Here is a 116,681-nt window from a genome sequence, read left to right on the forward strand (position 1 = left end):
TTAAACCTAGCAGTCCAGATTCAGACAATCTTTAGCCACTGAAGGCAGACATTCATAGAATATGACAACCAGGCCTGAGGACCATGGTGTGTACACCTGCTTCATCTTGTGAATGAGTATCTGGTTTAACATAGATCTTACTGTACTTAGGTTTCTCAATAGCAATGGAGAATATTCCCCAAGGCTTTTTAGGAGCTCCTGGTTTATTCCCTACTAAATGTATCTGTCAGCACAGGACTGTCAGAATGCTACAGTATGTGGAGCTGTTGCCTGACATCATTGATTGACCCTACACAAGGACGTACGTCTTACTGTTGACCCTGGTGTTTCCTGTGAGAACCCTATGGGACTTTCACACATCCAGATAGAATGCTCGGAATCTAGGTGTCATTTCCTTTCAACTAAACATCTTGGCTGTCCGTTCTCTCCTTGCTGGAGACCCGAGAGCCTGCATAACTATCCACATCTGGTTTGCAGCTGAGGAAAAAGAAATATTTTAAGAAGCATTATGAACAGAAATAAGTGTTATGAAAGCTTTAGGAGTTCTTTGACTTTACAGTAATAGGTTTGCTTCTTCCTGTAACAGCTGAGTAACTTTTAGCTTAAAGGATTTGTTTCTGTGGAGAATGCTGAACATGAACAATATCAAAATTCATCCTTTAATGCCTTTGATTTTGACAGGTCATTTTGTACACTGTAGGCTTTTTATGTCTTCCAGCTATAAGAGGTGCAGACTACCCTATAATGTTCTTGTATTGCAAAGTTGAGGAAAAGAAAGGAAAAGAAATCAAAGTTTGAGGAAAAGAAATCAAATTGTGGACTTAAAATGGTGATTTGGTCAATTAAATAGCTTGGAGAGCATTTGAAATGAAAATAGCCACACCTTGCAGCACTCGATGAGTGCAACCAGCCTAATTAATAATTAACATTGTAATATAGATGTTCAATTAGTAAGGTTAGTGTTGGTTCAAAAGGCTTGTCCTGAAGAACCACTCAAGGTCAAGAATATGATAACTGTGCAGTATGTGCTTCCAGTGAACAAAATCGGCTAAATGTGGACTATGTGTCTATCCAGGCACTTCTTTATTCAATATTTGCTTGGATTAAAGAGCTCTGCACAACTCATGTAGGAAATACCAGAAAGCAGTGCAGTGTTTTCCACTTAAATCCAAATTACATCCTTGATTAATCATGAATAGTTTTTTTTTTCTGAGCTGATGATAATGATTTGAATCTGGCAAGGCACTGTTTGCATTAAAAATGTGGGTTTGTAACACGATGTGGTGGTGAATCAATCTTTTTCGACTAATCTCATTCTGAAATATATAGAAGAGGTGTCAACGAGCTGCCTGTAGTTCCCAGCGAGGTGAGAGACGTCTATTAAAAAATCTTGTTCAATAAGTGCTCGCAAACAAGGATTGTAAAGAGTCAAACAACCTTTCTTCTACTTAAATTATTTCAATAACTATGGAGTAAATGTATAATACGATTTTGCCATTCTTAGTTATAACACATTACATTATTTATTCATTAAAGATTCTCACATACACTTTCCAACTCCACATGCTGCTTATTGCCGTAAATATTATATAGAATAACTGACAGGCATTTTAAACATGAGTATTTAAGTAGGTCTTTATGCCCTAATAAAATATGGATAGGATACGATAATACCTTATTTCACTTCTCAGAAATTTGTCTTGCATCAGAGCACATATGTTTTACACACAGAGAAACCTTCGAAACATACAGTAGTCAGTGCAAATAAACATTACAAATAGATATAAAGTTACATAATACACCAACTCATTCGTAATCATTTTACACCACTCCTACAAGAATCCACATACAGCATCACCAGAACCCTGTATATTTACTCCCCCTAGAATTACCCTAAATCCATATGATTGCACATTACCCTTTCATTTTTGTACATAATCCTCTGATTGCACCTGCCCATAAACCATTACTCCTTTGCTGTGAATTAATTAATTGATTCACTCATTTGATTAAGAATGGGATAAATTAGTTCCTCATTTTGTTTGAAGGGCATCATTCCACATCTTTTTCAAGTCCTGCATCACAGTCAGCTCCTGTTGTATCTGTGGTATGTTTGTAGTATGTATTTTTTTTAACCTTGTCAATTTCCAGTAACCGCTTTATACTGTACAGTGTTATATTAGACTGTGAAGTTTGGACATGGGCGGAGAAGAACTTCACAAAGCCACAGAGCAGAATTCACCATGCAGTTAGGGTTCGAGTCCTCCCAGTTTCCTGCTGCCTTTGACTGGAACTACTGCTTTTCAAAAGAGGTATTGAGCCAATCGGTGTTTTTACTGGGTGAATTGTGTCCAGAAACACACTGTTGTGCAAAAATATTGAACATTTTGCATTGTTCTTTCCATTCACTCACTTTCTTTCCTTCTGTTATAACAGTTCTTGGTATTCTCAATTCCATGGTGGTCTTCTCAGGTTGTTAGCTAGGTTGATTTAAACTAGCAGGTAATCCTGCTAAGACTTTATTTTGGAGCATGGAAAGTAGCCTATGGAGAATCAAATTGTTTATGACAAGGAACATCTGGAATAAGTCAAATAGATCGGTTTGGTTTAACGGATAGATCAGCTATTCCAAAATTTCATTTTGGCTGCTCATGTGCAGTTTATATTGAATTATTGTGATTGTGCTTTCGACAAAGCTGAGCAATGTGAAATTAAGATGGCTGAATAACAACCTCGCACAGCTCTTTCCTCTACACTAAGATGTATTAACAAATTCAAAGTCTTGTGTGACTTGTTGACCTGTTTTCATTTTCTACTTCAACATGATAACACAATGTACTGTGTACATTAATGTACATCGACTAAATGCATTTTAGAGCCGCTTGAGCTACCCGCTTATCTGCTTTTAAATGGAAATCAGAAACGTTTTGCAGTCTTCTGGATGGTTTAACAAGTAAGGGCACCTATTTGGTGTGCAATTAGCCCTATAGAGTGAGACGCATCACCTGACCAACTGACACAAGCATTGGGTTGACCCCCGGTCAGATAGTTTCCTCAGCTGTCTGTTTAACATTAACCCACGTGATCTACGGGATACCTGTGATTTTACAACCTTGTCAGTGAGAGATGTATTGCTCTTCCCATTTATGTGGGCACTGAGACTCCAGGTGTAAAAAAGTCTGGACAGCACTGTCAGTGTGTATTTCAGAAGTCATGCACAGTTCTTGTACTTAATCACCATGATATATAGATTGTAGCAGTAAAAAATCTTCAAAGAGAAAGGTGATGGGAAGGGAGGGTGATAGATACTGATATTAAAGAAAAGCTGTTTTGGAGTGGCAAATCAAAACCACTTTTTATTTTGTAGAACATTCCCATGTTTGCCTTTCCATTTTCTGAATTCCATTTTAAAGTTTTGGGGGGGACAAACTGACACTCACAAATCCCTGTTTAAAAGCTTATATGGCACAGGTCAAGTCTGAATAACAATCAAAAAGAATTGAATAAAGAAAAATGTTTTTGTTGGTGCCACCTCAAGTACTTAAACAAGAGATGATCGTTCTCCGACGATGACGGTTGTCCATGGTGTCCGACGATGATGGTTGACGGTACTTCGTGCAGCCCATCTGTTTGGAAGGTGAGGTGCGTGAAGAAACCTGTGCAGGAGAGCTTTTTAAAGTGGGGAAAGCCGTTGCACTGGGGCAGCCCCACTCTCTCAACCTCAGAAGCCTGGGTTCACCGTACGAGTAGTCATCACGACTGGAGACTTCCTTGGTTGCAGTGGATGGCCTTTCTGTGCCTTGTCATGCCTTTCGCTTTTCACAGAGCGTTGCAACAGTCCCATCACTATACGGGGGCGTTAGGACCCACACAGACCGCAGGGTGAGCGCCCCCTGCTGACCCTACTGACACCTCTCCCAGCAGCAGCCTTAGTTTTTCCCCAGGAGGTCTCCCATCCAGGTACTGACCAGGCTCACACCTGCTGAGCTGCAGTGGGGCTGCCAGTTGTAAGCTGCAAAAACAAGTGATCACATGCAATTAAACCCACTCTACTTCTGCCTTCTACAAAAGGTGTGCCAATGAGGAGTACTGTATTAATGCCCTTTGGGGGGGAAAAAAACTTTTATTTTAAGGTATTCCAGGTTTTAATTTTCTATAAATCTTTTCTAGCTGGAGCCAGTTCTAGAATGATGAGATCCTCAGATTCAGTAATGAAGGGAAAATGTCATTCTATTGTTTCTTGAAAGATTCAGGGGAATCTCCTCCAGCCTAACTGGGCAGCATACAAAGGTACTCTGACATTTGTAGTGGCCAAATGCACTATTTATAAACTTTTCTTAACAAGAAAAACAGTTCTGGCGAATTTATTGTGAGTTAGATACACTGGTATTTTCAAAGATTTTCCTGGAGCAAAATTTGTAATTATTTTCATTTCATTCGAATGTTGACAACAAACCATTTCCTTATGTGTTTGTTTGCAGTGAAATATTGTTCCATCATACACTGTGATTTTTGAGACAAAGTACAGATGTCACAGAAAACAGATGTCTACCATGTGCCTATTACGAAGGTCATAGTGCTTCCAGTAAATGATGTGAAAGCACATGTTACCTGTTACCTGAATTAAAGCGAGCTTCTTTATGGGGGATTTCTGAAAGTTGGAACTTTCTTCCTCAGTCAATGTATTTCCAGGCTATTTCAATCTTATCACGTATGTAAAAGCAAAATAGAAGTCTTTTGGAGAGTATTAACTATTATTCTCTTGCTCTCCTTTTACTAATAACTTAGAAAAGAAAGACAACTTGCTAGTGAGCTTTGATAGCAACAGAATAGAATTAGAAATGGTAAAAAAATACATTTATTTACAATATTGAGTCAATGGACAAATAAGCGAATTACTGTTGTGCTCGTGTAGAAAAGCTCAAGTACTTTGGCACAGACTGGAAAATTCCTGTTTTCTGTCCCGCTGTGCGTGTGGCTGTTAAGTCGAAAAATGAGGCATAACTGAAACAACAAGGTGCTTCATAGGTTTTTCTTTCTCATTCCTGTGAATCACAGGTCTGCTGGCCTCAAAGACAGTCTCACACTCACTGAAATCAAAGATTTTAACAGAGTTCAGAAATTGGCATTGGTCGTGAACAGGATTTGGCTAACCCCCATTAATAAACTCATTGATGTTTCACTTACTGGAACAATGAGTCAAACAGGAAATATTTTTAAACTGTCAAGTGATCCATTTACAAACTCTCCAGTATGTTAATATGGGACTGTAAATTTGCTATGTATTTAATGGAGGGCAGAGTCAAGTTATAACTAATTAATCATTGTTTTATAATAACTGTTTGCCAATATATACTAGTTTGCTATTAATTTCACCTAACATCATAATTTGTCTGTACTTCAATCTCAGGCATGAAAGTAGGTTTGTCTCCTTACTGCCTGAACAATATAAGCTGATAACTCACAGTGAAAAGGCTTCTACAGTTCACTCATTGTGAAAAGGTCTCTACAGCTGGGCTAAATGTTATACATCCACTGTCCTTTATTAGTGCTTCTTCAACTTCTGCACCTGCTGTTGATGTTACCAGATTGCTTCTGGTGTGATCAGTTGTCTATAACATTGAATATAATATTGTAAATCTATAATTTACTATAAAGAATATTGTAACGCAACGGGGGCTCAGGCGGGCGCCCTTGCCGCATTAGGTCGGCCCCCCACTGTCGGGGGCTCGAACCCGGGACTCCCGCGTCACTCTGCAGGGACCCAGCCCGGTGAGCTAAAGAGAGATCTCTTTACAGCCCAGTAGCTGTAGTCCTGCTATCACAGGGAAGGGCGGTGACGTCACCTGCTCTGGTAAGCTGGCTCTTACACAGTACCTGTCGGCCGTAAGCGTTACAATATAAAATGCAGAATTTCTCTGTCCGATCTGTGGTGAAGTGGGGTTGTCACATCAGTGAGCACTTTTTACTGTGTAGTGTTTTCAGATTCTTTGGGAAGAAGTGTGTCTTACAAATACAGTTAATTACTTGTTACGATGTAGTAATGGGGGAGGAAAACTAGGGTACCATAGGGTCTATAGGATATACTGTATCTTTATTAATGGTTGGCCAACACTGAGACTGCTGGGTGTACCCCATTATGAGCCATCTGCATGCCTGATGTTCAACATCTGCTTCCTATATTCCTATAAATAATCTGAATGTCTAATAAAAAGGACAGCATAAGTATACAAAAATTGTAATCATTTACTTAAAACAGAAAACAGGGTAATGGCAACACAGCTTGTGATTTAATTTGCTTTAGGGAGGGAAGAAGTACTCCTCCCATGTTTTGGAAAAGCTAGTCCCACACCTCTCGGAACGCACAATGGCTCTTTTTCCAAGGACCCTCGTTACAAACGATCATTACAAAACCGCTCGACATTCGGCTGCCAGCCCTGGCTGCCTGAGTGGCTTGGCTGCGCGTTGGAAAGGAATGCGCGAGGCGAGATGAGAAGCTCGTGGAGGGTGAGCCAGGCTGTGGCCGGGCAGGTTGGGGGAATGTGGGTTTCGCTGGGGTCAACTGCGGCCAGGAGCAGGAATTCCAGGGCTGCAGCACAACAAGTCAGAAATACTCAGGAGCTTCCATAACAAGAAACATCAGAAAAGCACTTCTGAAGGTGTACAAAGAGGTTCCCGTCTTTTGGAAAAGACGTTAAACCGAGGTCCTGACTCTCAGTGGTCATTAAAGATCCCCGGGCATTTCTTGATAAGAGTAGGGAGTTATCCTGGAGTCCGGGCCAAATTTCCCCCCTCGGCCTTTACCGTGGCCTCCAATGTATGATTGGCTTGCACTTGCCCTGCGATGGACTGGCGTCCTATCCAGGGTGTACCCTGCCTTGCGCTCGTTGCTTGCCAGGTAGGCTCCGGCTTCCAGCGACACCATATGGTATAAAGCGGTTTGGCAAATGACATGACAAAGTGGTTCCAGTGTGTCTGGCGTTAATCTTCCAAACTCTTTTTGTCAAGGACCAATTTACATTACGGGGTGTGCTATGCAAGGCAGGCAGTAACTCAGTGTGGGCATAAAATAAGTGGCTGCAACCTATTAGATGCAAGTCATGAACTGCCACTGAACCTACCGAACAGCCTTGGCTGGCATAGTGTTTCCTGTTTACCATGCTCTTCTGACTAGGGTGCCAACACTCACTGGATTTATACCAGAAGGATTATGCACTAGGCTTAAAATCCCAAATCAAATCAAAATGCACAATTTTCATTCAAAAAGCTATTTACATTATACACCATTCCTAAAAATTGACCAACGGGTCCATGTAAGCTTTATCAGAGCTGATTGATCCATTATTGCAGCCATTCTGGTCACTGCTTGGCAGTGTTCATTTTGCATTCTTCTAGATCTAGAGGGAGAACAATCCTATTGTCTGGCAACCTCCTTGGACAGTGTCTAATGACCACTACTGATTCCTGGACCAATGATTTGAGAACCATTGTTGTGTAAGTGTATAGAGAACAAAAGAGAGATTGTCACTCGATGCTCCTTCAGAAAGTTCAGAAAAGGGATAATTCCTCCAGGTAGAATTTGAGGCATAAAATTCAATTAGTGGCTTCAGCCCACACTGCCTCACCAGGAGGATGCTTCAGAGGCCTGTGTCATGCAGTTTTGCTTTCCTGCTCACATTAATCTCCCTTAAGTATTAGGCAGCCATAGATCACAGTTTAATAAGCCTGGCGATTAATAAAACAAAAGAACAAAACACAACATCAAAACCCCAGTGGATGAAAAACCTAGCATTACATGAGAGACAAGTCATAAAATCTGGGACAAGATTCTTTGGAGAGAATCCCATTCATGTGGTTCATATTCGAAACATAATCCCAGTTGAATTCTATTCTGTTTCTTTGTTGCATCGAGTTCTGGGTTTTGCCAGATAGCCTGGTGATGTGCTGCGTATTTTGTCTTTCAGAGCCCCGATTAGCACTGGGATCTTGTGTCTCCATACAGTACATTCCTTCTGGGGCAGGTCTGTTCAGCCTACACCCCAAAACTAGGAAACCTGGTCCAGGCTAGAAAACCTGGGCTGTCTTACAATCCTCCGTCTTAGTACAGTAAGTGTTAAAATTTGGATCTCTTGCTCGGCTCCGGCTGGAATCTTTGTTGAGACTTATCAGTCAATGAAGCAGAAATATCCATCTTCTAACGGCTTTGCTCAATTCATGTCATGGGGAAGCTGGATCCTATCCCAGCAAGCATGTAGCAGAAATATGCTTAGCAAAAATTATTTTAGGCACTAAAGACAATATGACCACTCATGAGAAAGGAATGCATAAATCTTTATAAAACTGATAACAGATATTGCTTGATTGATGAAGATGGCTGCTGCTTCTGACTGCACATGTTTCTCACAGATTTTATAACCTGTTTGATCATAGCAGAAGGAACTGTGGACTTTCTCAAGGCACTGCATTGCAACTGCAGTTCTGAGTATTATTGCTTTTTGCAGATTCTGGCAGAATGGCATACTGTGATGGAAATCATTGTATTCAGATAAGTAAATACATTAAATAATAAAGCCATTACTTTGGTAATGAGTCAAGTCATTCAGAGAGTAACTAAAACCTATATGTACAGTTCATGTTTTGTACCAAAAGTAAAATGGTTTGATGTCAAATCTACTTCATTCCAGACAAGGTGAGGTGAGACCAAAGTACTGTAGGTAACTGTAAAACACTGTGCAGCAAATACACTATACTATCTTAAGTGTCAGACTGACTGCTCTCTCATCATAGCTCCATTGTGAGTGCATGAAGAAAAGAAAAAAACACTGTAAATTGTGCATTTCTTGAAAATGTTTTCATTTAAAAAATGCTATTTAAACCACACTATATCACTTCCCTTTTAAAAATATTTTAGGTTGAGACTTAAATACTTGTTCGTGAGGAAGTGTCTAACATGTTCTACTGTCACAGGTGCTTCAATTCCTGTCTATCATGTACTGCTTTTATTCAAAATGTGTTGCATTTAAAACACACGGCAAATGTGCTGTGTATAAGTGAGAATGGAGTCAGGTTTACCACATATTGTCATTGCAATCCAATAACCTTACTTTTCATCTTGAATCTTATTCACATACAAATATTTCAGCAATGACCATTTGCAACCACCATCTTTAATCTTAATTCAATTGCAAAACTCTATATTCTCCAAACCTTTTGTGGTTAACTAGCAAGATCTCAGATTAAAGGAATAACAGCAAAGCTGGCAAGATGGAACTTTCAAAATATATTCGGATACTCTCCACTATTGCCATGCTGGCTAACCACATGGATTCCACCTGTCATAAGTAAAACCATAGGCATTTCCTCCCGAGTCTAGTGCTATTTTTAAAACCTCACCTTTTTGTGTGTGCTTTTACGAATGAAGATAAAAGAACTGGAGAAACATTTCAGGGAATTTTCCCCATGAAATGCCATCTCCCAGACTACCAGAGCTCATTCCTATTCAGTTATGACTCCCGCTCAGATTGAATGCTGTGTTCTTCATTAATCAGTGCCTTGCTAACCTAAAGATTGTCAGCTGTCCCTGAGAGAGGCTGAATTCTGCATAACAGGATTCTGCCTTAATCCATCAGGGACCTGACAAATACAGGAGACATTGTTTCTGCTTTAGAGAGACTGGAAAATTCTCTCAGAGCGAACGGCTTCCTGTTTCACTTTTAGGTTTACATATCTCAAGTCTTTATATGTTAGTGTTAATCAGAAGGTCAGTGGAATAGACCTAGAAGAGGGTAGTAAAGTGAAATATATTAAATGACATAAGCGCCAAATGGCTTTGGACAACATTCTTTGCATATCATGTACATGATCAAGCCTCCTAATATAATAATTTTTTTTTAAAAAGCAAAATGTACACCAAGATATTTGGCTAATCGTATTTTTCTGTAACAAATTCAAAATGTTACGTGGTCAAGCATGAGACACATAAAACAGCAATGAATTTCCTGCTTAGCACTCAGAAACTGAAATTGTCTTGCAGACAGACCGAAATGCAGTCCAATTTCATCACCTCAAGAGAGGCAAGAAAGCGAGACTAATGCTTGTCCAAATATGGCCATTGTCCACATAAACATCATTCACCTGACGGCCAATTGTTATATAAATGATGAAAGGGTAAAATTATTTTAATAACTTGGTTTTAAGAGCCGTGTATTGTATTAACTTACAATACCTCCTCATCACTTTATAGAGTGTACTGCATGAAATCAATTGACAGAAGTTATGCCTTAGTTATATTTATTTCTTCTGTGAAAAGGTGAAAAATACGTGTGTGAGGCATACACTTTTAATGTGAGTGAGGTATTGTTTCTGACTGCAAGGCGTCTTCAAGTGAAAAATGTTTATGTTGAGGTGCCTTTTTCCTGGAATTGGACTGACTCAAGTCTGCAGAGTTTCGACGTACTACCGCACCTGCTGGACAGCCCTGTGAACAAAAAGTCTTTTGATCTAGGAACGGGAAGGGTTTGGGTTTTATTTGGCCAAGAATGATCGAAGAGTTTTTATTTTTTTTGATGGCAAGTGAAGGCCAGTACTGAGAAGCTGAGGAGTCTGAGGAGCTCCACCAAAACTCTCACAGTGAAGAAGATTCAAAATGTCACCACCTTGTTCAGTTTGCAGCAACATTGAGACAAGCTCTTTACTCGAGTTGACAGATTCCTGTTTCTTATTGTGTTCTAGACATTTGTCTACGATATAAAAAGGTTTTTGTTGTTTATCTTTACACAGTAGTGACTTTGCCATTGGAGTGAGTTTTTTTCTTGCGGTTGCCAAGTGACACTGTACATCTGCCGTTTTTGAACATTTCATTCTTGACACACAGATTCTTGCTCTTGCTGGCGATCACTCTTGTTTTGTTTTTACTCAGAAAGCGTTTCTCTGAATTACCAAGGAGCTCCTATCAAAGACATGACAGGAAGGTCAGAGGCACCCAAGTGTGTGTTGCCTTCATTGCAAAATTTACAGCAACCAAAGCCAATCTAGTCCTGAAAAAAGTTGTAATGCTGTGTGACATGGTCTCTCTGATATTGTGTGAAATGATTATTGTGATGTATGATATAGTCACTGAGATGTTCTGCTCTATGTTTGCTAAGGATCTCCGCCTGTGGCTGGAAGGTTGCCGGTTCGTATCCCGCGGCTGGCAGAGGAATCCTACTCAGTTGGGCCCCTGAGTAAGGCCCTTAACCCCAACTGCTCCAGGGGTGCTGTATATATGGCTGACCCTGTGCTCTAACCTCAAGCTTCTCTCTCCCTGTTTGTGTGTCTCATGGAGAGCAAGTTGGGGTATGCGAAAAGACAAATTCCTAATACAAACAAGTTGTATGTGGCCAATAAAGTGATCTGATCGTATGATCACTGTGATGCTGTGCGCTATGGTCTCTTCAGTGCTCTGTGATATTGTCCTGTAATGCTGTGTGGTACGATCACTGTAATTTCTTTTTTTTTATTTAAGTGAGGTGTATATTTTCTATTTTTCTAGTGCTGTAGCTATAATTGTAGCAGTGACCACAGTGATGGCAGTAATGTACTAGCTGTGCTAGTACTGCCAGTTCTGTGTGAGAAAAAAGCAGAAATGAAGTTGAGTGCCCCTGACAGTGTTTGTTTGAGCTTTGCTGCCTCTGAAATGAAGGACTTTCACAGGATTCGCTGCTGTTTGTGGGATGGAAGACTGATGGGGTCATTTACCTGATGATTATCAAAAAGAAACATGCAATTTTACCGTTCTTTGGTTTGGACACTGTGTGTGTTTTTGTGAATGCATCTCTGCATGAGAAACACAAATACTGTAGCTTTCCTTGGCCTGGCGTTATCTGCAAGTCCCCAGTGTAGCTTGTATCTTCTTTGAGGTCCTCCTGAACCACTCCTGTCAATTATCTCATCCATGTGGCCTTGATTAGCCCTAGCTGCCTGTTCATGCTCTTATCTGCAGTTCTTGACCTTGGTCATATCTGAAGACTTTCTGAAGAATGTTTGCTTCCTATGAGAATTGGAAGGAACCTGCACAGCTGTGTTGTAGAAGAGACCAAACAAACCACAAGTCCTTGGGTCATATCAGGTCTCTCTTGCTTGCTGGTGTGGTCTGACAGAGCTGCTGCCTACAGATATGCTGCGGTAGGAGAGTAAAAGAAAAGTTAATGTACAAGACAGTGAGGCAGACAGACCACAGTGCTATCCTATAGTAATTTTACAGTATACACCTCAAGAAGCAAGTAAAGGTTAATTCCACACTGATGTGTAGACAGAAAAAGCATTTTTTGAATGATGAGCCTTCTTCAGGTGTGAGGGAGACGGAAAAGACATTTTTTCTTCAAGGCCAAATAGTTGTTTTTCTCTTTTTTTCTACTTTTCAGCAAGCAATCAACTGCATCCATTTGCATCCATTTGTTGCTTTGCAGCTCACACTGATACAGCTTCCTAATTAAAAACTTTTATATAGCTATTCTTATAATAGTTATAATTAAAAGTATAACTAACTAGCATTTCATATAACTAAAGATGCAACAGGTCAAAAAGGAAGCCAGCTAGTTTTCCTTACTTCATTTTTGTGAGGCAGAAATACTAACCACTGCACCATAATGCTCCACATATGTAATCCATTGATTATTATTAGTAGTTTAGTAAAAGCTGGGAATGGGCTGCAACACCAAGAATTATGATTTCTGGTGTTTTCCATGACAAGTATAGACATATTACTGCCAAAAGGCATAGGTAATCCCTCCAGCCCTCATACCTCATAAGTTCAACAGCGTTTGTGGGTCCATAATAAACAGGCATTCTTTTTAATGCATCTATGTACTTATGTCAGTGAACTGTGCATGTACGTTTAGATGTACTGTAGATAAACAGAGTGATCTTGCAGAGTAGATTCAAGCATATTTTTGTGCAACAGTTCTGTTGTGATTCTATGATACAAATGAAGTACTGCGTAGTTTTAAAGGCTGGGGGAGGGGGGTGGGGGGGGGGTTCTCTGGCTCACAGTGAGTGGAAATGGGCAGCAGGAATGTGGAATTAGAAACATTTCTGATCCTTGTCCAGTGCCTGTTTGCACTGCAGTCAGTCAGTGTGACATCAGAACTTGGACTTTATAAATGTCAGAATGAGCTCGCCCAGGCAGTCTGCAAACACCACAGCCACCACAGTACAGCTCCTGAGGATCAACTCGCCTCAAAGAACAGATCTCTTCAAAACACCATGTTTGTGTGGCTTCTGTTCCTTCATGTGGTGACACAGGTGAGAGGGACTTGATTAATGCTTATGAGGTGTTAGCCTCTTGTAAAAGAAAAACTCGAGTTTGTTCAGATCTATTTTGAATTCCACTGGAGGTGCAGTCCTGTATATGCATGATAAATTAATGCTGGTATTTCTGTTATTTACTCTTGTGCATTAACAGTTTTCAGCACCAATATATATGTATACTGATCTATTGTATCACTACGCACTGAGCCAGGAGAGTGAGTGCTGAACAGTACGTGCTGTCGGAAAAAGAAAAGGTTTCCAAGTTCTGAAACCTGGAGCTGTTCCTTTTTATAAAACATGAAAAGTCCATTTATGATCTTTCAGTTGTTGCAAAAGTAAGTTTCCTTGTTGCAGCAGAAGCAGCATTTGTCATGCACCTCCTTATCTCTGAAAACAGTTTCCTGTGTTGGCACACCTGAGGTGCAGCTCTGTTTATTTTTAACTTTAACCGGGTGAGGAAGGTCAGACTTCAGACGTGCCCCTGCACTCACACGTTAGTTATGACAGCCAAGAAATTCAGGACATCTTTAGTCTGTGCAGAAGAAAAAAGTTCTAAAGACAGTGAAGGTCTGGGAAAATATAAGTTATTGCTGATGTTTTATATAATTGCAGTTTGTGTGCAGTGATGCATATGCACAGAGCTTAATTGTTGATCACTTTCTTGCAAATTCAATTAACGTCACCAACTTGTTTTTTTCACAACAGGCTGAAAATCCCAAACAGAACCTGAACAAACGTGTGCTGACTGCACGGAAATGAATGAAAAAATGTGTTAATTGCCAAACGCTTGCCTCAAAAGCTGCTACACCACAGATTCAGGAATAAAGCACTTATAAGCAGACAACTAATATTAGTAATATTGGCCAGCTCTCAGTAGAGCCACTAGTTTTCTTTCTAAATGGAGTACATCTCAAAGAAACATAAATTAAAGAAACTGTTACATAATTCCTGCTAAATACTGGCTGCGATGCTTGTTGACTTCTTAATAATAAGTGAGGTGTTAATCTGAAAGTTTTGAAAGTGCTCTCAAACACATACTGTACAGCTGCCAATAAAGATGGCACAAACTATTTCAAATAGCCAATATTTACTTTGTGTTAGTAGCATGCTGAGTTAAAAGAGAGGACGATAAAAAAAAAATCTGCTTGTGCCTTCTGTGGAATACAATAATAAAATCTCGAAGTGTAAAAGCAATCGTGGTTCTGTTTTTGGCAGGTCTGCTGCCAGCTCTGTGGCAGGCCGTGCTACTGCCCCAGAAGAGCTCCCCGATGCCCAGCGGGTGTTTCTGTAGTCCTGGATGGGTGCCAGTGCTGCCAGGTGTGTGCCAGGCAGGAGGGCGAGACCTGCAATGAGAGATTCAGCTGTGACCGCGCGCGCGGGCTCCACTGTGACTTCAGCGCCAGCTACCCGGGGGGTCCTGGAGTGTGTGTCAGTGAGTATGCCTTCAGACGAGCTGCCGACACACACTGAGCGCCGTCTCCTGGGGTTGCATGCAGCAGATAAAACAGTGGCTCTGCGGTTAAGGATTTGCGCCCGGGACTGGAAGGTTACTGGTTCAGATCCCGTGGCCGGCAGAGGAATTCTACTCCGTTGGGCTCCTGAGCAAAGCCCTTAACCCCAACAGCTCCAGGAGCACCATATAAATGGCTGACCCTGCGCTCTGACCCCAAGCTTCTCTCCCTGTCTGTGCGTCTCGTGCAGAGCAAGCTGGGGTATGCGCAAAGATGAATTCCTAATACAAGAAATTGTATATGGCCAATAAAGTGATCTTAATGTTATCATTTCCACAAGCACAAACAGTATTACAGAAAACCACATGTAAGCATACCTTGTGAAAACAGGACAGTGGCTTAAGCATTGGCCAAAGGATGTACAGTAGATGTTGATTTGAAGTCTTTACCATGTAGGGGATCTTTCTTTATGAAGTTCGAGTAGGGAGCTGCGTAAGCATGCATAGGCTGCAAAGGAACAGGTAAAGGTTTATTCCATGCTGATAGTAGCTAATGTTTCTGCATTTGCTAATGACTGTAATGGTGCTATACTGCACCATAAATGAGCAGGACTGTTAGTTTTTGTCTACACCATGTATTGGCTAATGACTTGAAGCATGTTATTTGAATAATTCACCAGGAATGTTATTGTTTTCATACTTAAGCACTAACCCATGTTTTGTTAAAACATTTTGGGTGTTTGAGGGAACATATTTGAGTTCTGGAACCAGATGAAGATGATAAAATGGGATGTCATGGGAGGTTTCACCTTACGAGTAGTTGCAGAGGAATGAATTATGCTTGTATAGTGAGGGATGGAGGCTTGCATCCTTGCGATGTGGATGCCGAATCGGAGGCTGCCCTCACGCTGCTGTGTGCCTCCACAGGTGAGGAGGAGCTGGGCTGTGAGCTGGACGGGGTGACCTACAAGGAGGGCCAGGTGTTCCAGCCCTCCTGCGCCATGCAGTGCCGCTGTGCGGGTGGGGGGGTCACCTGCGTGCCTCTCTGCAGCGAGGACGTGAGGCTGCCCAGCCCGGATTGCCCCAACCCCCAGCAGCTGCAACTCCAGGGCAAGTGCTGCAAGGACTGGGTGTGTGAGAATACGGCCAACAGCGTTCTTCAAGACGCCTTGGCAGGTAAGGGCTGTGATGGTCTGATGGGGGCCATGTGACCCACATCACCTTGACTGGAGGGTCAATGAATCGGCCTCTTGAAGAGGCCCCTGAGGTCAGCTCCATCACTGGCCGAGCAAAATGCCCCAGACACCCATGTGTCTCTGTAGAACTGTCTCTTGTTTTCATTCCTCTCCCACTTCTTCCTTGCCTTTATTAGACCTTGAGGATCACATTCATAAGTTACTCAAGAGTTACACACCATTGTTTCAGGACACATTTTGACTTCCAAGTGTGATCATTGGGGTGCAAGATAAGAACGCTACAGTGATGTCAACCAGGGATTTTTAAGGGTGCGTTTGCCCCCTCCTTGTTGGTGGTGTGACTGAGTTGTGGAGATGGGACAATTTGACACTGGGGTCCATTCACACACTGTGCTCTTAAAAGGTAAGTAGACAACTCCTGGACACTTGTACCGAAACAAATCCACTCTTCTGCTCTAAAATGGTGGTTTAATTATTTCATCTTGCACTGGGGGGGAAACACTACCTTCTAGAACACTCAACAAGAAGAAAATATTGAATGTTTTTATGTGTTTGAGCTTTTCTGGAAAAACACTGAACTTGTAGCGTCAGACGTCTGAGGCCTTTGTTTCTCTGTGAACCAGGTAGTTTAGTTACATTTTCACTCTTCTCGAACCAAGCTGACTCTGCTGACTGAGAGTATGGAGATCCTTATCGGTGGTTGTGAAGCTCTAGCTTGTTATTACATGACTGACGTTGAGTCTGCAAGCCCAAGCCTGGCGCGAATGTTTTGAGGCAAATTGTCAAGTCACGTTGACACCACCTGTCTCGCTTTCATTTTTGTTCCACTCAAAATCCTACAATGTCTACTTTGTGGTTAGGCTGCTGACCCTTCAGTTATCATATTCTTTTACTTCCAATGGGGGATTCTTTTGCCATACTGTAGCAAAATAAAACCCAGACAGACAGGACAGGAATAGAAACGTGTTTTTCCTTCCACGATTCACGGAAAAGACCAGGTTGGTAGGGCTCGGTGATTTCATAAAACAACACAATCTGTTAAATATAAATAACTCCAATAGGAGGTTAACAAAACAATGAAACAGTCTGGAAAAAATCTAGGATTTCAACAAATGCCACAAAGTCAAAACAGGAGAAGAACAGCTTGTGCTAAATGTTCTTTTGCTGCAGTGGAGCTCGAGACGTGTTATACTGTATTGGATATGCAATGCTGCTCTGGAAAGGAGATATTTAGATTATTGTACATTATTAACAATCTGAGGTAGCCATTTCTGTAGTTATCCAGTGGGACGCCTATCAGTTCAAAGCCCTCTGCAATGGTTTCTTTTAATTATTTGGTTCTAATACAGAATATAAATTGGATACAAGTTATCTGATTACAAATCATGGAACAGTGTGGCTGTTGACTTGAATCTGAGAGCCACATAAAGAGACGTGTTGCTGAAAATCTGTCTTGGACGTATTTTGTGATCCTATTGTGTTGGGGAGTGATAGAGACGCAGAAGATGTTTAGCTACATGTATTCAAGTGCCTCAAGAACTTTGCAGAATCATATGTTGCTTTGGCACCTGTTTGTTTTTGAATCTTTTGAATCTGTGTTTCAGCAGATGAAGTGGAATTGCAAAAATGAATGATGCCTACTTTTTGACAAGCCATCCACTCCATTTTGATGAGCTGTTTGCCAACAATTTCGATCATAATTTACCTATTAGGTCTGCAGATCTTGTGTACATAATCTCTGGCAGAACAATATTAGATTTTTTGCTTACCTTTTCAAAACCCATACTGTCTGTGTGGTGTTTTCCATTCCCTTTTCCCATGAAATGGTATTATTGTTGGAATTTGGAGGAAAGGTGGGGTTTTCCTATGAATAGCAAGTGGCTAATGTTTCCACCCTCCCCCACCCCCACAAACCATGTGCTGAGTTGTGCTTGGAATTTGGTGTACCTCATTTTTCAGTTCGGGATGTACAGTACAGCGGGAAAATCTCTTGGGCGTTCTTCCTTATTACGAATCCTGTCTGAACAACTGCTCAGTCTGTAGTGGGAAATGATATGAACATGTATATTGTTAAGAAACTATTGTGGAGGGAATGGATTTTCTTATCACGCGTATTAAGAAACTGTGCCACCATTGTTGGGGCTTTTGTTGAGTTTGAGAAACGGGGGCTGGAGGATGTATTTCATGAAATTATGTCTCGTCAACTTGTCTGGCTGGATTAGGGTATCTCGCAGTGAGTAAGTAATAGTGCTAATCTTAAATTCAAGGGATAACAAGCACCTTTCATTGACTCCTGGGCCAAAAAGCCTACTATACTGTAGGTAACTACTGTGTAGTCTGTAAGATGTGACCAAGGAGGACACAAGTGGAAACTATATGGTAGTGCATTAAAACCCAAGAATAAGATTCACCTTTTTGCGCACATCTGGAACAAGCTCCCCAGTCATGTTGTTGAAGCCATTGCATTGTCTTTTTCAAGGAATCCTTTAAATCAATGAAGACTGGAGTCTTTCATCAATTAGCAACAAACGACAAACTGATCTTTCTTATGGAAATCTATTCAATCCTTTCTTCTGGATTCTGGGTAGCAGTAATAATAATAGCTTACACTTACTGTATATAGTGCTGTTCTGGAACTCCACTCAAAGTTCTTTACAGGTAATGGGGACTCCCCTCCACCACCACCAATGTGCAGCATCCACCTGGTGATGATGTGACGGCAGCCATACTGCGCCAGAACGCTCACCACACACCAGCTCTCACTGAGGAGGAGAACAGAGTGATGAAGCCAATTCATAGAGGGGGATTATTAGGAGATCATGAATGATAAAGGTCAGAGACAAGTTAGGTCAGGACACCAGGGTAACACCCCTACTCTTTTTGAGAAACGTCCTGGGTTTTTTAATGACCACAGAGTCAGGACTTATCTTATCTGAAGGACTGCGCCTTTTTACAGTGTAGTATCTCCCTCACTATACTGGGGCATTAGGACCCATGCAAACTGCAGGGTGAGCGCCCGCTACTGACCCTTCTAATGCTTCTTCCAGCAGCAACCTTAGCTTTCCCAGGAGGTCTCACGTCCAGGTACTGACCAGGATCACACCTGCTGAGCTTCAGTGGGTTGCCATTTGCGAGTTGCAGGGTGATATAGCTGCTGGCATAAAGTTTAATTGGCTTCTGGGAAACTTTGCCCTGGTGTGCGAGTGTGCCCGGCAATAGAATAGTGTGTGCCTGTTGTTTGCTGGGATAGGTCTAGTTCCCCCACAATTCTGAACTGAAAAAAGTAGCTGGAAAATGGATGGATGGGTTGATCCCACTAAAGGAACCTCGCATGTGAAAGCAGACACTAGCCCTTTTGGCGGCCTCTAGTGGCAGGTCTGCTGCTATTGCTGTCCGTCTACCACCCTGATAGACTGTATTTACTGTATCAGTATGCGCATACCTGTACAGTATGAGGAATCATCACTACAACTGTCAAGTTTTTTAAAATCCCTTTGAACAGTTAAGGTTATGCAAATGAACATTTGCATTTAAAGTGTTGGGGTATGAAGTTTGCATCAGAGAAAGTGTTAACGCCAGTTATGCAAATACATTTGTACGTTTTTAATATTTTACTTTTTTTTAAGAAAAAGAGATTCATTCAAATAGGTTTATTCCATGCTGAAAAGAGAAGAAAGAAAACGCAACGAGACAGTGGAGGCTTATTATTTATTTGTTCCTTTGCAGCCTACGCATGCTGACGCAGCTACCCACCTGAACTACTTTATTTCAGAGATGTGATTTCAGGGCCAACACTTTCAGCGCCGTCCCAGAGTTTGAGAAGGCGGAGATTGGTTACGTTGGTCTCTGACACTTTAAAAACTGAAATTTCAGCTCACAGACCCGAGGTGTCCAACCGGCTGGACCCTCACAGCCAGACCCCGAACTCCGGCTCTAACTGCATCGAGCAGAGCACCGAGTGGAGCGCCTGTTCACAGACCTGCGGCATGGGAACCTCCACCCGCGTCACCAACAAGAACCGCGCCTGCCGCCTGGAGACGCAGACGCGGCTCTGCATGGTGCGGCCCTGCCAGAGCCTGTCCCGATTGGCCCCCACGGTGAGTGAGGCAGGTGTGAACGTCTGTCAACCTTCTGCTCTGCCGCAGTGTCATAATTCATCGTGCACGTGAGGAGTTAACGTAAGGATGTTCCCTTACAGAATTTGAAAGAGTAAAGGAGGCCAGATCTATTGCCGACTTCAAATTAGAATGCCTTTTGAGTAAAATAGGTAACAGTAGTAGAGCAGCCTATAACATTGAAGAAGTACTTTTTAGTAAACAATGGCGCCATCTGGTGTTCAGGCATGGCATGTGCTGGGGCTGTAAGTATTTTATTTTTCCTGGAGAACTTAGTACATGTGTTTTTCTTTGAAACAGATAAGGCTCCTAAAGCTCCATTTCAGGTTTTCTCCACTTCAGTTTGTTACACAATCCCACTTCAAATTCTGGTGTCTCCCTTTTTAAAATTGAGACATTATCATATAGCCAGCAGCTGCAGCTCAGGAGGTGTGAGTCTGGCCAGTTCCATCATTCTGTGGTCTGTGTGAGTCTTAATGCGGGGGCTCTATACTGCAAACAAAGCACTGTCCTTCATGTCAGACATAAGACCGAGCTCCTGACTGTCCATGGTCATTAAATATCTCAGGGCGTTTCTCAAAAAGAGTAGGGTTGTTACTCCAGTGTCCTGGCTAGTTTTCCCCCTGGCCTTTACCAGTCATGGCCTCCTATCTATTAACTGGCTTCATTACTGTTTTCTCCTCCCCACTTATGTGTGGTGAGCGTTCTTGTGCACTATGGCTGCGTACTGGCGTCAGTTTTCAGAAGACTCCATACAGGAGTCAAATGGAAGTTTCCATTACACTGTTACAGTATCAGATTGCCTTATAAGAAGAAGTGGATGAGGATTAAATCAGTGAATGCCTGTTTGAGGTGAAGGGTGTTAGTATTGATTCCTGTTAGTGTATTTGATCAATACCAGTATCCATTTTGACCAAGAATTTGATCCAGAGGGCTAAAAATCCAGGCCTTGAAGCAGCAAATCAAGGTGGTATTAAGGAGATCTCATGGCACTGTTAATACGAACATGAGTAAATGTAAACTCTTGGCTTAGGCAAGGTGGGTGCAGAATGGCTGCCACTCACCACCCAGGGGGGTGAAGGAAAACGGTGTGTCACAGAGAACTGACTGTTCCAGGACAGTGCCTGGAGATGGTGGCAGTCAGGAGGGGTTTTACCACAGTGTCCTGGCCAGTCTCCAGGCCTCTCGTTCTTGACCTGTCTAAATTATAATAATAAACTATTTTATATAGCGCCTTTAGAGGTGGCTTCTCAAAGTGCTTTACAGGATGACAACAACAATAAATAAAAAAGAATACACAAGATAAAACACAATTACAATATATAGAGGAGGCCGTGGATGATGGTACTAAGAAAAGCAGAGGGGTGAAGGATGGAACCAGTTCAGTAAAGGTTTTTCTGAAGAAGAGGGTTTTGAGTCTGGATTTGAAGGAGTTTACAGAAGGTGACTCTCTGATATCCTTGGGGAAAAAGTTCCAGAGCTTGGGGGCATAACAGGAGAAGGCCCTGTCACCCATACAATGTAGATGGGCTTGGGGGACAGTAAGGAGAGCAGAGTTAGAAGAGCGAATGTTGCGAGGTGGGGAGTAGGGCGATAATAGTTCAGACAGGTACTGAGGTGCCAAGCCATGCCCAGCCTTATATGTGAGCATGAGGATTTTAAAGTCTTCATGAAATTTGACCGGAAGCAAGTGCGAGGACTCCAGGATAGGAGTAATGTGAACACTTGCACTAGGCCTGGTCGGGATTCTGGCTGCTGGGTTTTGGACATACTGTAGTTTGTTCAAAGTAGATTTAGATACAATAGCAAGCAAGTCACAGTAGTCAATTCGCAGGAACACAAATGTGTTGTCTAAACCGCGTGCTGGTTCAAAGGTGCACAATACTTTTTTTTTCATTTTTGGAATAAAATATGTAAGTATTTTTAAGGCCTTTAAATACTATGCCTTATGAAATTGGACAAATCAGTGGACAGTTCACCACAGTTCTTTTCTTTAAGTAAGTGAATGAGACTACGACAAGGTGTCTTAATGCAGTCACTGACGTGCAGTGTTAATATTGTTTTTTTAACATACTGGGCTGGAGAAAGCTGCTACTGTCCTCTGCCAAAACAAGCAGCTATCCCCTGAAGTAAACAAATGACTACAGTTTATTCAAATCCCAGAACTAGATAAATACATTTAAAATACCTTGCAAAGCAATGGGCCTGCCTGCTTGACAAACATCTGATAGGCAAAATTCTACCATCTTTGTTAAAATATGGTAAAGAGTATTTTAAATGGTTTGCAAAAGAAAGCTGTCAAAGACTCTAATGAAATTGAATTCTTAGGTCAGACGTCTGTCATCAGAATGAATTTTAATGCGCTTTTGTAGTTTTACAGTGGTCAGGGGGTTCAGAACCATCCAAAGACGGCTCCGATGCCATGAGTTAGTTGTGTTATGAAGTCACTAGTACACAAGAGATCTCTACAAACTGCAAGGACCAATTGACTTTAATTTCCACAATTCATAATGATTTTAAGCCACACAAAAATCTTCACAATGTTGTTTGTAAGATATCCACGTCTACTGTATCTCAATAGAGTTAGTCTCGGAGATTAATCATGGATTGGGCTGGGACTTGGCAAACAAACTCATTGCAAATCCACACAGGAGGAGGGAACATCCAGATGACATGGGTGATGCGAAGCACTGTATTAATGCAAAACATTATTATGATGATGTTTAGCTTCAAGATGCTATGTACAAATAGCATCTGGGCTTCTGTGCCTTTGTAAAGACAATGAACAGAGGCAATAAAGCCAGCAAATATTGTCTTTATTGGAAAAATGTGAAATTTCCCTCAAGGAACGTTATGCTCAGTCTTTACACCATTCAATATTTGCATGTTTTGTCACCCTAGAAGTGACAAAACATAAATTATAGTTTTAAGAAGGTCATAGAAGAGCAACATGAGTGATTCATGACCTCAGGGAATTGTCATAAATACAGAGGCTAAAGAAACAAAACCTCTAAATGCAGGGTGGGTAGTTGATAGTGTCACCCTAGGGGACTTTTTAGGGAAATTCAGCAGCAAGCCAAAAACCATGGCATCACAACTGGAAAGTAAAAGCTCGATTCATCTAGATCAGAGCATGCTGTTGGAGTCCAAGCTCGGAACGTCAAGAAAATGTAATGAAACGTGTAAACCAGATGTCCACCTCTTCTCAGTATTTGTTCCAGAGCACATATTCTTAATGACTGGGTTGTGATCACTAGAGGCCGCTGATGTGCTAGTGAAGGGGTTTGTTTTCCGGCAGGTTACGCCCTGGTGCAGGTCAGTGTGTTTACGAACGTCAAAAAGTGCACAAGGACATCATTTGGCAGCTCATTTGAGAGCTCAGGGAGGAGAGTTTATATTGGGGTCAGCCAGTGATCCTGTTTATTGACAATTGTTTGGAAAAATACATTTTTGGCTACAGGAGCAAGCTAAACTCACACAAAGGGGGTAACTGTCTCTCATTGGAAGTGTTGGAGGGGGCGGTGCAGAGGGAAGAGAAGATGGGGTTGTGTCAGGAGGTACTAAAAGCCTTTTGTATATTTTTGTTTGTGATGCTTTTGTACCACTATAAACTCAAGGTTCATAGGCTCAAAACATAGAAAAGTAGGAGAACATGCTCTGTGCAGAGACTTGTAATTTGATACTGTAACTGCTCTGTCTGTAGTGAGCCTTAACTCATTAGAAGGTATTAAATTCACCACTCCCAAAATTAGTGCAATACCTCCATATCTACGGTAGAACTCTTTTGATTCAGCCAAACAACTGCAAACTGGTGTTTGTGTCTACTCTTTTTTGTGCCTGGTGTAGTGCTCCATAAAAGCCCTTTGTTACACATCACTTGGAACTGATAGTGCTTTAATATAGAATGAATCTGCGCAAGATATACGCAAGCAAATAGATTAGTGGTGTGCATCCTCAAGGAATTAGGAATTAACAAGGAAATTCGTATTTATAAGTCTCTTTAATTGATTGAAATATGTATAATGTATTAATCTCTTTTGAAAACATTTCTATCATTAGTAAAATGCGTAGTTTGTTCTGCTTTTTTAATCCTTTGGGGTTTCTAGGGCTGAATGTGGTACACTTTAAATATACATACAGAAAGCAGAACACATGTTTTTTTTTATCTGCATGTTTCTACTGTATTAGTAGTTTCCACTTTCTAACAAGCTGAAGCCGATTTTTATGTGTTGCAGGGAGCCAGGCGATGTGAGCCAAGTCAGAAGGTTCTGCTGCCTCTGCTATTTGAATACCAGGGCTGCTATAGCACACAGGCCTTTCTCCCAAGATTCTGTGGCCTCTGCTCTGACTCCAGGTGCTGCACCCCCTACCAGACCAGCACTGTGAACGTGGATTTCCGCTGTCCACAGGGGAGGCTGGTTCGACACCCCATGATGGTCATTGATTCCTGTGCCTGTCATCATAGCTGTCCTCTCACTCACAGGCTCCAGTACAGAGGATAGACACTGTGCTGTCTGCTCCTCCAAGACACCCAGTACAGAGCATAGGCACTGTGCTGTCTGTTCTCCCAGACCCCAGTACAGCGCATAGACACTGTGCTGTCTGCTCTCCCAGACCCCAGTACAGCGCATAGACACTGTGCTGTCTGCTCCTCCCAGACCCCAGTACAGCGCATAGACACTGTGCACTGTGCTGTCTGCTCCTCCCAGACCCCAGTACAGCGCATAGACACTGTGCTGTCTGCTCCTCCCAGACCCCAGTACAGAGCATAGACACTGTGTACTGTGCTGTATGCTCCTCCCAGACCCCAGTACAGAGCATAGACACTGTGTACTGTGCTGTATGCTCCTCCCAGACCCCAGTACAGCGCATAGACACTGTGCTGTCTGCTCTCCCAGACCCCAGTACAGCGCATAGACACTGTGCTGTCTGCTCTTCCCAGACCCCAGTACAGAGGATAGACAATGAGCTGTCTGCTCTCACAGGACAGAGGACAAACAGTGAGCACATTCTCACTCATAGACCCCAGACAACAGGAAACATCACTCACTGTCACAAGACAAATGCTGTGTTTTAGCAAGCTCTGCACCAGGAGCATCAATAAACTGCTCTGGTTTTATTTGAATGTAAACTAACATCCAGTAAATTAGTTTTCATCGTCCAGTACAAGCAGCTCAGAAACAAATAACTGAAAAAAACGTCCTGCATATTTTACTTATTTCAACCTAGTATTAAAATCTCAGCAAGTTTCTAACTGCCTCAAGAAAAATCTAGTTCTCTGTATTCAAGATTTGCTCTTGCTACAAGCATGAATGTTTTTTAACTAACAGATTTAGAGAGTGGCATAAAACATGTTGTTAAAAATGTTTTGATGTGTAAATATGCTCTACTGTATATATCTGTACACATTCTTTGTATATGTATTTTTTTTTCATTTAATGAGGATTACTTCATCAATTGCACTTATAAGCCATGTAAATATTCATGTAATAAATTTGACTGAAGTAAATCTAACAATAGATTTTTTTATTGAAATCAATTTAAGCAGTTTGTTTCAGAATTTGAGTTCTGATATCATTTGAAAGTAAAGGTTTTGGACTATCCATTTATTCACCATTCAGAATATTAGGAACCCCCACTCATATAATGTTTTGGATCTGAACAGGAGGAGGCATGATTCTCAAGAAGGTTTGGAGATATTTGCAATCCAATCTCATCCCATTCTTCAAGCTAGGTTCCCTTCAAGCTCCGACTGTGATGAGGATAATGGCGTGCAAGATAGGCCAGTCTCTCCAGTTTCCAGTGGGACTGCGGCCTGTGGTTTATTCTGGGCAGGAAAAATGGTGGATGTCCGTCTGCTGATCCTAATGCCAACCATGCTTTGCCTATATTGTCAACTGTGGTTCTTAATATTTTGGCCGGTGTATTTAATGAATGAAGGAGTAAGTGCGAGAGTAATGGGACTGTCAGTGACGAATGTTGTGATCAACTTTTTAAAATCCTTTTCCTTTTGCTTGGTCTGTGCCATACGTGATTGTCAAACTTGCTTCATAATGTTAGCATTTCCTAACCCTGTCAGTCAATAGCATGACATCAGCAGCCTAAGTCCTATATAAATTTGTTCCTTACAGAGATCTGTGGTACAACGAGGGAAAAAGCAGCATTAATTTAATGACACGATATTGTTACCTTGCCCGATCAGCTATTGTCATTCTCTAGATAGTATGCAGAAAGAACATCATGTTGCAATCATGTAACATCAATAAGGTCACTGAGCAAGGTATGGATTTTCATCATAGCGGTTTCATTCAGGGATCATTTGAAAGCATTGTCCTGCACAACGATCCACTGTATAAGAATTTTGTTTGTCTTCATGGCTGAAGAAAATGGGTTTTGGGAAGCCCCTCGCCCCAGAGTCTGTGACACAAGTTTGTTGCTTTACATTGTGTCTCTTCTTCTCCCGTCATCTCTCTCTGCATTACCGAGTTTTTATGAAGCCTGCCATGCAGGAGTGTCACCTCACTTCATCCCTTGGAGTGGCAGGTCCAGGTTTATGAAGACCTAAAAGCACAAGGGAGATTACAGCTATGAGGAGGCCATTCCATTCATCTGCCTTGTATGCTAGCTGAATCTCATCCAGATGTGTCTTGAGAAAAGCCAGGGTTTTCAGTTTAAACAATGTAGCTGAGCAGCTTGTTCCATATCACCTCAATCTTTCGTGTAAAGGAAAAGACAAGGATGTAAAGAGATGTAGATCTTGGGTGGGATTCAAGCTCATGCCTGCAGAATAGACGACAACCAAGAAGCAGCTCCTTAGACTGCCTGAAGATCCATAAACAAGCTAAGCCAGCTGCTAGACTCCAAACAAGAATACATGCAGTGAAATCACCAGGAATCTTCAGCAGCTAAGACTTTCCACACTCATCCACAGTGGGTTTCTGAATTTCAAAGGGTGCCCCGATGACTCCCTTCTAATACTCCCTTGTGAGTTTCATTCAAAGTTAAGGAAAAAAACTACAATAAGACACCCAGTTTAGAGACGGGCAATGTTAACTGAGGGTTTGGTGCCTCTTAAAGGCAAAGCACATTGCATGAGGTCTCCTCGAGCTATCATCTGTGAAGGACACATTGTCAAGTCACCTAGCCCATGGCTCAGATGTGGGCATAGTGGTTTCAGTCTAGTTTGACATCTGGAAGCTCTCATGTGAGGTTTTACAGATCATGACAATGTGAAGTTGTCCACTGAGCCCTGGCTATATAGGCAGTCTGAAACAGTTCTGTGTTACTGGAGTGAAAACAACTTGTAGCCAAGTGATGCTACACTGAAGTTATTAAGGGGCCTTATGATCAGAAATATTTTGTTTTACAGATGTCTTGATGCACTCACTGAGTACTATTCTGGCACAATATATTTCCTGCCGTCAGGCTTTTGCACATTGGTGGTTTCCTGTTGATGTGAACAAGGTAACTGACTTTTGCGGTATTAAACAATTGCAGGTCAAAGACAAAACTCTCCTTAACAGTTTAGTAAATAGCATTGATGCAATATTGTCTATTGATCAACTATTGTAGCTTTGCCTAACCTGCTATTAACCTTCTCAAGATGGTACACTAAAAAAAAGATATTACAGTATATTGCAAGAGTGATACCCATAAGTCCACAAAGAAAGGTTTTTAAATTCATTTCAGTGGTTACGTTCATGCAGCATTTGAAAGATGTAAATGTACAGTTTTCCCTTCATACAGAAGGGATTTAAATACATAGCTACTGTACATTAAAGCAAAACTAGTAACTATTTCTTTCGTGCCTATACTGATGATTGAAAACAGTGTTGGTGGAATTCATGGGGTTCATTTCTGTAGGAAGAATAAAGGAGCCCCAGTCAATAAAACATGATACTTGGGCATTGAACATCAAATGTATTGGGGTTTAATGATTTAGTGTTGTTAATATGTAGAGAATATAATTGAAAGAGACCCATTGGACATGCAATCTGCTGTACTCTAGTAGACAGGGCTTAGAAACATTTACCATCATATGTTGTAGTATTCCTGTGATCCAGAGTAGCAAAGACAAGTCGAAACTCTGGGGACACATGGCAACATGTGAAAGTGAAAGTGAAATGTCTGAGGTAAATTTGCACAGGTAACCTTTTGTAAGAGTGCAAGTCTCATTCTGTACTGACAGCCCAGCTGTTCAGAGTACAGAATATATTGTACAAGTATATACTGGAAGTTTATTGCCTTTCCATGCGCGGCAAACGTGTTCCCCCTGTTACGTTCTCTGCTATCTCTTTTATCCAGAACTTTTTAAGTGGTATCAACATGACCTTGCTTTTATCAGCAGTTGTGGATTAAATATTAAAGAAGGCGTGCTATAGCTGAGCTATAGTGCATTATAGGGCGCAGACTTCAACTACATTTCTGAAATTAGCAGGTGGTGACTAGTCCTGTTAATTCATGTCTTCACTTCTGTAATCTTAAGTTCTGATGATAAAATGATTGTGTTTAATATGTATTTGTTGAAAAGTGCTTATCAATAGCTGGTCTAGGTGACTGAAACAAAAAACATATTTTCACGTAAGAATAGATACAATTTTTTATTTCTGTCGGGAATGGAGGACTATGGCCTGTAGAAACAACACGCCAAGACAGGAGAGATGTGCAAAGAAAATGGGGAATACCCTCTATCATATAACAACCGGACATCTTTTCTTCAAGCATAGAAGTCATTATCTGATTCAAGCTCGATATGATATGAGCTCACTGTGGTTTTTAGAAATAAAGTAAGAAAACTTTACGTGTCACAGTGCCCAAGGGGATTCTGCTGTAGCCCTCATGAAATATCTGTCAAACTATGCATCACGGTGGACTTTTTTTTTCTTCTGACCAAAATGTTAACTGAGCAGCAGTGAACAACTGTATGGAAATGTCCCTGTGCTCTGTGGTTGTGGGCAAACAACGTCAATGAAAGAAAGTTTTTCTATAACCTTGGAACCATAGGTTCTCACGTCAATAACACACCCATTTGACAAGAACTGAGTACTTTCAAGCTAATCCCTCGCGTTTGGTGAGCCAATCTGCGTGCGTTATGTGTATCTGCCTTTTCCCCATTGAGCTGAGGAATAATTTGCCACTTCTGCTTTCAGTCATACAGCCACGAGACAAGACAAGTAGATAATACACATGGGAATTTGGGGAGACTACTGTTTCTTGTCAAAATACCACAATAGTTCCATGTAACTCAGCCTCAACAACAGGTGGTGAATCCTTAAATATACTGGACCCTGGAAATGACGAGTGTGAAAGCGATGAAACAGACAAGTGGGGGAGAAACGTTATTCACCCTTCAACAGGAAGTCTGACTACACTCTTCTGCAGAAGAAAAAAAAACTCTTTAAAACTTTTCTCAGGTAGTAACCTGTCCCTCCTCCTACCCCTGTCCCACCAACGTAACCCAGATCTCTCTCCCTCCCTATTACACCCACATACCCACACACAAGCAAGAAAACCGCTGGAGAATCACTAAAGAAACTACACTAAAAAATAATGTTGCGTTTGTGCAACACAGACCAGATTACAAGAGCGCAGGCGATTGAGAAACAAATTAATTGTGTGATCCGAATGGCCATTGCTGTGATTAAGACGCACGGGAGTTAAAATCTGATTCGCTCTGGAGGAAGAAGACCGGATGCAGAAGATAAATGTGCTATCTTTCTTCGGGTGTGTTTAAAAGAGAGCAGCTTTCTTTTCATTCTCTCTTTACATCTAAAAGCAATGGTCAGGCCTTGAGGCTGATGAGCAAAGGCAGTGAGGTAATGGTTGAGGTGGAGAGTAACTGTATTTTCCCTTCCCCTTTTTTTAAAAAGAAGAACGTGTACAACTTTAACACACTCACCAGCTGTGACGTTTTTATGCACGTGCCCATCTCTCAACAGTCCTGTACGGAAAAAGAAAAACAGCGTGATGATGAACACAGTCCTCTACATGCAAATGATTCTGTGCCATCGCATTTTGTCTCATGGGTATAACTAGGAAAGGTACTGATGGAAAGAAATACCCTTTAAGATTAAGTCTGGAAACCCCCCAACCACATCGCACAGTAGGCTGTAGACTAATTTCAATCTACATATGTCCAAAGAGTTTGAAGCCCTCTTTTTTTAGAGAGACTGTGATGCCACAGTGATTAACTCACTGATTTCAAGCTGATCAGATTTAATGGGATGAGAAAGAAAAGAGAACACATGAGAACTGACATCTACTGGTAAATGAATGAAATGACTGCACTTGGCTTTTAAGATGTGTTTGTGGTGGAGGCGGACTTACCATTTCCAAGAAGAGTGTGATTCATTCATCAGGCAATTCCGACCCTTTGCACAATCAAAATTAACCACTGATCCGTTGAGACGCAGCGATATCTGTCAAATCTTAGGGGCTGCATCATCATAGAACCAACAGTCAGGAACTGTGACCTACCCCCACTGGATTCCCATAGTCTCACTAAGGTCTCCTTAGAAATATGGACTACCTGCCACAGAAGAACTGAAAGTACGTGAGGTTTTGCTCTCAGAGAGCTGGACACGTGCAAAGCTATGTTTGGCTCCTGCCAGATTTATCTCCGGTTTTGATTTACAGTATGCCGCTTGCAGTCTGTGACAGTTTCAGGTCAAAATAAACAGTATCTCTTTGTCCTCAGGCTGTAAATAAACTCTAATACTCACTTATGCACAGAATGCATATTGCTTGTTACAAAATTCTGATGCATCTCCTGACTAAATAGTGACCAATGTATTGCATCACCCTGTAACATCCATGGAGCTACTGTATCAATTATTGGTGGATGGTGGAATAAATTATCCCTGATATCTAGACCATCTCTGATGAAATGAAAAGTCTCTGCAACACTATGGGACCAGTTTCAGGGCTTGCAGATTTTGGAGAACAGAGGTCTCCAAGCCAGTAGGAAGAGTAGACTAGCTGGAGCCCAAGACAGAGACTATGAATGGGATGGGCTCCCTCTCAGTCTCCACTGATACAATGGATGATGTTTCAGCTGCTCGAAAAATAACTTTCAGATGAGAAACACAGTATGCTAAAATTCAAGCCTATTAATTATTATTAATATTTTGTATTATTATTTGCAATGGAGATATGACAGACACAGGCCATCCAGAGAGAAATTGATCTTTCGTAATTTTATAGAGAAAAGGGGACTTATTTTGGAAAAGGTTCATTTAGGGTACATGTGACTTTCCTGAAACATCTCACAGCAGATTTCTGAAATGTTTGTATTGTTCCTGAATGCCCACAGTGCTCGACTAACGTGCCTAATTGCTGCTGCTTGTTTGTTAAACAAATTCCAATCTGTATTAAACATATGATCATGAATTAGAGTAGGCCACAATACAACACAGGCAATGTACTGCTAGATGTCTCACAAGTTTTACTTGGATGTTTAAAGGGCCAAAAATTCAATTAATAGCTCAAAAAGTGGTGTCCTGGCTGCTTATTTATAGGCTAACCTTTTCAATTGAGTCTGTTTTAATAAGAATAAGAATATAGTATGTATTTGACAGACCACCTTAGATGACACATCACCCAAAAGCACTGTACAATAAAAGAGTTTAAAAAAAGAGAACAGACACTAACATAATCATTTTAAATCAAAGAACATTTCTTTTATCTACCCAGGATAAGATCATTTCCCTTTCAAATTGACAAAATATATGCAAACAAAATGGGCCATTTGGAGGAAAGAGAGTCAGATTGACCATTTCACACATTTTCAGCAGTGCAGAAAAGTTTTCTTTGCATATTTGCATCTGGGACCTTCATGAATTGCTTTAACTGCTTTGCCATTATCGAGCTTCTTGAGTTGAGAATCCAAAAGCTATACAGTAGATGTCATCTTTCTGACTAGTTAAATGTTGCCTTATTGAGATACTACTATAGATTACACCTACCTGTATCATCTTTCTGTTTGAACTCTTCTCATAGCAATAATTTCCTGCCCAGTGCACTCCATCCTGATATGTTTTTCCTCACAGAGCTCAGATTGTCTGCCTGTCAGTGATTGTTTTACACCGTTGTTGGTTACCACAACCTAAAATCACAGTTAAGTCTGTGGTTTTGTTTTGCCTGCTACCTATATTTTTATGTTGGTGTGTGAAATATATTCAGAACCTATAAAGCATTATTGTCATTTTATACCAGACTAGATAAGATTATGTACAATCCACAATATTTTTAAATTGTATTTTAATTATTTTACACTATTTTATCGAGGAATTTATCTCACAGCACAACAATCTGTTACACTTTTAATAACTGTATATACCATTTTATAATATGATAAGCCTGGGCTAAGCGTTTGAGAGCCGTACTACAAAGATCCAGCAAAAAAATCCAAAAATTCTGCTCCCGTTATAAAGCTGCCGTCACCACACAGCAGACGCTGGATGTGCCCACATGTGGGATACTGTAAATTGTGTTTGCTCCGTTCAGGAGGTGGGCGTGTCTCATTTCAGAAATACTCCTTATATTAATGTGTGAGTTCTCTAGAGGAAGCCGAGGAAGAGTTCAGCTACACGTTTCTAGAGTGGGATAATTCTAATTTCTGTATAAAAGATAACAGACGCAACATCTGCACCAGTCGGAAAAGTTACAGTATACGAGCCGTCTTATCCTTTCTGCGTGCGGTGTTTCAGCATCGCTTCGTCTTTCGCAATTCTCTGTTGGATCACTTCGCTTTGCACTGAACTTGTGAGAAAACTTTCTCACAGTTCGTAGAGGACCGGCGCAATGACGAATAGCTCATGCAAACTAATAAACAGACATTTCACCCATGTATTTTTGCCAGCCGTTTACGTGTTGGTATTCATCATCGGGTTCATCGCTAACTGCTGGGGTTTACGACACGTTATTAGGAACTGGAAGAAAATGGGGAAAATAAACGTGTTTGTGCTTAACCTGGGCATAGCGGACCTGCTGTACGTCGTCACCCTGCCTTTTCTTGTGGCTTATTACGCCAGCAGCAGCGAGTGGATGTTCGGAGAAGTCTTCTGCAAGATCACAAGGTTCTGTTTCCATCTAAACCTGTACGGGAGCATCGGATTCCTCACCTGCATCAGCGTTTACAGGTATCTGGGCATCGTTCACCCGATGAAAATCATGGGACGGATTACACTGCGCCACTCGGTAGGTGTTTGTTTCGTGGTCTGGGTTTTAGTGATCGTTCAGATCCTCCCGGACATGTTCTTCGACAAGTCCTATCCACAGTCTTTCAATGCGTGCTTTGACACCACGGCCAACCACCTGCTAAAGCTCTACATGCCCTACAGCATTGGATGGACCGTCACAGGATTTGGCATTCCGTCGCTGATAATTTTAGGCTGCTACGGCCATGTGGCCGTAGTCCTGTCCACTAAGGCGAATGTCAACACCCTGCTGAAGCAGCGCTGCTTGAAACTGGTGGTCATCCTGACCATCCTGTTCTCGGTTTGCTTCATCCCTTATCACTTACTGAGGAACCTCAACATGAAGACCAGACTTCTGCAACTTGAGGGGAAATGCCACGAGAGTTTCAACAGGATTTACATATCCTACCAGGTCAGCAGGGGGCTCGCCTGCATGAACAGTGCCATGAACCCCTTGATTTATCTGGTCAGCAATGACGACTTCATCATGCGCTTTCACAGCATGAGCAAACGGGCAAGGCGCTCTGTTGTACAGCTGAGGAATGTCATACACTACCGTAGGCCCATGAATGAGTACGATTCACCAAACACGTCTAAAGAGTACAGCAGTTAAACTCAGCCCACGAATGTCTCTAGGATTAATGCTCATTCTCTTCCTGAAATCGTAGAAACGTGATACTGTTGGGTGTCTGCACCTTGCGGCTGAAAAGACATTAGTATATTTGTGTACTATTTTTGATATGTTGTGCCGATACGAGCAGTATTATTTTGTTACATAATGTATTAAAAACATGTTTTTTTCTTTGTACAGCACGTTTCTTTGTAAATGAAAAGCTACAAAAGATACAATAAGGAAATTATTGGAACTTCCTTATTGGAAGTTATTTGATTTTTTACAACACAACCTTTGCATAACCTTTATTCTATTCGCAGTGCTTCTTTCATGGAAATGTGCAATGTTAATGCAGAGTCCGAAAGGTTTTTGTACAATAGCTGAAACAATGCCTTGTTTTGTGTTGAAGTCTATTATATATTAAATTATAATACAGCCTGTATGTAATATATGATATACTGCATAGCCTATTATATTCTTAGAACAGGCACTATTGGAAAGAAGTAGTGCTGGAAGACGCATCAACATTAGCACGATGCGTGCCATCTCCAGTCGAATGCGAGCACTAAGTGATAACGCCCGATTTTGTTACACTCCATAGATATCATGCACACCTGGGCCCACGGGTGCCCCGCATTTTTGAATGAACTAAAATTGCTGTGACAGCCCGTGTTCACAGCTGGGAATCCATGTTATGTTCTCATATAAAAGTTCATTTTCATTTCAGACGTGTCCTCCATATATGCTGAACCCTCCCCTTTCAAAGTGTAAATATACCAAGGTGGTCACGATATGGTTAATAGTCAATCTGTAATAAGTCATATTACTGCAGGTGAACTGTTCACCTGCAGTACCTTTATTAAGCAAACATCCTGCCATATTCATCAGTATTATCCAATCATAGGACTGTCCGTGGTAACAGGAAATAATGCTTTCTAGTCTGATCAACAACAAACTAATTCACACAGTTTGCACACAGGACAGGGTTAAAGTTCTACCAGTGTCTTTTTCTCATGCTTTCACGAGTAATCCTTACTTAAAATGGAGAACATGTACTGTAACTGGATGATGGCTTACCAACTCTGTGTATTTCTTCACAGTATTATGTCGGTAGTATTATTTTGTCATGTTAAGTGCTAAGTGAATTGATTAATGTCAAGCTGTTTTCCTGAGACAAACCCTGAAAATGTGTTGTTGTTTTTTTTTTTAAAGTGTGTTTTGTTGAAGAAGAACTGTAGATAGTAGAAGGTTTACAAAAATGAAAGTAGAGCGTTTATGACAATGCAAGGTTCAGCTTGCTGCTGGACGGGATAGAAAGTCCTTGTTTATAAGGAATTAAACATCCACAGGCTTGGCTGAGTGATAATCTTTATGGTATTTGGCTCTATTTTTATCACCAGCTTTTACTGAACCATGTAAAACGAGTCTGCACAGTCTAAGGAAATTCAACTGAACTCTTTTCTTTGACCAGACATACAGTATATTCAGAAACTGATATTATGGTTAACAGAATTATATTAAAAGGCTTAATAAATGAGGTAATTTGGTATAGTTGGCCTATTTAATCATTTGGGTTGTACATGGGTGGCACAGCAGTTACCCTTGCTGTCTTGTAGACCTGGGGGGTCTATCTGCATGGAGTTTGCGTGTTCTCTCCCTGTTCTCATGGGTTACCGTCCACAGTCCAAAAACATACCGGTAGCTTAATTAGCCTCTGTTAAATTAGCCGTGGTGTGAGTGTGTGCGTGTGTGTCTGTGTGCGTGTGTGTCCTGCGATGGATTGGCGTCCTGTCCAAGGCGTATCCTGCCTTGTTGCTTGCCAGGTTAGGCCCCTTTAGCCTAAACTGGTACAGTAAGAAATGGATGAATGCCTTGAGTGCTAGGTCTTGCACAGTGTTCATGTGCTGAGCATGGTTTCAGCGACTAAAGTACGCTTGTGACTTGGCTAAATTAACAGCACTGGTCAAGTGTAGGCAGGGTCTATGAGTGGCCCAATAAAGACACACATTGGGGAACTAATAAAACAAGAGTTTTGTCTACAGATTAGCTGCTTAAAGACTAGATTCGTGGGTAGTTTCTCCTTCAAGAAGAAGCAGACATTTCTCATCACGTTGCACAAATATTTGAAAAAAATCAAGGATGAAAAAGAAAAAGACAAAATGGAAGAGGAAAAAGAGCATTGGATTTGCGCTTGGATACTTTTTCCGTGTCAGCTGGAGAAGCTGAAGTACAATAGGTCTCACCATCAGGTACAGTAATAAGATCAGAAAGGAAACAAGAGTGGCAATGCTGATAATATATTTTGTTCTTTTGTTCTTTCAGGATAAAATACTGACAATGAAAATAGGAAGCCTGATTATGAACTGTTCAGATCTGGAACTACTGTACATCTTTTTTCTGTCTTGTTACATGAGCCAGAATGACAGGATATTTGGAAAACACTTCTGCGAAATTCAACATGTCTGCGTCGGTTTAATCCTGCTTCAGCACAACTCTGCTAAATCTGCTTTTTTAAGGACTGGTTTGTAATCTGTAAAGGAGGACGCATCAGAAGGGAGGCTCTCTAATCAACGGCGTCAAACAATTTTACAGTAACAAGCTCCTTAATGATTTGAGCATTCGAAGCTTCAATACTGCAGCTAAGGTGTTGATTGTATGGAAGTATTGGAGCATTGGAATGTTTTGGAAGGGCCACGATAGAGTAGTTCTGCTGTAGAGGCAAAAAGTAGAGGACTCAGGGCTCTTGATATTTGCTGTAACAATGTGTAAAGAACAAGCTTAGCAATGTTATGAGTGATATATCACGTCCAAGGGGTACAAAAGGTTTGATATCATGGATGTGATTTTGACTCTGCAGGATGTGTGGTCAGTAAGTTAATTGGACACGGTTTCCTGTACGTATTTTGGAAAGTAGCACTTCTCTTAACTGCATAAGAAACATGGGGAGAGATGATTTGATGGCAGGGGGGGGCGGGGATGCTGTCTCCTCAAGAGTCAGTCTCATTATCCATCTGGAACAAGCGAGAGGAAACTGGGAAGGAAATGATTTTCTGTATCTTGGCCTCCAGGGGAAAAACATAATTTCTTGGAACATCTCCATCCATGCATCCACACTTGTCCCCTCTCTTCCTCTACATTCATCTGCAGAGACAGGCTAAGCTTGTCCCTTAGTGGTGCCTGCTCTCCAGTACCTAGACACAGTAACGGGGGCCGGTCCAGGCTCCCATGAAATGTAGTTTAAGACCCAATGCAGACGGTATAATCTGGAAGTAAGTGGAGAAGGACAACAGGGAAGAGATGTAGAGGATCAGGGCGGGTTGAGAGACAGGGGTGTGTGACAATGGTGATCCGGTGCTCAGGGGGCGTGGCAAGGGCAAACAGATCCAGACAGTCCAAAGTCCAAAACCGGGGGATCGATCCAAGATAAGACAAACAAGGTTAAAATCCGGAACGGGATCCAGAACAGGCACAGGGAATAAAACCAGGGTGACGAGGCCAGGCACTCCGAGCCCCTGACTCAGACGGTCTGGGTGCCGTGATGAAGCCTATGGTGTCGGGTCTCTCCTGGACCCGCTGGTAGGCAGGCTTCCGGGCGTCCATCTCCCAATGCTGAGCCAGGAATAGTGGGAGCACCAGACCTAAATAAGGAGACAAAACAGGAGGCAGGTGCACGTGATCAACTAAAATACGAAAGGGCCGGAGTGCCTTTAAGAGGAGGGATGATGATTGTGACAGACACACATCAGATTTCTCACAGCCTTGCTCAAGACCCACATGCTCAGACTGGAATCATAAATCCTGCACCTGCAATGCTGTAACGCGGATTGTTTTTTAGAACTTTCTGTGTATATAATTCCACACTCCTGGTTGCTTTTCCTTTGGCACGCTGTTCACATTTCCAGCTCAACAACTGCTTTCAATTGAGGTTGCCTTGGATAAAGGTATCACCCAAATAAGTACAGGAATAAATTATAGCCCTTGCTGCAGGATCGCTCACATCAAGACCCCTGCTTAATGTCTCACCACAAGGACAGAGTGCATTTTTTCACATCTTGTTCAGGCCGACGGATCACTGTTTGTGACCCTGAATGATTCTTACCCCTCTGGAAGGATTACCGAAGTACGTTTCTAAGAACAAAACTTGCCTCTTCATCCTAATAAAAGGAAGTAGCGTGGTGGCTCATGGGGCTGAACTTTCTCTGCCCTGACAATGGAAGGTCACAGGAGATGTGTGTGAAGAAAGCACATTGTCACCGTTGTCAGCCTGGCTTCCTGTATGGAAAACTCCCATGAATCTCCAGCATGGCCGAGATTTCCAACAGCCTCATTCCCTGATGTTAATGTCTACAACTGAGGAGGCTCAGATCACCATGTAATACTTGTGTGTGTAAAACAGAACCAGCCTGGACTTCTAAAGAGCAGCAGTGCAAAGGTAGACACCCTGTGAACTGATATACTGTCAGACTGACTCACTGTAGAACTATTTTAGGTTAAATGAACGTAGTATTCCATAATATGTATCATTTAGTTTTGAAGGCTTGGTTGAAAAAGAAACTGTCAAAGGTTGGAGGAAAATGGGTATAATGAATGTACAGTATTTCCAGACAACCCCAACCGAACAGCACTTTGTGCAACCATTGGCCCTAACATTTTAGATGTTTATATCATGAACTATTGTAATTTTCTGTCAAACTGTCAAAACTCCCATTTGTGTTCTGTTCTTTCCCCTTTAGTCATCATATGTAGGTGTAATATATTGTTTGCATTGCCTTTATTCTTTTGGTTTTGATATCGGGTCCTGGAAGATCCCGACGTCTAGTAGAATAATCATAGCAAACAGTTTGCAGGTTTTTTAGGTAAATCCCATACTTTTGGGGAATTTTTTTCCATTTCTGGATACATACGCTAGTTAGGTTTTGTTAATAATTTGATTAATTTGTTGTTTTCGTCATCTAATTCATTAAAAACTAAAAAGAATGTAGTATATACTTTCACTTATTTGTAGTGAATTCCAGTGTAATAAAGTTTTGAAAACCGTTCTGTCTCTTTTACAGCCTTTTAGTACAGCCTTAGCGTTTAAATGAGCAGCATTTGAAGGTACTGTACAGCATCTCAAGGCTGAATGCATTTTCGTATTTGTGGAAGGTGTGTGTTAAACGTCTGGGCTGTTCAGAAATGACATGAAGGTGAAGAATATGCTGGTATGTGACACACAAATATATCACTGGCTGTGCCTGCCAAATAACTTGTGAAAATTTGTCTCTGCTTTTGCTGAAACACGTGCAGTCTATACTGGCACTGTTCACAAGGCTGGTAAAGTGAAACAATTTGTAAAAAACAATTTGCAACCCTGTGGTGTCTAGAACTACTGATAATTAACACGCATGAATTAAAATCAGAGAGCTACACATACACCTACATACATAGACCTGTGTTTCTCAACTAAAACGGTTTTCATTTCAACTGAGTTCTTAATCAATTAAGTTAATTGATCTAGTTGTTTACAGGGTCAAATGGATTAATTTATCAACTGTACATAGTTTAATATGCCTGCTTTTGGCTCCTAAACATGTTAAATTCTTAAGAAGTTGGATGGGGTTAGCCCTTTACAGCCAGGCTTCCCTTTTAACCTTAAGATTCATTTAACTATTAAGATTTCATTTCTCATCTCAGTCCTTCTTGTTGCACATTAACTGGCTTAGCCCCTTTTACACCCAGAGTCCACCTAAACTACACTGAACAACATTGGTTTAATTCCCAATATGAATTCTCTTATTGCGTGACATAAAATGAAGATCAATCTTCAGAGCTAATTCCCAGAATATACAACTCTCTCACCCTAGCGTTAATCCCGCATCAGCAGGGTCCGCTTGTTGGCACGCCCGTCTCCATTTGGTGGTTTGAACCAAATCTTGGTTGCCATTTAATGCGACTGAGAAATACTCCAACCGGCGCGTCGCTCTGCCTGCCGTCGGAGTGGGGGGGGAGGGGGGGGGAGGAGAACAAAGTAATGTAGCCAATTCATAGAGGGGGATTATTAGGAGGCATGGGAAACTTGGCCAGGAGACCAGGGTTACACCCCTACTCTTTTTCGAGAAACACCCTGGGATTTTTAATGACCACAGAGAGGCAGGTCCTCGGTTTTACGTCTCATCCGAAAGATGGCGCTCGTTTTACAGTATAGTGTCCCCGTCACTATATTGGGGCATTAGGACCCACATGGACCGCAGGGTGAGCGCCCCCTGCTGGCCTCACTAACACCTCTTCCAGCAGCAACCTCAGTTTTTCCCAGGAGGTCTCCCATCTAGGTACTGACCAGGCTCACACCTGCTTAGCTTTAGTGGGTTGGCCAATTGTAAATTGCAGGGTGACATGGCTGCTGGCTTCCCAGAATATACAACTAACCCATTGTAACACATCAGTTACATTCTCTTCTGAATCATTGTTTCAATAATCACGATTTTTTGAGAAGCACCTTCTCGATGCTACCAACCAATTGTTACCTACTGGGCCAATCAAATTAGTCCTATATTCTTCCAGTGGCATCTCAGTCACACAGGACACAAATCAAGTAATTAAGCCAATCGTGTCCAATTTTCACTCCCAGAGGAGGCCATGGCCAAAGCAAAGGCTTGCACTATCACACTCCTGACCTCAGACTTTAGAACAAGTGATAGATGTCATCCGTGTGACTTTCTGGAACTCTTGCTGCTTTAAAGAACGAGATATTCTGATACCGCACTATTCCTGGGAAGACATTCCCAGGCTCAAAGTATACATGCTAAATAAGCAGTTATTTAGTGTCAGCAACATCCAGCAAGGGCATTCAGAAAGCAGTTTAACACAGTGCAGGACAGGGGAACAATATCATGACTTGTGTGACACAGATGATGCCTCCCATATAAGCCTTTGGCTTTATTTTTGTGTTTGCGGATGGAATCAAAGAAAATCTGTGTTCAAAGAAAACGTATCTGGGAAAAAGGCAACAGGCCCCAATGGCATCACTGCCTCTCTTTTAAAAAACTGTGCAGAGGAATTAACACCAGGATGTTGTCCTATGTTTCAGAAGTCTGTTGACTCTCACTCTTTTCCAGCGCTTTGAGAAAAAAAGCAATAATCGTGCCAATATCCAAAAAGCCCTGTCCCTCAGATAACAATGACTACAGGCCAGTAGCACTGTTGTCTGTTGTTATGAAGTGCTTTAAAAAGGATTATGGTATCCATGCTGTGCTCAGAAGTGAACACTGTACTGGATCCATATCAGTTTGCATAGAAACACGGGGCACCGATGATGCAATCAAAAGCATTATGCATCTTGTTCTAAAGCACCTAGAGGACCCCAATGCCTATGCTCGGATGCTGTTTGTGGACTTAATTTAATACGCTGCAGCCCCATCTATTGATAAGCAAGTTGAAGTCCGTTAGCCATAACATTATAAGATGGTACCACAGTATATCAGGGTCAACAAAACTCTTTCCGAATCATGTTCTATTAGCACAGGTGCCCCTCAGGGCTGTGCGAGCTCTCCAGTTCTGTTCACACTTTATAAAAATGTACAAGCAGTAGTCAAAGCAACTTAATTTTCAAATTTTTAGATGATACAGCTGTTCTTGGCTTAATGCATAGAGGTAGCAGCTCATCTGTATACTGTACATATCATCAATTCCCCTTCGGGATCAATAAAGTCTTATCTATCTATCTCTATCAGAAATCCAAAGCATTGTGCAATGGTGTGGACAAGAATAGCCTAATTCTGAATGTTAAAAAAAGAAAATAAAAAGTTTTTTTTCTAAAAAAGAGAAATAGTTTTTGATCCCAGAGCAGTTAGTGATCACTCACAGGTAGTAATCCACAACAAACTTATCACTCAGGTTGATTCATATAGGTACTAAGGTGTACACATAGACAGTAACCTGTGCTGGACTACTCATGTTGAGAGCGTTTGCTCCAAAGTTCAGAAGCGCTGACTAAGACTTTCCTGTGAAGACTGAGTGTTTGGGGTTCGACAGGAAGTAACACTACACTTTTACTGTTCTATAATCGAGAACATTATCAATATTATTTCAGTGTGGTTTGGTAATCTTTCAATTCGTTTAAAATCCCAATCTCATCCAGACAGCTTTGAAGGTCATGGGAGTGAAAGACAATCTTTGAAAAATCCCTAATCAAACAGGCAGGAAACATTATATAAGATCCTTCCTACATCCTCAACTCTGAATATCAACTTCTTCCTTCTGGCAAACGTTTTAGGGTTCCCAACTGTAAGTCAAACAGATACAAACATTCCTTTGTTCCACAATCCATTAAAGCTGTCAACACAAATGTCAAGGATAAACACAATTTTGACTCTTACAACCCACTTGAGTGCAATATGTTTTGTGATGTGTTATAAATGTTACATGTTGTTATGTGTGATACTGTACATGTGCAATAGAGTGATGTGCAACATTTTTCATATTTTTTGTAATAGAATAATTGGCAATGTTTTTCTTTTTGTTTGTATTCTGTTTAAATGTACAGGATGTCCATAAAACAATTCCCTCATGGGACAATAAAATCTTATCTTAAAATCTCACACTGGCAAAATAAACAAACAAAACAAAATCAATTGTTTAAATGTTCTCACATTTAATGGAAGTGCTGAGCAGCTGTGATAGTAAAAGGCACCATTGGGAATTATTTGGGTTTTAGTCCCCTCGGCTGCAGTTCTTCATAACTTTATTTTTGGGGCCAGACGTTCCACGTAATGGTTCTATTAAATTTCACTTCACAATATTCCAGTTTTTTTGGCAGCCAGTTAAGAACCTGGGAGGCACAGTGTCGCAGTGGTAAGCACTGCTGCCTTTCACTGCTGGAGCTAAGCCCTGGGTCTAGTCCTGGACCTGGGCTGCTATCTGTGTTGGCGTGTTCTCCCCATGTTTGCAGGGGTTTCCTCCCACAGTCCAAAGGCATGCTGGAAGGTTAAATGGCTTCTGGGAGAACAAGTGTCATGAAACCTATAGGTAGAATTGGAGGATCCTTTGCGTGACCGGAACCCCACAGAACGCGGAGTAGCAAAGGGACGATTCAAAAGACGAAATCCGAAAGCTGGGTCGATAAGGGAGGCAAAGGGTCCGGTAACGAGAGATATCCGAAAACAATCCAAAAGTCAAAATCCAGAAGGCAAGGTCAATTAGGGAAGCTAAGGGTCCAGCAATGAGAGATATCCAAAACAGTCCAAAAGTCAAAATCCAGAAGGCAAGGTCAAGAGGCAGAAGCAGAAGCAGAAGCAGAAGCAGAAGATTCATAACAGGAGATCAGTCAAAAGGCTTGGAAACACACACTGGAGAATACTACAAGAGGCTCCTCAATAGTAAGCATGGAGAGGTGTGTGAGGGGAGTTTAAATACTGAAAGGAAAGGGGAGTGATTGGATGATTGGTTAGGGAGTGAGAATTTGAGGAATCTGGTGCATGTGAGAATATGATGTGTGGGATGAGATTGTGAAGCAGTGGTCCTGGGAATGCAACGTCGTTTGCGAGGGAGAGTGTGGGGTGTGACAGGGATAGAACGGCATTTCCGAGGTACAGTGTGGGGCATGACAACAAGTGTGAGCATGTGGGTGTTTGTGACTGTGTGTACCCTGTGATGGACTGGTGTCCTGTCCCAGGGTGTATCCCTCCTTATGCCCGTTGCTTGGCAGGATAGACTTCAGCTCCTCCACAATCCTGGACTTGATGAAGGGGTTAGAAAAGAGCCTTGACCTACACATGACAAATACATATCTGCTTTACTGATGCACAGGAACCTCCAGGATCTGATCCACACGACTTTACTCCCCCAGGCGGCAACAAATTCCCTTACACCTGTGCGGTCTTGTTGATCAGACTCCAACACCATGCAGAGCCCAAGGGGGTGACATCACTGTCTGTCGTAGACAAGCTCAACGCTTGTCTATACTGTAGGTATTCATGCATTTCCTCTAAATGATAACATCTGGAAACCACTGAACGTCACTGGCCTCGGTCAGCTTCTTGTGAGGGAATTGTTCCTTATCTCAGGTTTCTTTTTCAGACGGAGAGCATGTTTTTTAAGACTGAAAAACAAAAACGGGAAAGAAAAATAGCTTCAGAAAAACTTTCTTAAAATGAGAGGAAAACTATTTAATTGGAACATAATCATATTTTTAAGATTTGTATACTGCGGAGACTTAAGGATGTTTCTAACTTGTATTTAAATTCAGCCTTCTATAGCTGGCTAAATTGTGAGTCTTAAAGAGAACTACAGAAAATGTTTAAGCCAAGGCTGTTAAATCCAGTCTCCTGGATAAACACTACTGTGAGTTTATTAATCTGGTCTTCCTGAAGACACTTCTTAATTCACTTGATGAAGAAAAGTTTTACTTTTCTACCTGATTCACTATGTAGTGAACTTGTAGTGGATCACGTGGGTCCATGTCTATATACAGTCATAACCAGGCTCACACCTTTTTACTTTCAGTAGGTTGCCAGTTAATATCTCCCATATACAGCTTTCTGAAATTTCTGAAATTGTAGGAATCGAAAGCATTGAATAATTGCATTTGAGGCTCAAGGGAAGTTTTATTCAGGTCACAATATTGAGGTGATATCCAGCTGTAAGTGAAACAGTAATTTGGAGGTATTACTCACTTCTTCATTTTAGAGAACTTAGTCTTAACACTGTCTTACATTATATATGAAATTTGAATTATTGTACTGATTGTTCCTTGTCTTTATTCCCAAATTAGCAAGAACCTTTGTCTATCTTACATCAGAGCAGGATAGTCCTTGGACTGGAGGAAATTAAAATATGTTAGAGCTTTATTAAGCATTCTTGTTGCACAAAATATTTCCACATAAATTGTCTACAAAATAATATTGTTAAATAAAAAGTGCATATACTATTTTTTTGGTCTAGCGTACGTTTTTGGCAGGTTGTCTTGTAAAGGTCACTAAATACTGTTAGTTTACACAATGGATTTCCTTGAACCTCATATATCAACTTATGGTCATTTTGTAAACAGGAATATGAAACAAGTTAGAGGATGTGGTGTTTGGTGATAAGAGAGGGAGGAAAGGTAAAACACTTTGCATGTTTCTTTCCCCACAATACACAATGTGCTCTGAGATTGGCCATCTCTGAGAAGAGTGGAAATGCGATTGAGGAAGAGAGAGAGTTCTGTATGCATGTCATTCACTAGCGAGAAATCTATATTCAACTCCCGGTTTCTTAGCAAAAATTTGAATTTTGTACTTAAGCATGAGAGTTGAAACATAACATATACTCCTATGATGTGCACTGAATTTTAACCTTCCTGAATCACTCTTTGTTTAATTATATCATTAACTAGTGCTACTGGCCTGAGACAGTGATGTATTGTTCTGAGACTAGATAGCCTTTGGTTCACTGTCATCTGTTATGGATTGGGACTATTGGTACTTCATCTCTGTTGGGAAGGGTGCTTTTGGGTTGATCAATTTAAAGAGATTTTAGTTGGTCTGAAACAGGAATAGGACTCTCCCGGCTCAACGTTTTCCTGTATACCCCGTATTCCAAGAAAAAAGTAAGCAAAGCACTTTGATAACCATTAAATGCCGACAGAGTTCAAGAAATACTTGCGTCTAACCTTTTGACACACATAGCCCAATCCCTGCTTCTATGATGAAGTTACTTATCGTTAGGAAGCTGATTCTTATCACAGGAAAAGCAACTGAAATCAGTCCAATACTGCTGCATGTGTGTTATTTCGCCCACATCTTCCTGAGCATTTTGCCTCACAGGAATCTGACAGTGCTCCTACTTCCTGGGAGTCACCTTTCCAGAAAATATCGCAGAAAGACTTCCAGGAATGGCGAAGCACTGAGAGGCTCCCCACTAATTTCCCCCAATAATTTTTACAGGTAATTCTTACTTACGAACTCTCTTTTTCTTTACCTCTTACCACTCTAAATAAATGAACCTGTGTGGCCACTTTTGATATTTAAATATGAGTCTCAAAAAAGGTCAATTCAAACAACAATGAAAAGAACATTTGAAGATTCAACACATCTTTAGAGCTACGTACTTAAAAAGGTAAAAATGAGCAATTTTCCGCATTAAAAGGCCAGTGTTTTACCGGTAGGAAGACATTTTGCTTGGCAGATAAGAAAGGAGGAAGAAATTAGTCATGAATGCTATCAAGCTGCCAAATAAAAATCTTATACAGCAGCCTTAAGATATAAACCTGGCATTTAAGGATTTCTATGAAACCTTCTATAAATCAGAGGGAGATTCTGTCACGGAAGACCCTATGCGTGATGGTATAATCCGGAAGTGTCTGGAGAAGCACATCAGGCAAGACACAGCAAGGTTAGGTATGGTCGACAGACAGGGGGCGGTGAGGGTGGTGATCCGGTGCATGGGGAAAGGCTGAGGCGACAAATCCAATACAGTCCACAGGGGTAGTTAGAGCGCAGTCCAATGTCCAATGCCGGGAGGTCCATCCGAGATTAAAACAGTTAAAAACAGGAAAGGGGAAACTGGGAACATAGAAGGTAAAAACCATGACGGGACCAGGCGCTCCGAGCCCCGGACTCAGAGGTCAGGATGCCGTGATGAAGCCTGTGCCCTCGGGCTGCTCCTGAGCCTGGGGATAGGTGGGCTTTCGGGCGTCCATCGTCCAAAGCTGAGCCCGGAACTGCGGAGACGCCGGGCTTAAATAAGACTAAGGGGATGAGACACAGGTGAAACTACTGAACTAGGAACAATACAGGAAAAGGTAGGAGCGCCCTCTAAAAGAGGGACTACGACCGTGACAGATTCACCAGAAATATTTCTTCTTTTCAAAAATGTCTTCTTAGAGAAATTAGGCAAACAGTTTTGATCAGATTAGTAGAGGGAACTATAAAAGAGGAAATTCAACACAACCACATGAGCCTCACTGTGGGGGGGGGGGGGGGTCACCAGGTGCCAACAGCTATCCTATTGAATTTTATACTGTAGGTTTTACTGCCTATAGATAATTTTATAGATAATTTCCACTATGTTCACCCTAGTTACTGTATATTAGAGTTAGAAATAGCACTGACTGTTGTGGCTTGTCTGCCTCCTCTCCAATACTGTGCCTAAAATCAGCACAGTATGTCCAGTTGGCATCGCTTTAGAAGATTCAAAGGATGCAAGGTGCAAATACTCACCTTTATGAGGGCCAGTAACAATTCTCCTGCGTAGACCAAATGAATCCCAATATGCAACCCACTGGTTTCAGGACATTGTAACTACTATGAACGTCCAGCATGAGTGTGACTGCTGAGGAATATACTGTATGTAACAGACGGCCTCCTCAGCTGTGTCCTGCATATGACACAGGCTGTAGTGCAGGACATAAGCCACACGGGGCAGGGGGCAGAGCCGGATTTTGGTGATCGTAGGTCCTAGGCACTTTCACGCCGAAATGTGCAAAAAGAGGGATAAACGCCAATTGAATGACGTCGATTGACACGATGCACTTTAAACTATTCTAATGCTAAACCACGTGAGTGATAAAGTGCATCAAGTGACCATCACTTCGATACTTCTAGTTTCTAGAACAGCCTAGATAGAGTATGATTATCGATTTGGAGCACCTAGAGTCGATCGCAAGCGCGTTGTTTCAGCTAGTTTTTAGTTAGTCACTAGTGTTTCCCTCCTTCGCAGGCCCTAAAAAATCCGGCGCTGGGGGGAGGGGGGGTATTTTCCACATAGTGTGGAGACAGGTGAGGTGCTCGTGGCCCCTCATTTGCCTAGTTAGGTGGGGTCCATCCTGATAGCAGTAGGGTGATCTCAGTACAACCGGAATAACACATTCCCTGTACAGCCTGTGGTCTCCACGACAACAACACCAGACGTGTTAACGGAGGGGGGGGGGGTCAGAACACACTGTGCCCTTGATGGACACCACCACTTCTTGCTGCTTCACTGCACCCTGCATCAGGTCAGCATGTCCACCCAAGATATCTGACACAAACAGAGACCGCGGAACAGGTGGAGAGTACCCGGCAGTGTTTTGTGACCCTCCAAAGCTCCTTTGTAGACGGATGATTAAAGTACTCCATGCCTTTACCTAGTCTCTGTGCCGCAGAGCTCCATGACCCGAGGACAGCAGACCACACCTTCCCTGAGTATGTGGCAGATCCCCTCAAGCTCTTGTGCAGGGACCCTGAGGGACATCTTGTCTCTGACCTACTCGAGAGGGAGACCGTGCAGATGCCCAACACGAAAGCAGTTGTGTGACAGCTCAATCATACAGCTGAGGTGCTGAGCACCTACAATGAAGAGAGAACTGGTGTGTGCGCAGGGACACAGTGGGATGGCTTTATGTGGGGGCAATTATGGATTCTACGCCTTGATGTGTTTTTACCTAAATCTAATGATATGCTTAAGAATTTGAGAAGCTACAGGCTAATGGGGCATGAAATGGGACTAGTATATTCTGCTAAACTGCATTAATTTCACTCACAGAAATAAACAGAAATTGGGTTTCAAATACAGTTAAAGCATGTAGTTAAGTAAATGTAGTTAAAACCATCTTTCACTCATAAAAGAGTTTTACAGTTTGTACCAGTTTGTGTAAACGGCCTGGGGAGATTATTGTAAACAGTGGGTGTGTCGAATTGGTGCTCATGATAATTATGAATGCCTGTCTGAGCTGTTTATTTAAGCCTTGTAGACAGTCCAAGAACAAGGAATCATTGTGTGTGTGCTTGCTCATGTTTTTACTTCCACTTTGCTGACTCTTTCTGTCAGAGCAAGCTTAATTCTTTGTGGCAATCTCTCATGAGCAGCACAGGGCAGAAATGGTAGCATTTAACCCTGGTGATAGGAAACCCAAATTCTCATCAGGGACATCTATATGCTGAAATAATTCCAAACTTCTGTATCAGAAAACAAAAGAAAAAAGGTGTTGCACATTGTGATGCCCCGACGACCTCCCATGCTCCTGCATCAACTCCATCAAATTCCACGACGCATTCCACACGTGGAAGGAGCTCGTCAAGGCCATCCCTAACGAGATCAGGCCGGACTTATCAGCCTCATTAGGGAACCTCACACAATAATTAAACCACTAGGGGCCCATTCCTCAGGGCCCAGCCATTGAGTCATTAACACAAGTGTATGTCTGTGCTCTGTTCCAGGTCTTTCAGGAACTACTCATGGTTTTTTCCAGTTTCCAGTCCTCCAGTTCCAGCTTCCAGACTCTCTCACTCGCTAGCTATCAATCATCCCCTCCTGATTCCACCTCAGACCTGTCTGCCCCCTCCTGTATGTGCGTCTCTCCTGCATGCTGTTTTCCTGCCTGCTTCACCTGTGCATCTCAGTCGTCAGCCACTCCTCCTTCCATTTTTTTATTTATTAGATTATTACCATCCGCTCATCCAATAAACTCCAGAAACTTTACTGCTGAGCAGACTGAAAAATAATTAATTTGCTGTGCCCTTTTTCCATCCACGGGCCCAGCAAAACACATTGCACATTTCACAAATGTTAATTGGGATTTGTGTTTTTGCGGTTCCCATAAACGTGGTGAGGGTTTTTTTCCAGAGGCTTGATAAGAAATTGTTTAGACTTGCTCATCTTCAATTCCCTTTTGTGTTTTTTCTGGCTCCTGGAAGAGTTTCAGACCTGCTATCGTGATAGTGACCTACACAATTCAAAAGAGCAGTAAAAACGATACAACTGCGCTTAATGATTTCCCAGAAAGCATGCTACTGCAGATAACTCACCATCACTTCAGATAGTTTCTGTTTGTCACTTCAAACGGTTTCTGTTAGTGGGATTTCCTGTGCAGTACATAAAACAGCATTTTTAAAATTATGTTAGGGGTTTAGAGCAATATGAGCTGGATATTTCTGTCAAGGGGTCATTAGGTTTCACCAAATCAGTCCCCCAGCAAGAGAGACAGCCCCACGTCTTCAGCATATACTATATCTGCCTGAAGGTAGAGCATATTTGTTTAATGATTCCCTTTAAAGTCCAATACACTTTGCTATAAACATTGCTATTATTTAAGACATATTTCACAAGTTTGTTATTTGTGTATTGAAGGGTTTCAGGAAGATAAAGCAGTCAGATGGTTGAATTGGACTATGCGGTACAAATTAGTGACTTGTGTGAGAGAGAAGCCAGACAGCAGGGACAAGTGTTCCTGGGTATCAAAACATAATCAGAAAATCAAGGTCAGAGAAACTGGGAAATGACTGAATATGCTCCTCATCCCCTTACAATATCTATCATGAGAAACATAACTGTACTTGTATACAAGCCACTGAAAACATACTGTACATTCTGGATTTCTTTCTTGCAGTGGCTTCAATGCATTGTAAAATATTTAGGTTTGGGGACAACTGGTTAGTAATCTCTAAACTGAGCTGTCTCTGAAACACCTGCAGTTAACAAAAGTGAATATGTGCCATATTAAGGTGGCACAGTGGTTACCACTGAAGCCTTGCAGTGCTGGGGCCCTGGGTTCAATTCCAGACCTGGAGTGCTGTCTGTGTGGAGTTTGCATGTTCTCCCTGTGTTTATATGGGTTTTCTGCAGAAGCTCTGGTTTCCTCCCATGGTCCGGTGACATGCTGGTAGGTTAATGGGCTTCTAGGAGAATTGGCCCATGTGTGAGTGTGTGTACTGTATGCCTGTGTGTGTCCTGCGATGGACCGGTGTCCTGAACAGGGTGTATCCTGCCTTGTGCCTGTAGCTTGCCAGGATAGCCTCTGGCTCCACTGTGACCCTGTATTGGAAGAAGTGCTTAGAAAATGGAAGGATGGGTGTTCCATATTAGTGTGTCCTGAGAGTCCTTTTTACCTCTACATCTTTAAAGCAGTGTATCTGGCATACTTACTTGAGGACTGGTGAGTAAGACATCAGTAGACAGGTAAAACCTTTTACAGTTTCTGGAACCTCATTATACAGAAGACAGAAAATTAATCCAGGGGGTATATTTTTACAAAATGGCTGGACTACAGCTTGTTCTAAAGGAACAAGTACAGGTTTATTCCATGCTGAAAAGAGAAGAAAGGAAACCCTCTTTGGGTAAAGAGTTGCAGTATGGAACAAGCTACCCATCCATGATCAATCCCTGGTCTCTTTAGGTTGTGTTGTTTGAAGTACTTTCTACTTATTATACGAAGAAAATAGAGGAACAAGAGCTTTCTCAGTTCCTGTCCAAGTCTGTGTTGTTAGCCACTCTCCTTTTATCCGTGAGCACAAATACCACAAAGAAAAACTCCTGGGCAAAAGTTACAATAATAAACCTTTATATTACCAGGCACGTAAGGTCAGATCAAATTTGTATTTACAAGCACAAACTGAAAAGTGTCCATTTATACCACAAAGCATTTTTACTGGAGGAAAAGTACTTTGTTCAAGGTCACAACAGCAGTGATCCATCTGATATTCCACCCTACATCCTTCTTGTTATAATTCCAGAGCCCCCTAACACTACTCCATGCTGCTTACTGGCTTAGAGGCTAGTTTGTGTATGTAGGCAGCACCACACAGGAACATTACAGTGACAACACTGTCTGCTGGGGTGTGATGTTGAAAGAGAGTATAGAAATATTATTTTACAATGACCATACATCACCATCTTATAGTTATAAGTAAAAGGAGATTTATTCGTTTCATGGTGTATATCCAAGAGTCTCCTACAAGTGGTAAAATCTTCTCCTTTTCTGACCGTAGGCTCTGCTGCTCGTGGGCCTGGCCTGAGTTTTCAGGAGGATGGTGTCGTTCCAGGAGCCATAAATCAAACAGTAATACTCTGCCCTCTTCACCGCACACTCGTAGGTTTTATCAGGCAGGAGCCTGTTGATCTCTGTGCAGCAGGTGTCCACGGTGAGGGTGCCATATTGGTTGCCCTCCTCCTTGGTTTCAGGCTTGAGGAGCTTGTAGCGGATTTCAAATTTCTCTGTGGGGTTGTGCTCGGCCTGGCCCGCGACACCCCACTTCAGCCTAATGGAGTCCTGGAAGGCCACCGACTGCTCTTTGTCGAAGACAACTGGCATTTTGACGGTCACAGCCAGACCGACCTGAGGGTTTTTGCCATTTCCCATGTCCGAGATCAGCCTGTGTTTCATGTGCAGCCTGCCTGGGATAATCACCGAGTTGAAGTTGAAGAGGGCTCTGGAGATCTGGGAGAGCTTGTGTTGGAGAACGCCGCTCTCCGACAGGAAGGCACTCAGGTCGTACGTCTTCATGATGCCTTCGAGCTCCTCCTTCCCGCTCCTCATCTGCTCATAAAACTCGTCAAGCAGGCAGAGCTGGATTTTCACCTGGCTGGTGCCTATCCTCTTCATCCTCTGGAACCTCCAGGGATCGATCAGGTGGAAAATAGTAGAGCTCGTTACGTAGCTGTGGTCCCCATGGGGGAAATCCTTGCGCAGGACCTCCAGGTAGTATGAGCACTTCTTCAGAACGTTCATCCTCAGCTTGTACTTTCTCAGGGCCTCGTTGTTCAGCTGGGAAGAGATGAATCCCAGGATGCTGTTCTTCTGTTCTGTGTATCTCCTCCAGGCATCTGTAGCCTGCAAGTTCTCCCTCGGGCAAGGTCTCCTCGCCAGACGAGCTTCAGTTAGCTCAGGGTTTAGCGCCATCGTCTGGAAGCTTTTATTTCATACCTGCTAAAGAGAAGTACGTGGTAACAGAGGGCTTTTACTGTCAGATTCTCAAACACGGTTCCTATTGGTGAGTCTCATTTCTGGATCTGGGGAACCACAGCTCTCACTGAATTCCAGCTCTAAATGACTCAGTTAAAATACTAGGCCCTCCTTTCCAATCCGTTGCCTCTCTATACCCTTTCTCGTCCTTCTCACTCACCTCACCTTCCACTTAGCTGTGCTCCACATTAGTCCACCCTCCTCATCTTCCTCCCTTGCACCTTGTAGTGGGAGCCGATACCTACAAACATGAACATAAGTCCATCTCTAACCAAATCCCAGTGTCTCATTGGCAGCTACCTCATCGGACTATACCTGTACCTTCAGATCCTCCTTACTTCCAATATTTGCTGTGTGCTGCTTGTATAAAGTACTGTACAGTCTTGAATTCGAAACCTTTTGTTTCTACCACTCCGCGTTAAATATGCCAAATTCGAACCTTTTAATCTTTATTAAGGGCTCTTCAATGTGCCTCAGATAAAGACTAAGGACACAAGATTAATTATCTGGGGTTTTCCAGTTGTCGGCCACCGAGCAGGTGTGCAATATTGAGAGATGTGACTCTCTAGAACAGGAGTGGCCCTGTGATGGTTGCGGAGAGCCACAGTTCACCGGTTTGTACACAGTAGGTTCCTGTGACAGAGTGTGGGGAACCGTTATAGAGGGAATTGTAGTGGTCCGCCCTTGGAAGTGATCTGTCTGGGAGCCTCTGAACACTGGTCTTTTTCCCTTTTATTTTGCAGACTCATTTCCTCTCTCCTTGGCTCCTTAAATATGGGGCCCCATATTCTCTCTCCCGTGCCAAACCCCCAAGCTGAGCAGCAGCAGCCGTTACTCTTTCTCCCCTCTCTTGCCTCCTACCCCTCCTATCCCCTCTGAGTGACTATAACACGCCTGTGTACCGGAAAAAGGCAATACAACTATCAGCAGTTCCGGTTTCCTGCCTCTCTTACTAAACCCTCGCCTGTGAAGAAATCAGGGCTGATATATATATATATTGATTTTGGGCCAAGAGATGTGAGATGTCACTACTTACTATACCCCTGTAGTTTCCTCTGACTTGTTCCAGATGCCAAACATTTTCAGGTAGCAAAAGAAAGTACTGATTAGCTGGATTCCTGTGTGATGAGACTCAGCTGTGGGATTAGTTTTTCTCTCAAGGTACATACAGTAAGGGTGCGGCAAGGGCAGGCTTTTAGTTTTTTTGGTAGAAAGACTCGAATCACTGAAGTTTTTCTATTGCTGTTAGAGGACAACAAGGGAACAAAGAGGTTTCAGAATTAAAAGGCAAGTTAGGGATTTCAAGGGAAAGAAAGATTTGTTACTGAACCTAAGCTTGTTCAATACTGCAAGTATAAACACTAACAAACAAATTAGAAAGAAAGATTTCTAAAGATAGTATCACTGCACTACATATTACTGAAATATGTGTGCTGTTTTCAATCCAGCTACAGCCTTGATCAGACAGGATGTTTGAAGTTACCCCTAAATTATGAACAAAATTGATAAGACCAACAAGTACTAAGTCTTTTCACTCCTTCACTGACACAGCTTCCAACCAAACAGGGACAAAAATGCTGTACATAAAAGGAAATCTTTTTGTTAAAACATACAGTTTCATTATTCATGAACTCTTGTTACTGAGTAACATACACAGAATGAACACACAGCTGACAGACCCGAGTACACAGACTGCAAACACAGCCCAGTTAGAAAACTGAACTCATCACAGATGTTCAGTAAAGTGGAAGCATGCCATAGAGTACTAAGGATTGCAGAAAAAAAACGTATTATTCTAAAATCTGTGGCAGGTAAAGATAGATATTAGTCTCTCAATACTGCTGTTCATTATTACTGATTCAATAACAACTACAAACACATACTGTATTGTGGTCTATCTTGATCAGGAATAGGTCTAAAAAAGTTATTTGAAGTCTTGCAGGAGTACTTGTGAAAGTGAAAGTCGAAGCTTCTAGAAATGTTAAATATTTGGTTGTCCGGTTTGGTTAAACACATCTTTTTTTAATATTCAGAGACACCTGATTCATTTTCTAAAAGAACTGTTTTTTTTTTACTTTTACTTGTGATTTCCTCAGGAATTTAAAAAAAGGTGGTGAATTCTTGTCTGCATTTATATACTACATAAAACATACTAATCTTTCAAAACAAATTGGTGGTTAGCAATTAGTAAGGTCTCTATTGTTTGGGGCCTTCTATACTGCGCAACAGATTTACTGCTCACTACCATATGTCATATTCAACAGTAGATTAAATGTTGTGTACCTTGAACACAGACACCCAGGGCTGTTTGACCATGTTGGATCTTTATATCTGAATTTAAAGGAATTTACCCAATTCCCATGAAATTTGTTTGCATTACTACAACACATCTAATAATGGAACAGCCAGCAGCAACATGATAATTATTTCAACCTAACAGATGCCCACAATCCTACAGACAGTACTGGGGAAAGTTATTTTAATGTGTAATACACTACATTTACTTTAGTAAAGGATTCATTTTTAAAATGAGAATAAGATGTTGGGGGAAATTGCTTTAAAGTGATAATGCATTACTTTGCATAGTAATAATTACATAGTAATGTGTTTTTTTTTATTTCTCCACAACTTCTTGCTAATTTCAAAAATTCCTTATGTGACCGAAATGGATTACTCTTTATGCCTGCCCACGCACACCTATGAACACACATACAGTGCCTTGCGAAAGTATTCGGCCCCCTTGAACTTTTCAACCTTTTGCCACATTTCAGGCTTCAAACATAAAGATATAAATTTTTTATTTTATGTGAAGAATCACCAACAAGTGGGACACAATTGTGAAGTGGAACGAAATCTATTGGATTTTTGAAACTTTTTTAACTAATAAAAAAATGAAAAGTGGGGCGTGCAAAATTATTCGGCCCCTTTACTTTCAGTGCAGCAAACTCACTCCAGAAGTTCAGCGAGGATCTCTGAATGATCCAATGTTGTCCTAAATGACTGATGGTGATAAATAGAATCCACCTGTGTGTAATCAAGTCTCTGTATAAATGCACCTGCTCTGTGATAGTCTCAAGGTTCTGTTGAAAGCGCAGAGAGCATCATGAAGACCAAGGAACACACCAGGCAGGTCCGTAATACTGTTGTGGAGAAGTTTAAAGCCGGATTTGGATACAAAAAGATTTCCCAAGCTTCAAACATCCCAAGGAGCACTGTGCAAGCGATCATCTTGAAATGGAAGGAGTATCAGACCACTGCAAATCGACCAAGACCTGGCCGTCCCTCTAAACTTTCAGCTCAGACAAGGAGAAGACTGATCAGAGATGCAGCCAAGAGGCCCATGATCACTCTGGATGAACTGCAGAGAACTACAGCTGAGGTGGGAGAGTCTGTCCATAGGACAACAATCAGTCTTACACTGCACAAATCTGGCCTTTATGGAAGAGTGGCAAGATATCCATAAAAAGTCTCGTCTAAAGTTTGCCACAAGCCACCTGGGAGACACCCCAAACATGTGGAAGAAGGTGCTCTGGTCAGATGAAACCAAAATCGAACTTTTTGGCCACAATGCAAAACGATATGTTTGGCGTAAAAGCAACACAGCTCATCACCCTCAACACACCATCCCCACTGTCAAACATGGTGGTGGCAGCATCATGGTTTGGGCCTGCTTTTCTTCAGCAGGGACAGGGAAGATGGTTAAAATTGAGGGGAAGATGGATGCAGCCAAATACAGGACCATTCTGGATGAAAACCTGTTGGAGTCTGCAAAAGACCTGAAACTGGGACGGAGATTTATCTTCCAACAAGACAATGATCCCAAACATACAGCAAAATCTACAAAGGAATGGTTCACAAATAAACGTATCCAGGTGTTTGAATGGCCAAGTCAAAGTCCAGACCTGAATCCAATCGAGAATCTGTGGAAAGAGCTGAAAACTGCTGTTCACAAACGCTCTCCATCCAACCTCACTGAGCTCGAGCTGTTTTGCAAGGAAGAATGGGCAAGAATTTCAGTCTCTCAATGTGCAAAACTGATAGAGACATACCCCAAGCGACTTGCAGCTGTAATCGCAGCAAAAGGTGGCTCTACAAAGTATTAACGCAAGGGGGCCGAATAATTTTGCACGCCCCACTTTTCATTTTTTTATTAGTTAAAAAAGTTTCAAAAATCCAATAGATTTCGTTCCACTTCACAATTGTGTCCCACTTGTTGGTGATTCTTCACATAAAATAAAAAATTTATATCTTTATGTTTGAAGCCTGAAATGTGGCAAAAGGTTGAAAAGTTCAAGGGGGCCGAATACTTTCGCAAGGCACTGTATCTGCTATACCTTCCCAAATATTTAAAAGCTTTAAAAACCAGAAAGGGGAGAGTGATCTACAGTATCTCCTTCATCTTTCAATACAGGATTACTGAGAAACACACAAAGGGAAACATCTGCCCAGTCAAGCTAACAAGCTTAATCAAAATGGATTTATGGAGCAATATGAACTGTGGCATTATTATCTATAAAACCCAAAAAGGAGACATTATTCTGGTCAAAAGCCAAAGGTGGCAATTTTAATTCTCTTTGTAATCACTGTGCAGCCAGGAGTTGTTCAGGTTGGGTTCAGTGCACCAGTTATGACTCAAATGGGCTTCAGTGCAAAAGATTTACTGTTTGCATTATTTTTAGAGCAATAATGAGAAAATGAAGGGTGAAAAGGTTGCAGTACTGTTACAGTAAACCACGAGGAAATTAGCGACATCTGGATTTCCTACACTTTGAAGTTCTCAAAGTCAGAGGACACCCAGATACTGTATGTTTGATTAGATCCTCACTAGGAAACACATGAGTATAGAGCAGTTTCTGAGCCAGGTTCTTTACCCACAGAGATAAATGTTCAATTCGGGGCAAACCTCTTTTGGGAACATTTTAGGCATTCGAATAATTATGGACATTTCTGTGGGACCTTCATGAAACTCCAGAACTTCCATTAATAAAATCCACTGATCCCTACCAAATAGGACAAAGTGTTTCACAAACCTAAGTATTAATTACAAATTAAAAATATTATATCATGTATATGACTTTAAGGATCTTTTTGCCTGCTACAAGCTTTCAAAGTAGCTGTTCACTGTGTTCCAGAGAAGCTGGACGTCTTTAAATTGTATTCTTACTGTGTATTTTAATGTGCTCCATTTTAAATGGAAACATTAATTGATATCATGGTTCTTTTAGTGAAGGAATAAAAATGCTGGCAACAGTTGAGAACCGCATTCATTGCAATAAAAGTTTATCCATGTAGAATACACTGGCATGTAATTACTCTCTTAAATGTTAACAAAATGACTCTGAAAAGCTGTGCAAATTCCACCCCTAACATCATTCTGAATGTAACAAGCTCAGACTCATGCACTGGTCTGTGTCTCTAAAAAATGTAAACATTGCGATGGGTGTACAGTAAGATCCTGACACAGATCTTTGTTAATCTCCCCATTTACCCAGCATTGACTAAAGTAACACAAGAAAGGGAGAGACACACTTTGCGCGAATAATTTTCAAAACAGCTCAGAAAGCCACTAGTTTGTTTATGAAAGAATATTTAACAGTGTACTGTGAACTGACACAGGTCTAATTTCACTTACAGTAACTCTGCACCACGGTCACAAGAGTTTTGCTGTTAATTACTATACACTATTATTACATAGATTACTAATTTATTAACTAATTAACTAAGATATTACTGCCAGCAGCCATATCACCCTGCAGCTCACAACTGGTAGCCCACTGCAGCTAAGAAGGAGTGAGCCTGGCCAGTACCTGGATGGGAGAGCTCCGGGGAAAAACTAAGGTTGATGCTGGAAGAGGTGTTAGTGAGGCCAGCAGGGGGCGCTCACCCTGTGGTCTGTGTGGGTCCTAATGCCCCAGTATAGTGACGGGGACACTATACTGTTGCAACGCTACGTGGAAAGCGAAGGGCATGACAAGGCACAGAAAGGCCATCCACTGATTTCACCCGGGCGCACCTGGCTTGCTGTGGAACAGTAAATGGATGTTGAGCTGCCGCCAGCCAGTGCCTCCTCTCCTCAAGGGTGAGCTTAATGGCGAGAAGCTCCCTGTCCCCAAGATAACCTCTTAACTTAATCTCTGCTGGTGAAGGTCTCCTTGAGAAAAAGGCACTGGGGTGGAGGGTACCCTTGTCCCCTTGGTGCTGGGAAAGAAAAGCACCCACCCCATGGGCAAAGGGTAGAGAGGGGTCAGGGTGCCGGAGAAGAGGGGCTGTGGCGAAGAGACATTTGAAGCGGTCTGCCTCAGAGATCCATCTGCTCCCAGACTGGGACCTTTACAAGTAAGGGCAGTGATAGGGGCGGCGACAGAGCTGGAATTCCTGATGAAGCAACGGTAGGAGAAACCCAAAAAACACTGAGACCCCCAGGCTGTGAGTTCATTAGGGTTCCAGGAAATGTGGGGATTGTGTAATTGCAACTAGGGGTGAGTGGAACTGACGGAGATTGGAGGAGGAGAAACTGGATGATTTCCAGTTGCGTGGCTCCAATGCGCAGAGAAAGGGGGATCGTCTGCCACTTAACGAAGGCAGGAGAGAGGTGGGGCCATCGATGGACTGGAGGCGGATGGAAGGAGAGACCGGTAGCAGTCACGTATTCAAGCGGGGGACATGCTCCTTGTGAAAGTGTGGTAAGACATGAGGTGGTGAGGTATCGGGAGTACAGTAATGTCTGGAACTGGGAGAGCTTCAGGTGCATTCCTGGTGAGAAGACCCCATCCGAAGCTTCTTTTCCAACACGGAAAGAAGACAGATAAATAGGGGATAAAGGTGGTGCATTCATTGCAGTAAAATAAAATAAACACAATACTGACTATTCAATATACTGTTACTATTATTTTATATAATGATATTCTAGCCTTATTTTAATGGTGTGTAGGAAAATTAAGCATCATCTTCAATTTAGCAAACAATTCTTATTCAGTTTAAATGATGGGTTATGTGAAGGTGTGAAAAACAATGGTTTGCCTTCACACCTTTGATTCTCTGAAAAAGAATGCATCGTCTGCAACGAGGAAGGGCCTTTAACTAAACCAGGTATGAGCTCCTATACCAAATCAAGGTGGGACTGTAAGAAGTAGAGGATTCTGGAGATGTACAGTAACATACAATCTGGTTTTTGTCCTAAGCCATGCACAACGCCGATAAGAAGGTCCGCTTGCATGCATACTGGTGTTGGGTAGAGGGCACATGAGCACTGTAAGGGTTTCACAGCCCTGGACCTGAAACTGTGATGTTCAGAGGCCAGACCCCAGCTGATGGTGGCAGAGCCTGTGTCCAGGGTTAGAAGACCTGGCTGTGGGGAACCTGCCTGAGCTATTGAGTGAGCATCAGTGTAAGCAAGGGGAACCATATTCGTCTGATGCACAGTGGGAGAGACACATCTGGGGGTGAGACAGAGTAAGGTCTTGGCCCACGTGTATGCTGGCTCATCACAGCCCAGGAGAGTCTCCCAATCCATGATAGCCAACCACAGATCACTGGGACTTGACTCCTCAGAGGCAAGGAGAATCATTTGCCCTTCCCTAATCAGTTTCCATTATCTGCTGAAGGATGTTAATGCCATTCTGCAACCCCAACACCAGTCCTTCTGGGCAGTAATTCTGCTGTTGTGTTGGCTGTTCTGGGAAGGCAAATGGAACATTTTAGGTGATGTCCTGAGTGCACACTCAAGTGTTTTGGCCATGCTACGCTGCTGGTCAGAAATGCCCCCATACCTTGCAGCTCTTTGACGATGGGTTCGATTTCAGCCTGGGGCACATTCTGAATGGACTTTGCATGTTCTCTCCCTGCTCATGTGAGCTTCCCACAGATTCTCCAGTTTCCTCCCACAGACATGCTGCCTAGGATAACTGGTGTCTCTTAATTGTGTGTGAGAATGGTGTCTCCTAGAAACTGTGCATGACACTTCACACAGTATTGTATATTATGGTATACATACACCTCTCATCTATGAAAGACCCCCTTCCTAGAAACACTATCCTCTGTTTCACTTGGCACCTCAGGGCCACCGTACAGGAAGACCTAACGGTAGGGACAACTAAGAGGCAGCAAAATGGGAATCATATAGAGAATGAAAATAGCTGTTTTTAGTATGGCTCACAACAGCATGCCACAGGCATTGCAAAATGTTTTTGTGGTTAGTGGAGAAATCAGAACATCTGTGACAGTACCGCACAGAATAGAACTACCTCTAAAGCAATACATGCATGGAGAGATACTGTACAGAAAAGACCAACATTAAAACATGATTCAGTCTCCACCTGCTCTTATCATCATTAAAACACTAAATTGAATAAACCCACACACGCAGTGGTGTAAGACTTCATTAGCAGTGACTACAGAGGGCTAATATTACATCTGCATTCTGTTTTGTACTGGGATTTCTCACAGGATAAGAAAAAAAATTATGCTGCACAAAGTGAGACATTGGCAGGGGTGTCGTGCACTGGTTCTGATTCAGCAGTTGTGAACAGACCACTTTATATTACCGGCCGTTATAAAAATAGACAAGGTGTGAAACAGACCCATTTAAGTCGTACATCACTGGCTCTGGGCTGTGAACAGCTCAGCTCCGGTGAAAATAAAATAGACCAGTACTACATACCCTCCCTTAAGGGGATTAGTTACTAGGATATAGCTATAAAAGACTAGGGCGTGTTCATCTGTACCTACTGCTTTTCTCCCCAGTAACGTTGCAGCTTGCCGGTGGATCTCCGAGCTACTTTGAGGAACACTAGTCCCTATTTACAAAACTTTTTTTTCCCCATTCTGTTTGGTTGGCCTCGCAGGGCATACAAAATAAACGAGAGCTACGCAAAAACAGCAGCCATAAAAAATAACCGCATTGAATAAATATATTTTGACTTCAGCTCGTAATTTATTGACGTCTGCAAAAGTGTCAGTACTACAGCACTTCTGTGTTACTGCGTGTAGTTTATCTTTTGTGGTTTTAAGTTAAAAAAACAGGTATTAGCTGTATATTTTCACATTTGCACAGGATGCGTGTAAAAGGTAAGTTGTTTAACACTAATGAATCTTCGCGCACCGCGAGCCAGAGGAAGGGCGTTCACTTCCGTTTCTGGAGAAATTCGGCAGAAGCTAACCGCCACGGTACAGCAGTTTATTGCAACATTCTCCCACGACTCGACATGCAGCTTCTTGGTTCTGATCAGGACAAGCTGAGTGAGGATGATTGCACTCTTACGAACACGCACAACCGCGAACACGTTCCGGGTTTACAGACTGTATGAAGAGCGCACACATATCGCACCTTGGGTGCGAATATGCATTAGCACCTGTTCACATTCGGTGAAGGGGCAGAACCGTTTTGAGACTTAAATAATTCCACCTTTTACACATTAAATAAGTCAGACCCGTGTTTAACAAGCTGGATATGAGCTCTCTGTAAACACTATTCTTGAGCGAACGTCGTTAAATCCCAATAAACATCTGGAGTGAACCTGGGACAGCTGACCACTATCGGATGCCTACTGTAAATATCCCATTTTCTAGTCGCCCAAACAGAGAACATATCTTTTTGGGGATATAATATAACACGGTCTAATACAGTTGTATATGTATGAGGACATAACTCGTCTGTCACTTTCATGCGAAGGCAAACTTTTGAATTGTGTTTGCATCTGTTTCTCCTACCTTCGTTGTGAGCATCACCTGTACTTAGAAATTATTATAATCCATGGGCTACCAAATTTTCCTCACTGTTTACACATTAAAGGGATTTTTTTAAGTGTTTTGATTAGGCCTGTATCACTATAGTTACCATTACCGAGCACGACAGCATTGTGAGGTCATTCTGCCACTACAGAAAACCATCAAACACGATGATGTGCGGGGCGCCCAAACGCTACATTTCTATTTACTGTAGTAGCAACAATAATTATAACAACGATGATAATGATGATGATCAAAGTGTCGCCAAATGTATTTAATTACATGAAATGCGTTATCATCTAGTAAATAAATACAAACAATAGCTGTCCCCCCCCCCTTTCAGTAATGTTGGAAATAGAACCAACATACCAATAAAATCAGACATTAAACTACAGCAATTGGCCCGCAGAGACCTCAGCTGCAAGACTGAATGAGTGTTGTCGCCACCTCGTGGCAGGAACTGGAACAGGTGAGAACCTACTTTTTCGAATATAATAATAATTCCTTACACTCATATAGCGCTTTTCTGGACACTCCACTCAAAGAGCTTTACAGGTAATGGGGTCTCCCCTCCACCATCAACACTGTGCAGCCCCCACCTGGATGATGTGACAGCAGTACTCTCACCACACACCAGCTCTCAGTGGGGAGGAGAACAGAGTAATGAAGCCATTTCAGAGAGGGGGATTATTAGGAAGCCATGGTTGTTAAAAGCCAATGAGAAATGTTGTCCAGCACACCTGGGTAACACCCCTACTCTTTTCGAGAAACGTGCTGGGATTTTTAATGACCACAGAGAGTCAGAACCTCGGTTTTACATCTCATCTGAAGACAACACCTTTTTACAGTGCAGCATCCCCATCACTATAGTGGGGCATCAGGACCCACATGGACTGCATGGTGAGCACCCCCTACTGGCCCCACTAACACCTCTTCCAGCAGCAGCCTTAGCTTTCCCAGGAGGCCTCTCATCCAGGTACTGACCAGGCTCACACTGCTGAGCTTCAGTGGGGCTGCCAGTTGAGAGTTACAGGAGGGTATACAGGTTACAGGTTGCTGAATGAAAATGAACGAATGAGAACAAAACCTGCTTCAACCCAGAGTTATCTTGTGTTTTCTGCTCTCCTTACTGTCCCCCAAGCCCGTCTACGTTGTATGGGTGACAGGGCCTTCTCCTGTTATGCCCCCAAGCTCTGGAACTCTCTCCCCAAGGATATCAGAGAGTCACCTTCTCTAAACTCCTTCAAATCCAGACTCAAAACCCTCTTCTTCAGAAAAGCCTTTACTGAACTGGTTCCATTCTTCACCCCTCTGCTCTTCTTAGTACCACCATCCACGGTCTCCTCTATTGTAATTGTTGTATTGTTGTAATTGTGTTTTATCTTGTGTATTCTTTTTATTTATTGTTGTTGTCATCCTGTAAAGCGCTTTGAGAAGCCACCTTCAAAGGCGTTATATAAAAAAAGTTTATTATTATTATCATTATTATTATTATTATTATTATTCTTGAAGGAAACAGAAGCAGAAATCGATCTGTTTGCCTGTAGTTTGTTTCTCACAGTCTTTGCGTTCACACGTGCAGTAATCAGTGACAACCTTAACTTGCTTGTTTCTGATTAAATTTACTGCTATTTTTGATTAAACAGCTGTTAGTAGGCGATCAGGGTGGTACAGTATGGTGGTACAGGGGTGTTAGCATTGCTGTCATACGCTTTATCACTTAATCTTAGAAGAGACTTGAAAACAGCTGGATGAGATACTTGGATCAATTAGGCTAAACAGGCCCACCCACCAGTGGGGTTAATTGTCACCTTTCTGATGTCGTGACACACGCGCTGACGCTCTGTGCTGGTTTTCTGGAGTATTGCAGAGGCCATGGGAAACAGCTCACCAGACATTGAAGGAGGTACTCTCAGGGCAAACAGCTCTGCAAACAGCTCTTGGGAAGTCACTGATCTAGTCCGTCCTACAAGATGGGAGAAAAACTAAGGTCGCTGCTGGCAGAGGTGTTAGTGGGGCCAGCAGGGGGCGCTAACCCCTTCGGTCAGTGTGTGTCCTAATGCCCCAGTATAGTGATAGAGGGACACTATACTCTAAAAAGGTGCTGTCCTTCGGATGAGACGAAAAACCGAGGTCCTGTCCGTCTGTGGTCATTAACAATCCCAGGGCATTTCTTGAAAAGAGTAGGGGTGTAACCCCAGTGTTCTGGCCAAATTTCCCATTAGTCCTTACCAATCATGGCCTCCTAATAATCCCCATCTCTGAACTGGCTTCATCACTCTGCTCTCCTCCCTACTGAGAGCTGGTGTGTGGCGAGTGTACTGGAGCACTATGGCTGCCGTCACCTCATCCAGGTGGGGCTGCACACTGGTGGTGGTGGAGGAGGGGATCTCCATTACCTGTAAAGTGCTTTGAGTGGAGAGTCCAGAAAAGTGCTATATAAGTGTAAGGAATTATTATTAATTATTAATCCCCTCGCCTTGTTCCTCAGCCCCAATCTTTAAGCATCTAAAATGTACAGGTTCAGAAATGTCTCGGTCATTGCTGTAAAATCATATAAGATGTAGAAAAAGACCCATTCTGGTTTGCACGACTCCAGCAGATACTAACCTTCCCTGTAGCTTTTAAATGAGATGGTAAGTTCTGTAAACAGAACTTTAAAACTTGTTTTCCATTCAGAAACAACCGAGTGTTGTCAGGTTACTCCAAATATGTAAAGTTAAAAAAAGTTTAACTTTTTTAGACCCCAACAATGTCAGGGGTCTAATCAAGCAGGCTACTTGCTGAATGTAAGGTCCATTTTAATACTAGATAGCTCGTCTGGAATCAAATAGATTTGGAGTAGCTCTGCTGGAAAAAAACAGAAATAATGCCCCGCTATTGAGATGGGGACACTATACTGTAAAAAGGTGCCGTCCTTCGGATGAGATGTAAAACCGAGGTCCTGACTCTCTGTGGTGATTGAAAATCCCAGGGAACTTCTTGAAAAGGGTAAGGGTGTAACCCTGGTGTCCTGGCTAAATTTCACCCTGACCTTTATCATTCATGGCCTCCTAATAATCCCCATCTCTGAATTGGAGTCATCACTCTGCTCTCCTCCCCACTAATAGCTGATGTGTGGGGAGCGTTCTGGCGCACTCTGGCTGCTGTCGCATCATCCAGGTGGGGCTGCACACTGGTGGTGGTGGAGAGGATCCACATTACCTGTAAAGTGTCCTGAGTGGAGGGTCAGGAAAAGTATGTGTCAGCAATTACTATTATTATTAAAATACCAGCACTGAGACAGAGGCACATTTCCAGACACCAAAAGCCAAGATGATGAAGCAGACACTCTAGCAAAACAGAACTGACTGAAGCTGCTTGAACTGTTTTCAATTTAAAAAAAACAGCAGCAGCAAAGCACTGAAACCACAGTGCGGCAACACAGAATTGGTCCGATACGGAACGAAAGAGCCCATTCAACTAATGCTTAACCGGCGTGAGCTGCTCTGAATGAAAAAGAAAAAGGGTTTATGAAGGCAGAGAAATAGAAATAGAGTTCTGAAAATATGTCAGGCGTTAATAGGGTTAAGTAACGAAGAGCAGGAAAGTCAGTGTGCAAGGAGTACTGAGTTGATGTTGAGAATTATGTATTTAGCCATGCTTTATACAGTAACAGATGGACCACTGGAACGCCCACAGAGGCTGAGTTATGTTGGCAGAGATATTGCCTTCTCTTGAGATCTCAGATGATAGGCCAGGGCTGAGAGGGACAGACCTCCAGAGAGAGCTGCTGCTTTAAGTGAGGTGGTGAGCCAGTAGGTGGCGCTCTTCTGCCTCCAACAGAAATTCAATGCCAATGCCTTTGTATGATGATCGAATTCATTAAGGTGCAAAAGGTCTCGTCTTTCGGAGGTGAGATCTCTGGGGATCAGATCCTTCGGAATGAGAAGCGCTGTAAAAATGCACATTCGATTTTCCCACTTCTCTGTTTCAAAGCACCTGCAGTGCTTTAATTCTGCCACTAGACGGAGCTCCTGTAACGCAAGATCTATCAAACTGAGACTCGAGAGCTACCTCTTTTGTTTGTTCATAACACCTATTTTACATCATGAACAAACATTTATATTAGACTTTCTCTTTTAAATTATTACAAATAAAACGCATTAACGCTTGTTCATATGAAGGATGTTCGGACTACATGTGGTTGGTCGCTTAATTTAGCTGGAAAAGCTGTACCGGGGTTTGTAATCAAACACGTTCATTGCGCACACCAGTTGCTATTACTAGTTTTCGAGGAGCCCGAATCTGCCCAGCCTTAAAAGCCCCCAGCGAACGTTAGATATTTTATTTGGGTTCGCTTGGGTTCGTTGTCTTAAACTATAAATTTAAAATGGAAGCAGCTGTTTAAAATAAATAATTTAATTAGACTGGTGTTTAATTGCTTTTTAATTGTAACTTAAAGAACAGGTACGTATTGTCCGAATGCACACCAGCAGGAGGTGATGCTGTATGAATGCGTTCGTTTGCACAGGACCCGCCGGAGAAAACCGACAATCGTGCTGCATCCGAAGCTTGAGACCAAGAAGGAAATCTGCGCCTGAGTTTGACATCGACCCTGCAACTCCAGTAAGACTTCATACTGCGCCATAAATACTGACGAGGCTTTCTTAACACATTAAGAGTGCCACAGATTCAAGCATATGGGCCTTCAATCACCTTGCTTCCCTGAGTCATCTCGACTGCAGGTCGAACTGTGAAAGTGATACCCACGCAGGCACGCTGGAATCGTAATTCGTTGTAAAATTGAGCGAGGTGGTGTGGATTTTACTTGTCGGGGTGCTGAGAGCTGTAAACTATTCAGATATTCCCCGATCAATAATTTAATAAAATGGCCACAGACATGCTTTTTCCCCCCGTTTGGAAAGCGCTTACTGACAAAGTCACCGATTAGGGTGTCTAAAGACCGTAATCGCAACAAGATCGTTGAAGCGCACTTCAGTTATTCTTCGGATTGAGTTCCAGTGTCTCTGTGGTGTGAAGGCCCCTAGTTGCTAATACTGACATTGTCGTGGTGTCTCTGAAGTAAGTATTAACGCAGACGTGAGTTGTACTCTGTGGTGTATAGTTATACTGAAAGTCCGTAAACTGACAAACTATTGCTGGAGGTTTCTGAACTGCAAGCTACATTTCAGTTCAGTTCAAGTGCTGTTGGTTCTAAGATGCATTTGTTGCGTTTTTTTAACAAAAATATGTACAGTGGGTTTATTAAGGGAATATTTTCACACGCTTAGAAGTGTCTTTTGGAGTTCTTCAGCAAGTTTCATATGAATCTTTTAGGGACATTAAAAGTCAAGTTGAGCTTCTTTTACCTATTCAAGTGTACTGTAAGTGTTCTTATGATTTACGGAGGACACATTTGCAGATTTTACTTGCTTTTATCAGAGTGACATGTTATTCCATGCCTGCTATCTTTCTTTCACCGAGGCACAGCCCAGATAACTTTCTTTGTGCATGACAGAGATGGCAAGAAGAAAGCTGTGCAGTGTGGGATATGTACAGGTACTGTATGTCAGATCAGCAGAGCTCTTTCTAGTTTGTAGCCTGTCTAGCTCATCTGGTTGCTGGTGGGTAACTGTGCCTAAGGTCTCAGCCACCTGCTTCTTTAAGGAAGCCAGAATATCTTCAGTAAGATGGCTGGGTTGTTCGTTCTGGACTTCCACAACCCTTTGCGTAAAGAAGCTTCTCCTGATATTACCTGTGTTAATTCACTTCCCCTTGGCTTTCTATTAGTGTGTGGTTTGCGCTTAAGTATTTACCCTGTAGGTAATCGCTTCTCGACCTTTTGGCTAAGACCAAGCGTACCCTGCAGTTATGTTCCTGTAATTGATTATTGTGTCATGACAAAAATAATATGCACTGCTTGTATATTTCAAGCGCTGTTTATAATTCCAGAGCACAGGATTGTTTGTGGAGCATTGACAAGACTGTGTTAACAGCAAATAGTTTCAGTCATGCATCTGAAAGCAGTCAACTAAACGGTTAAATTGAACCATGATGAAGGGCTTCACCAAGTTTATCCGCATACCTGCCTAACACACTGTTGCCATGGTTACTTCTTTATTACTATATATAAAAACATTTGAGTAGTATATCAATTTCGGCTTGTTATTGTTCACAGTATTTTAAAGAAAAGCATCTGAGAGTATTTGTGATTTGAGAGGTATGTTTGCAGTAAACCTCACCACTACTTTAGATAAAGCCACCGATAAATACAGAATCTAAAATTCCTTCAGAGAGGAATAAGGCCTTTTTAAAAACATCTGTGGTTATTCAATAAGGAGGGAACCCAGAGAATTTCAGTACAAACATTTTGACCTATTCTTTTTGTTGTCTTTTTGTAAAATTTTCCAAACCAAAGAAGAATACAGGGCTAGTATCATTATACTGTAAACAGATGGGACACCGTAGTTACGATTTTGAAATGCTGACAAAAATATTACAAACACTGCAGCATCCCCACTGCAGTTGTGCAATCCATACAACACACGCTGTGCTATGTATTACTGCAGTATATATAAAAATCAGTCAAAATACTAAATTCCAGTTATTTTTTAACCCAGTTGGTCAAGTCTTTATCTTATTTTTAAACACAAATCTTCTGATACCAGGGTCTATTTGGTGTTGTACCAATCTGATGTAAATACACCTTCGGGGTGTTTGTAATCGAATCCAGTAAAACTCTTCTCCTGCTTCTCTGAGAACTGGGAACAGAAAAAAAGATCACACCAAAGTAAATAAGACACAGGCTTGGGAACTCCTGAAAACAAAGTGATTTATTCCCTTGTTTCTACAGAGTTACACTGTAAAATATCCATCCATCCATTTTCTAACCACTTATTTCAATTCATGGTCAGAAGACAGAACCTATCCCAGCAAGCAACTGGCCCAAGACAGGGCACTGTACACCCTGGACAGCACTACAGTCCAATGCAGGGCAAACAGGCACAGACACACACTCACTCACTCCAGCACCTATTGACCTCCAGCATGTTTTTGGACTGTGGGAGGAAACCCATGCAAATGGCAGGGAGAACATGCAAACTCCACACAGGTAGTGCCCCAGAAACTGAGCCCAGGGTCCAGGCATTGTAAGGTAGCAAAGCTAACCAGTGCACCACTGTGCTGCCGCACTGTAAAATACAATCATTTTCTTAAGAGCATAGAGGTGCAAAGAACTTCCCCGTGAACTTTACAAAAAGTGTAATCATAAAAGGAAGCAGAGTACTGGTTTTGCAGCCGGGTGCAGTGTAGTGTACATGGTGTTTAATGTACTACACGGCACTCTTTTATTCATTGGTGGTAAACGAGTAGGTTAGCAATCCTATAAGCACGTCTGTTTTGCTGCGTTTGCTGTTGACGGTCACTCCCAAAGAATGCACACAAATGCCACACCTCCACGCGCTTTTTGGAGAGATCGGAGCGCGGTTTTATTTCTTCCAGGCGCACTTGCGCCCTGAAACGAGACGCCTTCGCCTTGCGAGCGAAAGGGTGAATCCGGACCAGGCGGTGGTAGACTCGGTTCTTTCTTTTTGAAAGCTGGAGAGCATCAGCAGGGGGGAAGAAGCCGTGAAATATTAGCGAAGGCTCTCTGGTGTCCGCATATTCATGCTTCGCGTTCTATCCTATTAACTCGGGCAGATAAAAAATAATGGCGTGTGGCAGCGTGATGTATATTTACGGCTTGCGAGAAGGGGTGATAGGGCCGTATATGTGATAATAAAGCATGTAGAGATCAATACCATTAAAGCACGGCCTGTCTGGTGCTGCTGTGACAGGGAGGACGTTCTGATGTTGCAAAATACACAACAGTGCTTTCTGCACCATCCATCTTGTCCGTTGTGTCACCTTTGCATCTGCTCAGTGCAATCGAAGAATGCAGAGCAGTTAAAATAATGCCTGCGGGCACCCAAGACATGACAACATGGCTCTCCTTGCAGCATTCCCGCTGAACTGGAGTTCAAGGAAATACTCCGACAAATTGGAACAACTCTTGGGATTCTTGTGTTTTCTGTAAGCGGCATCCCAGTCAAGGTTCAAGTAAGGTGATGGTGTGGAATTGAAGGCTGTTTTGCTCTTCAGAAGTCTTTTTCTCTCATATCTTCTTGTAATTCTGCCACAGCCACAACTGTATGATTTACCGTAGCTCAAATTTCCATCTCAGGTTAACGTTGCAGGCCATCATAAGACCCACTGATGCTACGTCTGTGAAGGGATCGGAGTTGGGTGAAGGGGTGTCAGAGGCTTTTGAAATGTACAGATCTGATCAGATTGAAGCCACATTTGTGGAGTGGTTTTATTCGGTTTTAATGTGTTTTGCAGTCGGTGATTATCTGGGGTAGACGATGCATGCAAGGGAAGTCTCGTTCACATCTCCCTTTGCAGAGAACATATGTGTCCTTGGTTTGTCCTTCACTGCTCTGCTATAGATTTCTGTTTAAAAGCAATATGGCCCTGGACTGACTGGCTTATTAATGAAAAGGCAGATCATTAGATAAGGTGATCTCCACTGCCAGCCAAATGCAGAAATCTCCTGGATGGCTGATGTTAGAAACGAGTGTCACTTCTGCCAGGACCTCCCTGGCAGTCTTGGAAGAACTTCAGAGCTGTGTCTCATTTCAAAGCCATCTGGCCGCGACAGGAAAATGATAGGCTGCATTGTTCACTCAATGCAAGCCTTTGGATTGAGAAGTGTTGTGACTAACACTTCACTCTGTGATTCGCAAAGAGTTTTAGATGCCCAGAAATAAAATAAATAAATAAATGCTTAAGTAAAATCCCGTGAATTTGATGGGAATTAAACAAAATCCCTCCCCTACTCCAACATTGTGGGTCCTGGGTTTAATCTGCAGGGGTAACTTCTGTGTGGAGTTTGCATGTGCTCCTTGTGTATGTTGTGTGCGTTTCATTCCACCTCCCAAAGGAATGTGTGGCTTTTCTGAATTATCCCTTCCTCTGTGGCCTTGCAATGGACTGGTGTCCTGTTCAGGTTCAGAATGGTCCCGTTTTCAATCCCAGCTCTCTCCAGGTTGCGGCCATCCTCAGAAGGTGAAGTGGCTTGCTGATAATGGAGGGATTGATCTGTTTTAGAAAGTACCTCATTAGGGTGCTGGTAGAACACTATCTGTGGACAGAATTGGATCGTAAATGGAAGGTGTATGGATTGTAGTGGCATTGAGCGCTCATGGGTTCAGTGATCACTCAAGTAGTGGGTGATCACTCAGTTATCCCAGCATTGTCCTGCACACCTTACCTGGAAACTAGAAACATCCGTGTTTTAATCTCCAAATCACCCAGCCAAGCTGGTTTTGATTTATAGCTGCTTTTAATAACTCCTAGGTCAAACAACCTCACAACCGTCAATCACCCAAACATCTTTCCCGACACTTTCAATGGAGCATGTGTTTTTAAAGCTGAGTGCAGCCGTTAATGGAATTTATGGGCCATTCACAAGATTTTTTTCTGCGGGGATGTATAATTTCCTGTTAAAAATCTATTAGGAAGTAAAGAGGTAAAAAGGGAGGAAATTGTGACAAAGAGCTAGTAAGCAATCTGAGGATAGAGAATCTTTACAGTAATTAGGGAGGAGAAAAGCCGTGTTTTGCACTTTGAGCCAAGAGATTTTCAATTGATGATGTGAAAGTACAACAGGGGGAATGTGTATTTTATGATCAGACACAAGAATACATGATCTTTTAGAAGTAAATGTATTCTCTGCAGGTTAACTGAATTTATTAAGTTCAGTGAAGATACTGTATTTATAAAAGTCTGGCTAGGTCACTGCCATCATATTGATTCATCTTATTAATGATTATCTACATACCTTTTATAGTTTTTAGAATATGATAGGTCCAGCTGCTTATTCCATCACTCACTGTGTTGGATCCAGCAGGAGCCGTTGAAACACTACAGTACGTGGGTACCAGTTTATCAGGGCTCTGAAATATTTACAGCTCTGTACCGCCCACTCTGGTCCACATGTGAGGTTACAAAGATGTGAGGGAGGGTGTTCAGGGATTGGACTAGTATTCCATATGACTGAGAGCTTGGGATCGTTCTGTGCAGGGAAAGTTGCTGGAAAATTGTCTGCTGTTCCTCAAATCAGTCACACTTTGTTTCACTTAAAGTGTATTTTGAAATAAACCAAAGGGCAGAGCTGTAAACAATTTCTTGTGCCCACCACCTGTCTTTGTATTCTTTGTGTGTGTTTTTTTGTGATATCAAGTTCAAAATTAGTTAAAAAACCCTTTCTGAGAATTAAAGGGAAAAGAAAACATGGTAACTGCCACTCCGCACATATTTACCCCAAAGAAGTGCTTTGTTAACATGGGTTAAGTGATGGATTTGACCCAGCCCTGATTTTAACAACAAAGAGAGATCTCCTGTATTTTGCACAAAATATTTTGTCCCCATATTGTTCAGACTCAGTGCCCCCAAGACAAAGAGTCCACAGTGGAAAATATGGTTGGTGTCTCAAGATGTGTATTAATAATTTATCACCACTCTGACAATTCTGGTTATCACAATTAAAGAAAACCAGAAGGAAGGTAAACTGTAGATTTTTGTTACAGTATACTATTCAGAACTGTCTTTTTTTATTGCTACCATTGTTGACCAGATAAAGGACTTTGGTGTGAAAGAAACATTAGGATACACATGTTCCCCAAAAGCGAGGAGTAGCCACTAAGCAACAGGATATCCTCACCCACAGCGGGGTGGATGAGGTTTAATTCCAGTGCTGCTGAAAATCTGTCAGGTGTGCGATACCCCCAATCCACAGCAATACAGTACCAACGCAGCTCCTGCTCTTTATCTTTCACTGATGAACAGCTCTGGGGCTCCCTTTCCCCTTTCATGTTAAGGAGTAGCTACTAAGCAACGGAACAGCATACCAGCTCCATCAGCTTGGTGAGCCTGGTGGAATATGTTAGCATCAGCTCAACCAGGTGTGGGATGTTGTTCTGTCTCCTGTTAGGGAAAAAACAAATGGGACACTGGTCCATTGCAAGGATGATATCCCCAGCAGTGAACGTCCCCAGTTTCACCAGGCGGGACAGACTGGAGCATCATGGGTGAAGTACCTCACTCAATGTACAACAGCAGGTCCCCAGCAGGACTTGAACTCGCAAGCCACCAGTTATGAGACCAGAGACTTACAAACTATGCAACACTGTTCCCGCACCTACAGTAGGCAGTAAAACTTTGAGAAAGCGCTTTGACAAAGAGGTGGTCTGAAATGGGACCCATGAACTTGCCACCCTGTGTCGCGGACGGCGACCCCCTGTTCTAGGAAGTAGAAATTCCCAATCCAGTGAGAACAGGACTGGCCTGGATCAACAGCCCCACATACCCAGGCAAAAGGCAGTACTGGCAGGGGCAGTGTGTTTTCTTTTGCCTTTGAGAGAGGCAAAAGGCATATGATTGAATACAGGAAAGGGTCGCTAGTCAGCACCCAGATCAAGACGCACTTGGGAAGCATTGTCCCGTTGGTTGGTGGCTGCTCTTTGACACAAAAGGGAATTGGGCTTATGCGTCCAGGTGTAATGGGATATTATAGTTTGCTGCTGTTTGTTTGCTATCTTTAACCTCGGGCTCTGTTTGGTCTTAACCTTGGTTCACTGGGCCTGTGTGTGCGGCATTATTTAAAATGATTAGCATCTTCAATACCGCTAAGCAAAGCACACTAATAAAGTAAATTAAGATGGCATTACAGATCAGGGCTAGGGAGATTTACGCACTCTTTGATCAATATGCCTGTGAGAGGCAGTAAAAAAAGAGAGGAATTGGCCTCCCAGATTATATTTGTCTTCATCTTCTTGGTAAACGGTCATAAAAAATGGTGCAGCATTCCATCAGCTTACCCAGAAGCCACCAGGGGTGTGAGAAGAATAGTTTCTCAGAATTGCCCTGAATTTCCTCAGCATCTGTATTATTTTTCCAATTAGATCTATCTAATTGGCAGCTGTTTTGCCATCTATTATCCATCAAACGAGTGATTGAGTCCCGGAGGTTCACAAATCAAGCTCCTGGTCTTCACCACCAACTGAGAAGGTAACCAGATTTCCTTGTTCTTTACAGTAAAACGGAGGTCCGCCTGTCCAATTCCTCTGCAGCAACAGTGGTAGGCTTGTACTTCGTATCCTTCCCTCTGTGAATTTGGGTTGTTGATGATGATAATAGTTGATAAATAACTAGGTACTGTCCTGTCTCGGGGATTAGGCCTAGTACATTCCACAGACATGCCTGCAACTTTCGATTTATAGCTGTGGGCCTGAAGATTATATAAAAGTGTTAGAAGATGAGTTTGTGGAATTGGAAAAGCAGTGCATTACATTGATCCTTAAGAAAACCCAAGGGGGAAACGCTGAAGGAGACTTCCACTTTTCCCTTTTGTTTATTAAGGAATGTTTCAGTATGGGATCTGAAGACAAAGCATTGTCCCATTAGCCTTGCTGTGCTCCAAATGACTAAACTTGCGGAATGTGGGACTTGATTGATGTCTGGGAGCAGTGAAAATTGCAGTTTTTGTCAGTCCAGTCAATTCTAAGGAAGCACTGGGGTGAAACAGAGGAACTGATGAATTACTATAAATCAGTGGCAGAGCACCTACTGATACCAGCGGTTTCCACCAGTGTCTATTAAGCATCCTCTAAAAATCAATTTGTAATGTAGCTAAAGTACCACTGACTGTCTTTTACATCTGTTAGAAGTGTTGTAATACAGGAACTGCATGGACCAGTGACCTCTCTGCCTCACCAATTCAAATAAACCAATGTCTACTAATGCTCAGCAGCCCCTGAAACACACACTTTCTTTTTCTCCATCTCTCTCGTATGTCCAGCTGTTTATTCAAGGATACAGAAGATCTGCTACTATAGGGTTCGCTATATTTTTCCTATATTCTTTCCTATATTTCTACTCCTGCTATAGTGGAAAACCACTGTGACACTGACTGATTCTAAGCAATTATAATAATTCTAAAAAAAAAACCCTGAAGATCTTTTATTTAGCCAAATTTCATTGAAGCTTTTTTGACTGGTCTTAAATATATTTATGTGAAGTGTCAGGGTCATCAGCTGGTTTTTTTTCTAAACTGTGCTACTATAGAAATTGTTGTGTAGTCTAAGAAAACAAAACTTCAGAATGGAAAATACACTTTCTGCCTCTTTTGCATATATTAAAATTTGGTGGATCCTGGTAATTGTTTTCCAAAACTAGTATCTTTTATAGTTTTGTGGAGCTGACATGAATGCATAAACTCGGTATATACCGTAGTATAAATGATAATGCAAAGAAAATACTCAGACACTGAATTCACATTCTTCCATCCATTTATCAAATACACTATTGCAGGAGAGCCAGGACCTATCCTGGCAAGCAACACCCAGGGTGCAAGGCAGGATACACCGTGGATGGGATGCCAGTCTATCACAGAGCAGACACAAACAAACATGCACACACTCACACGAGGGGCAGTTTTCCCAGAAGCCAATTAATCTACCAGCAGGTTGGATTGTGGGAGGAAACGCACACAAGTACAGAGAGAACATGCAATCTCCACACACACAGCACCCCAGGAGTTGAACCCAGGGTTCAGGCACTGCGGGGTAGTAATGATAACCACTGCACCACTGTGCTGTGTGCTGCTTTTGCATGCAGAGTAGTGTTATATATGTCTGTTGGTAAGATTGCCAAAATATCGGGGGTGAATATGCCAAGTGTTTTTAATATTAATTCAGTGCTACTGTAGGAAAGCTAAATTTGATTTCCCCAGAGGATTGTCTCTGAAGTCACGACATTCAATTATTCTTTTTTTTTCTCTTTTTCTTCAAACAGTATTTCATTAGATGCCACCGAGCAGCAGACAGAAATGGAACTGTTGTTTAACAAAGCATTAGGAGTGTTCTTCGGATGGGCGACATTTAATGAAACTGCACAATTAGGGCGCTTGCTATGTCTGATCTTGGGGTAATGATATATCTTGGCCTAATTGTGGAAGAAAAATACACTTTGCAATTTAGATGTAAACTCTGTTAACCTTTTGCTTTGGAATTGGAAGCAAGGAAAGGGCAGTTTTGAAAATTTGCATAGTTTTGTTTTTCAGGGAGTGATTTCAAGATCTTTCTCTGTGACTGTTAAAGGGCACCATCATTTAGAGTATTAGAAAAATAGCAGGCTATTCTGTAACAAAGTAAGGCTGAATCACTGCTATAATTGTATTGCATTTCGTATTGTAATCGTACTGCTGGCACAATTTTAATGACCACATTTATTAATACTGCAGAAGAAAATAAAACTGTTAAATTAGTCACAGAATATAGACCGCAATCTGCTTTAGAAATCTTAATATGGAAGCAATCTGAAGATGGACATATCTGTAAAGTATTTTTTAAAAGCAGAATTTTCTAAAAGCACTCCAGTTTTATTGTCAATTCTTCTGACTGCTAGGTGACTGAATGGAAGATGTTCATGAAGGGGGCATTTTGGAGTTTTATTCTGAGTTTTTTCCATATCAGACATCTGAAGAAGGCTTCACAGCTGAAATGTGTTTTCTCTCTTCTCTTTTCAGCATGGAATAAACCTACAGTATTACTTGTTCCTCATCTCAATTCTGTCCCTGAATCTCAGTGTAAAAGCCTACAGGCAGATTGTTATTGAACACCTGAGTTCATGATGAAGACAAAGCAGAGCACGCACATTGTGTTTGACTACTTTGGAATTACAATGTCGAAGATTGACTGTCTCAGTACAGTAATCGCTTTTATGGAATTAAGTACTTCAAAGAGTTGAAGGAAAACGGAAAAAAGCTAAGAAAAAATAATAAACCTCACATTTATATGACACTTTTCTGGACACTCCAGTCAAAGTGCTTTACAGGTAGTGGGGACTCCCCTCCATCACCACCAGTGTGCAGCCCCACCTGGATGATGTGACGGCAGAAATAGTGCTCCAGTACTCTCACCCCACACCAGCTATCAGTGGGGAAGACAACAGAGTGATGAGGCCAGTTCAGAGATGGGGAATTATGAGGAGGCTATCATTGGCAAAGGCCAGTGGGAAATATGGCCACAGATAGTCAGCACCTTGCTTTTGTCTCATCCAAAGAACGGTGCCTATTTCACAGTATAATGTCCCTGTCACTTTCGTGGGGCATTAGGACCAACACAGACTGCAGGGTGAGCGCCCCCTGCTGGCCCCACTAACACCTCTTCCAGCAGCAACCTTAGTTTTTCCCAGGAGGTCTCCCATACAGGTACTGACCAGGCTCACACCTGCTGAGCTTTAGCGGGTTGTCAGTTATGAATTGCAGGGTGATATAGCTGTTTTGTCACTCCCTCTTTAATAAATGATTTTAATATTTCCCCTAGTTTGTACTGTAAGTGGAGTCACTTGTCCTCCACTAAGACAGACTGCAGGTACTCAAGCCATGTAAATCTAGCTTACAATCAAGCGTAGTCCATATTTAGTGCTGCTTGTACAGTAGCTATTGCCTCCTTTATATGGGGTTTTCCAGATTTAAAAATGATCAAGACTGCCAGACGTAAACAAGGCCCTCTCTCAAACTGAAATTCACAATTTAAGGGTCACTTAAAGCCTGACTTTTCGGTGGGCTTTGAAACATTGGCACACAGTGGAGAGGCTCATTGTCATCAGTGAGCTTCACTGAGATTCCAAGTGCTCCAAGGACCCATCACAAAGGTGAGGGCCGGACAGCAGTGACTCATAATGCTTGAGTTCCTGGCATCTGACAAGATTAGCTCCTAAACTCGCGCACTTGAGGGCTTACTCCTAATGAGCCACTCGCCTTACTGCTAATTCTGATCCTTTTTGAAGTTCCGTTCTTCAGAAAAAAAGAATAGAGGCAAAAAAATTTTTTTATTTTAGCTTTAATTAGCGGTGATAATCTTTCTTGAAAAAGTATGCCTTCTCTCATGAGTTTCTCCCACTGCTCAGGGCTGTGGAGGAAATGTTAGCAGTGGGTTTGTGTGTTAAAGCCTGTGTTTTATCGGTGCACATCTCTCCTCTGCTTTATAACCAGCTTAACTTCCTTTGAAGATAAAAGGGCAGGAGGCTTACAAATCCCTGTAAACCAGGATGTTGCGAAATGTTCCCCCAGCTGCCTCACATCATCATTAAGTCCGGTGACGTAGAGTTTTTCAGTCAGGTACCAAATGACTTTCCTTGTTTGATGCAAGATGTCGTGAAGTTGCAGTACGCCTTACACACCTAGTGTATTCTTTCTAGTTTTAACCTGTACCTGTGTTCTTCCTCAGTGCACTGTACACCAGTCATATTAATACGATTTTCCTTTATATTAGATCAGGGGTTCCCAGTCCTGATTCTAATAGCCCTCAGAAAGGGCTTTTTTACAGTCAAACTCTGAGTTACACCATTGAACATTGAAGGGAATTAATAATAGGCTTAATTTGAATAAGTTCCTAGGTATGTATCCCTTTAACTACTGTTTTGCCATTCAAAAGTAAAATCTCAAACTTCTGAGTAGAAAAAAACAACTTAAAATAAATATTCCAATTGAGCAACTTATTAAGTAATTAAAATTAGTAGGTACTGTATGCTGTCTTCTACGACCAGGACTGGGAACCACTGTAAAATATAGGTACATAGAAACTCCACACAGAGCACGCCCCCGGAATTAAACCCAGAGTCCAAGCGCAGTGTGCTGCCAACATTCGGGACAATAAACTGTTAAACATTCCCATTTCAAAAATGCAATGTAGTGAAAACGCAAACAAAAAGGTAAATGCAATCAAAGTAACAAAGTAAAATGGTACAATATGAGGCACAAGATATTGCAATGATATGATAACAGAACAGCAACCCAAAGCAAGGAACTACAAGTGTAGAATTATTCCAATAAAACAGGGTCTAAGGGAAAGAGACATTCTGTGCTTAAAAATGCTGGAGTATGGTATCAGCCTGGTCTCACATGGTGCACATTCCCATAAATTTCTAAATCAGCCCCGAGTGCAGAGCTAAGCTCACTGAAGTTCACTGCACCAATAATCAATGTTTGTGACAGGGTATATAACACAGACATTGATTCTTCCCAAATAAATTAGATCCTACCTTAACTAATTTTGTGGACTGATTGCAATGGGATCACGGTTAGTTTAAATTATGGTTACATATGCACCCAGATGCATTTATTCTCTGCTTTCCAACCTTTCCTTTTCCAGCATTTCATCTTTCACGCAGGGCTACATGTGTTGAAATATTGTATGGGACACAACCTGAAGTCTGGTGTTATTCTTGCCAACTACAGGCTGGACAATAAAACCACCAGGGTTTCTTGTCATGGCAGAGCTGTGCAACAGGGTCTTTAGAAAAGCATATCTGAATGTTTTGCCATTCTTACTGGGATGTAAGCGTTTTAACCCTTACCTAGAGAATTTAGGACAGAGATGAGTAGGTTTTACAAGGATTTTCAGTTATCAACCAAGTCTGAAACAAAAACAGCGTATTGGTCTTTTTATGCAGAACAATGGTAATTAAGGAATTAAGAGTTTGAAGGGAAAGGACTCTCCAAGGTTGAAGGTAGAAGTGCCCCACCACTGACCTTGGGGCTCACTGTTCTGGTGTTGAAGAAGACCTGCTGGAGGGTGTCCTATAGAGTACAGAAGAGTAAAACAGGACAGTTTTACTAAGTTTATTAACTATTAATTGACACACTTTTTACGCATTAAGCATATAAAAAAGTGACAAACAGGAGATCGGTCAGCCCATCTGTTTGGTAGTATTTACAATTTATCCTCATCCAGCCTTTTCTTGAAATAAGCCATGGAACTGGCTTTCACAACATCGCTGCAGGTGTTATTTCCACATACCCACAAACCTTTGGGTAAAGAAGCGTTTCCTATTCTCAGCACTGAATACATACAATTCCCTCTAACTTGTTTTCCTGTCAAGACTTTTCATATCTGAAAGACATTTAGAATACCATGCTCAGGATTTGTTTGAAGACTGTTTTACTTAACCAAACTTACCCCAATCATGGAGATGTAGTATGATTCTATATATAACTGGAAAAAGGAGTAATTAGGTACAGAGTATACATAACAAGCCCATCCCTAAATCAAACCTTCATTAACAGTAACACACAGCAGTGGACATTTGTAGCAAGCCTTAAGTTTAGGATTGTAGTTAGACTTTGAGGTTGGGTAAGGATTAGAGCAGAGTCTGGAGTGTTCCGAATATTTATGCGCCTCTTATGTCTCCAGGAGAAATGGATAAAAAGGATTATGAAAGTTATTACAGCCCTGGGTAGAGATTCTGACAGTGTAAGACTGCTTTCAAATAAAGCACTGTGGATGCCCTTTTTGTACTCTTCAGTATAGAACCATACTACTGATTCAAGAACAGTGCCGATTCATAATCCGTGCATAAGCACCTTGTTAAATTTTTATTTTCAATGCAGTGGGTATACCTGCGACACTGCATTAGAAAAAGCAGTATGAAAATGGAGTGGGTATATGTGGTATTTGTACTTGAGATGACCAGACATGCTTAATACAAGGAACAAGAGACTGATCCCATTGTTAATGCCTCACTGATGGAGCACCGTGTAGAACAGCCTTTGTCTATGGGAGGGTGTCACTAATCCTGTCCTGAATGGGCTCAGTCGATAGGCAGCAGATGTATAATTCTGTTTTGGCATTTGTCTGCCACGAATGCGCCTTGATGGCATCTCTTCTGAGGAGGAGATTCGTAACGGCAGCACCTTATCAAAGGCCACCATTTCTCAACTTAAGAGCCTTTGACTGAACTCGATCTGCAGATACCAGCTCTGAGTGAAACAGAAAATCCTTCCTGACACACTGATAAGCTACTATAGCAGATTGATGTGACCTGATGCTTTATTTCCATTTTTATTTCTGTTTTTTTCCAGCAGAGCTATCCCAAATCTATTTGATTCCAGACGAGCTATCTAGTATTAAAATGGACCTTACATTCAGCAAGTAGCCTGCTTGATTAGACCCCTGACATTGTTGGGGTCTAAAAAAGTTAAACTTTCCTAACTTTACATATTTGGAGTAACCTGACAACACTCGGTTGTTTATTAATGGAAAACGCGTTTTAAAGTTCTGTTTACAGAACTTACCATCTCATTTAAAAGCTACAGTGAAGGTTAGTATATGCTGGAGTCGTGCAGACCAGAATGGGTCTTTTTCTACATCTTATATGATTTTACAGCAATGACCGAGACATTTCTGAGCCTGTACATTTTAGATGCTTAAAGATTGGGGCTGAGGAACAAGGCGAGGGGATTAATAATTAATAATAATTCCTTACACTTATATAGCGCTTTTCTGGACTCTCCACTCAAAGCACTTTACAGGTAATGGAGATCTCCTCCTCCACCACCACCAGTGTGCAGCCCCACCTGGATGAGGTGACGGCAGCCACAGTGCTCCAGTACTCTCACCACACACCAGCTCTCAGTGGGGAGGAGAGCAGAGTGATGAAGCCAGTTCAGAGATGGGGATTATTAGGAGGCCATGATTGGTAAGGACTAATGGGAAATTTGGCCAGGACACTGGGGTTACACCCCTACTCTTTTCAAGAAATGCCCTGGGATTGTTAATGACCACAGATGGACAGGACCTCGGTTTTACATCTCATCCGAATGACAGAACCTTGTTAGAGTATAGTGTCCCCGTCACTATACTGGGGCATTAGGACCCACACAGACCAGTGGGTGAGCGCCCCCTGCTGGCCCCACTAACATGTCTTCCTGCGGAAACCTTAGTTTTCCACAGGACATGTCCCATCCAGGTACTGACCAGGCTGTCATCCTGTTTTTTTTTAATACTTAAGAATCGGGCCACTACATGGGCCTCTGTCTATAGACCTGCATTATTGCAGATGCCTAGGTGCAATCTTTGTGATAGCAAGAGGTGTGGCATTTTGTATCGGCACTCAAGACTTGCTCTACACCAAGAGTTGTGGGAGCAGACTGGAGCAGACATCCGTGCCAGGATTTTGAAGGCCAAACTTTCTGTGATCAGTTCATGACTACTAACCAAACGTATAAACTGGTCTAAACGGCTGCTCTTGTTAGCTGTCCTTCCCTGTCAATAAACAGATTCAGTAAGGCAATGCTGCCATGCAATTAAACCCAGGAGAACTATGGTCACCACTGAGTATTTTAATCCTGTTTCAAATCTGAATCGACTTTAGAAAGAAAAATACAAGTCTTTTTTTTTTCTCTGTCACATGGAGGATGAGTCCTGTATGGCCATAATTCATAACAAGAGCAGCTTCTCCTCCTCGGCAATTTTAAGTCAGTGACCTCAGCATGTTTTAGTCATAATACCAGACAAAGGTCATTTATCTCGGAACTCGGAGGTAATTTTCCATTACACTTATCTCCCATTTGTCATCGTATGCTTATTTGCAGTATGAAGGGTCTGTTGCTGACTGAGCTTCCTCACAGAATAGATGGGCACTTCTGCTGAAATGCTGAACCCAGTAGGCTTTTAGCACGGCACCATAATTTATTGCCCTGTGGGCCTTTAATCAAGAGGGGGAGATAGCTCTGCAAAAGTAAATAAATTTTTCTTCCACATATTATTTTTCTTACAAATTTAACAAAGCCTTTATTGCCACTTTGTGGGTTTACAGTGCATTTTAAAGTTTTTTTTTTTAGTTGCTTTATTAACAGGCACTGTAAAGTGTGGGGAAATTGTTTTTTTTTAAATAATTTATTAAAATTATTGAGTGTACAGTAACAGTACATTGTACATTTACTCTTTTTTACAAAACCTTTCTACACATACTGTAAGCGCTTTAATAGTGAAGAAAAATCTTCCTGTCGTGATCTGAAGAGCATTTGAAATCCATTTATTTTCTAACCGTTTCTTCCAATTCAGGGCGAAGGGGGAGCCAGAGCCTGTCCCAGCAAGCAATGGGTGCAAAGTGGGGTACACTCTGCCAATCTGCACACAAAAGCACACAGACACACTCGCACCTAGGGCCAGTTAACCACCCAGTATGTTTTTGCACTGTGGGAGGATACTGGAGCACCTGGACGAAATCCCTGTGACCACAGGGAGAACATGCAAACTCCACACAGATAGCGCCCCAGCATTGTGAGTTAGAAATGCTAATCACTCTACCCCGTCTCTCCCGGGTTTGAAATCAACCTTGTTCTATAATCGTAAGGTATAGGCTATGTAAGGAGTGGGGAGTCCGCTTCTCTTAAATGCACACAATGGAGAACGCCTGATTCTGAGCTGGCGAAAACCACCTGCTCAAATAAGGAGTGTTGCTTTGTAAGCGAGGGCTGTTGACCTTCTATGGACTGATTCAAAGGCAACAGCAATGATGTAGAAAGAGAAGTGGACTTATTTGTAATGCTGTGACCAGCACAAGACTGCCCAAGAGGACAGGTAATGACTTGTGCCTGATAAGTGATGGAAGAGAGATGAATGAATTGTTTTTAAAATATTTTGGAGGACTCGACAAATCGACAAAAGTACAGGGGTGGGGGTGGAGGGAGACATTATTAGTTCAGTGGCCTTGGAATTTGGATTTGCTGTTCTAACACCATTAGCTTTTAAAACACAGATGGGCAATCCTGATCCTGGAGGGCAGGTTTGTCTGGACCTTTACTAGGCATCTTTACAAAACCAGCGCCGAAGGAGCCGGGAGAAGGTGTTGGACTGGTCTAATTAAGCCAGTAATGACTTAGGATGTTAGAATAGAGATCTGTAGACACATAGGCCCTCTGGGACTGGACACCCTGTTTTATAAACTGGTTTGCTCAGCACAGTGTCAGATAGTGTCAAAGTTTTTATGTTCTCCTTGTGTTCATGTGGATTTCCACCTGTTGCTCCAGTTTCCTCCTGTTGTCCAAAGGCACACTAGTAGGGTAATTGGCTTCTGGGAAAATTGGCCCTGGTGTGTCTCTGTGTGTGGCTGTGTGTGCCCTGCACTGGACTGATGCTACATCCAGGGTGCATTCTGCTTGCCATCATGGGCTCCAGCTCTATCCCGCTGATAAAGAGGTAAGAAAGGAGATGGATGGAAGAATATGAACCTATCATTGACATTACTGTGCTTTTAAAAACACTAGACATACAGTAAAACAGATTACAATAACCTGGTTCATTCCTGACTGGTTCCGATGCAATGCTCTTAGTTACTGTGGTGAGCTCATTTGTGGGGAGTTTCAGTAGTTTCCAGAGAGCTTGAACATCGCCAACAGAGGACCACCTGCACACCTGACAGTGCAGCGCTTAATTTACTGTATCTGTAGTTTGATTCTGTGGGAGAGTGTTTAGCCTGCTCCCTGTATCATCAGTATTGTCATTGTCCCACAGAGCCTAGTTTTCACAACAAAAGTTGTTTAAATAGACCAACTAACTTAACTAGTAACCCCATGTGTATACAGTATAAATGGCACTGCAGGCACAATCAAAGCCTCTGACGTTGTTCATAAGTTAGGAGGACTTTAAAAAGGGGTTTATATAAAGAGAGGTAATTGTGGAGTGGTGCAGATTGTTCAGGTAAAAAAAAGTCTTTATAGAAGGGGGTCATTATAAAGCGGTACAAAAATATATTAATATAAACTGCACTGCATGCTTCTGAGGGTTTCAGAATGACGTTTTGTTGTTCTGGGCTCCCTGCAGACAGGAGTGAACAATATTAGCTTTGGAAAGAAAGGCTACAAACCTAATCAGGAGCCATCACACTCTCTCCCCGGGGGCTAGAAATCTACCTGCGAGTGGAGCAGCACACCGCTGGGCAGAAAGACACACTGGCAGGAAAAGTGTGCGGTAGAGTTTAACTCGCTCTGGACGGGTCTCCCAGACAAAGCAGGTCTCTTCTTCCAAGATCCGCAGATCCAGGTTCAGATTGGGCGGGGATCTCTAGTCCTGGTCCTGGAGGATCAGTGTGTCTACAGCTGTTCAGTCCAGCTTTTCTGAGCTCGTTCGACCGGTTTAACAGCTGTCTCCCAACTCCTGAGGTGCTGCTGCAGAGACCTAGAAAACCTCTTGACCCTCAAAGCCCAGTAATGGGAACCTCTGAGCTAAGGTCCTGATGTGCTGTGAACCCTAAAAAGGAATGTATCATGGACTCCTTTATTTAAATTCTAAGAGGACTGCCTACTATGCTACTGTAGTTACACTTTGCTGTCTGGTATAGAAGTATTTCAGATGATTAAGAAACTTTTATTATTGAAAAGTAGAGTAGGAATGTACTGTAGGCGTGTCTGCAGACACCAGTACTGATAACCCTCTAATGTACTTGAGGTAGTTATGGTGTTCTGCTCGGGGTGTAGGAAACAGTTAAACTATACTGTACTAATGCTAGACTCTTAACTTCCACGCTTCTTAAACAATGATTTTTCTCAGCATTAAGATTTTGTAGGCCAGTAAAAGGACTCATTTAAGACATTAGGTGTACTACAATTTTGCAGCTGCACATTTTCTGCACAAAAGTGAACACTCAAATAAATATGTGTACGCTGTACTGGTTGTAGCTGGTTTCTTCAATAATACTTTGCGAGCCCTGCCAAAAATGAACTTGCCAGAATTTTCCAGAAGATGCAAACCTCTTCACTCTGATTTGATGTAATAATTCTTTTTGTTGCATGTTCTGTTCACTGAGAGTGAAGCTACAACAAGAAAACAGTCATCCATTTATTTTTTCATTAGGATAGCGGTACGGCTGTATTTAATCTCCTCTGTAATGTGCATCTTTCAGAGAACTGTTTAATTAACAACAATGAGTAACGCTTAAGGTTTAATACACAGTGTGTGGGGTAGTTTCTGCACAAGAATTATCCTTAAATAGCTCATCTTCAGATAGCAATTCCTCTTACTCTTGCTTGGTTAATAACAAAACATTAATATGATCCGTGCGTTAATAATGCTTGCATATGCCACCTACTCTTTAAAAGTGTAGAGAGCAGACTATAGGGTTTAAAGGTGGAGACTGCAACATTCTTTCCTCTCTCCCACCACAATTCTGTTCCGTATTCAATAAATGATCCAAAAACCATTAAGATCGCTTTCTGTCGCAGCTCAGAAAGAAAGCTTGATGCTTCAGCAGTCTCTCTGGAATTTTGGAAGATTTTTTTTTGATGGCTGCTAGAGGCAGGCCCGGTTGACATGTAACAGATATCATCCTTTTTTCCGTTTATTTCTCCTGTATCTCTACCACATTTGTGGATAATCTTTATGCTACTTATTACGAATAACCATCTGACAAACTTTAGGAGTAATATGAAAGGTACTGAACACAAGTTAAAGCCGCATATCTGTGGAAGCTACAGTATTTGGCTGTTGCTCAAAACACGTTTACCCTGAGGTTGACATTAAATTGCAATATGCTTGAGATAAAACTGCCCTGCAGTGTAAATGGAATATATGTGCTCCTGTAGCACTGATGTGTGGTACTTTATATATGAACAAATTCGAGGTAGTACTGTATATTGTCCTACACTTAATATATTTTGGAACAAACTGATTTATTAGATGATACATCAACGATTCTAGTATAGTTTTTCTCCTTAACAGGTGTGATATTTTACAGTATTGAATTAATTCTGTGGGTGGCACCCAGATTTAAAGGGTGATGTAAACAAGCAGCAAAATTCCCATAGAATGTTCTGCTGTTCCTTATTTCCATCTCATGTGGTCTAAGACGTATCAGGGGCAGTGATCTGAGTAGTGCTATGACATTGTAATGTGTTTCTTCAGGGTGGTGCCTGATGCCAAAATTCGGATCATCCTGGGAGTGATGTCACACTTGATATATTTTATTTTTTATTTTTCATACGGCCATTTTCATGAACCACTTCCTTCTTAGTGAATTGGATAAGCGTACACACACACACACACACTGGCAGACATGTTAAGATGCCCGTTAACCTAGGAGAAAGCCCACACAAATATGAGGGAACATGCAAACTCCACACAGACAGATTTGAGTTTGAATTTTTATATCTAATAATTACGAAGATCTGAGCTCTAGAATGTGATAAAACCACAAACAGCCCAGGATAACAATACTAGAATGGACCTACAGAGGTACAGTATTAGTACTAATGTCTTTTATGACAAATGGATTAGTAATAATAATTCTGCATCAGTGCGCAGCGTCCTCATGGAAACTGATGACAATGAAGATGAATACAGTATTTTACAACTATAATAATAAACTTGATCTAATAGAGCACCTTTCATGGGGGGGAATCTAAAAGCTCTGCACTATAGACATTTTGGGGAAAAAAAAAACAAATACAAACGGATTGTAAGAAATTCAGGAAAAAGTAAAGGGTTATTCCATGCTGGAAAGAGAAGAAAGGAAACACAAAGTTTCGGCCTTCTTCGAGTGTGAAGAAGGCTGTGTCACCTGAAGAAGACTCCACAGCCGAAACGTTGTGTTTCCTTTCCTCTCTTTCCGGCATGGAATAAACCTTTACTTTGTTCCTTTGCAGCCTACGCATGCTGACGCAGCTCCCTACTTGAACTACTTAATACATAATAGACAAAATACCTCATTAGATTAATAGGAAGGCGAGTTAAACCACTGTGTTTAAGGTGAGATCAGAAAAGTAGATGCTTGGATTTCAAGAGGAAGAGGATTCTGTAGTGTGGGTGCAGGCACACCGCTGTCAAGCACAGTTTACAGTCCCTTTAATGGACAGAGGCATCAGTGCTGAAATGTAAGGGAATTTTAGCCCACTCACTCTGTATGGGACTCCCACAGACAGTAAAGCAATGGCTATCTCTTTCTCATTACAACTCATTACAGGGGCCATGATAAATAACGGGCTAATAATCTGATTGTGATGTCTGACATGCTGTCTCAAGATAGTCGTTGTTATGCAGGAGGGAGGCTGTGGCTCTTCTCCCAGAACATTGTTAGGTTTCCATGGTGATGCCGCTTTCCCAGATTGCAGTGGGTTGGCTAGTGATAGCCCGGGATGGGCTGGGCATCAAACGTAGTGTCTGGTCTCCTTTCACTCCCCGAACGCTCGTTCCCAAAAATGGCAGGTCCGTGGCTACTATTTTTTTAAACCTTTCTCAAACGAAAAAGCTTGGCATCTTTTTAAGTAAGCGTTCAAAATGCTCAGGGGAAGCGTTAAGCAAATGGTTGATTCAAGTAGAATGACTTGCATCAGCCTCGCAGCTTGTCGACTGCTGCTGGCCTCCTTTCGGCAGTGACTCAGCTTAGTCTGTTGCTGGAGTCATGGTGACCAACAAAGTGTCAAGACAGCCGTTCACATAAAACAAATACTGTAGGCCGTTTCTGCAGATCCTCGACAAAAGTTGAACTGCAAGTGCCTTTCTTTGTAATTTCTTTCCCCGATGTCATTGGTAATCATAGTCAAGTGCCTGAATTTACACTGAGATATGACTTTAAAATCCTAGCCAGACCATATCGGCATGTAGAGATTATCCCAGTATAGCTGCCCACTCACCTCGGCCCTAGGCGAAGATCTGTACAAGGGTTGCTGTAATAGATAACGATCACTTTGCTGAGGCTAATCATGTGCTTTTCTCTTTGATATGTGGGCACTGAAAAAGCCCACATCACTGGGAGAGGTGGTGATTTTTTTTTTGGGTTTACTTTAAAAGAAGGAGGCATTTTGACTTTTCCATCTTTAACTCCTTATGGACTGAACATGGAACTAGATTTTAAAACTTTTCTACTAAGAGATGTTAAACTTTTATATATAGTTTTTTAAATTAAACACTTGGTCTATTTCTCCTATAAGAAAAGTATTTGTCATGTTTTGGCATAAATGGAGCTAATTTGATTGTTGTGACTACGCAGGTCTTAGTAGTGTAATTGACATATATTAATGGCCAGATGGATTAATGTGTTCCTTGTTTGTTTTAAAACATAAGCTTGCTCTGAAGTGGAATGCTATGAAGGGCTGTTTGCTTACAGCATATCTCTGTCTAGCCAACTGTGTGTGTTCTGATGAAGGCCTGTGCACCGAAACACTAATAAATGTAAGTATTTTTATTAGAGATTGGGAATTGATTGAGTGTGCATCAGACTCATTTAATTACTCTGCCTACAGAGGATGTGATGCAGTTAGAATGCTATATGATCCCCTCTGGGTGGGCCATCAGTACTGTCCTACGTTTTCAGTCACGTTTCATTTGTTTTTTTCGTTGCATCTTGTCTCTTTAAAACTGCCTTCGGGCAAAACTGTTTCCCAGTTAAAGAACATTAGGAAACCTATTATTTATGATGCTGCTTTTCAACTGATATCTCAGCCGCTGATATTTTTGTCTCAACAGTCCCTCAGACTGGGTTTACAAGCAGTGCTGATTACTAATCACAGACCTGAGTGACAACATTCTGGTACACATCCTCTCCATTATCACCTCCTAACTAAAAACATTCCTTGGCTTAAAGACTCACAAAAACACGTATCTTTGGAGAGAACAAGAGCATTCGACGGTATCAGATTAAATTTGCAGAACACCTACAGATGGGTTTGTGACTCACTTACTCATCAATCAGATGGCGTGGGATTTTTTTTTCCCACATTTTTCTTGTTTCTCGAGGTCTGATTGCACCTCAAACCAACTATTTACCAGTTTATTGGTAAAGAAAAAAAGTTTGCTTTTCAGCCGCCTTGAAGAGAGAAATTACAGCAGGCATCGTTTCACGGCAAAGCTCTGTCACATGCAGGTTCCAGCTCGGCTTCTGACTTTCTGACTCCTTAAGATGCCACTTAATGTTCCATTGATTTTCTAAACACTTAAACAAACTCTTGGCAAGCAACTGGTGCAAGGCAGGATAGTCCTTGAATGGGACACCAGCCCATTGCAGGACACATACAGACACAAAGACACACACTCGTACCAGGGCCAGTTTTCCCAGAAGCCAATGAACCTACAGTGCCAGCCTTTGGACTGTGGGAGGAAACCAGAGCACCTGGAGGAAACCTCTGCAAACCCGGGAAGAACATGCAAACTCCACACAGACAGCACCTCAGGTCTGGAATTGAACCCAGGGCCTCAGCAATCCCAACCACTGTGCCACCCACCTACTGTTCCAGTGGTTCTTAAATCAAAATGAATCATCAGCTAGGCATGTAATGACCTACGTTAATAATAAAACTATCAAGGAATTGTATTTTGTGTGTGTATGTTCACAGAAGTGCATAAACCCAGGGATTCTAAAATATCCCTAGATAGTTAACGAGGTATTTCACAGTATCCCATATTTCAGGAACTCTGTGTAATGAAATCTTTTCTTGAATATTCAGGGATTTCATGAAGGTTTCATAGGTTTCACATCCTTATTGTAGAAGTTAATATTTGTTCTCTGGAAAAAGAACAAATTATTCTTTGATTATTTTGAAGATTTCGTTTTTTTTTTTTATGGTTACACATAACCTTCACATATCGCTTATTTTGGGAGTTCTCATAATTCTAGAAAAAATATCATTATAGTAGTTCAGGTGGGTAGCTGCGTCAGCATGCGTAGGCTGCAAAGGAACAAGTAAAGGTTTATTCCATGCTGAAAAAAAGAAAAGAGAAAACAACGTTTCAGCCGTGGAGCCTTCATCAGGTGTGAGGAATATCATTATGAAAATATCATTATGCCTGCCATCAGGAAATATGATCCACAGGGCATTCGGTTTCAGATTGCACAGAAGAGTGTCAAGTCGCAAGAATCTGTCATTAAAGACCTTCAGGTTTAACAGTAGCTACTGGCCCAAGAACATGTTCCTTGGGGTTTGGACGTTTTCTCCTCTCTTATGAGAATGGAAGAGAAGGTGAGAGGCAGTGATCTCGTAGCTCAAGCTGTTAAGATCCAGTGTACCCAAATGTAGCTGAATGGACCCGAATGCTGAATTTCCCCTGTGCAGTACAGTATTTCCCATGCTCTAAATGCACTTTACTGGTTACCCATGTGTCTCCATGTTGTAAGCAGGTCTCTCCATAATCACCGTGTTCTTCACCACATACAGTACTGCTGCTGCTCGAATATTCCAAGCTCTGCGCTCGCCAGTTTGTCGGACTACTCCTTCTCTTTCTGAGATTCACAGGACAGTTCTAGATGATAAAATTATGGAAATCTGAGGCACAGATACAGGAGTCTCAGAAATCTAGCCATAACATAATGTTTTTTCTTTTTTCTTTTTTTTTTTCCAGGACAGTTCTAGGGTGGCATTAATAGTAATAATTACTGAGTGGACCCCCCACTTCTGTGCTGGGGAAAAAACAAGAGAATGTGCACATATACAAAACATAACTTATTACTCTATCACAAGGATGTCTGGGGAAAGAAAAACAAAATTACTAGGTTGGCATAAAGCAACAAGGGAGTTGTTAAATGAGCTAATAATGTATTACTCTTTCTTATCTTATGTAGATACAAAAAAATGTATGTCTACTTCCCATTTAAAAATAAAATTAAGTAAGACTTTCTTTCAACCCAAACCCATATAAAGTATCCTTGTGAAAATATGCAAGATGGGATTTTATTTTGGAAGTCAACCTGTCAGACTGTTGTTTTTTTTGAGCAGCCGCTGATATACTGATATTGCCTGTAATGACCTGATTGCAGCACCCTGTGTTTCTTACTTGGTTTCCATTGACCAGGCAGTCCATGTGCGCGTCGATAGGGTACTGTAAGTACATACAGCAGACACTGCTGATTCCATGAAGACTCATGGATTTTCGCTGAGTTTCCCTCTTCTCACCCACGTGTCATCCGTGTTCAAAAGGTCAAGGACTGACTTGAATAAGAGGAACTAATCACCGGGACAAATAAAGATTGTTTTTTTTTATACTGCGTTAAGTTTTTTTTTCAAATCCATCTTAATGTGCTTTTGACTCCCCGAGCAGTTACTCCTTCCTCACAAACCTCGGGAATTGGTTGGTCTTTCTCCAGCTGGTCCCCAAATTCCACCACTCTTACTGGCGTACTGTGGCTTACGGATGACCCCCAGATTCCTTGTTGACACCCCTGTGGTGGCAGGGCCTGCTGAAGGCCTCGCTGTGAGATCAGCGCTCCGAATGAATGTGGCTGCTGTTTTGAACAGGAGAAAACAAAACAAGTGAGTGGTCAAAGTTCAACAGTCCTCAGGCTTCTGTTTTTTCCTCTTTGTGCTGCTTTACAATTATAAAACAAATCCAATTCCCACATCGGTCTTTGAAAATTACTACTATAGGCATAGCCTTAAGTGCAAAGAATATTTCACAGCCCGTTCATCTAAACGACACTTCTCATTTGCGGTATGTCACAATTCCTTCTGCAAAGTCATTTAATTACAAGTAAAATCTGCTGGAGAAGAGGATGGATTTGGGACAGCTAGATGACAGGTTTTGTACACTTCAGTGCTAACGGCGCAAGATTGTGGAGAAAATACAGTAATTCACGTAATATACCCTGTCATATTTGTTGTTTTTTTTCCACCCTTTGGTTAAACTATGCTGTACAATTCCAATTTTCACAAAATAAAAAAAATGTTCTGATGCCGAGTTCATAAACTGAGTTACTAAAGAAGTAATTATATATTCATCTTAATATACAGTACTGATATCCTCTGATTATTTGGAATGTTTCCATTATTTTCTGCACCCAAGCTAGAGAAAATGCACTTTCCGCGCTGTATCCATTTTTTAAATGCCACTGTTCCCACTGAAGAAGCACTCTCATAAAATATTTACAAGTGTGGCCTTTGAATGCCAATTTTATTTTCTTCTTTAAAAATGTAATTGTGCGCATTATTTGCCTCTGAAACCTGGCGCTTCAGTCGCCTGACAGGGTTATGAAAGTTCTGGTTGACTGGGAAAGTTTTGAAAAACCTCATGATGGAATCCCTCGGAGCTCTGTGCTCAGTGTCCATTCTTCACGCAACACCACAGTGATGGTGATGAGTATGTGGGAGTTTCACAGCTCATGGACACAGGCGCCCTGCGACAGATGCGTAGGAAAGACTCAAATCCAAGACGGGCTCTGTTTTTTGGGGACCCGGAGTCTATCCCGGCAAACAATGGCCACAAAGTGGGGTACACTCCGGGCAGGATACCAGTTCATCTCGGGACACACACAACTGGCCCTCACACTAGGGCAGTTTTCCCAGAAGCCACTTAACCTACCAGTCTGTCTTTGGACTGTGGGAGAAAACCAGAGCACCCAGAGGAAACCCACACAAACATGAGCAGGGCATACAAACTCCACACAGATGGTGTAACCGTCTGGGTGACCCTTAAATTCAGGAACTACTTTTGCCTTGTGCCAACTATGCCACCTAGCCATCCTAAAGGTTTCTAGGACCCTTCTACCCTTGCCACAGGTTCCTTTACCCCCCAGAAATAGTGATATAGCCACAGACCAGCCAAGAGAGTTGGTATTGCTCAAATGCCCTTTTTATTCTCTAACAATTAAAACATCTTATCTACCCAAAATGCAGAGTCCACGACACAAAGCTCTCTCCAAGGGGCTCGCATTCCAGACCAGTACAAGTGCCCCATGGTCCCCAGTTACCAGAACAGATGTCCTAGATTCGAAGAATGCAGTCCATTAGTTCAGTCCGTTTCTTGGTTCTTGGGCATCTTCTCCAGACCCGGGCATCCTGAACGATGGTCCTTGGTTTTCTGCCCTCTGCCCTGTTTGTCTCCAAGCCTTCATTTTGGGGGTAGAGAGAGTGGAAAGATGATACTGTGGCTTTCCTCCTCTGCTCTCATGTCCCCAGTGTTCAAGTCAAGTCCTGTCCTTGGTCCAACCTTCTCTAAAATCCCAAGTTCTCTGTCTACAGCTTTTTAAGCCACTTGAACCATGTTTCTTATGTCCTTCTCAGCTCAATGGAAATCCCACTCAGTGAGTTTTGTCATTGCCTCAGGCAGGGGCAGGTGTGTCTGGCTGCTTACAGGAGGAAGCTTGGCCAAACAATATGGGATGTTTGAGGACTGTCCGTATGCGGGTTTCCAGGGGTCGTGGTGACCTATCGCACTCTTTGATTCCTTTCCTGCCCTCCTCTGCTCAGTGTCTGGTCCAAACTGGCTCAGGGCCCGCAGGACTCTGCCACGTTAAGCTGTGGAAACTGAGAAAACGCTGTGTTCCTCCATCTTTGTTAATCGCTGTTTGAGGACTTTGATTATGGGCAGGAAACAGACACACCAATACTGAGACCGTCACTGGCCACTACATGCAAGCCCAAAAGACAGCAATACCAACCACTGTGCCACTCTGCAGGCTGTGTTCTTTTTTCCATCCCTTCTTATTTTACTGAGCTCCAAGGAGACTCGTTACTAATCAAAGGTGTGTGTGGTTTCTGCATATTTATTTTTAAGCTTGTTTCACTATGTATGCCCTCTAGTGGTGTGCCAAAGTGTGATAATCAACCGACCTGCTGTGTTATTCAGCTCATTCTCTGTGGGAATTTCAGTAAGGCCTGTTTAGATCTGCAGAGTTAATAACTCAAACTGCGTCTGCTCCCCCGATGTGACGTCAGAGAAATATCAAAGCTGAGAGTCTAGGTAAGCAGTCCTGCTGTGTGCAGGTCAAGCCTCTTAGCCAGGACACAGAAGTAGTGTGTGGGTTTAAAGAGCAGAGCCCCACAATTCGCTAGTGTGACACCCAGGACAGAATTTAAACTTTCCGGTTCCAATTTCTCTCAGCTTAAATCCTTAAACTAGAGGAAAAACAGCCATTCTTAATTCCGATGCCTGTAGTGTGTTCGCTACTTTCATTGCCAGACATATCACCCTGCAACTCACCACTGGCAGCCCACTGAAGCTTAGCAGGCGTGAGCCTGCCCAATATCTGGATGGGAGACCTCCTGGGGGAAAAAAACTATTGCTGCTGGAAGAGGTATTTAGTGGGGCCAGTAGAGGGCGCTCACACTACAGTCTGTGTGGGCCCTAATGCCACAGTAGCTAGATCACTTTAGTGACCAAGTAAATTTTCACTTACGAGGAATTTGGCTTGGTGAGTTGCTCATACACTATACACATACAGACATACCATAAATACATAGACACATAAAACACGCTAAAACATGATATACATTTCGGAAATTAAAGGAAAAATATAGATTGCACTTCAAGAATGAGTCAGAACTCTACTGATGTGTGATAACCCCATAAGTACAGTATATACAGATTTGTAAATGATAAGTAAACTGTCCATAATAAATATCCATATGCAGATAATATTATTAATGCACATTGTAAACTAAGGAATCAATACTCAGTTTTAATAACACAATTTAAGTAATGTTCAGTGATTAACAGGGGGGGATTAATAAGAGTCACTGCCTGAGGAAAAAAGCTGTTTTTGTGTCTTGTGGTCCTGGTGCTAATTGACCTAAATCTTTTCCCTGACGGGAGACGTTGAAAATTGTGGTGGCTAGGGTGAGAGGAGTCCGCAATGATCCTGCCAGCACGCGTCTTGGTCCTGGAAGTTAGGCAGGTCATGGCCTGTGATCCGCTCAGTTGTCCTGACAACATGTTGGAGTCTGTTTTTGTCCTGTGTGGTGGCAGGTCCGAACCAGACAGTTACTGTATGGAGAAGGTAAGGATGGAGTCAATGATAGCTGTATAGAACTGGATCGTCCTTTCCTGCGACAGATCAAATATTTTAAATTGTCTCGGGAAGTAAAGGATAGTGAGTGATGTGTACACTAGTAGGGGTCTTACCCTGACGTCCTGGCCAAATTTCCCACTGGCCCTTACCAATGATGGCCTCCTAATGATCTCCATCTCTGAACTGGCTTCATCACTCTGTTCTCCTCCCCACTGAGAGCTGGTGTGTGGTGAGAGTACTGGAGCACTATGGCTGCTGTTGCATCATCCAGGTGGGGCTGCACACTGGTGGTGTGGAGGGGATCCCCATTACTTGTAAAGCATTGTGAGTAGGGTGTCCAGAAAAGTTCTATATAAGTGTAAGGAATTATTGTTGCTGTCAACATGGTTTCTGTAAAACTATTTCTCTTGAGAAAGTCATTTAGTGGCATCTGCACTGTACCAGTAATTCTAAAATTGCAACAAGGAAAGATCCTATATATTTGATACTGTATGTATGTGAATATATGTATACATATAGTGTATTGTTCTAAGATGTAAATGCAAGTTTCTAAAGTAATTCACTTGCTTTTGTGCAAAAAAAGTTCAGACAGATTTGTTCAACTTGTTTTCTCACTATAGTGAATGTTCTGCTGCGAAAGGTGGTCTCCAGGTTGTCATTACGAATGGAAACGTAAAAGTTTTTTACAAAAAGAGGAAACCTGTGACGAACGCTTATAGAAAGACTGTCCTCTGCGCTGCTTTTTGCTAAATCCTGACCAGCTGACTCCTCCATGTTACAAATATTTCCAATCTCTACCACTAGAAGGCGCTGTTGGAAATATTTTTGTCCTGTGCATGCAAAAGATTCTATTCCCTGCCGTTGTGATGTTACTGTATGTAGTATTTACAGAGAACGTGATATTTTATAGTTTTCCTCGCACGCGAAGAGTATAAAAAAAGAAAACCTGCAACAGCTTTACTGGGCTGACGTGAAGACATTTTTCTTTAGAACCAAAAGCAAGATTTTCTTTCCTTCCCGTTTGATTAAAGACTGATTAGATGTCAGATTCGTGCATGTCTACAATATTCGACTGAAAACAATCTTGACAGAATATACCAACAACAGATCGCTATAAAATTTGAGCAATTCCTGAGGTAAGCCCTCTGCACTGGTCTGGAGGCTCAGTACTGCAGCTACAGCCAGATGTACACAGTGGGCAATAAACTCTGCTTTTATGCAGTAGCATGATTGTGAATCTTATCACCCCAAATCCTTTAGAGACTCTGAGGCTGTGGACGTTTATAAAACTCGATTAAAGGCCTACGTGTTTACTATAGCTTTTAATGCACAATGTTATGTTATTTGGTTTTGTTGGGTCAATATATTGAGATTTATTTCCTGCCGAGTGTTTTAGCTGTGTAATGTTATTATGAGGTTTTTGAAAAGTGCTTGTATAAATGTTTTTTTTCCTTTATCCTTAGGGGCCCGTTGTGAGCTAACCCAGCAGGCACTTTTTCTAGGAGTAAGACTCCAGTTTGCCACAGGGTACACAGAAGACAGTTACGTACATAGAAGGCCAGCAGTTCTCAGATACCTATTAACATGAGCAGAATGTCTTTGTCCTGTGAAACCTATCTGGAAACAGTGAGAACATGCAGACTCCACACAAGAAGCACTCCAGAGCTCTAGAGCTAAGAGCCATGAACCAGAAATTATAACTGCCATCCCACCGCCTCAACCTAAAGTGTATTATAGCTTTATAAAACACCTCTCATGTGTGAGTCACAAATCGATTAGGATTGGATGGGCAAGCAAATCTTTGAGAAAACTGACACAGAAATGCAATATCTGAAGGACCTACTGTTCTCAGAGCCCACTGCTTCTGCATGCGTAAGACTCCAGAAACAGCAATTACACCTGGAGAGCTGAAAGATGCTCTGTTGATATAGGCAAACATCCTCTGGGTGTGAAATGTACTTGTGTCTTTCCCTTCTGAAGGGTGACTTTGGCTTTTGTTAAATTGAAACCTTCACTGAAGAATTGTAATTGGAAGGCTGTGGGTTAATGTGGGGCCCTGCTTTTATACCCTTGAGCAAGGTAGTACACAGCTGTAAAAATGTGCATACCTATAAGTTGCTTTGTATAAAAGTGACAACAATTAGTAGTAATCATTCGAAGCATTACAAATAAAACAAGGCTGTTTATTGGTCTGAGAATTTTATCCAGCTGAAAGAATCAGGCTACCTAGACATTGTGATTCATTTGTTGGTTGAAATAACGTACTAATAAGAGCCCATATAAAGATCAGGTGAACACCACACCATTGGCAAATTACTACCTGAACAGGAAGCAGTTTGTTTCCGAGTTATGAATTATCATGGGCATAGGAGGAAATGATGTATTATTCATAGATTCATTTTCTAACTGCTTTTCCAGTTCAGTTTTACAGGAGAGCCAGAGCCTATATTGGCAAGCAACGGGCACAAGGCAGGGTACACCATGGATGGGACGCCAGTCCATCGCAGGTCAGAAAGACACAAACACAGACATGCACATGTTCACACATAGGGCCAATTTTACCAGGAGCCAAAATAATGTATTCACAGGGCTAAAACAATATATGTATATGAACAATTCAAAATGTACCTACAAACAGAACTAATAACAGTCATTCAGTAAATCTGTTTTGTGCTGTAGTTTATCTTAAAGTATCAGAATCAATTTAACTTCATGAAACATGAAAGAAAATATAACGTTTTGACCTGATTTAGTTTCACTCTGTAGAGAAATATTTGGAAAATTGTATCTAGAAATTATAGTTAAGAAATAAAGTATAGTTATTGTAGCCAAAATACCATTATGTTTAAGCAAATTGATTCTCAAGTGTGTTGTACTGTAAATGTAGTCTTCTTGTTGAAATGGACAGTACTTTTTCATTGGATAATGAGTTTCCTGGTATACATTTTTCACTGCCACTATGTGACACTCTGCAATCTACTGTAAAAAGACAAGTACTGCAGCTCCCTTAAGTGGACGTTTTAATACATTTATTTAATCTGCAAAAAGATGCTCAGCAAGACATGACACAGCCGTGGCATAAATATGATTTCATCCTTGAAATGTGAGGTGATATGCAGGCAAATGGCTTCTATCAAGGAAAGAGATGAGTTACATAGATATTACTTTTAAAATTATCAAATGGATTCCCAATATCCCCTTTCCATGAAAGCATTAGTTTTGCTTTCATAACTGAAAATGTTTTGCATTTCAAAACGCAGCCTTATGTCTGCAGTTCTTGATTCATGCCTTGTTATTTCCTTTTGTAACTGTGCCCACTGTACTTATTACTTTATAGGCATATACTACAGGAAGAAAAAGGATTTCCTCTACTTTCATAAGCTGTCACTCATGCAAAACAAAATCAAGTGAGATGTATGCTTCTGTGACTTAGTAGACACTGTTTGGTGGTAAACATTAAGTTCTTTTTTTGTTGTCACTGCTTTGCAATAAAAAGTATATAGTTTAATTCAGGGTATTTTTATTTGTTCCAAAAATATACATTTACTGCCCGATGATAGCTTTTGTACTTTATACAGATTGATATGGTAAAAGATTGATGGATGGAAATATCAGCAGACAGCTGGGTGTCTTAATTTGTACCTTATTGAAATCTCTGCTACAGATATTGACGTAGCAGAGCACAGGACGGAAATAGAAAATGACCAAGTTGACAGTATATGTTTTTCATTCCAAGACAATGAGCATTTGTCATTTTTGGTAGCTTTTTTCATCATCACATTGCATTACTAAGTAGTTTGCTGTTTCTAACAAGCTGAGTTTGAGTAGAGTTAGGAAGGTTGATGTCATGGAAGCTATTCATAATATTAATAGCTTATTTCAGGCAGACATCCCTGAGTGATAACAACCTGACCTTTTTGATTTAGATGTCTTGGTCTGGGACACTTAAATATCCATGTTCAGTAAGTTGTCAGGCAATGTGAAGTCAAAAAGTTGAGAACTTTCTACATATACTACAGTCCCAGGCTAATACTCAAGACAGGTAATGCTCCCCTCTAAGTTTATTTTTTAATATAGATTTAAATATAAATATATTACTGTTGTGAGGGTTTTTCTCTTGGGGAAGCACAGCTGCAGTCCTGCCTTAAAGCTCTTGAGTCCTGGGTTAGATTCCAGGCAGGGATTCATTATGTATGGAGTTTGCATGTTCTTCTTGACTTTAGTCATTTCTCACAAGATCCTTCAGTTTCCTCATCCTTCCTCAGACATGCTGGTTATGCTAATGTGTTTCCTTAAATGATCCCAGTGTGTGTGTCCAATGATGGACTGGTGTTCCATCCAAAATATATTACTGCCTTGCATCCTATCCTTTTAAGGTAGACTGTAGGTCATCATGACCCCAATTGGGAATAAACAGCTGTTTGATAATGGCTGGATGGAAGTATTTGCTCTTGGGCTGCAGCTTGGTTTGGTACCAAAGAGGAGAATTGGCTGAAAGTCAGTCATTGTCACGGGCTACAGTGTGAAATCATCTGTGCTTATATGTTAGTGTCAGACTCTGCCTGTAAAACCAAAATCTCTCTCTGGGTCCCTTTAAACCCTCTCCTGAAGTTCATGTGTGTGGTAGCTTTAATTTTTACTGTGGCTGTACTGTGCTTGTGCCATGTATCTGCTCTGGCACTGCTTCTCAGAGCCTGTGTCATGACATCCAATGGAATTTCACTGGGCTTTACTGCACTTAATGTGTTTTCCCATGCACATCGCACAGTCAGCTCCTGGGAGACGATTCCGACACTTTTACCGAAACCATAGTGTCGTGATTGGACCCCAGTAGTCGGTGTTTATTGACCGAGGAGGTGGTTTTTGAGGACTGCTGAAAGAAATCTTTGCTTCAATTTTGTTTCACAGTGATTCGCTGAAGGTGTTTCGGGTCATTCCCAGCCCTGCACTGGAATGAAAATCCCATGTAGCTTTCATCTGCTTGCCAAGCTGCCACTGAAATCAGATGTGAACAGAAGCAGTGCTGTCCTCCTCTGAACGGAGGCCCCGATATTCTGAGACCAAGAAACACTATGGCCTCTCGCACACGTGCACGCCCCAATTCAGAGTTCACAGGTGAACGCTTTTAAATGCTGCGAATCAATCATTTTAAAAAGCCTGACATTGAAACAAGAAAACAAGACATTAGTCCATGGCAAGGTAACCACTTGTAATGCTGGGGTACTGATTTACAGTAAACACCTGGGTGGACTGGGACAATTAGAATGATAAACATTCTAATTAACACTTAACAGAAATGTCCAGGCTGTCTCCTCTAAATGTCCCAAGATCCCGTTTTAAAACAAGAGAAGAAACCTGCAGGGGAAAAAAAAAGTTTTCAGACTGATTCGGCTCAGTGTGGAAGTTGCATGCCGAAGCAGTGCTGCAACAGCAGATGAAGTCGTCACAGAAAACAAACTCCTGAAAGTGACACTGACATTTAGTCACGGAAAGCAAGAGGACACGCAGCAGAACAGCTGCTTTTTCGGCACACTGATATGAGTGGTATCCGTCCCACTGCACGGCAGGCGCGCAGCTTCAGATGTGGCGGATGTCGTGGGGCAGATAGCGGAAGGCGGCCGTACTGTTCGTGATGCACGCAAAGCGAGCAGCTTCTCCTGCGGTTTTGCGGCTCCGGCTGCGTGCACGCGATTCGCAGCCGCAAACACGAGCCCTCCCCACCGCCGCGTCTGCCGTTCGCATCCCGGGCTCAGCGGCCACATTTAAAACGCGAAGAAAACGCACTGTGATTTTCGAGACGGTAAAAGAGACGTGTTAAAAATACACCCACACACCGTCCAGAGCTGTCAAAGGTGGCTTGTTTCTACTGCAAGGGCTTGCTGAATAAAGGAAGGGGGGTTCGAGAGCCATGCTCATGAACTCATGAAGTCATACACTCCTTTGGACGTAGAACTCGCGGCTTGCTTTTAAGGAAAAAACCGTTTTCAGGGCAGACAAATCTAAGAAAATCACTACAGAAACTGTTACATACATTTCTCCTGTCGGGGCAACTGGGGGGTCTTGAAGAGACCCCCCCCCAGCTCAGTCTGTCTCTGGAATGCAACAGCTACTGTAGATTCTTCTTTGCACACCATTGGTGTGACTGTGACACTGGAGAAGCTACAGTATAAGCTGTGGGGACTGGTTTTGGAGTTTCTCTTTAAACAAGAGATGGATGTGCTCATTCACAATTAAACCTTGGCTAAACCGATATTGTTCCTGCATTCCCAAGAGACGTAATGACAAGATATCAAAATACTGAAATTTGAATAACAAAAGCAGGACGCTCACACCCCAGAAAGGAGATTAAAGGGACTCTAGTGGCAACCCTGTACATCCTGTGTTGGACTTGTCCTTTTCTCAATATGGCAGCATTCACCATTAAAGGAATAGTTATGCCATGCCAAAACTCTTAGATTAAAAAAAACAGCTTTATCATTTCTGAAAATTGTTGTGAAAGCAATAGCACTATAATTGTTTGGCTATTTTTCTGTCTGAGATGGAGAAGGTTTGGTGTGAAAAAGTCAGCTTTTTTTTTTTGCTCATTACTTAGCAGTACCTGGGGACACACCAGGATAGGAACCAGAGGATGAGACACAGAATCCTGCGATTAGGATTAACCTGGTTATTCCACCAGTACACAGACAACAAAGTGCTTCAACGCACCAGACACCGAGACAGGGATTATGCAACAGTTTCCGGCGTCCTGGTATTTAATGGTCTCCTGGCAGGACATGTACACAGAACCGCACTTTAAAACACACGCAGCGATTGAGAAAACAAGAAGGCTTACAAATTAGAAGGGGCCATATGGACTGCCTAGCTAGCAGCTGATCTGATCCAGTTGCATTCTGAGGGATCTCAGTGTCAGCTTGAACACCTACGCCTGCAGCTATATTACCCTGCAACTCGCCCCTGGCAGCCCCACTGAAGCTTAGCAGGTGTGAGCCTGGCCAGTACCTGGATGGGAGACCTCCTGGGAAAAACTAAGGTTGCTGCTGGAAGAGGTGTTAGTGAGGCCAGCAGGGGGGCGCTCACCCTGCGGTCTGTGTGGGTCCTAATGCCCCAGTATAGTCACTATGCTGTAAAAAGGTGCCGTCCTTCGGATGAGATGTTAAACATAGGTCCTGTCTCTCCATGTTTCATTCGAAATCTCGGGGCATTTCTCAAAAAGAGCAGGGGTGTTACCCCAGTGTCCCGGCAAAACCTTTCTCCTTCTACCAGTCACGGCCTCCTCATAATGCCCATCTACGAACTGGCTTCATTAGTCTATTCTCCTCCGCACTTTGGGTGGAATGTCCGGGAAAGCAGTATATAAGTCTAAGAATTATTTATTTATTGTTAAGTAGGTTGCTGCCAGACATCTACATCTCTTTGTGAAAAGAAATACTTCCTTTTTCAGTTCTAAAGGCATCTTTTAAATCTCCACGTGGTTGCTTTCCCTCTTTGTTTTGTTGCCGGGCATGAGGCAGCCTCTTTGCAGGGCCTGGTCAGATCCTGTGAGGATCACACCTAATTAAAATCAACCTCTACGAGGGATTCAGTTGTACTTCCTGACACAAACGCCTGAGAGTTAAGGTTGGGAGCTCGTCTGTGTTCATTCTCTAAATACTTTAATCACGGCAAGATGTAAAATTGACCAAATGTAGCATCGGGCCCAGCTGTGCTCCATAAGAGCTTAATTACAGTCGCCTGGTGCCACCTCCAAGGTTTGCCAGATGTGTGAACCAGTTTCCGTAATCGAGCGACCAGGTGTCAGAGGGACAGGACTCGCTCCATATTCTCACCATTAATGTACAAAATCTGTCACCAGTGTATCAGTACAGAGTGTCAAGAGGCTGCTGTCCCACTCCCTGTGACTCTCTGATTCCAACTGGTGTGAGTTTCATCTGGAGTCAGCTGTCCGTGTATTTCTTACTGGTCTAGCTTTCTTAGCCCCCCCGAGTCCAACATAACAATACAGCAAAATCAAACAAAAATCAACTAAAAAGAATTCTGAACAGTTGTGTTCCAGGCAGGGCCAGATTTTGGTGTTCGTAGGCCCTAGGCACTTTCACTCCCAAATGTGCAAAAAGAAGGGGAAATGCCAATTGAATGACGTTGATTGATACGATGCACTTTAATGCTAAACCACGTGACCGATGGAGGGAGTCGAGCGACCATCACTGCGATACTTCTAGTTTCTAGAACAGTTGCTAGATAGCATACAATTATTGATCTGGAGCACCTCGAGTTGATCACAAGCACATTGTTTCAGCTTGTTTTTCATTAGACACTAGTGTTTCCCTCCTTCGTAGGCCCTACATATTTCATAGGCCCTAGGTACAGTGCTTATAGTGCCTAATGGGAAATCCAGCACTGGTTTCAGGAGACAAATTTCTCATTGAGAATGAGACTGCAGAGGGGAGGAAAGATGTCCTGAGTCTATTACCTTTATACCTACAGTACTTGATCACAGTAGTAAAAGAAGAGAAAAGGATTGGTACTGAGCTACTGCACCTGTGCTCCAGCTTTGTCTGATTCCTGATAAACTCCATGTGACAAGCAGTCAGCTCTAATCACTGCCTGAGAATTATTTACAGTCATGATACCTGACAGCTGGGCTCCTCCCTGTTCAAACCTGTGCTCCCTCATAGCAGGTGTGTGAGGTGGGGGTAGCTGGAGAGAGGCAGGTTACAGTGCACCGGGGAACTCTGCAGAAGAGCCCAAGAGAAAGCACAAAGACAGCGTAAGACCAGCTTTGAGTGTCTTGAGTAACAGCCTCTAGATGTCGGCTGCTGAAGAACTGCTTTTCTTGTCATTTTGTTCTGCGTTCACACTGTGAACACTTTTCAGGAAACAGACTGATTTCTGTTCTCCTGGCCCGTTCATTACAATGCCCATAACGCTCCAGCTACTTTTTCCAAAAGTGGTCAAATATTTCTTTCTAAGCCCAGCTGGTCTCGATGTCCTTTCACGTCTAAACCCATGGGAGTGTTTTTGCTCTCCCGGCGCGTGAAAGCTTTGAAAATTGTTGTAGGTTTCATTTCATTCGACTGTGTAAATCTGGATCTTGTTTGCCACATTCTCATTAGAATAAGTGGCTTTCTGATAATGGACGGATGACAAACGCAGGAAAGACGTTATGTGTTTCACTATTTTAAAGGTGAAAAAGGAGAACGTTGCTTTTTTCCTTGTGGCAATCTGAACAATCCTGAAAGCACAGGGCACAAGGCAGGACTACATCTGGTATGGGACAGCAGTCCGTCATGCACGCAGAGACATCCATCCATATTCTAACTGCTTCATCTGAATCAGGGTCACAGGGGAGCTGGAGCCTATCCCAGCAAGCAACGGGCACAAGGCAGGCTACACCCTGGACGGGACGCCAGTCCATCACAGGGCACAAACAGACACAAAGACACAGGCACTCACACCAGGGCCAGTTGTCCCAGAAGCAAGTTCAATTATCAGTATATCTTTGGAGTGTGGGTGGAAACTAGAGCACCCAGAGGAAACACAGGCAAACACGGGATGTACATACAAACTCCATGCAGATAGCACAGGACCAATTTAGAGAAAGGTTAACTTTCTCAACATGTCTCTGAGAGAGAGAGACCCAGTTCAGAATACAGTCCAAAATCATAGGACCTAAAACCTGTGCAGCTATATTAAAAGGTTATTGAACATTGCACCTTGTAGCATTGCATTTACCTGTATGTACAAGAGTAGTGTAAGAAATATATTTTTCTAGAGAATTTGAAATGCATGACACAAGAAGGGGGAATGTTTTATTGTTTTTTTATGTTTTTAACAATAGTAATTTTCTAAATCACCCTTAGAAGTCTTTTACTGTAACTGGAAATGTCAGTATCTGTTCAGTAGCACTTGCTTTTGAATTCTTTAAAAATGCTATTGATTTGATTTCACTGTTCTGAATGGGACAGACAAGGCACTAACCTTTGACCTTTGACAAAGGGTCAGTCACCACATTATTCGAATTAAAATCAAATGTAACTTAAGGGGAAAAAAAAAGGAACGCTAAATGAAATGTTTTCTGACACTTAACAGTATTATCTGCATGCTGACGACACTGATTATTTACAGCATTTCTGTTTTATTTTTGTTTTCCTTAGTCTGTGTCATTAAATAAAATGACATGCACATCCTTGATAAACATACATTGTTAAAAAGCTATTCCCTAGATGTAGTAAATCAATGATCTTGCATGTTTTGAGCTTGGCTGGGCTTTCGTGTGCTCCAGGCATCAGTGGAGTGTAAAGGTACAGTATTAGGCCCTAACTGCTCTGTCTATATACAGTATATACTGTATATACACAGAAAGAGAAAATACAAATCAGAGACTTCATTGGCTGTGCTCCTGTATTAAAACAATTAAACATATAATAAATAATGTCTTCTTTTGTTGAGTGGAAAGCCCTTAATGTATTCTTTCCATGAACTGAAGTACCGCTAGAGCTGTTGACTGACAAAAACCCTGTGACCCCTGATTGGCTGCAGAGACTGAGCAGAATCAAGCTGCAGCTGCTTAACAATCTGTTTATCCGTAATGACACCAGAAACGTAAATGGAATCACATCGGCGGTTTCAGTTTTTTTGCACTATAAAAGCTGCACGGCCCCGTATGATGTCCAAACATCATGGTGCAAATTCCAGCAGAAAAACGAGCGCCCAGAAAAGTGGGATCTTGTACAAATTGGTGCTTGCAAAGGCATAGTTAAAAATCTGGAACCCTCAACAAGGTAATATCTTTATATAGGGCTGGAGGTTCTCATGCATTCAGTTCTTCATTGAAATGTAAACAAGTTGTGTCTCTTCCCTGCTCACTGTCAGATATACGGCTCTGCCACATCTGCTTGGCCCTCTGCTAGGTTAGTGGTTATCTTTTCACACGAATGTTTCCAGTCAGGCATCTCAGTGTCACAACCACAACCACACCGAGAGACTGCCACTCAGCAGCTACACGCCACTTCACCAGCGCTGCTCTTGCACGCTGCCTGATGGGTTTTTTTTCACTTTTCATTCCTGACTTTAAGGCACGATAACGACCAGCAGCAGTGATGACACAGAGGCCTCATGTGAGCTTCCTGTTTCGAATCTTCCCCTTTCCTCTGGCCGCGACACCCCCTCCCTTCCCTACGGCGGGTTTGTGAGTGAGTGGAGAAATGGCGCAACGCCACACTCTCTCTCGACATCCAGAAGTCCCCCTGGTTTCAAAGTGAAAGAGCCAACAGTGTTTTGACACAGACGAGATGGTCAAAGATGTCGTCTGCTTCCGTTAAACTGGAAATAAACACATTTCTGGAAGCTGAGAGGATCTGGTATCCGATGGGTATTCTTCAATTGAAACCTTTTTTGTGGCAGAGAACGCCTCATTAATCTTGATGAGCGCGACTCAGTGACGTGAGATCCATGCTGTTTTACTGCTAGAGACCTGAGCGCCTCTCTGCATCCGTGCCAAAATGAACTGTCTTGTGATCTCAGGTGGCCCACAGCACGCCAGAGTGAGCCAAGCGACAATACGGTGCTTTTAAAACCAGAAGTGAAATGAATCCATTTAAAAGTCAATGGCTCATCCGAATTTATTAGTATTCTCGTCCACAGGCCCTGTGATGAAAAAAAATATTTTCTCTCCACTGCTATTACAGTACTCCTGTAACTTGAAAAGGACCAGGTATGCTGTCATTCACTCTCAAGTGTTTGGGACACTGCCTTCCGATTAAAAGCAAGGCAATTGGCAAGGAGACATTTATTGTACAAAAGTACTTCTCTTCCTTCCTTGACCTGTGCCGTCAGTCAAGCACGTGGTGGCTTCAGGGTTAGGTAGCTCAGTCTCCAGTCCTAATATCGATAAGCTGCTTACTGTACGATTTATCCCTTTCATTCATCTCTCAGCTACAGTCCACGGCTCAGTGGCTTCATTCAATTTTGGAATGCAGCCCCTGAGCCTCTCATTATCAGGCCTGTTTGTTGTGACAAGGTGTATTCACTGTAATCAGGGCCCGCAGAAATTGCGGATGGATGAGTGTCACATCGCATTAAAACAGAATAATACAGTGCAGTCAACATCTGACATGCCTAATCTTCGTCAGCCCCATTGTTTTTAATTATTCAGGTCTGTAATGTTTTTTTCACCATGTTTCTGGTTTGATTAGAGGCTCTCCTTATGGGAGAGCATTGAAGGGCCCCAAGGTGCGATTTGAAAACAAGGAAGAGGTTCTTCCCCCTGGCGAGTAAACAAAATGAGTTGCAGCACCTCCAATATTTTGGCCTGACACAACAATTCTGAAGAGTGAGGTGTGCCGATACAATTCTGCTGTAAAAGCTATGGAATATGCAAATTCTGTGCCACCTAATCATCAGTGATTGTGGTTGATACCACAGTGAGATACCATGAGACAGGGTGTGGTGTAACTGTATTGAACACTGTAGTGGGACAGTAGCTGTGGACAGTACAACACTGCCTCCCCAGCTCCCTGCTGTCACTGATAGCAACAGGACTGTCATGTGACTTCATCTTGCACACTGACAGGATGCTGGGCCTTGGCCATCACTTCTCATTGCAAAAACAAAAAAGATCCTCATTCAACAGGTTGTGACAGCACACAATGCGATCAAGGCCGATTACGTACCATAATAATGATGCAATAAGGCTGAAATCATGGCAGCAATCTGACTGCAGGGAAGGTTCGTAGATCACAGCTCGCTCAAATCTGCAACGCAATTAAACATGTTTTACCTTTTCTTGTCCGAAATTTGAAATCGCCCTTTTATTTGAATCTGCAAGTCTTAATGCAGAATCGGCAACTGTAAAACAAATCTGCTCGCCACTGTTGCTCCTGAAACGCGCTCTAGAGCTGAAGACAGCCTCTTTTTAAAATACAAGGCCTAATGCAGCTCTCAGAGACAGCACTGCAAATTCCCAGGGACACAGTGCCCTAGCTGACTCAATGTAGCAAATTGTAGCTGGTCTGATTTCCCACTGCCATTTCATATGGTTATTCTTTTGAAGCTGTTGTACTTGATAATGAACAATATGGGAAAACACTCTGTGGCAGTAAGACATGAAGAGAACTGTAGGTTCCACTGTAGGTAGTTAGTTCAGTACTGGAGCCACAGCAGGCCAGGGGTCCAGAGCTTATCTTGGTTTTCCATGGCTTTGAGTGAACAGAGAGCAAATGACTCCCCCAGCAAACACTGGTCTCCATTCACACAGCTGGGTGAATTGGTTCAATCAAGGTGAAGTACTGTACCTTACTCAAGCTACAACAGCCTACAACAGCAGTGTCTGCAGCAGGGACTCAAACCCACAGCCCACCAGTAATGAGAGCCGAGACTTTCCCACTGTGCTTTGCTGCCTCAGAAGAGAACTTAACCAAATATAAACTGAATTGCTTTAGGTCTGTGAAAAACCAGGAAGTTAATGACACAGCCCGGACTAGAAATGGTGATTTCTGACTCATTCTATACTCCAAACGAATGTCTTACCTGGTTCAGCTTTGTGTCTCTGTTGAAACTCTAAAACAGCATTTGTTTTGGCTGTAAATGTCAAATATGAGAATACCGTAGTTTGCAGTGTGTCCGTTTCACTGTCCCTACTGGGGTGATGATAATTTCTATTATTTCGAACAGCTGTTATAAAATCTGCAGTATGTTAGCAGATGTGAAAAAGAATTTGAAGATCTGTTCTTGATGATAAGATGAATAACATTTGAAACCTTTAGCACTGTTGTTGCTTTCGCCTTGTTACACTATGTCTACATTGTTCTAAGCCTGCAGCATGCGTCTTTGTAAGCAAATCCATTTGTATCACTGGGTATCATACTGTATATCATTCTATCGTGAAGTTAATACACTTCATACCCATCTTGTGAAAATGTGCACAGTTTGAAAAAAATTATTGCTTAAAAACAGAAACCTTAAATACAGAAAATGGTAAATGAAGAGTCTATTAACTCTGTTCAGTTGTGTTAAGTACTGATTAAAAAATTAAGTTGGGCTAAATTATGTATTTTGCTAATGGCAAGTACAGTGTGGACAAAATGCAAATGCATATGGTTTACAGTAATTCAAACAGTTGGAGGCCTGCTAGATTCGTTTTGGAGCTAAAGCACAGCTGGTCATTTTATTTGCTTTCTTTTCCGAGTAGTGAAATGTACTTTTCCAAAGCTAGTAGTGTAGAGACGGTGCTGTGTACTGTGTGGTGACGTAAGAGTTTGTTGCTGACAAGTGCAGTTTGTCTCAGTCCCTTGGCATGCCATTTTAAAGACCGGTATGCCCTGCAGCCAGATCACACCAGTAACGTGTTGTCACCTGTGCAGGCCTCAGCCCTTACATCAGCTCACGTGTCTTCCACAGAGCGGGCTTGGGAACCAGCGAGCTCACGTTGCTGTACAGCTGCCAAGTGGAGGGCTCTGAGCGCTGCAGATCGGACTGCAGTTAAGTGTGGCAGAGCAAATAGTACAGCATCATAAATAATAATAATAATTGCTTACACTTATATAGCACTTTTCTGGACACTCCACTCAAAGCCCTTTACAGGTAATGGGGACTCTCCTCCACCACCACCAATGTGCAGCCCCACCTGGATGATGCGACAGCAGCCATAGTGCGCCAGTACTCTCACCACACACCAGCTGTCAGTGGGGAGGAGAGCAGAGTAATGTAGTCAATTCATAGATGGGGATTATTAGGAGGCCATGATTGGTAAGGGCCAATGGGAAATTTGGTCAGGACGCCGGGGTTACACCCCTACAATCTAGAAGGAAAACACACCGTGGTGAGAAGGCTTGCCACTCAACAGCAGCACAAATGTTAGTTTAGTTCGCCATGCTAAAAGCAGAGCAAAAGCTGGACAGTATAAGAACGCAAGAAGAGGAACTAACCAGTGGCAGGCCATTCAGCCTATCCTGTGTGTTTGGTAGGTAGTAGTTCATTGACCCAGGATCTCCTTTCTTGAAAGAAACCAGTGATCTTTCTAGTTTCTGGTTGTGACCACAAATAGGGACGAGCAAGAAAAAGCACTCAAAAACGTGTGAAATGATTGTAAGACAAAGTTCAAGCATGGGACGAACAGGGCTGAACTGAAACTGTGCCAGCAAGGCTCCACGTTGTGGAGGGGAGATGCAGTTCCGTAGACAGTGAGATTGCCGAGACGGTGAAAGGCAACTGGAATGCCATTATGACATGGTCTGAACGAGCTGTGACTGGAGGGCTCATCATCACAAGCTAACTAGCATTACCTACCTGACACCACTGGTCGTACCGTAGGGTCTCTGTGTAGAAAACCTCTACTTCGTACTTAACCAAACTTCTGTTCAGTGTGATACCATATAAGCAAGATATTTTCTTATTAAGATTTTTCTTCAAATGGACTATTTTTATATTTTTGAGATGTTCATCTCATCCTTCCATCCATCCATTTTCTACCCACCTCATCCAATTCAAGTTTACAGGCGAGCCGGAGCCTATCCCAGCAAGCAATGGGTACACGCCAGGCTATCGCAGAGCTCGCACGCTCACACCAGGACCAATTCTTTCCAGAAGCTTTGGAAGGAAACCAGAGCACCTGGAGGAAACCCCCACAAACGCAAGGAGAACATGCAAACTCCACTCAGCACAGCAGGATTTGAACCCAGGGCCCCAGTGCTGCGAGACAGCTATGCTAATCTCTGTGCCACTCTGCTTATTGGATGTGAGTGAACAATAAAAGTGCGGCAATGAGAAACTATATAGAGCCCAGAGAGACCCTCATACGTGGGAGAGATTTTAAGTGACCACCACAAGTCCAGCCCCAGCTCTGAACCCAGGGCCTGTTGTAACTGTTGTAACTATGTGGCGCTGCAAAACAGCTGACAAACCTGCTGAGTCGAGCAGTTCATCTTTCAGACTGCAGGCAGGTCTTGCCTCTGGGCCTCAAACCCGTGTTTGCATGTGAACCAGTGCTCAGAAATGTGTGAAAATGGGCCATGAGCAGGCAAGCACCTGGTTTTGATTTGCAAGCTGAGTGACACGACCCTTAACTGGCGTCCCTGCTGGGAAAGGCCCGTGTTGTTATGCAACATGTTACACAACTCTCTCGCTTTACTCTTTTCAACAACAGGTAAGAGCCCTGAGGAAGCATCTCTCCCTTTCCAGCAGCCTGTCCTCGTTTACAAAATGGGGATTTACAAGTGTCCCATCCTTTTACACAGAGGGAAAGAATGGTATGCAACAAAATAGGCGCATTGGTTAATTCATTTCTTATTTGAATTAATGTTATTTCAGTATATTTGATAACTATTTTATTGGCGGGATAGTGGCACGGTATTAGTATTGCTGCTTCACAGTGTTGAGGCCCTGGGTCCGATTCCTGGGGTGCTATCTGCGTTCTCCTCATGTTCAAGTGGGTTTCCTCCCACAGTCCACAGACATACTGGTAGGTTAATCTGGGAAAATTGGCCTGGGTGGGTGTGTGTGTGTCCTGTGGTGAACTGGTGCTAGCTTGCTGGGATAGACTACCCTGTGACCCTGCTAGCCTGTATTGGATAAAGCAGTTAGAAAATAAATGGCTGGATAAATATCATATTGGTTTTTTTTTTTTTACAATTGGTCATTATGTTTGTTTCCTGGAAGTGATTCCCCTTGTGTCCTTGTATTTTTTTTTCATGTTTTTTCCCCTCACGTCGTGGACATTTTGGGGAGCGAGACACATTGAAGGGACTACACCCCTCAATCCTTGTTTGTTTACTTTTTTGCATATGACTGCAGTCTGCTGCGAAAAATGTTTTTAACCTAAAAACTTCTCGAGTAAAACAGGGCAACAGATCTTGAGGGAGAAGTAGTCATAATACCCGCGGTCATGTTTGTTTATTTACAGAGATTTGTGCAGTTTACTTCTGAGATCACTGAATTGAGAATTGTAATTTTTTAAACTGTGGTTTCACAAAAAACATTTCCCTCTACATTTCTGACAAACCCTTTTCCTTTTTCTGGATCCAGTACTACAGCAGACAATGCTGTGCGGTCACACTGTAGTAGCAGACACACATTATGGACCAACCACAGCAATATCAGCACATTGTTATGCAGAAGGGAGTTAATGAAGCTCAGCTGTTGGAGGTTAACTTACATTAACCCATGATTAGATATTATTAAAATTCTAAACTGAACAGGATTGACATCTCTACCAACTCAAAGCTCAAGAGTGTATAGTAAGCCTTAATTAGATGTTTGATCAAGCCATTCATATGCATTTGCGAGTGCCTCTGAATAGCTACCCTTGTTGGTATTAATTATTGACCCCGGTCTCATTCTGAGACAAGAGCAGCCAGTACTCCAAGAGGGTATCTTCTCCATGGTTAAGTACTATGTTAGAAGCACTGCTAATCTGTGCAGTACCAGCACCACAGGGATCCGTTTTCTAAAAAGATAATTATACAGTATGTTGTTTTCTTGCTCTTGATCTGGCATCAGTCAAACTCTTAATCAACTATTTTCTATATTCTCCATGACTAATAAATCTGTTTCCACTAGACGGGCAAATGGTACAGTGTGACTGAAATGAAAAATCCTGCATTCTAGTTTCCAGACTGTGGAACCACTCATTGATTTTTGTACCAGTATATAGGTTTATTGTGCTGAAGTTTCCTTTGTGCGTTATTAACTGGCTCATTTCCATTCAGTGTTATGTATAGTGAACTTTCTACTGCTATTGGCACTGATTGTAACTCTGTATATATAAAATGTAGTGTTTTTTGCAATGATGGAACTTGGATTTGGGGTGGCCTAACAGCTCTTTTGGACTAGGTGAATTGGGCTTTTCAATGGGACCCCATGTGCTTGTGCTTGGGTGTGTTCTCTGCAATGATTACGATGTGGTAACCCTTATTGGGACTTTTGATAACAGTTGAGTGCACGTTCATCTGTTGCTTTTTGTTTAGATACTGAAAATGTTGTTCTAACCTACTGTCCTGTCTGCAAGTGGTGTTACCAGAAGCTAAGTAAGGCTGGGCCTGGTGCGTTTTGAGAACAGAGACCTTTAAGGAACACTAGGTTGCTTCTTTAACTGTGGTTGAACTCTTTCCTGTGGACCAGAACTTCTAAACTAATTCCCTAGCATGGTGATAATGGAAATAGTGCTGTCTTTTTGACTAGACAGTGAACTGATGTTCTGGTTGCCTGATCATTAAAGCTCTCATGGCACAGTAAGAGTAGGGCTGTTCTCCCCTATGTCCTGGCTAAGTTTCAGTTTGGGTTTGTGTAACCTGGCCTCCCTATCGTGGATGAAGTGTACAAATGCAAAGATAGCAACGGACAGGAATTTGTAGCAGGAAATGAAAAGGCTGAATCTTCTCAGACTCCAAAATCTGTAGATGGGTGAAATCTCATGTGGGGTTTGTAAATGTACAGTCGTGCAGTTTTGTACTGCACACAGCTGAAAACATTGTTCATTCATTGTTTATTCCTAATTGACTGATCACATTAGTAACATAACATCACATCACTTTATTAGCCCTATATAATTTCTTGCATTAGGAATTCATCTTTTTGCATACCCCAGCTTGCTCTCCATGAGACAAACAGACAGGGAGAGAAGCTTGGGGTCAGAGCGCAGGGTCAGCCATTGTACAGCGCACCTGGAGCAGTTGGGGTTAAGGGCCTTGCTCAGGGGCCCAACAGAGTAGGATTCCTCTGCCAGCTGTGGGATTTGAACTGGCAACCTTCCAGCCACAGGCGCAGATCCTTAGCAACAGAGCCACTGCTCTGCCCAGTAGCAGAGTAGCCTTTCATCTGTTGCTGTAGGGTGATAAAGAAATGCGTGTGCAGGTTTGTTACACAAGTGAACAGCTTTCTTCTGCATCTTCCTGTCACTTTTATTAAGATAAGAGTGCCAGTCACTCGTTTCCCATTCTTAATTGAATCATCAACAACCTCGTGACAGACCAACCTAAGCAAAGTAAAACGTTTGTCCCTTAACATGAGAACTTGAGTCAATATGCCAATTCAAACACTCTGAAAACTCACTTTTTTCAAATAAAAAATGTGTTCAACTAGTTCTGGAAGAAATCTGTAATTGGCCCACGTACATAGACCTCCGCTTTTGTTTTGTTTAGTATCAAATTTGATATTCTCAAGAAGACCTAATGATTGGAACATCATTTTTATTTTTATTACTGGAGTACTCTGCTTTAGCATTAGCTAAAGGGAGGAATGTGAGGGGGTTATACAGCTGGTTCTGGTGGTGTCACTGAAATGCTGAAACTTTTTAATTTACAGTATTGTTGAGATTGTGTACAAAATATTCAGCTTAATTAAATATGGCATCCATCCATCCAACCTCTAACCAATCCAATTCAGGGTTGCGGGAGAGCCAGAGCCTATCCCAGCAAGCAACGGGCACAAAGCAGGACACACCCTGGAGGGCACCCACACAAACACACACGCACTCTCCCACCAGGGCTAATTTTCCCAGAAGCCAATTAACCTACCAGTATGTCTTTGGACTATAAAAGGAAACCAGAGTAGCTAGAGGAAACCCACAAACGCCACACTGATAGTGCCCCAGCCCTGCCAGGCAGCAGTGCTCACCACCAAGTCATCATGCTGCCCTTCAATGTGGCAAAAATACCATAAATATTGTAACGCTTACGGCCGACAGGTACTGTGTAAGAGCCGGCGTACCAGAGCAGGTGATGTCACCGCCCTTCCCTGTGATAGCAGGACTACAGCTACTGGGCTGTGGAGAGATCTCTCTTTAGCTCACGGGGCTAGGTCGCTGCAGAGAGACGCGGGAGTCCCGGGTTCGAGCCTCCAGTCGGGATGGGGCTGACCAGATGCGGCAAGGGCGCCCGCCTGAGCCCACGTTGCGTTACAATATGTAATTTGAACTATATGTTTTAAATATATATACAAAACAACAACAAAAAACTAGGTTCAATGTACATCTATATTTGCATGTGCGTTAGCAACAGCCTGAGTAAAATACTGTATGTGATTTGGTACAAAACGCTCAATTCATGATTTATCATTGTAAAAGCGCAGAGCACATTCCTCTCTCTGTTGATGTTTCCACAAGAAGAGTTTCATTCGGTGTGACTCCTTCTGTGAGAGGCTGTGTCTAAACACGCTACCACAAGTACATGGTACTTACAAAAGATTGCAGGAAATGAAGAACGTCAACACGCAGTAGCTCTCACAACTCCAGCTCTCCATCTCTGACTTAACTAAACCAGGAAACTGACTAAATTGGTCAGAACTCCCAAGGCCTCCAAATTGCTGATTTAAGGGTGACCTACTGTATGACATACTTGCAGGAAGATGGCTCTCCAGGATCAGAGCTGGCCATCCTTGTTCTATAATCTTTATCAGGTTGAACCATTTAACAGCTATAGAGCTGTCACTCAGGACAACAGCTATAATTCACAACCAGGTATCTCTGTATTAATTTGTTTACAGTATTACCTGTGCATACTTGCAAATTAGTGTGACACTTACTCGTTTCTATGCATTAAATAAAAGCCACACAGCAGAAGGTGGTGAGGACAAGAATATCAAATTGCATGTCAGTGGCTATATAAAACAATGAATAATAATAATAATAATAATCACTTACACTTATATAGCACTTTTCTGGAAACCCCACTCAAAGTGCTTTACAGGTAATGGGGATCACCTCCACCACCACCAGTGTGCAGCCCTACCTGGATGATGCAAGCAACGAGTGCAAGGCAGGATACACCCTGGGTGGGACGCCAGTACATAGCAGGGCAAACACAAACCCCCCCACACACACACACTCGGATGAATGCCAAGGCCTTTTTTCCAAACCT

General features: G+C 42.2%; 3 protein-coding genes and 2 long non-coding RNA genes across 9 annotated transcripts; 3 read left to right on the plus strand and 2 right to left on the minus strand.

Moving 5' to 3' along the window:
* The first annotated feature begins 13,082 nt into the window (after positions 1 to 13,082).
* ccn5 (cellular communication network factor 5) lies at positions 13,083 to 25,565 on the plus strand. The gene is made up of 5 exons (XM_088607875.1): positions 13,083 to 13,281; positions 14,503 to 14,719; positions 15,665 to 15,913; positions 19,807 to 20,030; positions 24,284 to 25,565. Exons 1-5 carry the CDS (start codon positions 13,243 to 13,245, stop codon positions 24,548 to 24,550), a joined length of 996 nt encoding a protein of 331 aa, XP_088464001.1. The 5' UTR covers positions 13,083 to 13,242; the 3' UTR covers positions 24,551 to 25,565.
* LOC148648045 (uncharacterized) lies at positions 25,560 to 32,427 on the minus strand. Of its 2 annotated transcripts, none has more exons than XR_015926728.1 (3): positions 32,012 to 32,427; positions 29,947 to 29,988; positions 25,560 to 26,609 (listed from the first exon to the last, which is right to left on the minus strand). It is a non-coding gene; the product is annotated as an uncharacterized LOC148648045 (long non-coding RNA). The 2 variants fall into 2 exon arrangements; XR_015926729.1 differs by lacking the exon at positions 32,012 to 32,427 and adding an exon at positions 30,375 to 31,989.
* A 131-nt stretch (positions 32,428 to 32,558) lies between these two features.
* LOC148648046 (P2Y purinoceptor 1) lies at positions 32,559 to 35,408 on the plus strand. Its single transcript, XM_088607942.1, has one exon. It carries the CDS (start codon positions 32,850 to 32,852, stop codon positions 33,855 to 33,857), a length of 1,008 nt encoding a protein of 335 aa, XP_088464068.1. The 5' UTR covers positions 32,559 to 32,849; the 3' UTR covers positions 33,858 to 35,408.
* Positions 35,409 to 51,468: 16,060 nt separating this feature from the next.
* On the minus strand, positions 51,469 to 62,340 carry LOC148648047 (fibronectin type III domain-containing protein 11-like). 4 transcript variants are annotated; one of them, XM_088608103.1, is made up of 3 exons: positions 62,239 to 62,336; positions 53,567 to 53,772; positions 51,469 to 52,491 (listed from the first exon to the last, which is right to left on the minus strand). In XM_088608103.1, exon 3 carries the CDS (start codon positions 52,465 to 52,467, stop codon positions 51,520 to 51,522), a length of 948 nt encoding a protein of 315 aa, XP_088464229.1. In that variant the 5' UTR covers positions 52,468 to 52,491; positions 53,567 to 53,772; positions 62,239 to 62,336; the 3' UTR covers positions 51,469 to 51,519. The 4 variants fall into 4 exon arrangements, with proteins under 4 accessions (XP_088464229.1, XP_088464230.1, XP_088464226.1 ...); XM_088608104.1 differs by having other exon boundaries at positions 51,469 to 52,494; XM_088608100.1 differs by lacking the exon at positions 53,567 to 53,772 and having other exon boundaries at positions 62,239 to 62,340.
* A 114-nt stretch (positions 62,341 to 62,454) lies between these two features.
* On the plus strand, positions 62,455 to 68,335 carry LOC148648048 (uncharacterized). The gene is made up of 3 exons (XR_015926798.1): positions 62,455 to 62,725; positions 66,770 to 66,864; positions 67,723 to 68,335. It is a non-coding gene; the product is annotated as an uncharacterized LOC148648048 (long non-coding RNA).
* The last annotated feature ends 48,346 nt before the right edge of the window (positions 68,336 to 116,681 follow it).

The sequence above is a fragment of the Lepisosteus platostomus genome, chromosome 15 (assembly GCF_059453375.1).
Source record: "Lepisosteus platostomus isolate fLepPlt1 chromosome 15, fLepPlt1.hap1, whole genome shotgun sequence".
NCBI lineage: Eukaryota > Metazoa > Chordata > Actinopteri > Semionotiformes > Lepisosteidae > Lepisosteus > Lepisosteus platostomus.

Excerpts from the sequence above, each read along its gene's own strand:
- ccn5 (XM_088607875.1), top strand. The coding sequence starts at position 13,243 with ATGTTTGTGTGGCTTCTGTTCCTTCATGTGGTGACACAG. Across the intron at positions 13,282-14,502 it reads TCCTTCATGTGGTGACACAG|GTCTGCTGCCAGCTCTGTGG; the intron begins GTGAGAGGGACT and ends TGTTTTTGGCAG. Across the intron at positions 15,914-19,806 it reads TCTTCAAGACGCCTTGGCAG|CTCACAGACCCGAGGTGTCC; the intron begins GTAAGGGCTGTG and ends CTGAAATTTCAG.
- LOC148648046 (XM_088607942.1), top strand. The coding sequence starts at position 32,850 with ATGACGAATAGCTCATGCAAACTAATAAACAGACATTTCACCCATGTA.
- LOC148648047 (XM_088608100.1), bottom strand. The coding sequence starts at position 52,467 with ATGGCGCTAAACCCTGAGCTAACTGAAGCTCGTCTGGCGAGGAGACCT.